This window comes from Nyctibius grandis, chromosome 12 (genome assembly GCF_013368605.1).
Source record: "Nyctibius grandis isolate bNycGra1 chromosome 12, bNycGra1.pri, whole genome shotgun sequence".
Lineage (NCBI taxonomy): Eukaryota > Metazoa > Chordata > Aves > Nyctibiiformes > Nyctibiidae > Nyctibius > Nyctibius grandis.
Genome location: NC_090669.1, coordinates 1,774,373 through 1,911,322, shown reverse-complemented (window position 1 = coordinate 1,911,322; position 136,950 = coordinate 1,774,373). Strand labels below are relative to the sequence as shown.

Here is a 136,950-nt window from a genome sequence, read left to right as displayed (position 1 = left end):
ACTCAGTGAAGCCAGGGAAGATGGAGAGCTGCGAGGCTCTGCACGGTGCCACGGCCTGCACTTCCAGGCTCAAAGGATCTCCAAGATCAGAGGGAAGAAAGGTCAATTTATCCCAACATTAAGAGCCCACGACAGAAGAGAGAGGGACAGAGCGCAGGGAAATCATCTGTTTTGCACACTGGCTCAAGGGCGAGGGAGGGGATTCTGCCCCTCTGCTCTGCTCCTGTGAGACCCCCCCTGCAGTGCTGCGTCCAGCTCTGGGCCCCCAATAGCAGAAGGACACGGAGCTGTTGGGGCGAGTCCAGAGGAGGCCACGAAGATGCTCAGAGGGCTGGAGCCCCTCTGCTCTGGAGACAGGCTGAGAGAGCTGGGGCTGTTCAGCCTGGAGAAGAGAAGGCTGCGGGGAGACCTTCTAGCACCTTCCAGTGCCTGAAGGGGCTACAGGAAAGCTGGAGAGGGACTTGTTACAAGGGCACGGAGTGACAGGACGAGGGGGAACGGTTTTAAACTGAAAGAGGGGAGATTGAGATGAGACGTGAGGAAGAAATTCTTTGCTGTGAGGGTGGTGAGAGCCTGGCCCAGGTTGACCAGAGAAGCTGTGGCTGCCCCCTCCCTGGCAGTGTTCAAGGGCAGGTTGGATGGGGCTTGGAGCAACCTGGTCTGGTGGAAGGTGTCCCTGCCCGTGGCAGGGGGTTGGGACTGGATGGGCTTTAAGGTCCCTTCCAACCCAAACCAGTCTGTGATTCTATGATTCTATGACTCCAGCCTGGCATAACCTGCCCAGCCAAGGACTTCTCAAACTCTGTCACATGGGAGACGGTCCCAGCTTCCCTCTTTTAGGGTGTTTTTATCCGTACCCAAGAGAAAGATACTGCTGTAACAAAGCAGTGCTCACACCATGGGCACAGTCCCTACAGCCAGGCTCAAGCTCACTGCAGGAAGGCAGCCAAGGACACATGGGCTGTGTCTAGCCCAGTGGCTTTAACGCTGAAGAAAGGCAGCCCTCTAATTCCAACTCTGGAGCTCCACACTTCATACCCCCAAGAAGCCTGAGCCTGGGCTCTTCTCCCTGTGTTTCTTTCAGCATGATTTGCAGCCAGGAAGCTCTGCTGCTTCCATGGAGCAAAAAAAAAAAGGCTTGGACTTGCACAGAGAGTTCCAAGCACTGGGTAACACAGCCCCTACCCAGGAAGATGCAGCGACAGCACACTGCTTCTGCCAGTGACTGTCATGGTTTATGGCAAAGACCTTCTCTCTCAGGGGATTTTCTACAGATCAGCATGTTCCAGGTGGGAGACTGAAGGACAAACTCTGATTCCAGGTCAGCAGCACCACGTGCTCTCTACCACATGGCAAAAGATGGCCCTTGGCCATACAGGACAGCTGAGCATCTCCCACTCGGAGAGAACGAAGGAGTTCAGGACAGTTCACAGAAACAGCTGGGAAAGCTGCACCACTCACTGGCCCGTGTTTTCCCCTGAAAACGTGCCCCATGGCAGAAATTACTGTGCCAGCCTGCATTCCTACCCTCAGCAAAGTACAGACCTGTGGGGCTTGCAGCACCTGGGAAAGCAGAGACCTGCAGACCAGCCCCATGCTTCTCCCCAGGGGTTCAGGGAATGGGTTCAGCTGGCTCAGGCCCAGGCTCCCCAGTTCATACCTTTTGGATGGCTTCAAAGTAAGGAAGGAAGAGGTCGGTGTCGTAGTTGGACATCTTGTTCTGCAGCACAGAGACCAGCCTCTCCAGGCCCATTCCAGTATCAATACTTTTCTTAGGAAGAGGTTTCAGTGTCCCATCTGCTTCCCTGCCCAGCCACAAAAAGAAAGATGAGCTGCTAAGGATGGAGGCTTTACAGGGGCAACACCATCTCCATGAGATTTTGTTCCATCAGATTTATGATGACAGGGGCCCATACACAAGCCACGCAAAGGACAACTTTGATAAAATATAGTTGGCAAGACCCTCAATGACAACTTAGACCCAGAGCACAATGGCATTTATTCCCTGCTGAACTCCTGGCAGATGAACTGAGAAAATACTTCCAAGTCTGTCTCCGAAGCCAGCGTGACCAACCTCTTCTGTACAGGTGGGTCAGGGGACGGAGCATCACAGAGCACACAGCTCTTGGACGAGGGGGAATGGCGAGCAAGCCAGGGGTGGGTAAAAGAGCACACAGTCCGAGCAACCCCCCGTGCCGAGCTGGAGCAGCCTGGGGAGGGAAGGAGGCCTGGCTCACCTGTTGAACTGTATGAACACCAGGTTCCAGATCTCCAGGACGTTGGGGTCATCCTGATTGACCAGGTGGGAGGCATCTCTGTCCCCAATCCGGTCGTAGTGGATCTCGCTGCAAGGGCCGCAGGGGCCCGTGTCTCCCATTTCCCAGAAGTTATCCTTCATATTGCCAGGCAGAATCCTGCCCTCGGCCAGCCTGCAACAAGAAACTCTTATTGAACAACACAGACGTACAGCCAAGGGTTCCCCCAGCCAAGGATTTCACCAGAGAAATCTCAGCTCACTAATTCCCTGGATGAGCAGATGAATCGTCAGGGTCCTGAGCCAGACCAATAGGAGATCCTACCACCCCAATTCCCTGCTGAGGAGGATCAGGCAAGCATCAGCCCCTGGCACTGGCCCCAGATGGAGACAGAGGCCTGCACAACACCTGGCAAGAAGACAGGCGGATCTCTGACTTTAATACACGTGAGGCAGGTTTGGCCCCACAGTACAGAGGTGTGTCACGGGGTCAGTGGCAGGTTTCAGCGGGGAATACAGCCACAAGAACAAAGGCATCACTTCATCGCTACGTCAAGCTTTGGCCCACGCACAGCTTGAGTGCGGAGTGCAGTTCTCGCTTCCTCATCTCAAGGAGGGTGAGGAAGAAGCAGCAAATGCATAGAGGAGGGCAGCTACCTCAGGGTGGAACATCTGCCTTAGGAAGAGAGTATAGAAAAGAGGAGGACTCTGCAGTTTGGAGAGGACAAGGCTGGGTGGGAAAGGATGACTGAGATTTAGACAGACCCAAAGGTTCAAAGCACAGTCAGATGTACTCTGAGGGAGCAGGGCCTCGAACAGAAGCTGAGGAGAAGAGATGGATGAGTCTCTAACACACTTAATGTAGTGACTGTGGGTGCTGGGAGGGGAGGAGGCAAGCAGCACGCAGGCCAGTCAGGCGTGCCTGCTTTCCTTGAACAGCACCTTCTCAACTGCTGTCAGAGGCAGCACGCTGGGCTGGGCAGACCACTGATCTGACCCAGCGGGGCACTTCACAGTCTTAAGCTGACACCAGAGATTCTGAAACAAAAGCTCTCAGTCTCTTCTATCTAATACCAGTGTTTCCCTTTGGCTTTGCAGCTCCACCACCCTGCAAACATTATTTGTGACACTTTAATTTTGTTAAAACCTCCTGTCATACGTGCTCTGCCACGTAACACATGCCATCTTTCTCCAAATAAAGGTAAATTGCTCATCAAAACACGCGCCTTCCTCAGTTAAAGGCCTTACCCCAAATTTAACCAGATCTGCTTGCACTCCAGGTCCGGTTGCAGTCCTGCAGCCTCATTTCCACCAAAGTAAGTGACATAGAGTCTCTCAGCAGGGATGCCAAACTCCTTGGTGAGAAGGTCCAGTGCCAATTTACAAGCAAGTTCCTGCAGAAGGAAAGATGAGGTCAGCAAGTGAACGCAAACAAGAGCTTCTCTTCAATGTGCAGCATCTGCACATGCAGGGTACTGGCTACTGCAGGTATCAGCAGCTCTCGACAAAGAAACAGCCCCAAACTTTCAGACTTTTGGCATAAGAAATAGGCAAACCAGTACACGCAGTGACAGGGCACAAGAAACACCTCATACGGCTTTCCACATGCAGCCAAGTTAATTCCTAGCACGTTCGCTGCCCCAAAAAAGCCTTTGAATTCTGCTGTTACTCTGTATTCTTAACATCACCGTTGCAAACATGAACCCTACACAAGCGAGACGCTTGGGAAAGGACGTTGTTATTTTATAATCACTCCTGTTGGAGGTCCATCATAGTCACACAGCACAGGCAGCTCCCCACCGCTCCAGGACAGCCACTAAAACCTCTGTCTGAAGACTCCAAACTGACAGAGTTAATATAATCAGCTTTGTAAACCTTAAGTAATTAATCTTAAAACATTCTGCAGGGTCGGGGCAGCTTCCAAGCTCATTTATTCCAAAGGAGTCACACACACCTCAGGAACCACTCTATGCCAACTTATCCTCCTTCCTCTTGGCAAACGCTCTGCTGAGTTCATGGAGACGGGTGACTTTGTGCAAGAGATTCAGAGCTGCACCGAGCCTATTTTACCTTGAAATAATCCCCAAAGGACCAGGACCCCAACATCTCGAAGAAGGTGTGGTGGTAGACATCTTTCCCGACGTCATCCAGGTCGTTGTGCTTGCCCCCGGCTCGGATGCACTTCTGAGTGTTGGTGGCTCTGTTCAGTTTAGCGAGCGGGTGCGAGGGGTCAATAGTATTGAGGAAGATGGGTTTGAACTGAGAGGAAAGAAAAAAGGGCAATCAAGAAAAGCACTAAGAGCCTGTTTTCAAATGTTGCAAGCAACAGCAAGGCAGTAAGCGTCACCTATATCACAATACCACTAGCCTGGACGTACCCAAGGCAGCTTTCAGAAATACCAAGGCTGCTGTCTCCTGCCTGTGAGGAGGCTGCAGTACTGCCTGGAACTTAGCACACCCACATGTGTTCCTGGCGCCCAGCAAACCCCAGGGCTTCCAAAGGCACTGGAAGCAGCCAGATTCCCAGCTGACCAGAAAAAAAAAGTCAGTGAGAACAGTGTGCTGATCTCCAGCAGAGCCCTTTCAGCAGCCCAGCCTCAACCACTCTGTAAAGACATCGTTAGTCATTCGTGCCAGGACTAGCTGTGGTCCAAAGGGTCAAGGAAGGGAGACTGGCAGTGCTACCATCGCTGCACAATCAGTCCAGCAGACACAGGAACCTCTCCCAGCGCTCTTGCCAATTTTGCGAGAGCACAGATGACTCCAGCAGACACACCAACCACCTCTTTGGGACCAGAAGGAAGATGCAGAACACAACAATGATCTTCCCACACCAGCAGCTCTGCAAACACCTTCACAGGTTTCAACTGCTACAGGATACGTTCATAAGGACCCCAGTACCAGAGCGGAAAACCTACCTGATTCATCCCAGCGTTGGCAAAGAGCAGCGTGGGGTCATCCAGGGGGATCGTAGAAGACGAGTGCACGTAGGTGTGCTTGTTTTCCTTGAAGAAGTCGATAAACCGTTGCCGGATCTGGCTAGCTGTTAGCGTACCTTCCATCTTGAAGCTGCAAGTCACAGCTGTCCGAAGGAAGTGGAAGAGAAAGCGGCAAGGCCTCGGTGCAGTCTGAGGAGACAACAACAAACAAGGCTCTTACATGGTGTCAGCTCAAGCAGGATCACTCTCTCCATCTCCCAAAAGGCTCTCCCCACGCTGATAACTACCCTCAACAACTCCTCAGTTTAACCATCACTCTGCCCCAAATGGTGCTGACCCAAACCCAAACTTCCTCTCCCCCGACCTCCCTGGCTTCGAGAGCTCGAGCTCAAGTTACCTGTTCTTCAAAAACATGCGTTTTTAAAACACCAGGTTCACCTGGACACTGAGCTTAGTCAGAGGTTACGTCTGCCTTGCCAGGGACACAGGGGAGGGGGGGGATTGCTCACGCCTAAAATCCTTCAGGGCGCTTAAACCATAGGATCACAGAATGGCTGAGTTCTGAAATAACCTCTGAGTACCACCTTGCCCGCCCTCCCCGCTCAAAGCAGGGGCAACCCCGGGATGCTGGAAACCTTCCCTGGGAGGAACCGCACCACCAGTGCCGGGTGACCCTGCGGGGGTGACCACGGCGGGAAGGCCTCGAGGAGGCAGGGAAGGAGCGGCACGGCGGCGGCGGCTCCCGGGCATAGCGGGGCCTCTGCCCACACGCCACCGGCTCTCAAGCGTCCCAGGAGAGGCGAGGGCGCGGCGGGCCCGGCAGCCCCGCGCCGGCCGCCCTAGGGCCGGCACACACACCCCCCGCGGCCATGGCTGAGGCACCGCCACACCCCCGCCCCGGCCCCCCGCCCTGCCGGGCCGTCTCCCCTCGGCCCGCGGGGCCCGGCCGCGCCGCACAGGCAGCCCCCCCGAGGGCCGGCGGCCCCGGCCGGGTCCCCTCCGGCCCTACCTCCGCGGCCGCCCCTCGCTCCGCACCGCCCGGCCCCGCCGCAGCGCCCGCACCGCCGGTCCCTGCCGCACCGCCGCACGCCACCTTCCGATTGGCCGCCGGCGCTGTCGCTCTGGGTTAGCCCCGCCCCCCGGTCTCGGCCAGCCTTAGGGGAGGGCCCCCCCCGGCTGATGCAATGAGGGGACACGGCGGTCACGTGGCGCGGCCGGGCTGAAGCCGGGCAGGGAGCCGCCATTTTAGGGGTGACAGCCCTGCTGCGGGGCGGGGGGGGCTGCGGCTGTGACTGTCAGGGCCCTCCGGCCCCTCCTCGCTGCAGGCACCGTGATGCTGCAGTACATGAGGCCTTGGCCCAGCTGGCGCAGCCCTGCCCTCTGCAGGCAGCCGCTGGGGTGGAGAGAGAGCAGGGAGCTGCAAAAGGCTCAGGGGCTGTGAGGGAAAGGGGGGTGACTGGTGCCCAGGTGGCCAAGAAGGCCACCAGCCTCCTGGCTTGTATCAGCACCAGTGTGGCCAGCAGGACTAGGGCAGGGACCGTCCCCCTGTGCTCGGCACTGGTGAGGCCGCACCTCAAATCCTGGGTGCAGTTCTGGGCCCCTCACAACAAGAAAGACCTTGAGGTGCTGGAGCGAGTCCAGAGAAGGGCAACGGAGCTGGTGAAGGGTCTCACACTCATTATATACAGTATAGAAAAATGAATATTCATACAAGTCCAAGTAAAGCCCACCTATTCCAAGAAACCTTATGCATATGCTAATACATTATGTAATTGTCTTTGCGCATGCATACTAAATTGGGGAAGGGGTCTTGGGTGGTCCCTGAGGGTCTCTAGTGGCCGTAACCCCCCTGTAGTTACACTGTCCGCTGTATGACCCCGCTTCTGTGCAAGTGTGGTCGAGGCCTTTCTGCTGACACATGCAGGTGGCTCCAAGGAAAAGATCCCGTTCTGGTTCCTACAGGATTTATCTCTACTCCTGGTGCCAGAGCTGTGAATCAAGCCATTTAAGACACTACAAAGATGTTCACAGTCTTGCTTATCTCTGGCCCTTCTTTGTAATTAGTGAGGAGTTTAACAGAGACCTTGGATTCTCTAAGACTAAGCACAAGCAAGAGTCAGTGATGACTATAACTCTTAAGTGTTGTCAATCCCAGAAGCAGACCCTGTCTTCAAAACATGCTGTTAGCTTCAGAACGTGCTGTTATTTTAGCTGAAAGGAAAATTGTTGAAAGAAAAGTTGATTCTGTCTAAAGGTTACATGGAGTGGGCCTGTTTTGAGGCTTGCTTTTACTAAACCGTCATGGTATCAGATTGGTCTCCTCTCTTCCCCAGAGCATCCCTTCTGGCCACTGTTGGAGTCCTTCTGGCCCCAGGCTGTGGTTCCTGAGCCATAAGCATGTCCACGCTGCTGTCCTGCCTGGCCTCGGTTGCCATCGGTTAGCCGTTCCCAAAGGTCACTCGCTGCTCGCCTTCCCCAGCTGGGTGCTGGCCTGCGGCCATTCCCACCGTTCCTGGTCCTGCAGCCCTTTTCGCTCGTGTCTGTTCTCTCCTTCCCAAGGAGCCTGGAAGGAAAAGAGGAAACTCCAGTCGTGGCGGTTCTTAATGGGAGCTCTGCTCTGGACGCTGCTCGCAGATAGCAGCGGGCAAGTCTGTGCAGTGCAATTGCTCGCGCGGGTGATTACACCCTCAATAACGCCTGCCACAGCGGGTCCGAGTCCAACACCACCCAAATCCACACCCAGCCTGCTCACCTCTCATGGGGGCCATAGTCTACCCACCAAGATGGAAGGAAACACCACTGCTTCCTCCTCTCCATGCTCTGTATCACCTGAAAGCACATCGTCCAAACGTGGGAGTCCCTTCACCATCTCCCAGCTGCTGGCCCAAGTATTTCTTTGGTGCTTGCCAGACCTGGAAACACTCAAATACGTGGAGAGTAGTCAGCTGTGTCCCCTCTGTCAGGCTGAGCAAGGCTGGGCAACAGATGTATCCCTTTGGGCACATCCAGATGGATCCATCCCTGCTGCTTTCCTCTTCATATTCTTCCGTTTCACCTGAGGCTTTTTACATGGCAGCTCTTTGTTTCTTTTAGCACCTTACTCCTGCCTCCTAAAAATCCATGCCCCCAGGCTGGTCTGGGCTGCAGGAGCTTTGGCTTTGCAGGCTCTTCTTGGTCTGATAAGCATCCAGCATTGTTCTCCAGCAAGGAGAAGGGTGATGGCTGTGAGCCTGGAGCCCTAGCAGCCGGCGGACGGGGCTGCAGGGAGCTGGGGGTCTTCTCTGCTGGCTCCTGGGTGCTCTGGGTGAAAGCTTTGGCATGAGCTGAGCTTGCAGCGTTAGACATGCCCTCCCCGTGCTTCCCAGGCTGGGTTTTGGATTAGCATCCTGGGGTTAAACCATCCCAAACTCACCCCCACACTGGGAGATCTGGCCACAGACAGATTTGGACCTGTTTTCTGCTTCCTGGTGGTGTTTCCAAGAGCTCTTCCAAGCTCGTGGTGGAGGTGACCCTTCTCTATCAGTTACAGGGACTCCAGGAGGTGGGGCTTTAGAGGAGTCGAGTGGTGGGGAACTGGGTAATGCAGGAGACACACGGTCCCATGTGCTGGGGAGTCCGTGGTCCCCCCTGGGGCCCTGGCTCTGCCTGGGGCAGGCGAGGGGCCAGGGCTGGCGCTGGCACCATCCCCATCCCCATGGGCACCCAGAGCCACACCCTGGGCTGTGCCCAGCTCCTCTTCACGCCGAGCAGGTGACAATCTTGCCGTGTGTCACCGAGATGGCTGCACTGGCTCGGAGCGTCCTAGTGACGGGGTCCAACCGGGGCATCGGGCTGGAGCTCGTGAGGCAGCTCGCCGCTAGCCCCCGGCCCCCCCTGCACATCTTTGCCACCTGCCGCGACCCCGAGGGTCCAAGAGGGAAGGTCAGTGTGGGCGCCGGGCACGGGGATAGTCCCGAGCCAGGCGGGTGAAGGGAATTTGTGGTCCCAGCAGCTCTGCTGGCCCCTGGCCCTGGCTGGGTAGTCCAGCAGTGGAGGCAGGAGTGCTCGGTGGGGTCTCATAACCGCCCAGCCCCGCAGTTATGGCAGCGCCTGACCTACCTGGGTCACCACACCTAGCAGGGTGGGATGATGCTGGAGGTACAGACATGGTGCCCATGCCCTCAGCGCTCACTCCTGGCCGTGCCGGTGGCCGGCCAACCCCTCCTCCATGCTGGGATCACCCAGGATGGAGCGGGCAGTGCCTGAGCCCAGCGGCACCCCTTCTCCTGCCAGCTGGGGGGATGCCACCGTGCCCTGTCCGCTGGGAACAGCCCTGCACTCCTTCCCCAGCAAAAGCAAAGCTGCCCTGTCCCGGCTTCAGCTGCGGTGACATGGGAGCAGGGATGGGAGACCCGGCTGTGCCACTGATGTCTTCTAACCTCCTCCCTTGCTCCATGACTTCGTTTCCAGGCCCTGCGAGAATTAGCTGCCCAGCATCCCAGCATCAAACTGGTCCAGCTAGGTATGGAATAATCTCCCTCCTTGCACCCTAACATTGCTTCTAGCCCTTCTACTTGCTTTGGGGATGGCACCGGGGGAACAGCTTTGGCAGGCAGCCTGCCTTAACGCTGGCAACCAGGCAGCTCCAGCCCTGCCAGGCGAGGAGGGATGGGCACACATCTGGGCAGGCTTCCCCCTCTGTCCTCCAGGTGGAAGCAGTCAAACCGGCTTCAGAAGCAGGCAGAGGTGGGTCCGGACACCTCAGCAGAGTGAGTTTCATGGGAAAGGCATGGCCTCTGTTCCCAAAAGATGGGATACAGTGCTCCAGTTTGGGTTGTCCACAGCCTGGACTGGTGCCATGTCCTTTCCCTGCTCCCGTGGAGGCATGCCAGATTCGGTGGCCTTTGTTAGCAGCGCTGGGGAGAGCAGGAGAAGGTGGCAAACGGACCTGGACGGCACAGGGACTTGGAGGAGAAGAGTGAGAGCAGCCAGGGCAGCGCCTGGTGTTGCCAAAGTTGGGGTATTTGCAGGGAGGTTCCAGGGTGCTGGGCGGGGATGGGGGCTCCCTGGGGAGGACAGCGTTGGAGTGAAGCACGGGGAAATAAGGAGCACCAGGCTGAGGACCATGGTTTCCTGGAGGTGTGTCTTGAGGACGCTGCTCACAGCCACGTTTTTTTTAAGAAGAGTTGGTAAAAAAACCCCATCCAAACCCAAAAGAAGCATTTTAGGGAAGCGTTTGCACCAGAATTGCCATGGCTGGAGTAAGTGAGGTGGGAAGCAATCGGGGCTTCTTAATACTGCTGAGTGTTTCCTTAGGGCCAACAATAAGAAAACTGAATCAAGGCAATGCAAAGACCATATCAGTCTCAACCTACCTATTTATTTGTTTAAAAACACCTGAAAAGTTCAAGTAAATTTTAGCTTTTCTTAGCAAAGAAATCATTCCTGAAGTCAGGCTTTTCTAAAAAAAGGCAGCAAATCTCTCTCTTATTATTAAACAGATTATTAAAGTAGAACGTGTCCTTTGTAACTGGCCTGGTTTCAGCTGGGACAGAGTTAATTTTCCTCCTAGTAGCTGGTATAATACTGTGGTCTGGATTTAGGATGAGAAGAATGTTGATAACACAGGGATGCTTTGTTGCTGAGCAGCGCTTACACTAAGTCAAGGGCTTTTCAGCTTTTTGGCACCCAACATGGGGCTCGAGATAACGACAGATTTGATTGGAAGGTGCTAGATCAATCTATAGCTGATATTGCTGTTTAGCTATTGCCTGCCAGGCTCCTGTGCTTGCCGGGGGGCTTGCTTGCCTCGCTGTAAATTAGTCTTGTGCTCGTTAGTGGCTGCTTTTTGCAGTTGGGTCAGTTGGGGTCACCTGTCCCATCTGTGTCCCCTCCCAGCTTCTTGTGCACCCCCAGCCTGCTCGCTGGTGGGGTGGTGTGACTCCAAACAGAGCAATTAATCATTCACCAAAGCAACTGAAATATCCCTCACACGTGGTGGAGTGCTGGAGCCTTGAACTCTGTTCGATCAGTATCCAAAGAGAAGTCACTAAAAAAGCACCCTGTGATATGTCCTGCAGCTGGCCATGCATGTCCTCTAGACCAAGGCTCCATCCCCTCATGTACAGCAGCCCCACAGCAGATTATCTCACCAAATTCCCCCAAAAGTGTTTTCATGACACCTCCTTGAAGGTCCGTGCTGCTCAAGGCAAGGTGATACAAGTTCTGGGTCACTCAAATACTTGCCTACCACCATAAGCATTGCCCCTCTGCTCCACTCTTGTGAGACCCCCCCTGCAGTGCTGCATCCAGCTCTGGGGCCCCCAACATCAGAAGGACACAGAGCTGTTGAAGCGAGTCCAGAGGAGGCCACGGAGATGCTCAGAGGGCTGGAGCCCCTCTGCTCTGGAGACAGGCTGAGAGAGCTGGGGCTGTTCTGCCTGGAGAAGAGAAGGCTCCGGGGAGACCTTCTAGCACCTTCCAGTGCCTGAAGGGGCTACAGGAAAGCTGGAGAGGGGCTTTTGACAAGGGCATGGAGTGACAGGATGAGGGGGAACGGTTTTAGACTGAAAGAGGGGAGATTGAGATGAGATCTGAGGAAGAAATTCTTTGCTGTGAGGGTGGTGAGACCCTGGCCCAGGTTGCCCAGAGAAGCTGTGGCTGCCCCCTCCCTGGCAGTGTCCAAGGGCAGGTTGGATGGGGCTTGGAGCAACCTGGTCTGGTGGAAGGTGTCCCTGCCCGTAGCAGGGGGTTGGGACTGGATGGGCTTTAAGGTCCCTTCCAACCCAAACCAGTCTGTGATTCTATGATATTTAAGTGACAACAAAGGCACTGGAAATGCTTACCCCTATTAGCACAATTTCAGGGAGGTCAGTGGTTTCTGGTTGTTTGAGAGGGGTTGTCCCCACAGCCTGGCCAGAGCATCTGTAAAGATGGGGAGGTTCAGACTCAGAGCAAATAAATGCTTCAGGTTATATCCCAAATCTTTTATTACTTGTACTCACCTCATCTGTCAGCTCCGAATCCTCATCAGTAACAAAAAAAAAAATAAAACAAAAGAAGAATAAAAGAAAAAAAAAGGAAGGATTTTTGCATACAAACGGCTGTAAAGCGATGGGGAGTTGGGGTGTGGAAGATCAATTTAAGCACAAATTGTTTAAAAAAGGCAAAGATAGCTCCAAATGTTCAGTCAGGATGGGTATCAACTGAAAAGATCTTCGTATAATTAGACTATAAAACGAGTGTGTCTCCCCTCTGTTACCAGCCCCTAGAGCTGCTGTGCAATACAGAAGGGCTTGAAGAGCATGGTTGGGTTGACTCCCCAAAGATGATATCTCCTTAAAATGTGCCCATCCGACTGGTGAAAATAAAACCAGGGGCTCAGCGTGCAAGAACCGAGCAGCCCTTGTGTAATCGTAAATTCCTTGGGCACAGAGAGCAAACAGAGCTCAGTTGTTCTCAGCAGTAGCCTCTGTATGACCAAGAATGAGCCGAATCGCGGTTTAATTCAGCTAAGGCTGCGAAACCAAGAGGTGAGGACAAGCTGATGCTCATTTTGATGTGCTTAACCCCCTCATCTGCTAAACCTGGCCCTTTCTTTCTGTATAACGGTGGTTTAAAGAGAGCCATTCCAGCCACGGGACGCTGCGTGACCCGTTGGAGCTCTCCTCCGCTTTGCTTTTCGCCCCGGCAGACACAGTGAACTTGCCCAGCATCCGAGGGGCCGTACGGGCTGTGGGGTCTCATCTGAAGGACCAAGGCTTGAACCTGCTCATCAACAACGCGGGCGTCACCTCGCACGCCACGCTGCGCTCCCTGGATCCGCAGGAGATGCTCGCCGTGTTTGCCACCAATGTGGTGGGGCCGCTCCAGGTTGCCAAGGTACGTGTGGACCTTTTGGGTTTCTCCTGCTTGGGGAGATGTTCCCCATGGCAAAGGTGCCCTCAGCTGGGTGGGTTCTTGCTCTCTCAAATGAGACAGACTGATGTGGGGCAAGACCAGGACCGCGGGTCTCCTCTGCCCACCCAGGGGATCAGGGAGGCAGCTCAGCCCCAGCATCTCCCAGGCTTCGCTCCTCCCCAGCTGGAGCTCCTGCCTGCCCCGGGGTGGCCGTGCCAGCTCTCTCCTTCCCTGGGTAAGGGAAAGGCTGGAGCCTGGCCCGTCCTTGGGGCGTCCTCCCCATTCCCTGCCCTTCTGCCGGCGGGGTCTGTCCAGCTGCTCGTCCACGGGCTGCGACAGAGACCTCCAGGGCGGTGTCCTCGAGCTGGGGGCTCGTCCCGTGTGAACAGAGCGCCGGTGTCTTTGCGTCAGGAGTTTCTGCCGCTGCTGGAGAAGGCGGCGAAGGGCGCGGGGAAGGAGGGGCTGAGCTGCAGCAGGGCCGCGGTCATCAACGTCTCCTCCAAACTGGGCTCCATCGGGCTGTGCCTGGGGGTGCCGGAGGCCCCCATGTACCCGTACCGTGCCAGCAAGGTGAGGTGCCAGGGGAGGGGCTGGGGATGCTCTGCTGTGCACCGTGCCCGTGGAGGGGAGCCCGGGGGAGGCACCCACCTGCCCCAGGGCCACCCACCCCCTGCCCGCTTCTCCCAACGTGAGCACGGAGACCGAGACCAGCAGCACCCGGGGCTGAGCCTGTCGGGGGAGCTGTGCCGACGCTTTACCCCGGGGCAAAGACCCATTTCCCACCTCCACGGCCATTTTCTGGCTGGGAAACGTTCCCCCTCCTGCCCACCCGCGCCCTGAGCCGTGCTGGCACGGCGGTGCCTGTTCCAGGCTGCCCAGAACATGGTGACGCGGTGCCTGGCTGCGGAGCTCCAGGACAAGAGCATCTTGTGTGCCGCCATCCATCCTGGCTGGGTGAAGACCGCCATGGGGACGGAGAAGGTACGGGGCTGGGCAGGGGGTGGCGGTGGGGAAAAATGCCCCCAGGAGCACCCTGGGTGCTGCTCCCCAGGCCGGGGGACAGCTCTGCCCCAGCCTGGCTGCTGTCTGTGCCGGGCGCAGCCCACGGCGGTGACACCGTGCCTTGTCCTCCTCTGCAGGCCCCCCTGACGGTGGAGCGCAGCGTGGGGGGTGTCCTGGCCGTGCTGGCCGGCCTCTCGCAAGACACCTCTGGAGCCTTCCTCGACTGGGAAGGCAACAGCCTGCCCTGGTGACCGATGGATGGATGGACGGACAGTGCCTCTTGCCCCTGCTGCAGCCTCCCGCTTGCCGGCTCACCCCTGCATGGTCACCCCGCTCGCCCTCCACCCACCCAGGGCTGCCAGGGAGAGGGGAAGGGCAGGAGGAGCAGCTTCTCTCCCCTTCCCCACCCCATGCACGGCCCTGTACCCCCATCTCCATAAACGCTGACGCCTCTGCTCCATCTCAGCACCCACAGCCTCAAACTCCCCGGCCGAGCCCAGCACCCGCTGCCCACGGGCTGCCCAAGCGCGGTGTGTCCGTCTGTCCTGCCTGAGACCAAGCGTCCCCCGATGGAGGGGAGAGGGTCCCTGCGACCCCCAGCCCCTTGGGCAACCCAGGCTGAGCACGGAAAGCCAGCCCTGGGGAGGGCCGGGGTGTCCCCCAGCCCTGGGGAGGGTCAGGGTGTCCCCAGCCCTGCGGGGGGTCAGGACATCTTCCTCCTCCTGGGACAGGGGCTCTGGCCCCGGCTCCGCTCCCTCCGGGAGGGGACGCCTCCAGAGGGTGGTCACGGTGCCACGGGACCCACGGGCTGTCACTCATGGGGACCCCAGGGACAGCCGGGGGTCGGGCGGGCGGCTGCGGGCACGGCCACAGCCCAGGGTAAGGAGCGGGGCCGCACAGCGGAGCCGGGGGCTCTCGGGCAGGGGTTTATTGAGGACGGGGGGCAGGGGGGAGCAGCGGCACACAGCCCCACTGCCAGGAGGCCACGCCAGCGTGTCACCAGGGCACAACCTTCCCTTCCCAGTCCAGGAAGGTGCCGGTGTCCTTCTCGGAGAAGGAGGAGAGCACCTTCAGCATCCCTTGCACGCTCTCCTCCACCGTCACCGGGGGCTGCGGGGCAGAGGTGGAGAGGCAGCCCGTGCCCAAGGCCTGGCTAAGGGCTGCCCGGGAGAAGGAGCCACCCAAGGGCCAGGGCAGAGCTGCCAGCCCCGGGCAGAGGGGCCGAGCAGGGAGCCGAGGGGCCGGGGGCACCAGGCACCCGGGGCAGGGGGAGCTGCCCAGGCGGGGATGGGGCAGGCGGGGAGGTCATGCTCAGGGGCTGGGGCAGCACCTCCCACCCGTGGCACATGGGCACAGGGGCTCTGATGGACCCGCTGTAGGGAAACTCCTACCGTGTGTCCGGCCGAACCCCCCATGTCGGTTTGCACCCAGCCAGGGTGCAGAGCCAAGCAGAGGACGCCGTGCTCCCGGTACCCCAGGGACTGGCACTTGGTCAGCATGTTCAGAGCAGCCTGCGGGGACACAGGGCAGGGGTGGTGGTGGGAGGGGAAGGGGGGCTGCACGGGGACACCTGCAGACGCCCCTGGGGCAGGGCAGGGTATGCAAACCTGTCCCTGGCACGGCACGGCAGTACCTTGCTGCAGCGGTACGAGAGAAACGGCATCAGCTCCCAAATGTAGGGAGAAGTGATGGAGCCCCCAGAGCTGGACATGTTGATGATGGCTGCCTTGCTGCAGCTCAGCGCTGAGCCCGGGCTCCCCTGGGCAGCCTTCTTCAGCAAGGGCAGGAACGCCTGGGGGAGAGGGGAGGGGAGGGGGAGAGAGGGGAGGGGAGGAGAGGAGAGGGGAGGAGAGGGGAGGAGAGGGGAGGAGAGGGGAGGAGAGGGGAGGAGAGGGGAGGAGAGGAGAAGACACAGGAGAACACATGAGGTGGCACAGGGGAGAGGACCAGCTCCTTCCATAGCCGGCAATGTTGGTACAAGCACTGGATCATCCTCCCTCCTCTTCCCACTACCCCAGCCCAGCAGGCTCCAGCTCCTGAGCTCCAGCTTGTGGCTCCACGAGCTTCTTGTTGGGCAACAGCCCATCGGCTCCAGAGCAGAGGCAGGACCCTCTCCCACCGGCCCTTCACACCCCAGGATGGCCCACCTGGGTGACGGTCTCACCTAGCTCAGCAGCAGGGGCCCAATCGTGTTGGTGGTGTAAATCTGGGTCATGTCCTCCAGCGTCTCGGTATCAAGTGAGTTCAACTTGGCGATTGCAGCGTTGTTGATGAGGAGGTTCAGCCCCGAGCCCCCCACCTTCTCCCCAACTTTGGCTGCAGCCGCCTTGATGCTGGCGGGGTCGGTGACTTCTGCAGATCCAGTGCGGGGGAGGTCATTGCCCGCGTCCCTGTGGTGGCTTGGAGCCCCGTGTCCCCCCAGGGAGGGCAGTGCCCCGTGTCCCCACAGGCACTGGTCCCTTGGCACGGCTCCCTCCTGGCACTGGGCTCCCAGGGTGTGCGCAGTGCCCAGGCACACGCCAGGGAACCGGGGCGAGGGACCCCACCTCGGGGCACCTACCGAGTGGGACGATGACCAGGTTGGGGTGCTTGGAGGCCAAATTCTGTAACTCCTGCAAGAGAGGGGACCGCGTGGGCACACGAGACAGGAGGGGCTGCGCAGAGGCTCAGCCGTGCCCAGGCAAAGCCCGCGTCGCTCCGGCTCCATCCTGGCACTGCCTCACGCCCAGCACCCCGCTCTGGCTGCCCCGCTCCCCTCGCGGGGGGCTCCGTGCCCCCGCACACGCCACGTGTCACTGTCCCCTCCGCACAGCCGGTCCCTCAGCCGCCCCAGTCTGCTGCCCTGTGCCCCTGCGGGTGCCCGGCTGCAGCTCGAGCCCTTTGCAAACCCCCTCCCTGCTCCAACCTGCTGCCCTGGCACCCAGCGCTCCCGTCCCCCGGCACGACCCGCCGCGTCCCAGCCCAGCCTCACCTGCGCTCGCTGTCCCTTGGGGTCACGACACGTCGCAAAGACCCACTCGGGTGGGTTTGGCATCCCCAGGAAGTGCCAGACACCCACGATCCACCTTCGCCAGCGGCCGAGGAATGACGCAAGTGGAACTGAGTGTCCTGCCCAGGCAGGGAATGCCCTGGGCTGGATGTCTGGAAAGCTGCTCTTTGTACCTTCCGTGCTCCACCACATCTGAGCCGCTCGGTTTTCTGGGCCAGCGTTACCCCTGTTCCTACACTGAGATGTCCCCTCGTGGGACACCAGGATCTGTCCCTCCCCGTGCCCAAGGTGAGACAGGCAAGGGTAGCCTCGCTGTTCAGCCTGGAGAGGAGAAGGCTCCAGGGAGACCTTCTAGCACCTTCCAGTGCCTGAAGGGGCTACAGGAAAGCTGGAGAGGGACTTTTTACAAGGGCGTGGAGTGACAGGACAAGGGGGAACGGTTTTAAACTGAAAGAGGGGAGATTGAGATGAGTTCTGAGGAAGAAATTCTTTGCTGTGAGGGTGGTGAGAGCCTGGCCCAGGTTGCCCAGAGAAGCTGTGGCTGTCCCCTCCCTGGCAGTGTTCAAGGGCAGGTTGGATGGGGCTTGGAGCAACCTGGTCTGGGGAAAGGTGTCCCTGCCCGTGGCAGGGGGGTGGAACTGGATGGGCTTTAAGGTCCCTTCCAGCCCAAACCAGTCTGTGATTCTGTGGGGATGAGGTTGGGCCCAGGAGCTCCCGCCCCGCCCCGGATCCCGCCTCCCGGCCCGTTTCCCCTTCCCGGGTCACGGTCCCCCCTCGCAGCGCGGCCCGTGGCCATGGCGGCGGCGGCGGCCGCTCGGCCCGGCGCGGCGGGGGAGCAGCCGGGGGCGCCCAGGTGAGCCGGGGGCTGCCTGTCCCCAGACCCCGCCTGTCCCCAACCCCCGCCTGTCCCAGCCCTCATGCAGCAAAGAGAGATCCCTTCCCCCTTTGGCAGCGAAGAGAGGGGGGGTGAAGGCCTGGGCACAGGAAAATAATTACTGGGGGATAATAAACAATATGGGAAGAGGTGGAAAAAAATGTCCTGACCCGGGTGGGGACTTGCAGAAGCCCTGACCCGGCTGGTGTCCCCCCTCTGTGACACGCAGCGGGTGCCGCAGAACCTGCGTGCCCCCTCAGCCATCGTCCTCGGCACGGCTCCCTTAGGGTGTCCCCATGGAGGAGCGGGTGGATTTGGGTGGGTTTGAGGCAGCCCCCGGGGCTGGGGCTGTGTTTGGGGGGTGAAGCTGTTCACACGATGGTGGAGCTTTGCAGCATCCTGCTCTTCTGATTCGGTGCCTCGTCTCTTCTGCTGTAGCTTTGTGTACGAGAACAAAACCACGTCTTCTCCTAAACTCTACGTCTTGCAGCCTTGGATTACGAACCTCTTGGTGAATTACGAGCAGCTGGATGCCAACGAGAATCTCCTGGCCGGGCAGGTCCTGCGGGTACGTACCAAGGGGACTGTCCTACACGGCACCAACAGCCTTTGAAATCCAAATTCCCGGCAGTGTTCAGCGGTTCCCAGTTCAGTGGCTGTGGGTGGGCGACCCTTCCTCCTCAAAGTCCCTGATTATTGTTTTTTTTTTGAGGTGGAGGAGCTTTGCTTTGCCCGTTTCTGGCGGCTTTCACTGACTTTTGTGCCTCTGGTATGTGCGCCCTCCTCTCGTCCAAAGAGCTGGTGGTCTCCAAGGTCATCTCCCTCCTCTCCTAGCCTCGCGCTCACAGGCTGCCTTGCCTTCCTCCTCCTCCTCTTTGCATCCCGTCCTTCCTTGTACCATGCCAGCTGATGGGTGGTCCTGACAGCGGGTAGCGTGAGGCAGAAGCAGGACCTGCTGAGGCGGCTGGAGCCTCGTCCTGTCTGGTGGTGAGCCTTGGTGGGACCACGAGCTTGTCCTCCCAGGGATGCTGGCTCTTCTGGGAGAGCCTCTCGCGTGGTCATTCAGGGCATGGGGCTCTGAGGCATCAAACCTGCTCCTGCAGAGTTCCTGGAGAGCTGTTTGTGCAGCGCTGGTGATGTCTTTGACGTTTGATCTGTCCTACGTGACAGGAGAGAGCTTTAGGCAGGGGACTCTTACCTGTTTGAGGCCTGATGGGCAGTGGGAAGGAAGCAGGAGGAAAACAACCGAGTGGAGTCAGTGCTGTTGCTCATTAGCTGTGGACGTGGAAGGGTGAAGGTGCTGTGAGACAACCGGGTGCACAAGCAGACGTGAGACCCACGTGGGCAGGGTGTGCGGTTCCTGCCTTGCGATGGGTTGTGCTTGTGACCTGGATGCTGGAGAGACCCAGCTCCAGTGCTCTGGTTTGCTCTTCTCTCGCAGCCTTGAGGTGCTTGTAGGAGCCTCCCACCATGGACAACGTTACTGTTAGCAATCTCCTGATGTCTTGTGTGGACGAGATGTTTGAGGCAAGTCAGGTGTCTCCTTTCTGCCAGGAAAAGGAAGGAGAAAGATGGATGTTCTGATTTAAATGGAAGGAGAGATGAGATAGGGAGGAAGGAAAATGACAGTGAGAGAGAGAAGAGCCCTTGGTCCTGTTCCCCATCCTGTCTGAAGACATGGAGGTGGTGAAATCACTGGTTCCCTACTTCTTGGCCCAGTCCCTGCTCCCAAGCCGATCTCTGGGCCGATGAAGACCCAGCAGCGAATGAGGGGATCCCCCCTAGGGCTCAAGAGATTAATGGGGAGAGTTCCCTCAGTGTGACCACCCTCCAACCTACACCCTCCTGAGTCCCCCACAACGAGTGAAGGTTGGGAGCGTATCTGGAGCAGCAGAGCCTTTCTCCTGCTCTCTCTGGGCTCCAGCTCTACCTACCTTCTTCTCTATCTGTTTCAGATCTGTAACTTCCAAACTTACCTTCTTTTTTTTATCTTGTTTTTTACCCAGTCCTGGGAGCAGCCCTGCCTGCTGCTGGTACCCGTGCTCCCTTGCAGCATGCCCTAAGCCGCTCTGCCTCTGGGAATCGAGAGTTGCCCACAGTGAGTGAGGACGTGGTGGGACTGGCCACCTGCATGCTGGGCTGCTCCCACCAGGGCGAGGGTCCACGGCCCGCCGGGGCTGCTGGGTGGCTGAGCTGTGAGACCGGCGGAGCAGGATCCTGGCAGCATGGGCATCCTTAAACCCAGCAGCAAGCCTTGTTGGCTTGTCCAGGGAGTTTGTGCAGTAGGCTTGGCAGGCTGGTGTTCTCAGAAGGTCCCAGCTGATGGCGACTGGCCTTTTTAGCACGGTGGGCACCTACAGGAGGACATGGGTGCACCCCTTGTCAGATGCAGGTGGCTTTTGTGCCCGGTGGGACACGCGATTTCACGTCCCCTCATTGTGCGTCGTGTCCCAACATCACCGCTCAGGTGAATGACGTACACGACGTATGTGACCAAACCGTAGGTGCGTACCAGGAGAAGCCCAGGGCTGTAGGGACTAGGCCAGGACTGCTCCACAGCTCCCAGCCCCCGGAGCAGGCAGGTATGAGGCTCAGAGGAGCAGTTTATTGCTTCCCTCCGGGGTTGTTTTGACCCAGCGTGGCCATGGCTTAGTAGAGGCTCAGAGTTGGTACACCGGGAACTTCACTGAGAAGAAGGGAAGGTCTGTAGTGATCCTGCTGGTTACTGCTGCTCCCTGCATCCCTCTGCTCTGCGGAGGGGCACGTGGCCCAAGCCTGCCCACAGCCCTTCTGCCTGGATTCCTGCTGGTTTGGGTACAAACACGCTCGGTGGCGGCTCCTCTCCCACCTTACCTTCTGGTGCTCTCTTGCGCAATGTGGTTCATCCCTGTGGTTCTGTCTTGGTGTGGAGCCTGCTTGGTCCAGCCAGGAGGCACAGGCACGTACCAGACCCTTGGCCTCGGGGTAAGCGTTGCCACCTGACGTGACGGTGAATGGTGATCTTCTAAGAGTCCACCTCTCAGCCAGGCGTGGTCTTCTGTCCTTTTTTATGGGGAAGCCTGTAAGTGAAATTTCTTTCCCCCCCTGCTCCCCAATCTCTTGCCAGGTTTTGAGTGACTCAGCTGCTCCAGGCCAACCTGGGGTCCTCCAAGATGCCGTCCTACAGGTCTCGGATGGGTCCTACTACATCCGCGTGGTCATTACATCCGAAGCTCTGCGGGCGGAGGAAAAGTGGGTTCCACTGTGACTCGGCTGTGGCTGGGACAGCGGTTCTCCACAGCTGCTAGTGGGGCTCCTGCCTGGTTTTGTTTCAGGTTCTGTTAAGCTAAAACAATCACAGGGTGGGAAAGCTGCGTGAAAGAGCTGCTAGGAGAAGAAAGCTGGTGCTTGGTGCTCGGGTTTGGGCTGGCTGGGATGGGCAATCACAGAATCACAGAATCATTTTGGTTGGGAAGGACCTTTAAGATCATCAAGTCCAACCGTTAACCCAGCACTGACAAGGCCACCACTAACCCATGTCCCTCAGCACCACATCTACACGGCTTTTAAATCCCTCCAGGGATGGGGACTCCACCACTGCCCTGGGCAGCCTGTGCCAGGGCTTGACAACCCTTTCAGTGAAGAAATTGTCTCATGTAGACGTGATTAGAGAGGACTAAAGAGCTCGTAGTCTTGGTGCAAGGGGCCAGAGCATTAACCATGGTAGCCTGGGCCGTTCCTTCAGTGCTTTCCTCAGTTTCCCCATTTGGACACCCCTAGACTGGTGGGGTGCTGGTAGCAAAGCCAAGGATAAGCAGCAGGAATAAGTTGCAGGAACCAGGAGCCCTGGGTCCCTGGTGCTCATGCTGAGACACCTGCCAGCATGCCCCGATGGTTGGGGAAGCCCCGCTCTGTGTCTGGGGGGGTCCAGCTCCCTTCTTCATCTCTCCAAGACGTTCCTGCTCTGCTCTTTTTCCAGCACCCACATGCAGCTCAGGCTTTCCAGCCTTATTTGCAGAATTATCGTCTTGCAGAAGTACACGGTGTGTTTCCGGGAGGAGGCCAGGCTGGTGAGTGGAAACAACTCATTCCTTGACCTTGCCTTGCTTCCTGGATGCCGACCTGCTTTGAGCTGCTCCCAGGAGCTGGAGGCAGATGAGGGGTGGCCTTTCTTCTCTTCTTCCACGTGCAGCTCCTGGGGGGGTCTGTGGCAGTGACGATGGCTTGGCCTGAGTGCTGAGGCAGGGGATAACATGAGCCCTCCATGGAGATGTGGTACATGTTCCGCAGGGTCACCTGGCTGTTACCTCCTGCTGTCACGCAGCTGCAGGAGATCTGTGTGGACCACTGGTGACAGAGCTGCCTGCTGTCCCCTTGCAGGGGTGCAGGAGTGTCCCCGTGGCCTCGGGCTGGCCCAAGCTCGCCTGTGGCTCTTGAAGAGCCATCGGCTGATGCAGGAGGGTACAAACCCCCTGTTGAAGGGGATTGTCCTTTGTGGGGGGGCCTTGCTTTGGTTGGTGGGCTCTCACTTTGGTCAGTGAGTTGGTGGCAGAGCTGGGGTGGGTGCATGGGTGGTCCCTGGCCCCAGGGGAGGTGGCAGTGGAGGTGGGACTCCTCGCCTTTGCCTTACGGGCTCCATTTTCCCCGCAGGAGGACTGTGAGTTTTACCTGACGGCCCAGCGGTTCATCGTGCTGCCCATGGAGAGGCAGAGGTTGGAGTCATCCGATGGGTACGGCCCGTGGGGCAGGTGGGGGGCTCTGCTCTGGGGGGGCTTCCTCATCTCCCCGGAGCGGCGCTGATCCTGGGAGTCCTGGTGGGAGCTGGTTGTGCTGGGGACTTGTTTGCTCTTTGAAAGAGAAGCTGTCTCCATCCCAAGCTGGGAAGGAAGGTGGGATGCGGAGGGAATCGGTAACTGGCTTCTCTCTCGCTGCAGGAACCAGGAGCCCTCGGTGCTGCAGAAGATAAAGGAGCTCTGGCTGTAAGTATGGGGCTGGCCATCGCTGGGGAACGTGTCCAGAGGCCGTGACGAGAGCATGCAGGCTCTGAGCGGGGCGGGAGCAGGCTGGCAAGGGCAGGCACACGTCGTGGCAGCTCCTCGTCGGCCTGGGGGCCTCCCTGCCCCAGGATGTGACAGAGCTTAGACCACGCAAAGTGAGATCCTGGTGACACAAAGGGTTCTCCAGCCCAGCCTCTTCCTCTGAGCTGGCAGGAAACACCCATGGGGAACCTGCTGCAGGGTGAAGCCCTGCACCAGCTTGTGCTTCACTCCATGCTTGGAGTCCCAACTCTGGAGATCCTCAGGGGTCCTGATGGAGATCCTGATGGGTGTTCCTGGGATACTGAGCAGTGGCTGGATCTGGCACCCACTGGGGAATCCACTACTTCCACAAGCTGCCTCTTCCCAAGCCAGGGTGCTCGATCTGCGACCGAGAGCTGCAAGGGGCTGCTGGCCTGCACGTGCCCTAGCCCTAACCTGGCTTTATCTTCTCCTTGGTCATTGCAGGAGGGGTCTGGCTCTGAAGAATGCTCCCAGCTCAGGTAAAGGCTTGCGGGGGGGCACGTGGTGCTCTGGCTGCCTGGTGGGGCTCCTGGTTCTCCTGGGCTTGGGCTGTGTTAGGGCAGAGGTAGCACAAACGTGACCGGATCTCAGGAGGCAACGTCACTAAGCCCAAAGCTGAAGCAGCGTGGGCCATTGCATGCATGTGCTCACGCTGCTGCTGCAGGACCTGGGTGGAGAAAGGAGAGGGAGTTTCTAGAAGCAGAGGAAATGCAGAATTTTTTGTTTCCACAGGTTTCAGTGGACATGACAGTCGTGCAGCAGAGTAGAAGCATTTGCAGATGAGGCTTGCCTGAAGTAAGGTGTCTTCTCCACTAATGCTCGCATGTTCTCGCTCCAGAGCCATCCATCTCTCAGCTCATCGATGCCATAGGACAGAACCAGCTGGAGGTTTTGAAGGAAAATGCTGAGGAATGCTTGGATTTAAGGATGCCCGAGGAGACCCTGGCGACGGCGAAGGACGAGGTTCCCGTCACCCAGTGGGAAGCAGAGCGCAAGAAGGAGGTGAGGCTGGCTGCTGAGACAGCTCACGGTGGGGACCTTGCTCGGGAGGGCTGGCAGGAGGATGGGGAAGAGCAGTGGGCAGAGCTGGAGGTTTGCTGGGGAGAGAGATGGTGTTTGGGTGGGCTCCTGCAGCTCAGGTGGGACTGCCCAGCGCAGACCGCCTTACGTGTCTCATTTCAGCGGGGTGAGGACACCTTCGTGGTCCCAGCCCACACCCTGGTGATCCCTGCTGAGGAGAAGGTGGTTGCTTGCGATGCTTCCAAGGCAGGTGAGTGCGGTGGCTTCGTCTGCAGGGTGGGCAGGTCAGCGTCCTGCGAAATGAGGATCTCCCTGGGGTGGGGAGAGGACTTGCTTTGCTCTGGCTGTGCGCCGTGCTGGGCTGTGGCCAGCAGTGCCCCTGTCGTTGCAGGCACAAGCAAAGAGAGTCCTGGGAAGAGTGGCGATGACAAGGTGATGCCAGTCGACCTGAGCATTGCATCCCAAGCCAGCTGTGAGTAGTGGGACCTCCACATCCCATCCAGCCTCGTAGTGTTTTCCTTGAAGTTGGCTCAGCCCATCTTCTCCTTGGGTTGAGCAGAGGAGGTACCGGCATGGCCAGGTCTGTGGGAGACCAGGACTCCCAGCCCTGTAGGGAGCGGTCCCACTCCTGCTGCCTCCTGAAGCTGAGCAGCTTTGGTTCGTTGTGCTGGGAACACAACAAATGATGTTGTCCCTTCGATGCCATCATGGAGCCCGAGTTGCCTGCCCAAGTGCGGGCTCTTGGCTGGCTGTGGTTTGGCACCAGGACTTGTGTCACCTCCCTGGGCTTGGTGTCACCAAGCTTTGCTGCAGAAGTACCTGCAGGAGCTCCGTGTAGAGAAGGAGGTGAAGAGAGCTGCTGCTCTGGTCAGTGCAGGGTGTAGGAGAAGGCCTTCCTCCTGCCTGCCTGCTCCCTGGGCAGCATCTACCTCCCCGCTGCCTGCTGCAGGGGCTGGTGGAGGTCTTGGAAGGAGCCTGGCTGGAGCACCCCCCAGTTTCAGCTGGAAAGGGCTCTCGGAGCTCCCCTCGAGTGCTGTCTCTGTCCGAGACCTCGTGCACAGTTCTTTGTAGCTGCCGCAGGGTTGGGAGCGGGCAGCCGCTTCCTTTGCCAAACTCAACCCCTGACTTCATCCTTGCAGTCGTGGAGTCGACAGCCGTTTCGGAGAGCTCGGAGGGATCTCTGGACAACCCCTGGAACGGGCTCCCCGCGATATCTTTGACCCTGAACTCTTCGGATGGTGAGTCCTTGTGCCCCAGGGCGTCCAGCCTGCCTTGCTGGCAGGACACAACCCTTCTCCTCTCACTGGGTGACCACGTAGCTCATCCTGGATGCTGGCTTGGCTTTCCCTTGGCCATAAAGTAGTGCTGTAGTGCTCCCCTTGCCCTGCGCCTGCGTCGTTCCCGCTCTGGTGCTCTCCTCCCCAAGCTGACCACACGTTTTCTCTTACCAGAGAAGACCTTTCAACATGACCTTTCACCAAAGGCCCAACAAGACGTGACTGCTGACAGCAACACCGCCGACCTGCTGGAAGCGTGCAGCCAGGGCTCTCCCGAGCCGGTGCAGACCTCCTCTCCCTCCCTGCTCTGCTCCTACAGCAACACCAGCCCGGCGGAGACCAGCCCCCCGCGGGCAACGGCCGCTGCGGGGGCAGCCTGCGATGCCCCTCGCCCTGCTCGAAGCCCGCAGGCAGCGGGGGCCTCTCAGACCACCGTGCCATCTCTCTCTCCGGCTTTCCCTGTCTTGCCCAGCCACCGTCGGCCATCCCTGCCCGAAGGGATGCCCCACAGGGAGCAGGCGGACTCCAGCGGCACAGCTTGCCCTCCGGAGCCGTTGAAACGCGGTCTGGCTCGTGCCAGGACCCAAGGAGGAGATGCTATGGGTGCCAAGAGGAAGCTGCTGGCAGGAGATGACCAGGCGCTGCCAGCTCTCGGTGGGCAGCAGCATCCCCGAGGTGCCCCGCGGGGCAGGGGGAGAGGCACGGGCAGGAGGCTGGACGCTGTGAGCACCCAGGGCGCGAAGAAGAGAAGAAAGGAGGAGACAGGGCTGCGGTGTGGGAAGGAGCTCTCTGAGGAGGAGGAAGAGCAAGTGTCCCCAGCGAGCGGCCCCAGCTCCAGGCCGGAGCAGCGCAGAGCTCTGCAGCCGGTAAAGATGAAGCAGCTGGTGGGGTGCCATGGTGGGGTGGTCCCCGGGGAGGTTCTCTGTGTCCCCTCACCGCTGGTGTCCCCTCCCCAAGGCCTTTGCTCACCTGGCTGGTGGAGTTGGGCAGCCGAAGGCAGGTGTTGATGTAGATGGTGGCCCCAACCCTGCCGAAGGAGGCTCTTGGGCACTGGGTGAAGATGTGGTTGAGCCCATGACCTTGGTGGGTGGGAACCAACACTTGCTGGGGCTTCTTCCACCTCTCCGGGTGAAAATAAGATTGGAAGAGCAGGAACCAGGAGAGGGAGAGACCCCAGAGTTGCCCTGGGTGTATTGGGGTCCGGGGCTGCGTGGTGGGGCTGTGCTTTGGGTCAGACCAGCCTCACCCTCCCCTTCGCTCCCGCAGTACGTGAAGGAGAAGCCGGTCCAGTACAGATACGAGGCGCCGAGCCCCGAGCTCTGCGAGCAGATCAGATCCGTCAGGTCAGTGCAGCGATGGCCCCGTACAGCCATCCCTTGTCCCCCCCCACCACGCCTGGGTGTCCCCAGCCAGGTCCCTTCTCACCCTGGTTCCCCTGGTCTGGTTTTGCAGGATCTCGAAGGCGATGCTGAAGTGGGCATGCTGGATCCTCACGGACGGGGAGGGGGGCTCCTGAGCCCAGCCCCTCCTTCGGTTCTTCACCGGTTCTTCAACCAAAACAATTTCGAGCTGCCTGGGAAGAGCGGTTGGTGGAGGGATGGGGGGGGACACACAGCAGGCCCCCTGTCCCCAAAGGGACCACTGAGTGGGTTGGACTGGCCGCAGAGACCCTGGCTCTGGGGACATGACCTGTTGAAGACCAGCACCCTCAGCGCCGAGAGGGGGGAAAACACCCGTTCAGGGATGCCTGCGCCTGGGTTTACATCCCTCTCCCACCTCTCCATCCTTTCCGAGCACCCTGGCGTGAGGACAAGAGGTGACCTGGTGCCACCGTAGCAGGGGCGACAGCGATGGCAGAGGCCCCACGAGCTGATCCCCGCTCCAGCGGCAGCGCAGGAGTTTGGATGTTTTATTGATTGGTTTCGGTAGGATCCTGCACTGCTCGTTACAAAAAAAATATCCCACAGGGTTACGCCGTAGAAATTAAAAATAAAAATTGTATATTTTTTAAATACACAGCTCTGGTATTAAAAAAAAAAGGGGGGGGGGAAGAAAAATAAGCATCTTGTCGTAAACATCCTTGTAAGGAACGCGGTTGGTCAACACAGGAGGAAGCCGCTGGGGTGATGCTGGTGCCGTTGGGGACGGCAGGGCTGGAGCGGGGCTGCAACGCGACGGGTCGTGGTCCTGCCGGTGGGAACCTGCGTCCTGGGGGGCTGGGGAGCGCGGTACCCCGCGGGGTGAGGGGCTGGGTGTCCCTGTCCTCCCAGTCCCTGGGTCCCTGTCCTCCTGGGCGATGCTGGCGTTAGCCGGCCCCGTGGGGATGCGGAGCTGCACCCCGGTCTCTGCTCTCCGCGCCCCAGCACCACGCGCTTGCTTGCAGGGTTTTACTGGGAACAGGGCAGCGTCATGCAGGGGCGTCACTGTCCCCAAGCTGGCTCCCCCCGGCCCGGCGCCGGGCGTCTTTGGTCTATGGCTGCTGAGTCTTGTGCGTTGGCAACAGTTTGTGCTGAGGCTTGCGGCCGCTCGCCTTCGGTGCCCACTGCAGCCTGCGGCTCCTCCGGCGCGGCACGGGGCCAGTCCTGCGCCGTGGCACCTGGAGGGGTCATGGGTGCTGGCGTGAGCACAGGGGGGACCCTCTGTACCCCAACACCCGCGTTAGGGGGTGCCAGGGAGGGGAGCGGCGCGTCTCACCTGCGGCACCCAAGGAGGGTCTGGGCTCGCCGGGCTCCGGCAGGGACTCGTGCTTGGCCCTTCGCTTGAACACGGGCGAGCGGCGCAGGCGCAGGGGGACGGTGCCTGCTGGGGAGGGGGGGGACACAACCCAGCCCCGCGTTACGGTGGGGCGCAGCCGCCTGCACCCCTCCTGCCTGCGAGCCCATCCCAAAGCCAAATCCCCTTTGGGATTGTCCCAGTGTGGCAATGCCACCAACCGTCACCCCGGCACCGCGGGTGGCCATCCACCAGCACCACGTGGGATGCCAGCGCCTGCCTCCTCCGGCGTGGGGTGCAGGGGGAGATTTTGGGGTCCTGCTCCAGCCCCCCCCACTTACTTCCCAGCTCCGCCGGGCACTCGGGCTCCCTGAGCTGCTCCTCGTGGACGGACACAGCTCGGCGGCCGGGTCCCCGCGGTGCCACCAGCCGCGGCGTCAGCCGGGTGTCTGGAAAAGCAGCGGGGAGGGGCTGTCAAGGCGGGGGTGGCTGCAGCACCCCGACCTCCTGGCAGCCCCCATCAGCACCCAGCACTGGGTGCTCAGGCCCCAAGGGGCTCCGGGAACACGCTGGCAGCGGGATGAGGGACCCCATTGTCCATCCCTACCTTCGGCGTCGGGCGGTGTGGGTAGGGTGGGCAGGGGGCTGCCGGCACCCCCCTCCCCGCCATGGCTGACCCTCCGCGGCCCCGCCGGCGCGGTCCTCCCCGGCCGCGGCAGGCTGCTGCTCCAGCCCTCCCGGGTGACAGGCTCGGCCAGGCCGAAGGAGCGCCGGGGCTGGTCGGAGCTGGTGCCCCACGGCTCGGCGGGCAGCTGCCGGCCCACGGCTTGCCAGGTTGGCCGGGGCTCATCCAGGCCGGTGCTGGGCTCCATCGCGGCGGCCGGGCTGCGGAAGGGCGCGTCTGGGGGAAGGCAGGACAGAGCTGTGGGTCCCCAGCGGTGGCAGCCCCAGGGGACGGCTCTTGGTGCTGGGAACCAGCCTGCAGCCACCCCAGGGACCGGGTTCCCATCCGCCATCACCAGCATTGGGCACCCATGGGTGCAGGGCACCCTACGAGGGTGCCACCCTGCCCAGGTGCCCATCACTCCCCGTTGGCCCCAGGCCCCATGTAGTGCTGGTAGGTTCTAGCAGAGGGGACAGAGACCTTGGCCCTGGAGGAGGGGGTCGGGGTGACCCACCTGGCACCCATGGGTGACCCACCTGGCACCCATGGTTGACCCACCTGTGGACACGGAGTGCGTGCGGGCCTTCAGGGACGGGGGGGACTCCGCAGAGGTGTCCACGATGTCCCCTGCAAGCACAAGCCACCATCAGTGAGCAGGGGTCTGCCCCGTGCCACCGGCCCTGCAGCCGGGAGCCCGAGGGGGGCTGCCCGTGCCCACCCCGTGGGTGCCCAGCTGGGTGGGGGTCAGGGTGGGAGGACGCAGCCCCTCACCGTCTGAGCCGGCTTTCTTGATCTCGCTGTCTTTGCTCTGCGAGGGGAAAAAAAAACCTGGTAAGGGGTGGGGTGAGGGTGGCAGCACCCTCAGGGACAGTGGGTGGCAGATGGCAGGGTGCTGCCGGGCTCGGCGTGGGGGGGTGCAGGGGATGGGTGCATGCCAGGGAAGGAGGGACAGACAGACAGACACGGTGCAGTGCATTGCAGCCCACATATCAGTGGCCGTGCAGGGGGTTAGGTGACAGGACAGAGGCCATGGGTGGTCGTGGCACAGAGGTGGGTGAACCCCCAGCCATGGACCACCACCTCCACCTGCCCCTTTGGGTGCAGGACCCACCTGCTGCTTCTTGCCCTCGGCCGCTGGGCCCTTGGTGACGCCGATGCGGTGGAGCATGACCTGCACGCGCTGCTCCAAGGAGCCCGGCAGCTCGCCCTCGATCTTCTCCAGGTGCCTCTTCTGTGGGACACAGACAGCCCTGCCAGGGGCACAGCACCCACAGCACCCACCGCAGCACTCACAGCACCCACCCACCTGCGGTGCACCCATGTCCCCAACCCCCTCCATAGAATCATAGAAGAGTTTGGGTGGGAAGGGACCTTAAAGCCCATCCAGTCCCAACCCCCTGCCACGGGCAGGGACACCTTCCACCAGACCAGGTTGCTCCAAGCCCCATCCAACCTGCCCTTGAACACTGCCAGGGAGGGGGCAGCCACAGCTTCTCTGGGCAACCTGGGCCAGGCTCTCACCACCCTCACAGCAAAGAATTTCTTCCTCACATCTCATCTCAATCTCCCCTCTGTCAGTTTAAAACCGTTCCCCCTCGTCCTGTCACTCCATGCCCTTGTCAAAAGCCCCTCTCCAGCTTTCCTGTAGCCCCTTCAGGCACTGGAAGGTGCTAGAAGGTCTCCCCGGAGCCTTCTGTTCTCCAGGCTGAACAGCCACAGCGCTCTCAGCCTGTCTCCAGAGCAGAGGGGCTCCAGCCCTCTGAGCATCTCCGTGGCCTCCTCTGGACTCGCCCCAACAGCTCCGTGTCCTTCTGATGTTGGGGCCCCAGAGCTGGACGCAGCACTGCAGGGGGGGTCTCACGGGAGCGGAGCAGAGGGGCAGAATCCCCTCCCTCGCCCTGCTGGCCACGCTGCTGGGGATGCAGCCCAGGACACGGGTGGCTTTCTGGGCTGCCAGCGCACGTTGCCGGCTCATGGTGAGCTTCTCGTCACCCATCACCCCCAAGCCCTTCTCCTCAGGGCTGCTCTCAATCCATGACCCCAGGAGACCAAGGCACGGCCACGACCCAGCGGGGATGTCCCCAGCCATCGCTCTGGTGTCCCCACATCCCCCAGCTGACCCCACCACCAGCACCCTTGGGTGGGAGCAGCACCCACGGGGTGAGCCACGCAGCGGGACGGCGCTTACCTTGTCGTGCCTGACCCCCAGCGCGTCCTCGTCCTCCCCGGACAGCAGTATGAGCGACTGGGATTTGCCCTCCCGCGAGTACTTGGGCCCGATCCTGCGGGCGGACGCGGGGGTCTGGCAGCGCTCGGGCTCTGCGGCGAGTCCCCCCTCCTCGGATTTACTCAGCGGTTTGCTGGGGGCCCGTAAAATGTCACCCAGCATCGAGCGTCGGCTCCTGGGGGCAGCGGGGCCGCCCTCGGGCTCCTTCTCGCTCCTCGAGCCCCGGCTGGATTTGGGTTTCTTGAAGGCAAAAAAATTCCCGATTTTTTTCTTGAGGGTGCGGGAGCCGGAGGGGGCCAGAGGGGCCGATCCCAGGCAGGTCCCCGGAGCCGTGGGGCTGGGGAGAGAGAGATGAAGCGTTGGGAACGGTGATCTCGGGGCTGCGGATCATGTTTTCCCCCCTTGCCCACCCCAAAGGGATGGACCCAGACCCCAGACACACTATCTGAGACAGCGCTGTCGTGGTGAGGGCGGCCGTTCCCAGTGTGGGACCCCATGGGTGCTGCCCCATTGCCACCCCACAGCCCCTCCCCAGTGTGGGACCCCATGGGTGCTGCCCCATTGCCACCCCACAGCCCCTCCCCAGTGTGGGACCCCATGGGTGCTGCCCCATTGCCACCCCACAGCCCCTCCCCAGTGTGGGACCCCATGGGTGCTGCCCCATTGCCACTCCACAGCCCCTCCCCAGTGTGGGACCCCATGGGTGCTGCCCCATTGCCACCCCACAGCCCCTCCCCAGTGTGGGACCCCATGGGTGCTGCCCCATTGCCACCCCACAGCCCCACCCCAGTGTGGGACCCCACGGGTGCTGCCCCCTTGCCTCCCCCCTACAGGAACAGACCCCACAGCCCTTCCCCAGGCTCATGGGAGCAGGGTGCTGGCCACATCATGCACCCCATGGCTGCACCCCAGCCCTCTCCCACCAGCCTTGCCCTTGGGGGGGATGCACGAGCTGGGTGCCTGTCATAAAGAGGGATGTTTCTCCCCAGCATCCCTCTGGCACTGGGACCAGCAGCGTTTGCAGGGCAGGGTCTGCCAAAACTCCGGGGCTGGGGTGCTGGGTGGGTGCAGGGGCCCTGAGTACCCCCCTGGGCTTACGGCAGCTCCCCTGTGACGAGCCTCTTGGCAAAGAAGTCCTCCAGGCCCTCGTCCACGCGGGTGATGCTCCTGTCCTCGCTGTTCTCGCAGGCCACGGGCTGCACCTGCGAGCAAGCACGGCTGTCAGCCCGGCACGGGGCAAAGGGACCCCCACGTGCCACCCACAAGTGGGTGCCTGTGCAGGATGGGTGCTGGCACCCTCCGTCTCGCTGTGCATCCAGCACGAAAGCCAGACCTTGGTGTTAGCAGCTGCACCCCAGCTCTGGTCCTGCTGCAGCCCTGGGACAGCGCGGGCTCCAGCCCCCCCCGGGGGCTCCTGCCAGCCCCTCGCACCCCGCTGGGTGCCACCTCTGGGGTGCTGGTGGCTCCCCAGCATGGTAGCTGCGTTACACCCAGGTAAGGTGCCTCTGACCCTCCTTGGTGACACAGGGTGACAAATCCTGCTAAAGCCCTCCTAGAGCTGGGCCAGGTCTCCAACCCTGCTGTCCCCATGGCAGAAGCCTTTGGCAAGGATCCTTCCTCCACCTGAGCTCCAAGGAAGGGACACCCACGCTCTGGGGGGGTGACAGAGCGGGTGCACCCACATCTGCGTCCTTCAGGCTCATCCTCAAGCCCAACCTTGGAGAGTCACCACCGCCTGCACCAAGGCCACCCGCTCCATCCCCCCAGCAAAGCGCCCCACGGTATGTGGCACCGCATCAATGGCTCCCCGTCACCAAGGGGGAGGCGCGTCCCCCCGGTGCCATTTCAATCCATAACGACTTTTCATTATGGCTGGATGGGTGCCGCTCAGGAGCCCTTCCAGCCACCTGAGATCTGCTTTCCCTGGCACATCGCATCCATCAAAGCCTGTCCTCACTCAAGGCTTGGCCAACCAACCCCGCTGTGGGGACATGTGCCACGGTGATGGTCCCCAGGCCCTGCCAGCCTCCAGTGTCCACCCTGACCACGGGAAACAGCTCCTGCCTCTCCCCCAGCCCCACCACGGTCCAAGGACGAGCATCACCACGGCCGTGAGGATGCAGCTGCATCACGGTGGCGTGGGGACAAGGTGACGCTGGCCCTGGGGATGGCGACGGAGCCGGACCCTCCACTGACTACACCCAGGAGTTCCTTGTCCTTTGGGGAGGGGGCTGCCGAGGCACGACCCCCAGGCGCTCGCCCTTAGAGGTGGGGGAGCCAAACCCACCCCTCCGCAGCCGGCAGAGCCCCACCGGCATCACCGGGAGCCGCGGCGGCCGCCGGCGCTTTGGGGCCAGTGGGGTTTGGGATGGGGGGGAGCAAAGGGGGTGCAGGAGGAGAGGGGCATCGCCGGCCCCTCTGCGCCCAAACTCTGCGGGTGTTTTCATTCCCTCTCCCGGTGGGCAGCAGGAAAAGGGACGGATGATTTCCCTGACCCCCCCCCTTGCCCATCCTTTGGGGCTGCCCCCCCCTCCCTCCTCCAGCAGCTGAAACGCAGGATAATAAACCACCCGCGGCCCCGCGCATCCCATTTCCCTGCCACGCAACACCCCGCCCGCGGTAATTCACCCCATTAAATAAAAAAAAAAAGAAATAAACCCCCCGAATCCACCCCCCCACCTCGCCAACACCCCCCTTACATTGGGCTTGCTGGGCGGCTGCTTGTGCCGGCGGTTGGGCCGCGGCCGGGCTTTGGTGCAATGCTCCAGCTTCTGGCCGGCGGTCGGCAGGTCCATAAGGAGGGACCCGGTGGTGGCGATGGCAGGCGGCGTGGCGGGGAGCGAGCCGCTCGCGGGCTCAGCATCCTTTGTGGAGGCAGGGCGTGCCGGCGGCGCGGCGAGGCTGAGTGACGGCGGCCTTCGGTGAGCCCCGGGCCCGCTGGCCTCCCGACCCGCCGCCGGCTCCAGCTCCGAGACACCTACGAGGGGCGAGAGGGCCCCGCTTGGCACCCGGCCTCACCAGGCCTCGTCGTCGTCATCACCATCGCCCCCGCGTTGGCAGGGCGCTGGCCGTGCCCACCCAGGCTTTGCGGCGTCCCCGCTGCGGTCCCCGGAGGTTTGCGTGCGTGGGATGCTGCGAGGGGGTGGGAGGGGGATGCTCCGGCGAGGACGGGGCTGAGCCCCGCAGCGGCTGTACGGCACGGGCTCTGCCGGCGCTGGCCCGGCACCCACAAACGCACCCCGCTGTGCTCCGCGGGCAGCTCCTCACCCCCCCAGTTACCCACTGGATGGGGGTCAGGATGCTGCTGGGTTTGGGGACATCAGGGGTCAGGATGCTGCAGGGCTCGGGGACAGTGGGGGTCAGGATGCTGCTGGGTTTGGGGACAGCAGGGGTCAGGGTGCTGCTGGACTCAGGGGACAGGGGGGATCAGGGTGCTGCTGGGCTTGGGGACATCAGGGTCCCCAGGGGACACCTGGGTGACAAGCACTGGGGTCCAGCACAAGCTCTGCTTCAGCCAAAGCTGCACCACAGCCAAAGCCCCGAGAAGCAGCAAGTCACCCCTCAGCTGTGGCCCCTGCCCTGTGCCCCCCTGGATCCTGCCCACCCCAGGCTCGCAGGGCTCCGTGGGGCAATGCCAGCAGCAGAGAAGCCCGGGGCAGCTCAGCAGCAACAGCAGCAGCACCCGTGGGCAACCAGGTCCCACCAAGCAACCCCTGTGCCAGGTCCCCACGGGAGCTGGGTGGGTCGGTGGTGGTCCCTGGGATGGCCGGGGGGGATGCCGGAGCATCTGTGCTCACAGGCAAACCTCCCACCCCTGCCTGGCTACGTGGGGAGGGAGCTCAGGGCGTTCAGCCCACTGCCCACGAGCCAGCTGCCCCCCTCCCCAAAACAGCACAAGAGCAAGTTCAAGGTGAGCTTTGCCTGCAGACCCCCACCACCCAGAGGGGTGTCTGATGGGGCCAGATCCTTGTAGCATCGTCACGGAGGGCTCTGCCCATCAGCCCCCCATCCCTGCCGTGCCCCGTCCCACGCTGAGCCGTGGCACAGGGAGCCCGAGCCGCGCGGTGACCTTACTTCTCACGGTCGGCGTGGGCCGAATGCTCCTGAAGTGCTTGTTCTTCCTCCGCAGGGCCATCTTGTACTGCGGGGAGAGGGGGACCGTGGGGGCTTCGGCGTCGACGAGCTGGTTCCACGGCAGCCGGAGCCAGCCAGGCTTCACCCGGTGATGGGTGCAACCCCTCCATCACCCCCAGCCCCCCAAAGCTGCAGCCCCTCATCTTGGTCTGGCACCGAAACCACCCATGGTGCCAATGGGACGCTCTCCCGGCTCACGGCCCCATGTCCCAGCACTAATTGCCTGGGGGGGGTGCGTGTACCCGCAGAGGCAGCGTCATTAAGCCCGGCATCATCCCTAAGGCGGATCAGAGGCGGTTATAGCGTGGGCAGGGGTCAGCCCCTACCTCCTCCACGGCGAGGTCCGCAGGGCTCCTGCCCCTCGCCGGCGCGGCGGCATCGTCCTCAGCCGGCTCCGGCGGCAGCGCCGGGAGGTCGAGCCCCTGCTTGGGGAGGCTCTCTGCCTAAAACCATCAGGAAGGGCTTAAATTATCCCGGGGGCTGAAGCTGGGTGCTCCGTGCTGCTCCGGCTCCCTACTCAGGATTTACAAGGGGATTTAGGCCTGATTAGCTGGTCGCCATCCCCGGCACAGCTGCCCTGGTGCACGGTGCCTGGCTTCACCCCAGGACCCCCCACTACGCGGCTGCTCCCGGACTTCACTCAGGACATTAAATGCTGCAGTGACCGCACCGGGAGAGGATTACCCGGGAGGAAAACCAGCCTGGTTGGGAATTGTCCTGCTTCCTGCACAGCAAAGCTGTGGTGGCCAGCACCCAGGCAAGGCCAGGGTGCCCAGACCCCCATCCTGCATCCCAGTACCACATGGGCTGGCAGCCCCCAGTGCTCACCAGCTTGCACTGGGCCACGGTCAGGTCTCCCAGCACGGCGTCCACGATGCAGTCGGCCACGGCGGCTGTGACGGACAGCTTGATTTCACTGGGAGCGGAGAGAGGGGTGTCAGGGCCAGCACCCACAGCCCCTGCGAGCTACGGGGCCGGCGCCCACAGAGAACACCCTGCTGGGGAGATGGATGCTCAGCCACGGCACCCAGAGGGGCACCCAGGACATGCCCTGGGCTCCTGCTCGCTAGGTGTGAGCTGCCAGAGCAGGAATGTGAGCAGGCGCTGGCTGGGAGAGAGGATGCCAAGGCATCACCCCATGGGACTTCCCAGCTCCCCAGGGACACATCCCAACTGGATCCGAGCAGGCAGCAAAGCCACAGCTGGGAAAACACACCAGGAAGACCCAGCACACAACCACCACCCCGTGAGGAGGAGCCGTTGGGGTAGGGACCATCCCCCAAAATCCTCATCGTGGCCCCGTGGGTGAGAGCCAGCTGCCGAGCAAGAAGGAAGAACGGCACGTCCACCCACTTGAGCTTGCTGAAGACGTCGGTGATCATCTGGTCCAAGACGGCGCTGAGGTTGAGGTGGTCCTGGAGGTGGATGCGCTCCGACATGGCGTTGACCAGCTGGTCCCTGATCCTGCTCTTCTGCACCACGGCCGGGCAGAGGCTGTGCGCCGTGTCCAGCGCCGCCTGCATGATCGCCTGGAGTTCGGGGAGGAAAGGAGAGTTTCTGGTGCCTTTTCTATCAGGATTCATGTGGTTTCCAGGAGATGCCATGTCCCTCATCCTTGGGCCGAGGCTGACGAGCATCCTGTGCCACCCGCAGCTCCCCGCGGGCGCCCACCTGGATCTCCCGGTCGCAGGTCTGCGACGCTTCCTCCGCAAGACACTCCAGCTTGTGCTGCAGCTTGATGTTCTGGTACGGGGTGTTCCCCGCTTCGTACAAGAGGGGCAGGATCTGCCATGGGAAGAGGGACAATGTGGACCACCCCATGGCACCTCATCCTCACATTCCATCCTCCCACGTGGAGCCTGCACCCGCAGAAGAGCATCATCTGCATCAGCTGGGGACACCCAGCGACCTTCTGGCTTTGCTGGGCCAGCATTGGGCATCCTGGCCCCTCACGGTCCCCGTGTCACCCCAGCCAGACCCTCAACTGCTCCCCACCACCCACTGACCCTCCTTCCACCCCCTGCGCCCAGCCACGCCGCTGCCCACGTCAGGGGAGATCCTTTCCCACTCCTTTCACCACCTTTCCACCATCAGCACTGTCCTCTGAAATCCCACCTCTGCCGGATTAAGTACCCAAGGGGGTGCCAAGGGAGTTGGGATGAAGGAAAGGAAGGTGGTTTGAAGAGAAGTAGAGGAGGAGGAAAAGGTGTGATGGGGAGAGAGAATTGGGACCAGGAGGAAAAGGTGTGATGGGGAGAGAGAATTGGGGCCAGGAGGATCAAACCAGGGCTGACAGCAGTGGCCAACGTGGTGGCCTTCGTCATGGGCTGATGGAGCATCCTCATGGCTGGGCTGCGTCCAGCCGGGGTGGGATGAGGATGCCCGAAGGAGAGACACCCCAGGGATGGGGGAAGTGTTTCTCACCAGTGTGGGCATCCATGGGTTGGAACCTCCCAGAGCTGGAGCACCCACCTCCCCCCAGGAGGGCTGCACGAGCAGGGGGTGCCCTTGGGACCCCCAGTGCCCAGGGGCTGTGCTGGGGGGGATTAAGGACTTTTTGGGACTTGTTCTAGAAGGTGATTCAGAAATTCGCAGCTGTTTAAAGCTTTGCAAGAGCTCGGTGACGTGCTTCTGCTGCATCGATGATTCTGGTGTTCCCCGAGTGCCGGTTAATTATGTCATTAACTGATCAATAACCCGCTTCGATCCTGAACTGAAGCCAGGCAAGCTGAGGGGCGTCCCCGGGCTGCAGACTCACGCTGACGGAGAGGTTGGCATTCCTGATGGCCTCCTCGGCGCAGAGGATGTCCGCCTCCGCCTCCCTGCCCGGGCAGGCGCTCAGCACGTCGACGTGCTTCTGCACGCTCAGGCAGATCTCGTTCACCAGCTGGAGCACAGAGAGGAGCGTCACACACCAACACCGGTGGCCAAGCCCACCACTAACCCATGTCCCTCAGCACCACATCTACACGGCTTTTAAATCCCCCCAGGGATGGGGACTCCACCACTGCCCTGGGCAGCCTGTGCCAGGGCTTGACAAACCTTTGGGGGGAAGAAATCGTCCCTGATCTCCAACCTAAACCTCCCCTGGCACAACTTGAGGCCGTTTTCTCTCGTCCTGTCACTTGTTACAGAATCAATCAGGTTGGAAGAGCCCTCTGGGATCATCGAGTCCAACCATTGCCCTGACACCACCATGGCAACTAGACCATGGCACTAAGTGCCACGTCCAGTCTTTTCTTAAACGCCTCCAGAGATGGTGACTCCACCACCTCCCTGGGCAGCCCCTTCCAATGGCTAATGACCCTTGCTGAGAAGAAATGCCTGGGAGAAGAGACCGACCCCCACCTTGCTACAGACCCCAGAGCATCCATGTCTAATAACTGGGGACGCTGGGAGCACGCTGCGTAGCAGTGAGATACCCCACCGCTGCATATGCATGAAACCCATGGATGCAACCAGGAGGGTTCCTTGAAGATCTCCCTTTCTGCTTGGCCCCACTCTCACCCCTCCACTCAGGAAAGGCGAGAAGGGGTTTGTGCTGCTTGCCAGAGCTCACACGAGCTCACCGGGGTTATCTGGGGCAAGGGGAGGGCAGCCCCACGCAGCAATTCGGCCGGCAAACCTGTTCGGAGGAGGTGGTGAGGATGCCCTGCTGCAGGCGGAAGGTCTGCGCCGGCAGCGTGCGCCGGAGCTGGTTCCTCGTCAGGCAGGACTGGAGCTGCAGCGGGCGAGAGGCCGTGAGCAGGCGCTGTCGGGGGCACCCGGCCCTGCGCCCCCCACCCCGCGCCCCCCCCCACCTTGTGCACCGCCTCCTCGGTTTTCTCGGGGTTGCTGCGGTACGCTTGCGCCACGTCGCTCATGGGCAAGGGCATCGACTTGAGGGTGTAGTTCCTGTGAGGCAGCGTGGGACCCCTCAGCCTCATGGGGCTCATCCCCACACAGACATAACGTCGGTCCAGAGCCCACCCCACAGCAGCCTGGACATTGCCCCAAGGTCCATCCCTGGAGATGGAGATGGCCGAACTCTGGCCAGCAGCAAACCCCCATGGGGCAGCAGTGACCACCCACCCAGGCTCTCCATCCACCTCCTCTTCCTTCAGGCCTCCAGAGAACCTGCACGGCCAAACACCAGACCCAATGGTGTGCTCGTCAGATGGACAACTTCTACCCATTTTTCGTGGGGTGGGAGAAGAACATCATGTCTTCACCAACAGCAGATCATAGAATCAGTCTGGTTTGGGTTGGAAGGGACCTTAAAGCCCATCTAGTTCCAACCCCCCTGCCACAGGCAGGGACACCTTCCACCAGACCAGGTTGCTCCAAGCCCCATCCAACCTGCCCTTGAACACTGCCAGGGAGGGGACAGCCACAGCTTCTCTGGGCAACCTGGGCCAGGGTCTCACCACCCTCACAGCAAAGAATTTCTTCCTCAGATCTCATCTCAATCTCCCCTCTTTCAGTTTAAAACCGTTCCCCCTCGTCCTGTCACTCCATGCCCTTGTCAAAAGCCCCTCTCCAGCTTTCCTGTAGCCCCTTCAGGCACTGGAAGGCTGCTATGAGGTGATCCCCCTCCCCGTGTTTGCTGGAGCTGCCTTGGGCCATGCGGGCCTGTGCTGGGTTGGGAGGCAGAGCCCAGGGGAGACCTTGAGGTCAGGAACGAAGGTGCCATCACCGAATGGGTGGCAGGTTGCTCTGCTGGCTGCAAGGCCCAAGCTGTAGACCAACTCCCTTGGGACTTGTATGCAACTGCATGATGCACTTGCTGCTTTGAGGGGACAAGAGACCCTGGGGACAGTGACATCCTGATGCTAGAGGCTCTTTTGCATGGCGGTAGCAAGCCAGGAGGACCAAGCTGCTCCCTCCTTACCTCTCCAAAGCTTGAGCCACCTCCAGGAGACCCTGGGCGGTTGTGTTGTTCCTGTCCCAAACCACGGTCCTGCAAGGAGAAGGACACGGGTGAGCCCTGCCTGCACCCACGCAGCCCCACGGTGGGTCACCACAGGAATAGTGAGGCCAAGGTTGACCCCCAGGCACCAGAAAGCTGGGAAATGGGGTTAAAAATCTCAACCTTGTGATTCAAAACCTAAACTTGGACTTTGCAAGGAGCTGTGAAGTACGTGGGTGCCTGGAGGGGGTGAAGGGCAGGGAGGACGCAGGCAGGTGCTGTCCTGCTGGCAGGGGCAGATGTCCCCAGAAGGACAGCCCTGGCCAGGAGACCCTTCCCCATTCCCTGACCCCTGCAGACACCCCTGCCTTGCCTTTGTGGGCACAATATGGTCAAAAAATGGCATTTTAGGAACTGATGCCAGAGCGTGGGGTGAGGGCAGTGACTGCAAGGGACCAGGAGCCTGGTGAAGAGCTGGCAAGTGCTGAGGCAGGGACTGAGCTGCTCTCTTGCCCTTCACGTGTCACCTGCCATGAGAGCAAGATACGGTCACAGCATCCAACCGCACACCAGGAATGGTCCAGGGCCACATCCATGGCCACCAGGAGCCACGCTAAAGCCTCCTCTGATGGCATCAGCATCACAACCAGGACCCCCGTAACAGGGTCACCTGGCACAAGGTGGGAAGGGCACCCACAGGGTGAGGTGGGCCTGCTGCTACCTGAGCTTCGTGTTGATCTGCAGCGCCTTGGCTAGCATCTTGGCCCCCGTGTCCCCCATGGCATTGCCGCTGATGTCCAGAGCGATGAGGCTGGTGTTACTGCCCAGGGCGCTCAGCAGGACGTTGGTTCCCAGCTTGAGGCGCGATTCAGCCACGGACAGGGACTGGAGAGGCTGGAAAGGGGACAAGGAGGAGGAGAGGTGGCCAGGACACACGTCAGGACGTGTGTCAGCCCTGCAGACACAGCCTCCATCCCCGGTGCTGGCTTTGGGGAGCCCAAGTCTTGCTGAACCCCAAGGAACAGGAGGACACCGGGTGCTTCCACAACACCCTGGGTTTAGCTCCGATGCCTGGCAGGCAGCGGGGAGGAGAGAGGTGGTTCTGGAGAGCTGGGCTGCAGCCAGGTTACACCAAGCATCTCCTCCGCGCCGTCAGCCAGACACAGGCTTCCGCTTCCCCAGATGAACGGGCAAAGCTCTCGCTTCTCTGCCTGAGCATCTGCTTCAGACGGAGGAGGAGAGGAGCAGAAGGATTTGGATGGCAGCGGGAGGGAGGGAGGTTTGCTCCCAGGAGGGATCCGGATGGCACCCTGGCATGGGGGCTGCATGATGGCGGCGGAGGGGGACCGAGAGCACGGGTGGGATGGTTGGGGTGGCTGAGGACAAGCTGGACTTACACAGTCGTCCTCCTGGGTGAGCTGGACGATGCGGTGCAGGACGTCCACCAGCCCGTCCCTGCGGGAGAGGTGGAGGGGTTACAGGGCCATCCCACCCGCACCCCAGGGCGGCAGGCAGAGCTCCATCCTCTCTCCCGAGGCTGCGCCTGTCCCTGCAGCACCTACGGGGTGGGCCACAAGATGACCGTCCCCCCACGTCCCCAAGCTCCCTGTTGGGTTGGAGCAGGCAGGACGGGCAGGCAATCCTTGTCACTCCTGACCAGCCCATGGGCTTTGGATGGGGAGAGAAAGATGAGGTGGGCGCGTGGTGCCAAGACGGCCCGGGAGCTGTGACTTGGCACTTACTTGGACTTGATGTTGAAGTTTTTCCCCAGAGAGACGTGCCTAATGGACTTGCTTCTGCCGATGGAGAGCACCAGCGTCACCATGTCAGGGTCGAAGCCTGCGAGAGATGGGAGACACCCACCGGGATGCTCCAAGCAGTCCGGACCACAGAGGTGGCATCAAGGTGGCAGGGTGGTCCCCCAAGGGAGACCTACAGAGCCACTAAGTTGCCACCATGGGATGGTAGAGATGCTCAGGGCAGCTCCTGAGCATCCTCCTCCTTTTCATGGCTCCTCCAAGGCGACCAAAGACCTGTGCAGAGCCGAGGGCACTGGGGAGTGACTGGGGCCTCTGGGGCCTCCTGCTATTTGGGGTGCCAAGCCAAAAATAGAAGCACATTTTGGCAAAGGCTGACCAGAGATTTGGGGTAAGACAGTGAGCTTTTGGAGCATCAGTGGCCTCAACAGCTTTTTGAATGACTTCAAACCACATCAACTTTCCCATGCTGCATGGTCTGCTGGGAGATCTTAGCAAGGCTGCTTGAAGGTTTGGGGCCTTCTAGGTAAAATTAAGAGCTGGCAGAGGTGACATGCGTGATAATTAGGGTTGCTCGCCCATGGTTTTGGAGGCCACAGCAGGGCAAGGTCAGCAGCAGAGGCTGCGAGCTCCTGCAGAGAGGTGGGAAGAGGTTCAGCCCAGGGAGACCTTTTCAGTGCTTCAAACCCTGAGCTAGCAACGCGAGACCACCTCGGATTCAGGGAGGTGAAGAGGCTTGTACCAGGAAAGATGTGAAATGAGAATTTTTGGCAGGTCCTGAGGCAGGAGGGGACAAAGAAATCGCCACACGACCCGTGCTGGAGATGCTTCCCCTCTGAATGAGAGAGCAGCAAGGGCCACCATGGGATACAACGCTGGAAGGTGATGGAAGAGGCCTGGCACGCTGGGAAGGACATCAGCAGAGCGAGAAGAGCACATGTAAGGAGTGCCCACCTTGGGGAAAGCGGGGGGTGGTTGGTTTTGGGGGTGAAAAGCCACAAAGCCTGACGAGGTGGTAATTTCTCAGGGAGGAATCCACTGCTGGCCATTGGGTGCCTTCACCTCCACGAGACACAGCCCGTAACACTGCGGCTGCTGCTGAGGAAGGACTTTTACAGGTGACAAGTGCAGTTTAACATGGCGTTAGCGAGCATGGTCAAGAGGCAGGCAAGAGCAGCAGAGCCTACCCATCGCCCTGGAGACTCCTACGAGCTCATGAGATGCTGGGGCTGAGCTGGCCTCGACCAAACAGACCTCTGATGGGTAACTGACAGCCTGGTTGGACCCTACCCATCACCCTACGGACTCCTACAAGCTCATGAGATGTTGGGGCTGAGCTGGCCTCGACCAAACAGACCTCTGATGGGGGCAAGGTGGGACCCTACACATACCCCTATGGACTCCTACAAGCTCATGAGATGATGGGGCTGAGCTGGCCTCGACCAAACAGACCTCTGATGAGTGCAAGGTGGGACCCTGCACATACCCCTGTGGACCCTTACAAGCTCATGAGATGCTGGGGCTGAGCTGGCCTCTGCCAAACAGCCCGTGGTGGCTGGGCCCACGGATGGAGAAGATGATCTCCCGGCTGGGGAAAAAGCAACCTACCGTTGTCAGACAAGTCCAGGTGGCCGATGGAGCTGGCATCGGGGATGAGGTCCTGGATGACTTGGGCCCCCGCTGATCTCAGCTTGGAAGAAACAGCAAGACATCAGTACAAGGGGAGGCGGCGAGCCCTGCAAACGAGATCTTGCCGTCGGGAAGGTCACCCCAGCCCCACGGTGGACAGGGCATGGACCTTCCCGCACAGGGACTGAGCCCCCTGCCACCACGGGACCCCCCTGGATGGACTGATGGCACCCACGAGTGCTAGCCCCTCACCTCGCAGCTGCTGAGATCCAAGTGCAGGTCACTGATGTGACTGTTATCTGCCAGGCCTTGCAGCAGTGCCCTGGAAAAGCCACCAAAGCCACCCATCAGGGTGAGCTATGGGGATACCAGCACCCCCAGTGGTCCAGGCAGTGGGAGTGGGGTGCTGGAGAAGACCTTCCCAGAGCTCTGCCTCGCACAGCCCTGTCCATCCTCCCCACCCGCCCTCTCAGCACACAAAGCCCTGAGCGAGGTCCCCCCTCGGACCACACTCACCCCAAATCCATTCCCCTTGGGGGACTCACAGCCCCACCTCACCTTACAGCATCCGCTGGCAGCTTGGTACCCGCCATGGAGACATGCCTGAGGGCACAGGCCTGGCTGAAGAACTCCTTGATGTCAGGGGAGATGGTTTTCACCCTCCTAAAAAGGATGGGCACAATGTGGCATCATCTCCTGCCCAGCTGGGTACCGTGGTGCCCTCCCCACCACCCCGGGGGCTTACTTGTGGGAGTACGTGTTTTTGGAGAGATCCAGATGGACGAGGCTGGTGTGACATCCATGGACCAGGGCTCCAAAGAGCTGCCGGGGTGGGGACACGAGCCTTGTCGAGGAGGACCCAGCCAGCGCTGTGGCCCCTCGCACAGCCCAGGGAGGGATGGGTGATGGTATGGGATGAGCTGTGGGAGATGCTGAGGGGGTCTGCCCCGTGCTGGGGCTCCCTTCTTCCTCGTACTGACCCCCGAGTCCCCCAACCCACCCATGGCAGCGGGCACAGAGCTGGGCTGGCTGCCCCGTGCCAGCTGGGATGGGGTGGCAGCACCCTGCAGGACCATGGCAGGGTTTCAGGAGCAGGGGGCTCACTGCCAGGACCCCCTGCTCAGGTACTCACAGCATCCAACTGGCAGTCGGTGCCAGCCAGGCTGAGGTGGGAGAGCGAGCGGCACTGGTGGAGGAGGCTCTGCAGGTTCTGGGGGCAGAGAGGGCTCAGCGGCTTCGCCCAGGACCCTGACCCCCCACCCTGACCCCCCACCAGCCCAGGAATCCCAGCTCCCGCCTGCCAAGCACCAGGATGAATCCTGCCCAGAGGGACCCAGCCCCATGTGGCTCGCTCCTGGGATGCCTCCTCGCTCCAGTTGGCATCTCCCACCCTCCCACGAGGAGATGCACGGGGATGGCCGCAGTTCACCCCCCAGCTGCCCCTGGGCAGGCAGGGTGCAGACCCCAGGGGACCGACGCCATCGAGCCCACGCAGGGGACAGAGCCCGGGCGGTGTCACCCCATGGCAGCCCGGGCACTCACGCCAATGTCGTCCCCAGCCAGGGTGCCAGGGTTTCCAGAGAGGTCCAAGTGCCGGAGGGAGGACCCGATGGCTTTGTTCTCTGCGAGGGCCTTGCACAACGTGCTCACCCCTGCTCAAGGAGATGGAGAGAGATGCCTGTGGGTCCGTGGAGCAGAGGAGGGGGCACTTTCCTACAGCTGGGGCAGCAGGACATTGGAGATGCCCTTACCAGGGTGTCCCTGCAGCCCCTCCAGCCACCCCTTTGGTGCCAGCTTGTCCCCAAGCACCACCGTGCCCAGCATCCCAGTGGCACCCAGGAAGGGAGCAGGATGCCAGGCTGTACCTTTGGAAGTGAGCGTTGTCCTGGCCAAGCTGAGGCTCTGCAGACCCTTGGGGCTCTTCTCCACATGCCGGCTGAAGGCAACGATCCCTGGGGAGAGAGCAGAAAGCCCTGAGCGGCCGTAGCAGCGCAGGTGGGTGTCCATCCCACCTCGAGCTACAACTCCTGAGGTGGGGGCAGCTGCCAGTAGGATCTGGAGTTGAACATCAGTGTTTATGGGTGGGAACTCATCCCAGACCAGAAGTTGGGTACCTCTGTCTTCCAGCTGGTTGCCAGCAAGGTTGATGGTGTGCAGGACAGAGTCGGGATGGTTGGTGAGCGCCTGGGCCATCCTCTGCACAAAGTCACTGCGGGGAGAAGGGCCACCTGTCTGAGCAAGCCACAGCCACCTCCAGGAGACATGGTGGCCAACCCTGGAGCCTTACAGGGACGTGCCACCAGCAGAGCCAGCTCCATCTGAAAGCAGAGCCTCTGCAAGGGTGGGTGATGCCCACTGGCCTCCGGGCTACTAACAGTGAACTTTATGCTGTGGAGGGGATGGGGCACCAACATCCCCCTGGCACACGGGTCCATGGACCTCCTGCTCCACGCATGTGAAGGGGTGAGCACCACCAGGCTGCCAAGCCCCTGCTTATCACCACGTAAGCCCTGCAACGTCTTTGCTTACGCTTTCAACCCGCTGTTCTCCAGCACCAGCTCCTCCAGCGTCACCGATTTGCTGAGCATGTAGAGCAGCTGCTCCGAAATTTCCTGGTTCTGGCAGGGGAAAAGAAAGGCCTTCTGGAAACCTGGCCATCTCCAGCACGCCCAGCACCACGGTGCCGGCACTCACCAGCCTGAAGTCCTTGCAGGAGAGCTTGGTGAACCACAGGTTGAAGGACAAGGCGGCGACGCTCAGTGCCACGTCTCTGCAGGGTGACAAGGACAAGGGAGTGAGGGGCCAGGTTGAGCCAAACCTGGTCCCAAATGGGTGCCCCAAGGCGCCCAACACCGGGATGCCCCAAGGCAGCATTCAACGGAGCAGGACTGGGGTCCATGAGGTTAAAGCACCCCACGAACACAGCTCAGCTTCCCCAGGTTACTCCCTCAGGGAAAATAAAATTAATGGAAATATTTGCACGCTTCTGTCAAAACCTCGGGGTTTTTTTATTTTTAATTCTGAGCTCTCATGTGAAGAACACCACAGGTCTTGCTCAGCTGGAAACAACCTTCAGTTGAACCTTTGCTCCATCTTTCTCAGGATGAAGACGTGGCTGAGCCCCGCGGGGATGAGTCCAGGCCCAGGCAGAGCTCACGGCCCCGCTCTGAGGTTATAACCCCGTAACAGCTATTTATGATACATATTTGTATGTGTGAGGGGGAGCAGCGTCGGCTGCTTTGCATAGGGAAACACCTGCCAGCCACGAGCTGCCAGGAGCCGCCGTGACGGTTGGTTTTCACCTCCGCGAGCAGCTCGCAGGCTTATTTACATGTTAAAAATCACAGAATCACAGACTGGTTTCGGTTGGAAGGGACCTTAAAGCCCATCCAGTCCCAACCCCCTGCCACGGGCAGGGACACCTTCCCCCAGACCAGGTTGCTCCAAGCCCCATCCAGCCTGGCCTTGGACACTGCTGGAGGGGGCAGCCACAGCTTCTCTGGGGAGGTTGCCCGGCCTCTCAGGGCTGTCGCCCCATGGGACGGGGCTCATCGTGTTCGGTGCGGGGGAGCACCAGCCTGCAGATGTGGTGTCCTCGGAGTGTGTAAAGCCATAAAAGCTTCTAACACGAGTGGAGGAGCATGTTGGGCCACCCCTGCCGCTGATGAGGAGGATGGGGAGAAGTGCCGGCATGGCACGTGGCACGGCTGGGGGACTCACCGGCTCTCCAGGTGGCTGAAGTCCAGCAGGTTGAACTCCCGGCAGTCCTGGCTGTGGTAGATGTTGTCCACGTCCTGTCCGGATGGATGGACACATGGGTCAGGCTCAGCACCTGGTCCTGGGGAGGGCTCGGGTGCCCAGGGCTGCTGGAGGGAGCTGAGCCCTCGGGGACCCTAAACCCTGAGCCTAAAACCTCACCTGGTGCCGCGGCTGGCAGGGCACGTGTCCCAAACTAGAGGGACAGCTTGGTGGGTCTTGGACCCCTTCTGCAGGGACTGGCCAGAAGGCAGCAAGGCACCCCCAGGCTGGTGGGAACAAGGGTGTGGGGAGAGGTGGGCTGGAGTTGGAGTCCCAGAGGGAGAGGGGGACAGCCGGTCCTGCTGTGCCTGGGTCCCAGCGGGGTTCTCCTCTACTAGGGACACCCAGCAAGGTTCCAGATTTCCAGGGACTCTCTTCACATGACAGTCTGGGAGACAACCTGGTCCAAGGCATCTCATCCCTACCTGCACTTGGATTCCACCCCACCGAGGAGCCAGGGGCACTCAAGCCAGGCAAACCTGCAGTTCCCAGCTCTAGGATGTCCCTTGGATGCTCCCAGCCCCAGCAGCCCTGTGAGCACCCTGCTTCCCCGCCTGCCAAGAGCTACGCTGTCGTTGCCTCTCCTCCACGACACCCACCACCTTACCCACTGGATCTCCTCGCGGAAGGCAAAGCCGTTGTAATCGCATAAAGCAGCGTAGGTCTCCGAAAACCCCCCTGCAAAGAGAAGGCAGTCTTGGTGGCAGACCTTCCCACGGGAACATGGAGAAGACCTTTGGAGAGGGCAGAAAGCAGGAAAAGGATGGTGGAGGCTCTCCCTTCCATCCTCAAAGGGCCCAGAGTGTCCTGTGTGGTCTACTGCCAGCCCAGAAGTGGTCACACAGCTCCAGGAGCTGCAGCTGGCTTTGCTTGGTCCACGTGGATACCAGGCAAGGTGCATTGCATGATGGAGGTATCCTCCTCCAAACCGGGCTCCAGGGAAAGCCCCTGGCTCTGCAGCAATGCCGTACGAGGCGGGTGGAAGCACCCACAGCTGCATGTCCTCACGGGTGGACACTGAGCATCCTTGCCCCACAGCTCTCCTGCTCCTTTCTGGGGAGCTACGTCCCCTCAAACCTGCTCCTGCCCCATAGGGTGGGGTGGGCCGGCAGAGAGCAAACCCCACTAGCAGGGCTCCTTCCAACCGAAGCCACCATGGGTGCCCTGCCAGCAGAGGTGAGGGCTGTCAGCAGACGGACGCTGGGCTGTGATGGTCCCCAGGGCGCTCCAACCCTCCTTGGCTCATCCTGGAGGAGACGTGTGGGGGGAATAAAGGGCTTACCACAGGGCCCGGGGCTGCTCTGCAGCATCTCCTCCAGCGAGTCCGTGATCCGCTGGATCCTCTCGTACAGGTTGGGGGGGGAGTTCTTGAGCAGCGTCCTAGGGAAGGACCAGAGGGGTGGCATGGCAGTGGGCTGGGAGAAGAGCATCCCCCACCGCTTCATGCTTAGCTACAGCCCCTGGGTGTGAGGGTGGCCAGAAATACTCTTCCCAGTGGGATGGGGGAGCAGGGTCTGGCCTCCATCAGTGGGACTTTCTCCTGTTAAAAGGTGCTAATTGTGAACTCACCCCATATGTGGGGCTTTTCTGAGCCAAGAGTTTGCTCTGGTACCTCCACAACTACCTGTGAGGAGCAGAAGACCCTTACCCAGGGGATGAGTCTGGAAAGACCTTCTTCAGTGACATGGTGACGTGGATGACAACTTGCTCCAAGTCCTCAAAGGACATGAACCGGAAGGTGTAAGACGCTGCATCCGTTTCTATGACAACCTGCGGGGTCCAAAGGATGGGAGATGCCCGAGCGAGCTGGCAGCGTCCCCAAGCCCACAGCCACAGCGGTGACAGCCACCGGCTCCTCGCTGCAAACACCCAGCTGCCGCTTACAAACCCGCAGCCGAAGCACGGGGCAGGCTGCGAGCACCAGGAATTTAGGCTAAAATATATTAAAGAGATGGTAAGGTGAGAGGAGAAGGCAGAAACCTCCCCAAAACCCCAGCTAAGCTGACACAGCAGCAGGGGCGAGAGCAGCAGCCTTGACTCTGCCTGCGGCAGCCGCAGCTGGAGGACAGAGTTTTCCTCCCCGAATTTTTTTTGAGGCTTTTTTAGCTTTCGGTTCCTAGCAGGGGGAACAGAAAAAAAAAAATCCCATGGCAACACGCTCCCAGATTTAATTACACGCCGATTGAGGCGTGGGAGCGAGATGAGTTATCTGCTGGTGCTTGCGTGAGGATGATGCTTCCACCAGTGCCCAGGGCTGCGGGGACCGGCCCTGCCTGCAGATTCGTGACCCCTGGGCTCTCCAGATCCCCGTCAGACGTCTCACCCCACTCCACCCTGGGGTACGAACCCCCTCTCACCCCTCACTCTCTGCCCAGCTCCTCCTTATTTAGAGTCACAGACTGGTTGGGGTTGGAAGGGACCTTAAAGCCCATCCAGTCCCAACCCCCTGCCACGGGCAGGGACACCTTCCACCAGACCACGTTGCTCCAAGCCCCATCCAACCTACCCTTGAACACTGCCAGGGAGGGGGCAGCCACAGCTTCTCTGGGCAACCTGGGCCAGGGTCTCACCACCCTCACAGCAAAGAATTTCTTCCTCAGATCTCATCTCAACCTCCCCTCTGTCAGTTTAAAACCGTTCCCCCTCGTCCTGTCACTCCATGCCCTTGTCAAAAGCCCCTCTCCAGCTTTCCTGTAGCCCCTTCAGGCACTGGAAGGTGCTAGAAGGTCTCCCCGGAGCCTTCTCTCCTCCAGGCTGAACAGCCCCAGCTCTCTCAGCCTGTCTCCACAGGACATTCTCTCCCGGAGCTCAGCCCACCGAGCAGCAGAAACCCCGGTTAGAGGCTGGGGCCGTCAGCACCGACGATGCTTTAATGAGCGAAAGACGGACACGATGTTAATGAGGACCAAAAAGATGGACACGAGGCTAATGAGGACCGCAGCCCCTTTTCGGCTGAGGCACCCGAACGTCCCCATCCCTCCCCTCCGCGCTTCCCCCCCCGCTGCGCCTGCCCCACGCGCACGCCTCTCCCTAAGAGGATTTAACGGGGTTTAAAACACCCTCCTGCTAATTTTGGCTCCGTGTCCCTAAGCCAGCGGCCGTTTGTCACCTTGTCCCTGCCAAGCCGGAGGTGCCGTGGCCGGGCGCTGTCTGCAGCCGCCGGAGGGGAAGGGGTGCAGGCACCCACGCTCGCCCCCAGCACCCCTGGGTGCCTCCCCGCACCTCCAGCCCCGAGGGCGACACCGTAAGAGGATTTCTTTGGAGGTGGGGAAGGGATAAATACCCTGCAGATCATCAGTGGTGACCCTCAGCATGCGACGGGGAGCAAGGACATCCCCCCCAGACCCCACGGTGGGCTCCGGGCCGGGGTTTGCCACGGGTGGGAGGTGGGGTGGGTGCCCGGGGTGGGTTTGTGGCAGGTATTGGTGCCACTCACCAATCTGGGCTCTTGCACTGTCATCTCCTTCACTTCCAGGAAGCTGAAGCTGCTGTGAACCTGTGAGTCAGAGGAGCTGGGTCAGCCCCGGCGCTGGTGGGACCTAAGAGGGACCCAAGGGTGCCCCCCCAGCTCCCCATGCCCCAGGCAGTGCCCGGCCATGCCCCCCAACCCAAACCCCCTCCCCTTCATCCCATCCTCCTCCTCATCCTGTTCCTAGGGGCTCCCCAGACCTGGTGGCCTGGGTGACCCATGGCTGCCCCACGGGTCACCCCCCTGGTGCCCCACACAGCCCAGTGATGCCCTGCCGGTGCCCCATGAGGCTCTACCATGGCACAGGAGCCCCGGCACTTACCCTCACCGGCAGCATCACCGGCAGCACGTAGGCTCGCCAGGGCGTCAGCACCTGGGCAGGGGGACATTGGGGTGACAGGGGACCAGGGTGTCACGCGAGCCACCCCTGTCCCCCGCTGCAGCCACGAAATGGCCGCCTGGGGAAAGGGGGACAGTAGGAACCAGGCTGGACTCTGCACGTACCAAGATGGAGTCGTCACACTTGGATTTCACCTGCAGCTGAATGCTCATCACCAGGAGGACCTTCTTCATCCCCAGGAAGGCAGTGATGCCCTCTGAAAAGGCCAACGTCCCCATGAAGTGAGGTGCCTGAAGCCACCCCTGGTCCTCTCCCACATGCCCTGCTGCCTTGGGGACACCAGCCCCAGTGTCCCTGTCTGAATCAGCTCCTCTCCATCCACACCTGACGGTCAGACCCTGGTTGCTCTCTCAGCTAAGCTACGTGCTTCTTCATCAGCTTCAGGTCTCGTATGGTGCTCGGGTGATAAATGCCCCTCCTCATCAGAGCTTCGGAGCAGCCTGGCTCACCGGGAGCTGGCGCTGAGCAACAGCCGGGCCCTGGTTTCTCTTCCTTCCTTCCCAAATTTACCCCTGGGGAGCAACTCAGGTCCTGCCTCCCCTCGGCGCAGCCAGGGTCGTGTTCTGCTCTTGGGTTTTTTTGGGAGCGCTCTCGGGTGGTCGCGCGCTCCAACCTCCCCGTGCTCGCAAACCAGTCGCTCATCACAGTGGAGCTGTGGGGATGCAGTGACCCGGCTCCTTCCCACCCCACTGCAAGCCTCGGTGGGGCTGATGAGGCTGTGGGACCACAAGATCATAGAATCCCAGACTGGTTTGGGTTGGAAGGGACCTTAAAGCCCATCCAGTCCCAACCCCCCTGCCACGGGCAGGGACACCTTCCCCCAGACCAGGTTGCTCCAAGCCCCATCCAACCTGGTCTTGAACACTGCCAGGGAGGGGGCAGCTGCAGCTGCTCTGGGCAACCTGGGCCAGGGTCTCACCACCCTCACAGCAAAGAATTTCTTCCTCACATCTCATCTCAATCTCCCCTCTTTCAGTTTAAAACCGTTCCCCCTCGTCCTGTCACTCCATGCCCTTGTCAAAAGCCCCTCTCCAGCTTTCCTGTAGCCCCTTCAGGCACTGGAAGGTGCTAGAAGGTCTCCCCGGAGCCTTCTCTTCTCCAGGCTGAACAGCCCCAGCTCTCTCAGCCTGTCTCCAGAGCAGAGGGGCTCCAGCCCTCTGAGCATCTCCGTGGCCTCCTCTGGACTCGCCCCAACAGCTCCGTGTCCTTCTTCTGTTGGGGCCCCAGAGCTGGACGCAGCACTGCAGGGGGGGTCTCCCGAGAGCGGAGCAGAGGGGCAGAATCCCCTCCCTCGCCCTGCTGGCCACGCTGCTGGGGATGCAGCCCAGGACATGGATCTCCACGGCCTTTCGCCATTTCAATCCCGAGGGAAGGCCGGGAGCAGCAGTTCCTCCCGCAGCCCCGGTGCTGCTGGGGATGGCAGGGTGCCGGCTGTCCCTCCCTGGGGAGCGTGTGAGCTTTGGGGCCCCAGACCCTGCTTGGACCCCCCTGAACCGCAGCTGCTGCCGACGAGGAACCCAACAGCGGCTCCGCCAACCCCAGCACGGCATCCACGGCCGAGCAGGCCCCGCACCGGCGCCTTCCATGTGGCACCGGTGCCCCGGCAGCGTGGCGGCGGGCGACCCTCACCTTGCAGCTCCGCGGGGATCCCTCCGGGGGACGCGGCCATGGTGGGCACCACAGGATGACCCGCCCGGGGACGCGGGTGTCAGGGCAGCATCCCTGGGCGCCGCGGGGAAGGCAGCCCTGCTGGGAGGAAGCGCTGAGGTTACCAACCGGCAGCACCTCCTCCTCCTCCTCCAGGCGCTCGGTGCCTCTTCCTGCCCCGTCAGGCGAGATTTACCGCCTGAGCGAGAGAAGAGAAATGAAAGCGACGGCGCCCACCGGCCCCGGAGGAGAGGACATCCCTGCCCAGCCCTTCTCCTCCCGCATGGCTTCACCTGGGTGAGCAGGACACCCCACCAGTACCTCCCAGCAGCATCTCCCCATGGCTCCAGCCTTCAAGGGTAGAGGGTCCGTGATCTCTTCCTGCCCTGCAGCCCCCCAAGGTGGTTCATGGGGATGTATTTCTGCCCGAAGATGGTTGGTGAGGGTGAGAAGGGCAGCTCTACCCTTCCCAGCGCTGGGAGGTCAGCCCAGCACCACCACCTTGCACTGGGCATCTGCAAGGGGACTTCATGGGGATGGGTGCTGGTGCCCACTGCAGGGTGCTTCTCCAGAGGATGGGTGCTGGTGCCCACTGCAGGGTGCTTCTCCAGAGGGTGGGTGCTGGTGCCCACTGCAGGGTGCTTCTCCAGAGGGTGGGTGCTGGTGCCCACTGCAGGGTGCTTCTCCAGAGGGTGGGTGCTGGTGCCCACTGCAGGGTGCTTCTCCAGAGGGTGGGTGCTGGTGCCCACTGTAGGGTGCTTCTCCAGAGGGTGGGTGCTGGTACCCACTGCAGGGTGCTGCAGGCAGGGCTTCTCCAGAGCAGAAATGCCCCAGGTGTCATGCCAAAATGACAAAACCACTGCCCCAAAGCAAGGATGAGAGACAGAGGCTAGGTGGCCTCCTTGGAGCAACAGGAGGGAACACATCAACCACTCTGCTCCCCAGGGAGGCTCTGGACCAGGCAAAAAGACAGAAGCACCCCAGGATGGAGCAGAAAGCTGTCCTCTGCCCCATGCAGTGCTGCAGGACTTCACTGGACCCAATATTTCTCCATGTTGGCTCTGCAGGCCTGACCAGAGCCTCAGAAGGTGCTGAGGGAGCCAGTAGAGCTGGTCTCAGCCAGCAGCCTGGGCCCCATGGCCAGCATCGGCTGGGATGGAGAGTGCCAGATGCCTTGTCCCTCTAAATTGTCCCTTTTCAGGAAGGCACCAAGCTCCAGGCTGCCCGAGCTGCAATCTGCCAACCGAGGGCTCCCAGAGGTGGAATAGCTCAGGAGAAGGTGACCCATGGAAGGGCTGGGCGATGTCACTTTCCTGCCACTTGCATCTGGGGCCGCAGCGCTTCTGAAACCACCTCCAGCGTGAAAGCGAAGGCAGGAAGCCATCTCCCTGCAGGGACGGCGTCTCCATAGAGCCCAACCACAACACACAGCAGCTCTTCTCAAGGAGGTGGCTGGGGAGAACATGGCTGAGGGCAAGGATCAGCCTCTGCCGAGGCACCTCCTCGAGCCTCCTGAGCTACATCAGCAGGCAGAGGAGCACCAGGAAGAGGGAGGGCACAAGGTGTTCACCAGCACAGCGTCTGCCAACGACAGTCCTGGCTGGTTCTATGGCTTTTCCAAGATGGGGGGACACCAGGCTACTGGTATCTGAACTTCTCAGAAAGGGCACCAGGTCCCAGCTCTGTCGTGCAAAGGATATTCAGGACATGGAGAGAGCAGCTGTCCCATGTGCTCCCACAGTGACAGCTTCTCCCATGGCTCTCAACCACTACAGACTCCTTGAGTGGTGTTGGCTGGTGGTCACCTCTGGGTCCAACCCTCTGCTCTGGACTGGGCCAGTGAGGCTGCTCAGGGCTGTGCCCAGCTGAGATCGGAACATCTCCAAGGATGGAGACCCCACAGCCTCTCTTGGCACCTTTTCCAACATTTGACCACACTTACGGTGAGGAAAGGTTTTCCTTAATTCCAGATGGAGTTTCCTCTGCTCCAGTTGGTCTCCGTTGCCTCTTGCCCTCTCACTGTGACACCTCCTAAAAGGGTTTGGCTCCATCTTCTCCGCACTCTCCCATCAGGTATTTGCAGACAGCAGTAAGGTCCCCCCTCACTTTCTCTTCTCCATGCTGGTCACACCAGTCTCCCACAGCCTCTCCTCATCCACCTTGAGCTCCAGTGGCAACCATCCTGGGGGCTTCTGATGGGCTCATGCCAGCCTCTCGCTGGTTTCTTGCACTGGGGAGCCAAGATGGGACCAGTTGGCCCTAAAAGTGACCCCTGAGGAACATGAACAACCAGCATCAGTTAGACATCATACTGCTGACCACACTGAACATGGTGGCCCAGCCCATTTTCCACGCTCCCAATAATCCTCTTCTTCAACCCCCAGGTCTCCAGCTCTGCTATAAGGAGGCTACAGGAGACCATGTCAAAAGCCTTGCTGAAGTCCAGGTGAACATTCACTGCTCTCCCCTTGTCCACACAGCCAGCCACCTCCTTGGAGAATGCAATGGGGTAGTTCCTCAGGTCTTCCTTCTTACCTTTCTTGAAGACAGGTAGGACATTTGCCTTTTCCAGGTATCATGGGCCTCCCCAGCTCACTAGGACTTTTCAAAGATGAGAGAGTGTGATGACTTTGGCTGGTTTCCTCAGCACGTTCAGATGTTTCCCTCAGATGGTGCCATCAGGCTTGGGCCCTGGGAGGTCTGAAGACAGACCTCACCAGCCAAAATTAAGGCAAGAGCAGCACTGAGTAGCTTGGTCTTTTCCATGTCCTTTGCCACTAAGTCCTCTGCTCCATTAAGGAGCAGATCTGCATTTCTCCAAAGCCTTCCTGCTGCTACTGAAGCCCTTCTTGATACAGAAGCTGTTCTTTTCATCCTTCACATGCTTCTCCAAGTCCAACCCCAGCTGAGCTTTGGCTCTCCCAGCTCCATCTCCGCACACCCAAGCAATGTCTGTTTGGATTCTGCCCACCTTCCACGAGCCCTGCAGGAATCAGGCAGCTTGGGAAACACTAACTGCTCTGCAAGGGTGTCCCTGTGTCCTCCACCTCTTAGAGGCTCTGCCAACAACTGCCTCCCTGCCCAGTCTCCGTGAGTCATCCCCTGATCTACATTTGTCTTCTCACCTGGAGGATCATCTGCTACAACGTGAAGACAAAGGAGTAGAAGAGGTCATTAGTTTTTCCTCCAATGAGGCAGAGGAAAGCACGCCATGGTTTGCACCAACACCACCTCTGACACCCTTGGCTAAAGAAGTGGGCTTGGACCCCTGCTTAGTAACGTAAGAGGAGTCAGTCCCTCAACCTCTGGAAGCCAAATGAGCCTTTGGCAGGCTGCAGGAGTCCCAGAGAGCTGGTCTCAGCCCCCTCCGCCCTGATGCCATCCTCCAGCATGCCCTCAGGCCAGCAGCCCAAGCACCGGAGATGGCAGCCAGGCTGAGCAAGTGCCTGAGGCAGTGATGTTCCTCAGATCCACACCAGCCCCGGCTTTTCACTCCCGGTCCACGACACAAGGCATAGCTTTTCCAGCACCGGTAACAGCACTGGGGTTGAGCAGAGATGTTCTGTCCACGTTCAGGCTTGAGATGCTGCCCTGGATGCACGTCCTCAGGAGGGGGCTGGGACGTTGCTCTGCATCTCTCCAGAGCAGCTCCACCAAGGGCAAACCAGAAGCCTGCAGAAGAGGCACACAGCAGAGATACCTGCCCAAGGCAGGAGCCCCAGCTCCAATCAAATAAACACCAAGCTGCAGAACAGGACTATTGACTGAGCAAGCACGAAGAAACCAGGTCAACTGAGCAGACCATGAAGTAACACACCAGGCTGAGGAAAAAAGGAGGATGGCCACAGGGCAACTGCTCCCATCTCCACTGAACCCTCAACTTGGGTCTCTGGAGAAAGATCAAGAAGCAGCCCGCAATAAAATGCTGCTTAGAAATGGTTTCCTCAGATAAGCACAACAGAAGCCACCAGCAGTTCCCTTTGCAGACCAGCCCCATCTCCCCGGGCCAAGGAACACACCACACCACCAGCAGATCAAAGACTACTCGGGAGCAGCCACACCTGTAGTCCGTGGACAAATACACCTCTCAGGCCATCTTCCTTTCAGCCCACCATCAAGCTGTTCACACACAGCCATTTCCTCCAGCTCCTCTGAACTCCAGGAGAGCTGCCAACGCGTGCCATGGGGTCACTCAGACTTGGGGACACCAGCACCAGCTGCTCATGCACACCGAGGGAGGCCTCTGCTAGAGCACGCTCCACACCTCCTTGGGGCACCACCAAGGGTCATCAGCTAAAACAAAGCCACTGCAACATCCTTCATGCCCCACTTGTCAGTGGAGGGTTAAGCCCCAGGCTCTAGGAGATGATGGTGGTGCTCCTTACCGAGCCCGAGGACACCTTTGGTTTCCCAGCTCACCACAAAGCTTCCCCAGCTCTAGGCTTACACATCACGCCTCCTTCAGAGCACTGCCCGTCTGAGGCATCTTTGGGCTTGTGAGTCCACCACCTCCTTGCCCAACTAAGAAAGCACTTGAGGGTTTACCCACTGCTGCAGCCAGACCTGGCTCCTCACAGCAGCAGCCCTTCCATTTACAACAAACCAACCTCCATCCTGCTCAGGATTGAGGCACCAACCTCCAGACAGCTTCTCCAGGCAAGTTTAAGCAGGGCCATCTCTCAGGATCAGAGATAATGCTCACACCTACTCAAAATTCAGTCTAGCAGCTCTTGGGCTTTAAGATTTCCTTCTAAGTATTTATTGTGCCATTGGCAGCGACTCCTGTTCCGAAGCCAGCGGTACGAGGTACCCCCCGAGCTCACACAGCACACACCTACCCGACCACTTACTCTCAGCTGGCTCCGAGCTGCTTGCACAGGGAACTAAGAGAAGATACACCACGGAAACTCCACCCAAGCATCAGTCCCACTCCCAGAACGAACTGGAGAATGAGATTAAATTCCAGCTGTCCAAACCATCAGCTACAATTAAACTCGCCGACAAAACGAACAAAAGCCACAACTCCCCCCCCGTTACTCCCAGCCCAAGCTGTAACCGCTGACGTTCAGCGGCACATTTTACATCACCTCCCCGCAGCTTCGACCCCTGAAACGGGGAAACAGTGACAATGTGCGCACTCACCGTGATTTAACGTCACGGCCACCTCGCGCTGGGCGCAGGGCAGAGAAGAGCTGGCCCGTGTGACAGGCCAGCAGCATCCCCCTAGGAGCAGCTTTAGCCTGGAGCTGCCGGGTCACCCCAAAGCAAGCAGCCAGTGAGCACACACGTTAATCCATTATTATTTATTAGCTGTACAGCAGTATATTCTCCTTCCCAGCTTTCAAACCCCATTACATATTTTATAACAGTATTTTTTTCTTTTTTTTCCCCATGTTGGCTTCCTAAAATAATGAAAAATATCACACAGTACAGCTAAGTACAAAAATGCATCAACCTAGAGTCTGATAGCTAAACTGATAGCTCTCTTAAAAGCGATACATAGAAGAAAAATTTGTTTGAAATCAGCAAGACTGAGGCTCTATAAAAAGCTTACATATTTTAACATGTGACAGTTCATATACAGGCATCAGTTGTATTTCACATTATTCCTTTTTTTTTTTTTTGTCTTTAGAGATCCAAAATTGTGTAATTACTGACCTATTAAAATTTCCTGGCCCAGGTTTTAAGGGCTGCAGTGACCCACTTATAAGTCACCGCTTCTGCCTTAACATAGGATTCATAAACACAAAATACAACTACAAGATAGAGCAAAGAAAACGTAGTCGTGAAGTTATAACTCAAAAAGAAGGTTAATTATACATGGTTCAAATGCCAGTTTTGTGTGCTTCAAAACCAGATTTCAGGTGGGGGTTCCTCTTGTTCTGCAAGCAATGGTCTGGGTATGTTTCTTCTCTACATAATTGGTTATCAACAGCTTTTCCAACATTTACACTCATCAATTCTCTTGTCACTTAGTTCGAAAGGAATTAAAATACCGGGGTTTCTTTAAACTGCATTTTTGCATACCTCTTAATTAATGGAAAAAGATTAAAATGTAAAAAAAAAAAAAAAAAGTTATTTACAAGCTTGACCATTACAGAAATGCTTTGCAGAAAGCAAAGCATATTAAGGACAGAAACCAGTTGGAGCATGCCAAAAACTACCGTGTGCAGCCGACTTGGAGAACCGGAGCTAGTCAGTGGGGAAAAGCAAAAAACAAAAACATTTTAAAAGTCTAGAACCCTCCCAAGTCTGCATTTACAGTTAAAAACACTACTGGGAGAAGGAGGCTCAAGGACTCTGGGAAGTGGAAGGGCAAGTCCGGAGTGGTTTACCACATACTCTAAGTCAAGGCTTCCGCTTGTGTGTATTAAAACTTGGTGCATGTAAACACGGCCCTTGGACCAGCTTTACGATGCAGTTCAGAGCAAAACTAAATCAAGCATCTCCCGGGAAACCCTCAAGGACTCCCAAAGTATTTCCTAATGTCCACGATCCTGTAATGCTAACATAAAACAGCAAGTTCTAGTTAAATCACATCCTAACATCATTTGGAAGTTGCATTTCCCAGTATGTTTGGTAAAATGGTCTAAAATGATGCATTTCCCAAAGCCAAGAAAAAAAAAAAAAGGTAAAAGGAAAAATAGATTTGAGCCGCTTAAACACAGCCCAGGCCAGTTCAGTCAGCCAGCGTGGTCTTCCTCCATCACCGGTCCATCATGCTGAGAATCATCTCAGGAGTGAGGTCTCCATTGGGAGCTTCCACTACAGCAGGCTGAGCTTCCTCCTCTTCCTCTACCGTTTCTGCATCAGGCTCTTTCTTTACTTCAACTATAATATTTTCAATTTCACCAGTGTTCTGGTCTTCAACCTGAATGATTGCTGCAGCTAGAAGGGCAGAAAACAAAGAGGGATGGGGGGAAAGGACAGATTTTTTACTGGTTCCACAGCTGGCCTGCATGCCTCACCAGAAAACTTTCCAGTAGACACTTAAGACTCTTCCATGGAAAGAGATGGGGCCCACAACGCACATTCCCACATTAGTGGGGAGCAATTCAACCTGCCTCATTCATCCAAGGATCAAGCATCTACTTTCTTGCCCCAGGATGAAGATGTGCTACCACTGCAACAGATCCAGTACGCCTTTCGATATCAAGGCTTTATTGGAACAAAGGATTTTGTAGAGCAATCAACAAACAAGACCCCATCGATGTATGGGCGTAAGGCAAAGCTTCAAACTCAGGGGAATCGAGTGATGCTACGGATGAATCCACCATAAAATTGTTGGGGGCAATCCCAAGCACAAACACAGGCTGGGCAGAGAAAGGATTGAGAGCAGCCCTGAGGAGAAGGACTGGGGGGTGATGGGTGACGAGAAGCTCACCATGAGCCGGCAACGTGCGCTGGCAGCCCAGAAAGCCACCCGTGTCCTGGGCTGCATCCCCAGCAGCGTGGCCAGCAGGGCGAGGGAGGGGATTCTGCCCCTCTGCTCCGCTCTCGGGAGACCCCCCCTGCAGTGCTGCGTCCAGCTCTGGGGCCCAACAGCAGAAGGACACGGAGCTGTTGGAGCGAGTCCAGAGGAGGCCACGGAGATGCTCAGAGGGCTGGAGCCCCTCTGCTCTGGAGACAGGCTGAGAGAGCTGGGGCTGTTCAGCCTGGAGAAGAGAAGGCTCCGGGGAGACCTTCTAGCACCTTCCAGTGCCTGAACGGGCTACAGGAAAGCTGGAGAGGGGCTTTTGACAAGGGCATGGAGTGACAGGACAAGGAGGAATGGTTTTAAACTGAAAGAGGGGAGATTGAGATGAGATGTGAGGAAGGAATTCTTTGCTGTGAGGGTGGTGAGACCCTGGCCCAGGTTGCCCAGAGAAGCTGTGGCTGCCCCCTCCCTGGCAGTGTTCAAGGGCAGGTTGGATGGGGCTTGGAGCAACCTGGTCTGGGGGAAGGTGTCCCTGCCCATGGCAGGAGGGTTGGGACTAGATGGGCTTTAAGGTCCCTTCCACCCCAAACCAGTCTGTGATTCTATAACATGCTTCCACAGGCTGTAATTCTAGGAAGGACACAGGCCACACTTGTAGCGGTGAGCAGACAGGGCAGCCATTACCCCTTGAAGGAACAAATCTGCCCGTCCTGCTTTGTTCCCACATTGTGGGCAGTTACCGACGTCTGTTCTTAGGGAGAAAACTGCAGGATTGAAACTACATCTGCACTGATGCTGCGCTCAGAGCGACAGGCCTGAAGCCTGTTCGTTTGTGGCAACCCAAGAGTTTACACAGGTAAGAACACCACGGTGATGGTACCGACAGTTGCTTTGCCAGGGAGTGTATCACAGCAGGGACACTGTACGTGGTGCACAAAGAAGTGAGCAGTTTGCACATCAGTGAATTGGAGTAATACTAAAGAAAAAAAATAATGTCCTCTCCTTTTAGGACAGTCTGGGGCAGCTATGCTCCCTCCTGACCAGGAATCCCTTGCAACAAATAGGTGAGTTCTTAGCAAAGTAGAGACAAATGCAGTTACCTGCTTTTAAAATCAGCTCACCCGAGGGGAACAGTTCTACAAGAACCACCAAATCAAGGAAAAAGCAGCTCAAGCAAGCAGTGTAACATGAGCTTCAAACAGTGACTTACGCTGGGATTGTTTTGGTTGGGTGGCAGCTTTGCCTGGTGGTCTTCCTCTTCGTTTCTTACTGGGAGGTGGCGCAGGAGCCTCTTGCTCGACTTCTGGTTCGGCCTCAATTTCTACTGCTGTCTCCTCCTCATCTTCATTATCATCCAGATCTGGTTCAGCATTTTCCTCTGTAAGAAACATTGTATCAGGTAAGTCTTCAATTTAAACCAGAACAAAACACACCCACCTACGGAGAGCCACCATCAAATCCTCATCCAAAAGGAGTCAACTCTGATGAGAAAGGCAGCAAACAAGAAGCTGGTGGCACAGACTGTTGGTCTGTTACCGTCACATTAGAAAGAACAAGTTGTCCTTCAGAAAGGAAAAGGAAACATAATTGTGTTAGATTAAGCGATAAAAGCTCCTCTGCACATCCACAAAGCAGCTCAGAGAGACTATGGCAGGAGGGGGACCAAATAACACACTGCTGGGCTACTTGCAGGCTCATCAGAGGAGCCATCAGCCCATCAAAGTCCCACCTGCACAACAGAGGAGCACAGGGGTGCACAATGGAAGGTGGGAACCCAAACCAAGGACTTGTCCATCCTGTCTGGGCCACTCCCAGGAGAGCCATCAGCCCCAGTGCCCAGGTGTGAAACCCACCACGGTGAGTCACGGGAGCAGCTCTCCAGATCCCCTTTCAGACTAAGGGGTGTGGGACACACAATGGGATGCAGGGGGAAGGCAGTTTTGGATCACACAGGACTACTTAGGGGATGCTTAGGGGAGTGCCTGAGGTGATTTGGAGAGGAGTAAGTGTTGGAAAATAGAGCTGCAAGAGGACAAAAGGGGCCAGTTGCACGTAAATAGTGGTAGCAGCCACTACAGTATCTCTAGGAAACACCAGAGCTCAAGAGGGACCCAAGAGCAAGTCTCCCAGCCCTCAAGAAATGGCAATGCCATACTGCAGTCTTTCTCTGTTAAGCAGACTGGAAACCAGTGTAGCAGCTCCCAGACACTGGGACTTCTGTCCAAGACCTCAAAATCTCAAATTGAATGGGACAGAACCACACAAAACTGGAGTGTTCTTACACGTTATGGGTGAACACAGCCCTGCAGAGCACTCACCATGCTTTCCAGGGCCACCAACATACAGTTTACCAACCAGCGACCAAGAGGATCTTCCCAAAGACCCCTCTTCAGAGGCCAGACAGGTCTAACACAGTATATTTTACAAGGCCCTGTCTACTCACAGGATTTTTGATGGCACCTCCCATTCACACCACCTCTTTGCACCTCATTGCACTGTGGAGCTGACTCCAATCCAACAGTCCTCATGGCAAGCTGTGGGGTATTTGCAACTTTTATGTTGTTAACTGAGGTTATTGCCCTACACTTTATTCTTCAGAACACTCCTTAGTTACTAGGTTAGCACGACTGGGTTTATCTGACTAAAGGGGAAAAAAAAAACCCCAAACTGTCCCTTACATACACTGAGGCACGTATTCTACACAGTCACACAAGGAATATTCCCCAAGCCAAATTTCTTTCATTTATTGGATTTCTTCTCAGCAAGGGTCATTAGCCATTGGAAGGGGCTGCCCAGGGAGGTGGTGGAGTCACCATCTCTGGAGGGGTTTAAGAAAAGCCTGGACATGGCACTTAGTGCCCTGGTCTAGTTGACATGGTGGTGTCAGGGCAATGGTTGGACTCGATGATCCCAGAGGGCTCTTCCAACCTCATTGATTCTGTGATTCTGTGTGTGATTCTCAGGTCCCACCTTTTTAGAGCTTCTTCACATTTCCCCTCTCAACTCAATGAGTATCAACTAACTGTCTGCCTAATTTGGGGCAGATGGGAGACAGAACTATCATTTGCTATTTGATATTTCTCCCCTTTGCACAAGATGGGTCTGTCTGGTCACACCTTTGCTCACCATTTTTAAATATTTAGCAGTTGCTGAAACTCATGAAACTGCACATTTAGAGATAAGAACAAGACTGAGTAATGTAATTCTCCAAGCACGCGGTTAGGACCTCGTTCTTACTGCTACTCAGCTCACATTAGTCAATTCTTCATGTCTATCAAGTGACTCCTGAGGAAGTCAACCCAGCCTGAGGCTGAAGGCATTCTCAGTCATGGAGTCTAATCCGTAATCACAGAATCAACCAGGTTGGAAGAGCCCTCTGGGATCATCGAGTCCATCCATTGCCCTGACACCACCACGTCAACTAGACCAGGGCACTAAGTGCCATGGCCAGGCTTTTCTTAAACACCTCCAGAGATGTAGCCGAAGATGAGCATCAGACAATGCTCACCAGTTCATCTAACAAGCATGACTCTTGACCAGCTTCTTCAGAAACTGTTTTGAACCCCAGACCGTATCAACCGAATAAAATCTGTTTTTCACAATGGGCTACACTCAAGGGAAGCCTAAAAATCAGATGTTAAAAATGAGACACTACAGAAACCCAGGTTGTGAATTACCTTCCGTCCAGGCAGTTGTTTTACTCTTTCTGCCGCCAAGATCTTTTCTTGTTTTAAATGAACTAGTTACACATGCCTCAAGTTGTGCCAGGGGAGGTTTCGATTGGAGATCACGAAAAGTTTCTTCCCCAAAGGGTTGTCAAGCACTGGCACGGGCTGCCCAGGGCAGTGGTGGAGTCCCCATCCCTGGAGGGATTTAAAAGCCGTGTAGATGTGGTGCTGAGGGACATGGGTTAGCAGTGGGCTTGGCAGGGCTGGGTTAATGGTTGGACTCGATGATCTTAAAGGTCCTTCCCAACCAAAACGATTCTGTGATTCTACTGAACTGATTGCAACACACTTTTTTCAAATATCTACACAACCATGAATTGAAGCACTTGTTTCTACAGCGTTTTTGCAGCCAAGGTTTGCCCAAGCAAGCTGACCGTACTCAGCTCATTTCCTATAAAACCCCTTTGCCACATAAAAATTTCAGCTACACTTTCTCTAGCCAGAGAGTTCCCCTGTTCTCCCAAACCACACTCCTTGATTAATTACAGAAAGCACTTTCTAATCAGCACAGCTGTCTTTGCAGAATCACCTTTGGTCTTGAAACTCCACCTGGCTTTTCCTGCTGAAGATATGACTAAGTTTTCCCTCCACCAGGACGGAGGACTATGACTGAGTTGTTCCTTCACAGGTAATACCACAGTGAAGGTGATCATTATCTGCTGCAACAGTTTGTCTTCTCCCTGTTCTGGAGAAGCTTACAGACAGTATCCACCCTATTATGAACCGCACCTAACCCATCTTCTGGCATGGTGGCCAGGAAGTCAGAGCCCCTCAAAAGCCATCTTCTCAACAGCAGCATACATGCAAACACACCCGTGAAGACACAGAACCACAGAATCACAGAATCAATCAGGTTGGAAGAGCCCTCTGGGATCATCCAGTCCAACCGTTGCCCTGACACCACCATGTCAACTAGACCAGGGCACTAAGTGCCATGTCCAGGCTTTTCTTAAACCCCTCCAGAGATGGTGACTCCACCACTTCCCTGGGCAGCCCCTTCCAATGTCTAATGACCCTTTCTGAGAAGAAATGCTTCCTAATGTCCAACCTGAACCTCCCCTGGCAAACCTTGAGGCTATGTCCTCTTGTCCTATCACTAGTTGCCTGGGAAGACACCACCAGCTCCTTTAATTGTCTCAGTAGGCCCTTCACAACAGCCCACAGATGGCCAGCGCTATCTCCACCATTCTCTTGGATGCTGCCAGCCCTCCTCACGGAAGCAGCCAAGCTATTAAGCATCAGGGCTGTCTGGACATGCCACATGCTCTCCAGCAGAGGTGAAGCAGAAGCACGTGCCATTTCATAGCAGCGCCCCACAGAAACACACAGTTTTCTTTTGGGACACTGAAACATCACCAGAGAACTTCCCACACAGAGGAGAGGCAGCACAGCCTAGGCAAGGGGCATCACACAGGGTTTGTTCAACTGCTCAGCCTTGGCACAGGCCTGGGACAGCAGGATCCATACCATCCCTCACAGGCAGTCACCTCTGTACGATCGTTTTTTGCTCACCAACTAGATAAAAGCCTTCCAAGTGTCAGAGCAAACCTGCAGAACAGACAAACTAACAGCTAACAAACAGTGAATCACAGGCCTGTAATTCCCAGAACGTACTGAGCCGTTTCTTACCACTATCAGAGGAATCTTCTTTCTTAGACCGCATCTTTCTCTTTCGGCCACGTTTGCCCTTCTTTGTCTCTCCTCCATTCTCTCCTTCCCCACCATCTAGGCCGGAGCAGTTATCAGCATGTCTGGCCATTGTGTTCTACTCAGTGGAAGAGAAAAAATACAACAAAAATTACAACGTGCATTGAATTCAAGATCAGATATTCTGGTTCTGTATTTTCAAACACATTGCTGGTAACTTATGGGTTTGTGTTTTTTTTTTTTTTTAAGGAAGACTATTCAGGGGAAATGGGTAAATTTCATTAACTTTATGAATAAAAGTTGTATTTTCACATTGCTTATGATACATGCTAGTCCTAATTCTAAATTATACCAGGTCTCCCCCTCTCTTCTCCTCTCAGAAAGAAGTGCTCTATTTAAAAGCTCCTTATTGTGCCCTGTTCCTCACCCACCTTTCCTGGTAAAGGTGCTCCCCTCCCCTTGGCTAAAAAGCCTCATTCCACCCCAAAACCCCACCAATTCCAACCAGTAGATTCCCTTACCCTGCGAGTGAACGTTTTGCCACACTTGGAACAGACAAAGGCAGCAGGGACAAAATTGGGATCGTGGTATCGTTTGAAGTGCATATCGAGGAGCTGTTTCTGCCGGAAGGTTTTATCACAATGGCTACAGGCATAAGGCTTTTCTCCAGTATGGGTCCGTTTGTGCATGACCATGTGCCGCTCCTGAGAGAGGGACAAGCAAGACAGGATAAGTGACTTGAGAACTCAGACATGTGGATATAGAAGAGCGCATTTTCAGCTAAAAGGAGGCCAAAACTTTTTCCTTAATATCAAGGAAAGGATGATTCCACAGGGATGTGAGAACATCTTGATTGATGGCATATTGAGATCTAGCTACTTCCATCCTATATGGACTCCTACCCCTTTGCCAGCAGATACAGCGAGGTTGTGACTCAGAGGGACTCTCTGCAAGGGAGCAGCTACACCATCAAGAAGCAAAGGCCACTGAACTTTCCTTCACACCCTTTAAAACATTTAGAGACCTAATTTCATCTTCACAGCTGGTCAAACTTAACAGCTAAGCTTTCCACCTCGTATTTTTAGCTCCTGTTCCAATGCTCACTTGGGGTGCCAGTCCCACCAGCTTACCTGTCTGCATGCGTAATCGCACTGGTCACACTTGAAGCGCTTCTCGTTCTTGTGAGACTTTTGATGCTGTATGAGGGCATACCGCTCGTGAAAGACGGCGTCGCAGTAGCGACACTTCTTGCCCTGCTCGATGTAGGAATGCTGCTTTCGCAAGTGGACACCTAAGAGCAAAAGAACCGAAAGCTTTAATCACCATGGCTCAAACATGAAAGACTAGCCTAGAGTCCCCTTAGTGATCTCCCTCCACGTACTCTTGAGCTCAGGCCAAAAAAGTGAAATAGTTCATTTAGGATTCTACCAAAAACCTAAAAGACTCTCAATTAAAAACGACGAGAACAATTTCTAAACAGAAATGTCTTGCAGAAAAAAAAAATCCATCAAGTTTTTCCACAGGATTCTAGACTTGGTTATCAGCAATCTGTGCTGACATAGTACACTTGCATTTGATACCATATAATTGTCAAAAACTGAAGTGTCTTGTGGACTGGGGTGTTTAAGACTACTCCAAATTGCCTGGATACAGCTAGAAGCCAGGTAATACACTGGGAGAAACAGGATTTTCTGCAGGATTAGAAGAAAGAGTGACAGAGCTAGAAGGCAACAGGGATACCAGCAGATAATCCCCAACAGAGGTTTTAGTCACTTCTTTAAAATCCTCCAATGAAGAGCATACTGCAGCTGCATGAGGTAGCTTAGAGTATACTAAAGCATGATTAGAAGAAAAATTCTTCATAGCTAACATCAGGTTTTCCTCTGTTGTAAATGAGCTTGTTTGCTCCTCACATCAACGGACTGCCATCCTCTCAAACTGCAGCACTTTACACTCGTCGTTACTGGAAGGGAGCCTGCCTTCCCATTACTGGGGCAATATTCTGGTTACAGACAGAAAGTTCTGCCAAATCCTGCCTTCTTGCTTCTCCTCAGCTGCTCTGGGCGTGATATTATTTTTCACCTTCTTGTAGAACATAAAAGAGAGCTTGCCTTCTGGAATCACGCTGAGTACTGCTCACTAGGTCAAGACTCTCCTACTGCAAGGACTGAAGGCTTTTGTGACGACTCAGGCTCTCCCACCCTGTCTGTGGCACACAGCTCCACATCCTGGAAAATTAAACTATTTGGTCTAACTCAAACCTTTTAAGCTCGATGAAAATATCTGTGTGTGCAACTTAATGGTCTCCAATGTGCAGGAGGTCAAGCCAAGTGACCTTTTGGTTTTTCAGACTCTAATCCATATGCAGTTGTAATCTCAGCCCAAGTTCAATAAATGCCTCGCCTCTATGGGCCTGAAAACAGTAACTTGCCTTGTACGTTTGAAAAACATGCTCCATGTTCAAATAATTAAAAGAAACTGAAAATTCTTATAGTTTGCAGCAGCTATTGTGCATTACCAGCCACAAATCTAAGCCTGTGCTTCATGTTGTACTGTTATCAAAACTTTTAGGTTAAAAGAGTCAGCAGTTGGGTTATGTGAACTCTAATTCTGGGGAAGGGTTTTGCAGAATCTTCATCAAATCACTTCTGTGAGACACGTACCCAAGTCACTCTTTCTCGCTATAACAGTATCACAGTGAGGACAGTGAAATTTGGCCACGTTCTCTGTGTGCTTCTGCAAAATATGCATCTTCATGGTCCCACTCTGAGTGAAGCGAGCATGGCAGATGTAACACTCGTATGGCTTCTCTCCTGCAGCAGCACAAGGAAAAAAACAGCACAAGTGCTTTTATTACAAAGAAATCTCACCAAGAAGCCCCACACAAAACAATCTCCCAGGAACTTGCAACAGAGAGCTAGTTGATAGAAACAGTAACTCTAGAAAGAGCTCATGATGTCTTTCCCTTGCAGTTTTAGCTCCAGTACGGATCTTTCTACAAACAGACTTGAGTTCAATCTTTAAGCAAATGAGTTAAATTATTCTCCTTACCCCGAGAAACACACGGAAGACCTACAGGCAGGCTGCCAGAAGACAGCAAGTGGCATCAGATTTTTGGGGGCTGGGGGTTCTCAATGTTCATATATACATGCAAGAGTATCTTTTTCCTTCAATTTTAGCAATATGATTAACTTGGCACTCTGGAAACAGTCTGTGCTAAAAAATGGTTACTTCTATTGAAGAAAAACTTTAGGATCTTTACGAACTAACATGCATGAGATGCTTTTGCAACTATACTCAAGCACGAAACTGTAAAAGGCTATAAAGTTCAACTGGAAGTGGAACTTCTGCTCACACTAGAAGAAGTGCCTGTATTTTATCACCTCGCAATCAAACTGCAAGTCAGAATCCTCCAAGCTCATTTCTCAGTGCAGTAATTACTATCAGGTTATGAATCTATTAGCACTTACAAATCATGGTGCGTTCTCTTTGGCTACGGACTTTATAAAGGTTTTCTATTAAACTACAAAACAGTATTTCTTTTGCTGTTTAAGAACGTTAGCTCACATTGTGCACAGTCTCAGCACTCTGACACTAAAACATAACCACCACCCTAAAAAACCACGGCATCAGTACCAGAGTGGGTCCTCATGTGCCTCTTCAGTTTGTAGGTATCCCTGCTGGCATAGCTGCACAAGCTGCACTGGAACGGACGCTCTCCGGTGTGAGAACGAATGTGGCGTTTCAATTTGCTAACCTGGAAGTCAAGAGCAAGACTGAAGTTAGCACAGATGAGCAGGTCAGATCGCCAGAAGTACAAGAAATCAGCCCAGAGCTTAAGGTAGTCTTTATTTTGCCACTAAACCAAACAAGCACCTTTCAATGCCATTTTTACACCGCATGTAGCCACTCACTCCTGCCTACTTCACCTCCCAACCTCATTCCCAGTCTGATGCTTGTTCCCCCCTTCAGTGCAGTCTGGTTTAGAGTCTTGTGCTCACCTTCCTGTTATCAACTATCTCGGCATCTGAAGGACACGCTAAAATTTGGACGTATCCTGGAGAGACACTAGAAAGTGTTCTGGGAAAGCACGCACCCAAGGAACATTGCAGAGGGTTAGTGTCCCATGTACAGTATATTTTTCTCCACAGGGTGCTTTCCTGGGTCCTCTCCAGTTACTTTGAGAGGGATAATAAATCACTTTCTTGCTAAGGACAACAAAAATGTAGTCCTGCAATCAACAGAGTGATTTAATTCCTTTCCTCTCCTGCTTTTATCTAGAAGGCACGAACCCAGCTTTTAAAGGTCAGCACGAACACAAATGTTAAGGCATTTTCTGCTCAAACATGACCACGCTGCACAATCACCAACCTACATCTACAAAATGCAGCACAAGCTCACATAAGGATCCATTTGGTTATTCTTTCCCAATTCATACCACGAAAACCACTGCAACACAATTTCTTCAGCACTCAAACCACAGGGCCTGGAATTACAGCACTGCAGCCACAGTAGGGGGAGGAAAAAAAGGCTGAAACCTCTACTCAGCCTTTCCCACTGTAGCCTTCTCCCACTGCACACAGCTGATTTTTTTTAAATTACGTTGCTCATCATCTTGCCCAAATTTCCTACCACAGTATAAAAGCTGTCCTGTAGCACAAGCAGCAATACTGCATAGGGGAGAGCATTCAAGGACGCTTAATTTGCTTGAGCAAATGAGACAATCACCCGATATTAGCAAAGCTGCTTTTCACCAGCATTGAGGCAAAGGCTCATTAATTTTGGTTGCAGTGACCTTAATGGCATAAACAGATAACGTTCAGAATGCACACTGGTAAAACAAGAAGGTGCCTCTAGTCTGAGAGCACATCCTACTGCAGCAGGAGACGGCTGCCTCCTTCAACATGGAGCACGCTTCGATTCCTGCCATCGGCTTAAAGGCCAAATAATTTAAGAAACAGTTACAACAACTATTGTCTCCAAAGAGGAAATGGGTATCACCTAGGATTTCTGTGCATAGAGGCTCTCAAACTGTCTTCTCATTAACTGAGGAAACTCCACCATTAGCTTCCAAGAGCAGATCTGATTTATAATTTTTTTTTTTTTGCTCAGAGCCTTTTAAACAAATGGCCAAAGAGGAAATGCCTAAGAGCAGAGTTTATAACAGAGGGTGAACAAGCTTTGAAGCGTACAAGGAAGCTTGTTCAGTGCTGTAACAATTAACTCACATACCTCCACGCTGGCATAATCACACATCGAACATTTGAAGGGTTTCTCATGGGTATGTTTGTAGCGGCGATGCCGAACCAACTCTCCACTGGTCACAAAGGCCATGTCGCAGTCTGGGCACTTGTGAGGGCGAGTACCTAATCGTTTGCAGCAGAACAGGAAGATGATGACATTCAGATTTTGTGACAAAAAGAAAATATGGGACAGTTTGTGTTGTTGTTTTGGGGTTTTAAGTGAATTAGCAACATTATTTTCATGTCCTGAAAGATCAGAGTAGCAAACAGTACACAAGAGTCACAACTTTTGATCAATAACTAACAGACTGAAGATTGTAGATAATCGATATCCTTTCAATGAGGAAACAGACTCCCTTATTTTTGTATCACTTGGTTATTTACAAATTTCAAACCATCCAGTTAGACATAATGTAGGTAGGCAGAGAAAACGAGGGATGACACTTTTTTTTTGGCAGTTGTTGCTGTTGTTTATTTTTTCCTTTTTTTTTGTGGGTTTTTGTTTGTTTCTTTGGGTTTTTTTTTTGTTTGTTTGTTTTTTGTGTGGTTTTTTTTTTTCATTTTATTTTCAGCTCCCTTCTGTTTAGCTCCAGCCTTATTCTCATCTTACTTTACTGGAAGCAGCAGCGGCAACATAAAGCTTAGAACACAACTACTAATGCCCAAGACAAATGGAACATTTTCTACAACTTTGGGTAATTTCAGATCAAGCCCAGGACTGGCTTTATACCTATGTACAGGATGAGCTTTGCACCTGACCTGGCCAGGCAGAAAACTGTGTTCAAATGAGAAATGAACAGCAGCACTGCCTAGTTTCTTCTTTTTTAGCTTATTCTGCAAGAGGAATTAAGACAGATTCAAGATAGATCCACCCTGTTGTTGTATCTGTTCTAACCACAGAGCAGATCCTACAAAAACAACGTCCCCAAAAGCAAGAGTACCTGTGTGAGTGTTGAGGTGGTTCCTCAGCAACGTGACTGTCCGGAAAGCCCTGCCACAGAGGTGGCACTTATGTGGTCTTTCATCAGTGTGGCTTTTCATGTGGCGGTCCAAGTTGGAACGACGCGGACAAGTGTAACTGCACAGTTCGCACTGGAATGTCTTCTTTACACCTAGCCAGGAAGGAAACCATCTTTACTCTTGACAGCACTTTGGTTTACTGCATAATACGAGATCAGCAAGGAAAAGATTCTTGGAGGTGTAACTACTACAAGGAACCTTCATGTACCATTAAATCCCACTGCATATCCTTAGGAACAGTCGTTGCTGATGGCTGCTTGGCTTCGGTTCTCCCGAGTACGCCAGCACTCAACGTTCCTTCGCCACTCTAAAAAGGGTTCCTCAATTTACAGCTGTCAAACATACCTATGGCTGTGTTTTGCACCAGCTACCCTCCCCAACAATGGGTTAGGAAAAACCCACAGAACTAATTATACTGTTGGTCTCTGATGTAAACCACATGTACACAAACTTACATACATATTACAGAAAAGAGAAGAACCCTTTTGATTGTAGTTATATGAGAATACTAACGCCGCAGCGGCACGCTCAAGGAAAAGGAGCTCATTTATACCCTAGATAGAGGAGATGGGAGGTTGGCCCCAGAAACAACAGAGCTCAGCGCTCTTACATGAAGCGTGACATAGTGCACACCAGCTTTACTCCCACTTGCATCTACTCAATCATTTCTATCATATTGCAAGGTCCCACCATAACAAACACATTTTCAAAATCCGCCTGCAGATGAGGAGCTTACCTTTCTTTTTAATTTTTGTTGGTTTAGGTGGCTTCATATTGCCCACCACCTTTTCTGCATTGACCTCAGACAACAAACCTTCCTGCTGCTCCTCTTCAAAGTCATACACAGAGACATCCACATCTTTGCCTTCCTCGGTGTAGCGAAGCTTACTCTTTTTGTTTTTCTTTGTTTTTTTGGCTGGTGGCTGATAGTCTGGATCTTTTTGCCAACTGGGATCTTCCTGTGGCTGAAGTTCACCTTGTTCCAGTGTCTCCACCTCACCATTTGCACCCACTTTCACTACTTGGAAACCTTCTGGTAAAGGGAGGGTGTGACAGATCATGGGCTCTCCCTCTTGCAGGCCTCCTTTGGAAACCTCGTTTTCATAAGCTCCCTGAAGTTCTTCCACAGACGTGGTGGCAACAGGTACAGTCACTGGTACAGGTACTTGGACCAGCTGAAGCTCACCGAGGTTTATAGGCTGCTCTTCCATATTAACAACCTGAAGTGTTATGATCTGTGTGTCATCCACTGTAGCCTCCGTTTCTTGAGGCACTGCACCTTCCATTACTTCAGTCTTCATTTGAAGAAGAGCTGGATCCAGCTGTTCCATCATCACCATCTGCACACCACTGTTGACATCCTGCACTACTTCACCTCCATCTGCTTGGTTTGGGGGTATATGACAAGCATCGTCCTCCTGCCCACCTTCACGGCGTCTTTGATAGGTTTTTCTCTCTTTCCCCTTAATAAAAGTTTCCGATTCCTCCACAATAGCTTCGACCGCCTCACCTTCCATTTCACCTTCCTGCTGTAAAAACAAGAGAATGAATGCTGCACACCAGCCAGTGGATTTTAACAACTGCACAAACCCCACGGAGGGGTCTGAAAACAACTGGCTCAACAGCAGCAACGTATTTCAAGCATATTCAGAAAACAGGCTTTGAGAACCGTGGGTCTCCCCCAGCATATTGCTGCCATATTGCCACCAGAACGCTGCCTGAAGCGAGACCACTGTGCCCGTTTCTTGGAAAGGAAGGAACACAAAGAGGAGAGACGAAGTGAGATGCATGCTCCCATTTCTGAAAGACTACAAATCCCACAGGCACGCTGTACAGCAGTATTATTCCTTATTGAGCTTGTTTAGCCACTTCACATAGCTCAGCAATATCAGAGGCAGTCCCTGGCTATAAATTTTAAAGGCACAAAAATAACATATTTTTAAAAGTAAAAAGACAACCTTAAAGACAGGATGACATTTGGGAACAGCACAACTTTTCCAGGAAGAAAAAGCACTAAGAATTGAGCACAAGAACTTAAATCTCACTCGTTTCATGTCAAACAACTACTATTTCTCTAAACAACAGAATTAAAAAGACATAAGCAAGCTAGTCAAGTCTATTTCTTGTAAGCAGCCTGGAGTCCAACTCCTGCTCCCACTTCTGGGCACCGCCTGGCCCCCGAGCAGAGCAGAGGACGAGGCATGGTGCCCTCCTCGGGCCAAATGAGCTGCAGCAGGCAGACAAGGCTCAGGGAAAATTTTACTTCCATTTCAGTGATGTGAACTCTAGTGATTTCTCATGATATCTGGGTTAAATCAATCCACACAGGCATTAATAAACAATAGTGAAGCTCAGTATTTTGGTGGGCCTTAACTGTAACTCTGAAAATAGCTGCATACAAGCATAACATTGAGTTTTAATTCCTCCTCAGACCATCCAGCATTCATCTCCGCACTCAGGGTAAAATGTGAAAGCCCTGTATTCTCATTCTGCAGGAAGGTTGTTTCAAGAGTTAATAAGAGCTAAAAGAAATTATCATTTTGCAGCTTTTTCCCTAAATAAAAATAGTCAAAATCACAGTAAATGAGTATTTCATAAGTCTGCCTCTGTTTCAGGTGGTTTACTTTGGAAAAATGAAAGCAGATTCCACAACCACGTCACATACATCCCCTACATCAGCACCCAACTTATTATACCCCTCACTTAAGTTTTAAAAAGGTACCAAGGTCAATTTTACTGCTGAAATAAGTAACAAAAACACCAGTTTCCTTACAAACCTTGGGATAAAGCTCTGATTCCAATTCCAGATTTGATAAGAGACATCCCCATTTCCCTATCAGACTGACTGGCCTCTCAGGCCAGCTAACGGAATCTATTTAACCTGTCTTGTGAACTCAACACTTAAATCTCACTTTTTAATATCTAGACTTAATCTTAATCATTTGTGAAATACACAGGCTTATATACATAAACACGAAACACAGATGTCAGTCTTCATTAGCTTTAAAAATTACAAGACATGTAGTTGTTATGATTTTTAGAGAGTCCTTGTTTTCACTCTACTGCCTGTTCTGTTGTGAGAACAATACAGCTCGTATTATTCTTCAGCCTGCTCAGACTAGGGACATCTAGTAATGTGCAGCCTCGATATTCACTATGTCGCAGGCAGCAGCGGTCTGCAGAGGGCACCAGATACCCAGAAATACTGACATATGGCTTCAGCTGCGCTCCCCGCAGGGATCCGGCCTCGCCTTTCCTTTACCACCCATCAGCTTTTCAAGTCAGAGCAAATCCATATGGACAAACAGCTGAAGTACACAAGATGATGTAAGTACTGAACAGGAGCCAGCAGGCAATCGGAACGGAGCGCTGGTCTTTGGCCTACAGCGACTGCGAAACAATCGGAGCAAATTGTTTTTCAATTGTCTCAAATATTTGCAGAAAGAGAGAGAGAAGGAGAAGCCTCTTCAGGTGACCAAAAGTCTCTGAGCAAGAAAAGGAAGGACAGAGCTAAGCAAAATATAAGAATATGGTAAATGGCTGGGGGGGCTTAATAACAAAAGATTTAAGATGGAGGGGGAAAAAAAAAGACAGGAGCCCATCTGCAGAGCTAGTGCAATTCCACTTTGGTGCCTTGCAGAGGAACAGAGCAGGGGTGAGCAACCTTGACACAAACACACACAGCTCTGGGCAGCCCAGGTGGGGCTCTCGTAAGGACCTTCGCATTAACTGCCAATATCAAAGCTGGTAACAAGAGTGCTAAGTCACCTGAGAGCAAGCCAACAGGCCAAGACGTGCCAGTGTCCTGCAGAAGCAGGTCCTCCAGGAAAGCTTCACCTCCCAGATTTGCAAACCAGAAAAATCCTGTGTTCACCAAGGAACAGGTCACTCGTACGTGAAGACTTTGGCTCATGGCTCATGTAGTCGGGAAGGTTTGCCAGCCTAGGAAGGCAGGCTTACGCCGAGACCAAACGCTGGCAGGCAAGACTTTGTTCAAAGGACGCTCACGACGAGGGGTGCACGCTCAGCTCGAGGGTAAGAGATTCAGTAAATTAATCTGAAAATGACTGTTTTTAAACCAGGCTCTTGCCACCACGGGACATGTGACAGTATTTTAAAGAAAACGACAAACCACTCCAGGTTATATTAACAATGTACCATAAAAACACAGAAATATACAGGAGTCTCAGCTCATGTCTCGGCCAGCTCAAAGATCTTGCCAAGCTGCCAAGATTCCTCCCAAGAAAGTGTGGATTTTCAGATTAAAATACTTCTACAGCCAGGGGAACAGAGGACGGCCTCTAAACTTCAGCGAGAAAAGGAGGCCAGGCAAAATGGACGGGCTGTCTCCTATTCAACAAAGCTCTCTGGAGAGACTCTCCATCCTTTGCTGTGCTGAGCTCTGCGCTGTCTGGCCATTTCACTTCTCAACCATTTTGACTTGAAGTATTTGCTAGCTTTTTTCCTTTCTCTTTTTTTTTTTTTAAACTTAATCCTCCTTTTTCACAAAGGGGCTTTTAGAGGAAAGTTTTAAATATGTTGGAAGAGTCACCAGAAGATACCATCAACTCACTGGATGTGATCCTGCAGCTTGCTGAGGATTTTCCATTTCTACTAATTTTAGTAGAAGCAGATCTTCCTCAACTTTTTACAGATTTACACTCCTAAAAATTACCCAGCCAAGTTCTGAGAAAAAGGTTCCGATATCTCAGAGAACATGTGTCATTTGCTGTGACTAAGACCATTATAGCTGAACACTAGGAATAAAAACTGCTGAACATATTTTGTCTTAGCATTCTCCCCACCTTTTATTTCTGGCTTTTATCCTGAGCTCTCTTCCTATCACTTACTGTACCTTATACCAATAGCTTAGTTCCCTAATGACTGAATCTAAAAAGGAAAACAAAGCAGCGGGTTAACAGAAGGTGATTTGGTAAATCAAGACTGAAAAAAAAAAACAAAACAAAAGGGAAGGGCTTCCAGAATAAGGAGAGTGACCAAGGAAAGCCCAAAGAGCATCTGAAATCACCACCACGATTCCCATGGAACAGGTCAAGCTGGTCTTTACACACACACTCGCTCAACGGGCCCTGCCAACACCCATGGGAGACACTGCGTCACTAAACAGCTCAGTGCACTGTCACAATCCCATTAGCCAGGTAAGAAGCTGTGACGTCCAAGCAGCCCTAAGCTTTCTCAAATGACTGATGGCCAGCTCATCTAAGAAACTGAAACAAGCAGAAATAAGATGGTGTATGACTTTGATACAACTGGCACCTTGTTCCAACGCAAGAAATTAAAAGGTTGCTTGAGAGAAAGTAATTTAAAGCCCACTAGCCCTATTGCCTGCAGCACAGGAGAACGTCCCAGCCAAACTGCAACACATTTTGCCATCCTAGGCCCCTTCCAAAAGCCTCACACCTAACCAGCAAGGCACTTCTCTTGAAGATATAAACTCTTTTAATATTGAGGAATATGATTTAAGAACACTTCCAGTACAGCAAGGCTGATAAAACTCACCACATCAACCCAAAAAGACTGATACAGCATTCAATTAATGCAATCCCATGAAATCTTAATTGTAGAAGCACTAAAGACAACTCGCTGTAGATGTACAAACCCAGAGACAGAAGTTTATACATTAGGACAGCTAGTGCCACTGCATGTTTTTCTAGCTGGGTTATTTATAACAAAGGTACTGTCACAAAAAGGTATTTGCCTGCCTCTCAGCCAACATTAAAAAAAAAAACAAACACACCAAACCCTGAACTGCATCAAGTTTCATGGACCAAATATTTAATTTCTGCCAAACAAGGCACAGGCTAATTAAAAACTGTTGGACATTCAAAACAACTGAAAAGCAGATTTAGTGCTGTTAATATACAGTTCACTTGAGTAAAAAAAAAAATAAATTAAAAATCAATAGAAACAATGAAGCCAAATGCTGTCAATAAATTTTTGGCATTCATGAAATAATTAAAATATCAGCAGCTATATTAGTGCGAGCAAGAATAACCCCTGTGCAACACATTCTCAGACTTTGAACTCAAGTCACTCCACATAAACAACCCACTCCAAAATTGTCATGGCTTTGACACTTGTGGATCAGCCAATGATCAAAACTGATCCAGGAGTGGAAGTGAAGCATTATGTTAAAACAGGGCAGACTTACATTTCTCCTACATACCCTGTAAACTTTTGAAAGCTGAAACATGAATAAGCAAAAACTTCACATAAGAGTCTACAGTTCTGCAGCATTTCTGCTACCTAAAGCAAGAGAAAGATTTTTATAAAGTGCATCCAACAGGTCTCATGGCCACATGGTCATTTTTTCCCTTTTTTTCTGCTTGCAGTCAACATGTACGTCTAGGTAAGAGTTTAAGAACATTAGCAGATGCAAAGCAATTGCAGGAGTGCTTGGCCATTCTCCTTATCCATCATGAAACAGCCATATCTTTCTTCTGAAAAGCCTCCCACTAAGCATAACACAGCTTAACAAGTAGGCAGCCTTTGCATTTCCTCCAGCAGGGCTCCCCTGGTAAGCGATGAACATGGCAGGAACGTACATACACAAACCACAAAGCATTAATATTATTCACTACACTTGCTCCCAACCTCCTGGGCATATCAGTACTACCCCCAGACAGGCAACAAATGCAGAATATGAGCTAGGTGCGTGTGTGACCTCTTCTCCAAGCTCCCCTCTCTCCGTTTAAAAGCCTGCCAATTCTTGTTCTCCACACAGTGTGGCACTAGAATCAAAAAAATCCTGACACAATCGGGAAAGTGGTAGGAAGATGCCTGAAGAGCTCTGTGTAGGGCCACTCACCTCCAAGAGAAGTTTGCTAGCCTGGGCTCAGCACTTCCCGAACACGGCTAGAAAGCTTTTGAGCTCAAGGTGGTTCTAGGAGTTCAGCCATGGTGCTACACTCAAGAGGCTCAGGTGGATCCACACAGGCTAGCTGTGCATAAAGCCAAAGACCCCCAGGTTATCCAGAACTCCCATTATATACATAGACACTGAAATTTCATAACTGAAATACATCATACAAGAGTCCCAAGGCTCTTGTCCATTTCTGTTGCTAATTGCCAACAGAAATATAGAAGATTAATAGGGGTAGAGTTACTTAAGCATCCAATTATAAATAAAAGCTGTACAACAGCTTAAGAATGTTGTGTTGAATTCTTTAGGAACAGGTGAAAGAGGGAATCGACTTTATCCTCTCTTGTCTTTTAAAGATAAGCCTAGGAATGTGAAACTACTTGCCAAAGCTCACAAAACTTCAAGGAACAGGTAGCATCCCGTGAACAACTTGGGAGAGGATATTTTCACAGTGCTATCACATGCAAAACATAAGATTTACTACCAACAGCAGAAACTAGAAAGCTGGAGTCCCAAGTTTCCTTTATTAAGTAATTTTCTCATGCTGGCAACTTAAAGCTTTTGTTTGCCTACTGCATTAAATTCCACCTCCACAGGTTATGACTGTTACACCCATCTCCGGCTGTTTTTTCATTCCCTCCTTGCCACTTACAACACCGGCACTGTAAAAAAAAAAAAAATTAAATATACTGCTTCACAAACATCTATTACAGCTTTAAATTAAAAAAAAAGAGGCAGTCTCATTAATTCATGATTAAGCAATTACTTTGAGAAATATCTTAGCATCTCAGAGTAAGGAAAAGCAAGAAACCTCGATTGAACTGAAGAGCAACAGAACTTCACCACAGGTTAATAAATGCTTCTGTTTTTTCTATGTATGAAAAGGGGCCTGTCAATGTCAAGAGGCCCCAAGAAATACACAAAAAAAAGCTACAGGAACAACAGCTGCAATTGCAAACTTGTAGTTGTAGAAGGATGGTTTCCTAAGTACTGACTCTGCAAAGGATCAGATGCAGACAGCTTTGATAGCGTCTGAAGTCCTGTTGGCAGCTACCTAACCATCGGTGCTGGAAGGCTGGCCTCCCTAAATAGGGCAGGGAGGAGAGTATATTCTTCCAGAGAGTGACTTAAAGCTTTTAAGTGGATCCCTACACCAAGCCACCATCTAGAGGAACCCACCTTTCTCCCCATTAACCAGACAGGACACCAGATTCTTCACTTTCATAATGGTTTCATAATCCCTGTAAGACAGGAAAACACAGCACTGCTGCTCTCTCCCCTTTTCCCTCACTTCGCACTGACAGAACAGTTCACCCACCATAAAGAACCTGATGGAGAACTAATTTCTGCTGAAAACTAATGCAGGGAGAAACAGTTAATTATGTCAGAACATTTTCAGTTCCTGATCTGATCCCCCCCACGAATGCTTGTGCAGACAGAGGTAAGGGAGCAGGTTAAGAGCACCAGGGCCACCTTAAGCAGCAGTGCCAGCTTACAGCTCCAAGCAAACCACAGCACCAAGAGCCCTGGATCCCAGGAGCTAGGTGGCTACACTGAGCTGTATCCCTCCACTTTGTGCCATCCACCAGTACACACCCCCATGAAACTGCTTTCTCTGCAACCCTCTGGGTCACAGCCAGTTTCTGGGCACCTTCCTGTTTAAAGTCAATAGCATTTAACTGCGATCAAACCCACACACTACTGTTATATTCAATTAGTTGTTAATTGTGAACCAAAGTTACCTTTTACTTACACGTATGTGAGGGCAGCATGCTTTGGGCCAGATGTTATCAAAAGCAATCTTTACCTTTTACCCTTATGGAGTCCCAAAAGCACAGCCAAGCCATCTCCCTGGCTACAGGACATTCATTACCCACAGCTAGCTTGGTGTAGAACTAGAACCAAAATGCATCCCATGACCTTTCTACAACTACCTCCAGCCTTGTTTTTTTTTTCCCCTCCCCTTTTCCTTTTTCTCCTCTCCTTCTGTAACCAACAAAGTAATCCTTCCTACTTGCTGCTCTTGCCCAGGGATCTTACCAGAGCTCTTTCAAACGTTCATCATGTGTCATGAAATAATTCAAAGTGATGAGAACCTCGAGCCAGCACTGACCCCTATTTTTCCATCAGCAAGCAGCACACACCTGTGGTTTTCTGCAGTTACTCAGGATAAAGTTAACCTGTTACTTTGAATCAAGAACTCAGATTAAAGCATGTGCAAGACATGAAAACAGAGCATGTATCCAGGGTCCTCCAGCAAGACAGAAGGAAATGCAATTCTGTATCTTTCCTCAGCTGTCTGCAGAACAAGCTCCCTCTTAATCCTTGCACCTGACAGTGGCAAAAGGCCCCAGAAGCGTGGCTCTTCCACAACTAACACTGTTAATTCTGCCTTAACAAGCTGCAGCCTACAGTGAAGAGGAAAGCATAACACAGTAATGTCAACTGCTTCAAACTGGCATTGTGAAGAAAAATCATAATAATTTTTAAAAAATAAATCACTGCAGTTACTGCCAACAAATCCCACACATATTCAAGTCACTTGGGCTATGACAAACTTTTAACTCGATACAGTAAGCCTTAATGAAGAGGGCAGTCTGGGAGAAGCATTTCAGCTTTACTTCTGGAAGTACCATTTTTTTCCTTGTTTTTCCTTTAGATTTGGAGAATTAAAATTCTATTGAGTGGGGAAAATTTTAGTAAATATTCTTGTTCTTAAACCTTGTTCCATTCTTCCATAATTTCCGCTTCCATTACTATATAATATTCTTCTAAATTTTAGTTTTAACTTTTCCTTATTTCTTCCAGTAAGTGCTAGTGCAGCCTCACTAGATGACACTAGCTTTTTAGTCATAGAACTCCCTCGTGAAAGTGGGGACATGTGAATTAAACATTTCCATATCAACCATTTCTTTGGAAATGTTTCCCTTTTTAAGAAAGGTGTTTGCTAACATGACAGTTCATTTCAGAAGGACAAACGTGCAATTTTATCAGGTGTAAACCACAAAGATCTATACTTTAAAAGTAGCTGTCCCAGAGGAATTAATTTTCAGCTGATGCTGGATCATAAAAATAATCAGTCCCTCCCTTTTTGCAGTTCTCCATAATATAACTGATGAAGCAGCTCACAAAAGAGCACTGGAATACTTGAAGGTAATAAACTGAGAACAGTGGGAAAATATTCCAGGTTAAAACAGCCTGTAAAACCCATTTCCACAAAAAGTAAAGTCTAATATTACAGGTAGATATTGGAAAAGGTTAATAATTTTATCAACAAGTATTTGGGGTCATTTTTCCCCTCAGACATTAATTTAGGCTTTCATTCAGGCTATTAGCAAAAAAAAGGCATTTCTTCAAAATCAATCTGACCAGAGCAGGATTCTTTGGCCATCTGATACAGTGTTGAAAAGAGACCAGTGCAACAAGCTTCATGGCATTCTGGAGACTTCATAGTAAGTAAGGTACAAGCAGTTTGGTTTTGTTTTCCTCTAAGGCTTCGTCTGGATGAACAAGTATTCAAGAACAAAATTTTGTGGAACAGCTATTCCTTTTATCTTTGCACAAGTACTCATTAATTAGATGATACTCTGCCTGGACAAGGGAGTTCAGGCTTCAAATTAGAGGAGCACGAAATGCTCATCCCTGGGATGGTACCGTGGGTCCTACCCCCTGAACAACAGCTGCCCATACAGGAACTCTTAGTCACCTCACAAATTACACCCTGCTGCATGCAAAGGACAACTGAAGTCAGGGCTGGTTAGCTTAATGTCAGGCTGTCAGATGGAAAGGTGTAGCTTACTGTTGTTGCAGCAGGGACAGGAAATTCCAGGAGTTTTGAAAACACTTATGGCAGAAGGGTGGTGGACATGACAAACTCCTGGAGTCTAAATTAAGTCATCTTTTCTTTTGAACTACAGAGCACAGAAATATTCATCCGGATTAATAAATGTTAGAACACATGTAAACAATTAAACCCAGGTGAGCCCTAGACAGTGGTCCTCATGCTGAAGTTTTAAGGAGTTTAATCCATTTTATACACACATCTAGTTCATTTGGACTGGTATTTCAAATAGTCTTATACACCAAGCCCTAGAAGTGCCTTTACAATCAACCTTCAGAGCAGATGAAGCAAAAAAAAAAATTCCCACAAAGGCACCTGACCTTGGAGGAAAAAAACCCCTTTCCACCAGGATTAAGGCTTCATCTTCAAACACACTAACTCTGTCAGGGAAGCCATCCCTGCCTGTAAAGTGCCCACTCGTTCCCTCCCACATCACCCCAACTATTCCTCGTGTTAGCGCAAGCGTTTCTAAGACTGCAGCTAACTGGTCAGGAAACTAACCCAGGCCAGAACTCACCCAGCCAAAAAGATACTTATTTCCATCCAGACCAGGTCTCTGGTGTGCCCAAACACTCACACCAGCCAAAAGAGAAGCACGGCAAGAGGGTTTCTTCCAGCACAGTGTAAGCTTTAAGTGTTCAGGGAACTACTGCCTCAGCATGGAACGCATACCACACTTTAAAACCCCTTAATTTACATTTATGTTCTTGACGCTTCTGCACTTCTGCCTGGACTGATTTGTTCTCTTCATGCTGGCTATTCTTCATGCAGCTCTTGAAGTCAGAACACACTCTGGAACAGAACAGATGAGTCGTACTAGTGAAACTACATAAAAGAGAAAGGGAAAAGAAGGGGAGGGGGGAAAGCACCATTTGAATGTTTAATGCTCATTTAACAGAAAATGTGTAGTCCTACACCTCTAAGAACAATAGCACTGATAACTGCTTGAGGACCCCTTTACTTATCAAAAAAGCCTCAAACAAAACCAAACGAGTATTTTAATTGGCCAGGAAGAATTACTTTTTACCAGGAAGAATGAACTCATTTTACAAATTCCTCTCTCCACCCTCTTCTCAAATTCTTTAGCATTTATGGTTCTTAGAACCTAAAAGCCTGTACACCTCATGACAAATTAAGAACACAATATGACATTTTAGAGCTGCTTATGCCTACTTGAGATGTCCTTTTCCTCCTGTGCTGTGGAATACCAAATCCCACCACAGTAGCAGTTTGTACTGTTAAAGGGGTGTAAATTAAAGTATAACCTGTTACATACCATCAACACAGCAACTAACGCTATCAATAAAGTAACAAAATCAGCTCTAACAGACTTCTAACCTTGTTACTGTGAGGAAGAACAGTCTCAGCTCGTTGAAGAGTTGCAAAGCTACCTTTGTTACCCTAATCAATTAAGGGCTTAAAATAGTCACATTTACAGAACTAAAATATTTACAGGACAGCACATTATTTCTCATCTGTAATCCTTTTCAGCCCTCAGTGTGCATACATGCTAAAAACCCTGGGAACAGCAAGCAACTGCACAGGAGTAATTCTAAAGCAAGGCACATACTCTTGCTGCACTCAGCGATGCGGGCCAAGCAGTGCTGAATTTCACACTAGTTCTACGCCCTTTGAATTTAAGTACTTTCCCCCCCTCAATTCTTCTGTAATTTATTTAGTACAAGGCACTCAAGTCTGGGTTCTGGCTGCATTTTTTCCTTGGCAAGTCTATTTTTAATTGTTAATCAGCTTGAAAGAGCACTACTGATAAGAAGTTTGTTGGAGGTGTGGATGCTCAGTGATAGCAAGGTTTTAGAAAAGCATTTGGAATTGATCTCTTTATTTAACACTTACTCTGTAAAAAATCACATATGCTATACCCGTTCACTGACCAGAAAAGGGGATGCTCAGAGGATAGGTGGGGTGTGCTCCACTGCTAAGGGCACATGAAGACTGCTGACGCAAGCTGCATCCTTGCCAGGTTCTGCGCTGACGAGAGCTTGCGCACAGCGGTAGGAATATAAAATAATTACTGTTAGTAGCTGAGTTTTTATTCCTGACTTGTGACCCTGGAGAAGATTGCTATTTCCTAAAACTTAAGAACTTGTAAATTAACACAGAAAAGCCTCAAGAGCGAAGGACTTCTCGATTCAGAAGACACTGGATGCAAAGCAAACACCTCCCACGTGGAACTGCATCATCTCAGAAGTTTTGTCACTGGATGAGACACACCAGGACTCTTCAACAGAGCACATTTAATGGCATGGGAGCATCCTTTTATCTGATGCTATTCTTTTAACTTTGGTTTTCCCAAAATTTTGAGTTGAGAAATAGTTTTCTTCCAATTTTCAAAACCCAATCTTCTGCTTGGCAAATGACTTAACAGTGGAGAGATCTGTTTTGAATAAAGATTGTACCCAACCTCTTAGTAGGGGAAAAGAGAAACTAAACAACAATAATGGTAGTTCTCTTCCACACTACAGAAAACACAAATTCAGAACAGCTTACAGGGATATCTGCAGATTACAACTGATGGTGGGTTAATGCAAAGCACAACCATCACCCTTCTTTCTTCGCAAGGTATGGACTCTGCTTAAGGAAAGAGCTTACTGGAGTTTTTTGAAGAGATGTTTTGAAGTAAGCAGCTCAGACACTGCTCAAGGAACATCAGCCTCCTAATGTACAATCCAAGGAGCAAAGTCTCCCAGCACTGCAAACATACGTACTTCAAAAACGCAGGGCATGCTTGATCCACTCCTTGGTAATGTCCCAGAGGGAAGAAAAGCCACTCCTACCCTCCCTTACTGGAAAGATAGCCTACTTCTGTTACACTAACCAGAATATTTTCTGGCATAAAATACCCTGCATGAATTCACATTCCAATCAGATCTTTGACATATGGGCAAGGTTTGATAAACTTGAAGGAAAACAGGGATAAGCTGGAAATTTAAGTGCTCCACATGTCCATTTTTGAGCTTAGTACACTGACATACACTGGGAAGAGCCCATCAGAGGGCTGCCAGAATGACGAGGTGGCCAGAGTGCAAGACCTACAAGAGCAGACAGACACAGTTAGCTGTGAGAAGGCTAAGGGGAGATCTTGCTACTCCTACTGGGAGAGCAAAGAGAAGATGAAACCACACTCTCAGAGGTGCACAGTGAAAGGACAAGATGCAACAGGCAAGTGGCAACAATGAGAGTGTCAAACATTGGAGCAGGCTGCTCAGAGATGCTGTAGTAACTCTAATCTTTCAGCTGTGGAAAATATTTGCTACATCCAACCCTAATCAACCCCATCTAACTTCTAAGCTGGCCCTGCTTGGAGCCAGGGGTTGAACCAGGGTACAAGAAGTCCCTTCCAACCCAAATGATTTTACTGCTCTCTGGCTCTGTATGAAATGAAGGATATATTTAAATCCTCAAACACAAAAACAGGGAGGTGTTTTTTTCATCTATGCAGTTCTAACTATGATGCTCTTAGAAGAGAGAGATTTATTGGTCTCAGCATTTGCTTCCACACAAGTTCTAGAGGACCTGGAACACTTTTGCAAGACCTCAAACACTGACCAGTTCTTTAGCTAATGTGCAGAAGCACGTTCTCAGCAATCTACTAGTGACCTGCACTTTCAGAGCGGTGAATGTATAAAGCCACCTAATAATTTAAGAGAGCAGCATTAGAAGAGCCCACGCTTAGTGTATCACTGTTTAGGAGACAAAGCCACACATGATATGAAGTCAAAGAAGGGCTGTACAAAGATAAGGCTCCTATGTGAACTTCAGATGGAAAAGGTGGAAGCAGTAATGACAAAGGACTTCATTTTTTTTTTTAATTTGCAGGAAAAAAAAACAGGATCACATGAGTAAATCCAAACTAATAAACAATAATAACAAAAAAAATCTGTCTTTGAAGAAACAGGGACTACTGTGTGCTCTTTTCTCCAGAATCTGAACAAGAGGTTTTATCTTGAGTGCCAGAAGGTGGCTGAAAAGGCTCCCCGGCTGCCAGCATGGGACAGCCTGTTTGAAAAGGCAGCTCTGGAACAAGAACAAATGGTAAAACCTCATACTGACCAACAACTGCACTGGATCAAGTACTTCTAACCAGGGAGAGCCAGACTGATAACAGAGCAGGACAAACATCCAGTGCTATCTCCCTTCTTTGAATCTGGTGGTGCTGAAGAAAACATCCCTAAGGATTTGTTTGCACAAGCCACTCAAAGCAGATGTCTCCAAAAACATTACAGATGTCAGGCAAGTCAGACATCTGAATATTTGATAATCTGCTCCATCATACCGTCATGGAAGCTGCCAAATTCTTCCCATGTAGGTCAAAACGCTGGTAGAACAGGGAGAGGATGCAGCTGCTTCAACAGGACAAAACTATTTCCACACTACAGGAGCCAAGGATAAACTACTCTGGGCTTATATAATGCTCTAGTAGCTCGGGGTAGGGAGGAATCAACAGCGGTCAATCCTGAGCAGGAAGGAGAGGGGTGCATTCATATGGAAGGTAGGCAAGGATCAAGTAATCAGTGAGTACCTTTTGAGTATTCAGTATTGCCACAGGAAGCGATAAATCTCTCTTCAAAGATCAGAAATGGCAGTAAGTTATATACTCAGCAGGAATGCTGGATAACACTAACTTCTTCCATCCTCCAAAAAGAAAAGAGAAGAAAAAAGGTTTTAATAATCTGATAAGCTTTGACTGAAACTACTAGCCTTCAAAAATTTTATTTTTCCAACCTGTAATCTGAAAACTCTTGAAGTGCCTCTAAAGGGCTCTCTCGCAGTACATACTGGGAAAGCAAGACTAAAGTTTATACTGCACCTCCACTGCAAACAGTTTAGCACACAGAAAGCTCCTGTTTTAAAATGTAGTATTGTTACCCTTGTGCCAAGTACATACAACCCAAAACAGGGGGACATTTTTAATTCAGCAGCATTTCCAGCTTTCATTTTCTATCTCTGGATGTTAGAGGAGGTTTCAAAGAAACAACTTTGCAAATTGAATACAACGAGACAGAAAAACTACACAAGAAGGTGAAGTAATTGGCCAAAAATCACTACTGGTTCCACAGCAGTGAAAAGCTCTTCCAGGAGCCAGTCCAGAGCAACGCTGTCTCTTTCATCGTTAAACAATGGAAGAACTCAATTACCTTGACAGTGATTTTAAACATACAGCAAAGTTTACTGCTCTACTTCAAAAGAATAAAAAATGTTTACAAACATCCAAATGCTGCCATTAGTACTTGTGCTCTCAACTACCTTTTCAGAAAGCCTCTACTTACCCCAAAATATTTTGTGGCCTGGTTCCACAAAGCCTTAAATCAAACTCAGAGCTGCTGTTTTTCCACATCCACTTACATCCAGTTGCCCCCTACCTTTTTTTTGGGGGGGGAATGGATGGACACACACAAAAAGCCAATTCAGCTGACCAACCTATCGCCTGGCAATGCAATTTCCAGCACACAAATGGAAGGAGATGGGATCACAACAGTCCAATGTAAGCCAACTTAATTTTCCAGGGGAGCCATGACTTTTACGCTCCCCTAAATGCGTTGGTGTTATTCCCAACACAGCAAGAGCTGTAGATTCACTTGTTTGGTTGGGGAAAAAAGAAAAAATTCCTTTCTCTAAAGTTAACATAAAAAAAAACCGCCCTGCAAGGACAGATCAGTGTCCATTTAGCCCGGCAGTCTGTCTCCAAAAACTCAATCAGAAAACACTGGGTAGGGAGAGCAGTCATGTCCATGGTCTACCTGAATCCAGCCATGGACCTGCTGATCCCTTTCTGAACCTACAGTGTCTCCACAGTCTCTGACCAAAATGGGTTTTCCATCGATTGTGGTGTATTTTCCCCATTTCTTCCTCCTACAAGGCACAGGCACACCACAAAGCTCACTGCATCTACCTAAAAAGCTGGCCTGGTGTGAGTGCTAGGAACCACACCACAGAACAGCAACCAGAGTGGACACAGACTGAATTTCTGCAGAGAACACAAGTGGTAGAAGCAGAGCTCCCCTATTTGCCTTCTTACAAACAGCCAGGAGAAACCACAATTGCCAAACTCAAGCATCAGGTGCTTCTGGTGAAATTACCACCCAGAGGAGCTCGTGGATTATATATAAGTTAGCTCTGCAACTGAGACACTTCTCAAGCTTACATTTCCCCCTTCCCACCTTTAACATATGTAATATGTGAAAAGTACTTTTATCTTTCAGCAATTTCCACCTAGAGATGCTTAGTCCACCATCAGGCTACTCCCTGGTAATACTCTGGAGAGCTCGAAGTGTCAAACACTTGTGTCAAGTCTCCACACATGATACATTATCATAGCTCAAAATTATCAAGTGGTGTTTACTCCTTCTTCCACAGCTTTACTCTCCCTAATTTCATTCCTGATTCAGTATTTCACTCAGCATCCACTTTAAAATGAGGACCACTGCATTATAAAATAATTTCACACAATACATATAAATGCAATATATAAAATATGATTCAATAAGCAATTTTCTATAAAATAGATCATAATTTTTTAAGCTATATTTTCTGAAGTGGATTCAATAAAAATCACCTTGCTTCACCCTCACTGAGCATTCCCCACTGGGAAGGAGGAACCCCTTCAGTGAGAACAGCCTTGGGACTGACTGGACAGCAGCGCTGCTGAAGGTCCTGGGGCTACCTGGTACTATAGCCACACATCAGGATTTTTTAGTCACGAGTTTGGACTAAATATATAGGACACTCTTTTGACACACCTCCAATATATATCAATATCTGCTTACTTTCTCCTCTTCACAGGATTTTACTGGCTTGATCATGTTCTAGATAGCTAAGAAAAAGTCCTAAACCTCTGTTTAGAAAGAGGGAAGCTGGTGAAAGAGGAGCTGCTCTGCATCTTTTTTCTTTAGCACAATCACCGAGTCTGTCCTCTTAGGAATTACAGTTCTCTAAACGTATATGGAACAAAATAAGTTCAGTACCTTGCAGCTGGCTGAAGCAATTTTCAGATTTTTTTCCACAATCTTGATTCAGAGGTGTTAAGAAATTAAGAAATACAGGACTGCTCTTCATATCGTAATCCAAGGGTTAATCACCTTCACTGCGAAAAACTTAAGTCTTTTAATTTGAACTTATCTGGCTATAAATTCTTGTTGTGTTTGGCAGCAAGATTAAAAGTAGCTCCCTAATATCCAGTATTACCTTGCCAGGGAGGTATCTGAGGGCTCTTATCAAGTCACCTCTCAGTTTTAGGGAGAAGTTGCCCAGTAAACCCTTCACACTTCACTGCATGGCATCACTCCTTAGCTCTCCAAAGTGGAGATCAACCCCCCTGCAGACAGTACTTCTGTTGTTTGATTGTTTTTTAAGTGCTGACGCCAGAACTGCACACAGTATTTTGGTAATGACTTCAACCCACCCCACACAGGCAAGAATGCATCTCTCCTCATTCCATTACTGCATCTGAGAACTACATTAGCTGCTTTGTCACAGCATCACCTTGGAAACTCCTGTTTAAGCTGTTTATCCACTACGACTCCAAAATGCAGTTCAGCCACCGCTTTCTGGGATACCACGTGCCTTGATTTAATTCAGCTGAACTGCCTTGTTCCCAGGTGTATTTATTGTGCTTTACACACGGCAGCCCTACCACACACCTCTGAATGGATCTATTTCACCTGACTATCATGATGGCTGCCTCAGTGCTATCTGCCTTTCCATGAACCACGATTTTATCGTGCAGAAGGTTTTAAATCAGCAGACATACTGCACCAACGAAATCAGTAATGAAAACAAATTGTGCCAAGCAATTCAGTTTTTGCTGAACATCCACGGAAACTATTCAGTCTTGTACATCCCCAGACTGTTCCTGAACTATCCTGAACTGAATGGCATTTACTGATATTCAGTACTAATTTTTATGTTCTGCAAGGTCCTCAACATCAAGAGAGATACCTTTAACAAATGGCAAATAATAAATTTAACAAGCTCTGCTTTCCTTAAAGCCTTATTTACTAGCATTAATTACACACTTTTCTCTCCTTGTCAATTAAATTCTGTAGTAAGAATAAATGGGAGAGCTGGTAATAATGTAAACTATATGTGCATTAACATCATGAATGTTAAATACCCAAGGTAGCTCAGGTCTCTGCACAGCACTACGTTACCAGCTGCCACGTTCATCCACTCTATCTCCTTTTAACACTGAGACATCAGCACTTCTCCGATCTCCTGGAATTTCCCTAGTGTGCCAAAGTGCATCAACCATACAATATTCCTTCCAGTACCACAGCTAGGGATATTCCAGTGTTACAAGTGGAAAAAAATACACTGGCCAAGGCAAACATCTCCCTCGCCTCCCAATATACTTTGGTGGTGAAAAAAAAAAACCTACACAACAGAGGAATTTCAGAAGCTTTCAGAACAGCAACCTAACTCTAAATACCTGAAAGAGGGAGTAAGGATTACTTTGACATCTCAATTAAGGCAAGTAATATTCTTTATATAATTGGACCAAGCTACTTTCTCCTCTACTTTACAGATAGCTACTTTACCTGCTGATGTTTGAGAGACATACAAGCTTCTAATCATGATGCATATTAATACAGACAAAGGTGTATTTCACGCTCCAAACAATCTGTGATTTGGCTTCTGTTTTGTTAGAATTTGACAAGTTCAATGATGTCAACAGAAATTTTTAGATTCTGGGGAAAAAAAGAAGAGAGGTAAAATAATATTTTCAGTATAAGCTCAACTTAGTTTACAGTCTCCTTATTTAGCCTTTACATTTGAGTGAAGCTTTTAGTGAAACTCACGAAGCTTTAGCATTGTCGTGGGTTTGTTTCTATGGCAGAGAAATATGCTGATAACTGACTGACAAAACAGTATGTATTTGTGCATACTACCTGAGCTGTGGGGTGTAAAAAAAATACCCTGTAGCATTGTTTGCTTCACTGCTACCAGCACAGTAGCCCTCCCCTGTGCTACCTGGTCAGCACTTCCTAACTGATGACGGCACTTCTTGTGCTTTTAAATGCTTTTGAACATACCTGGCCTCACACTGAAATCCTCGTAGCTGACAGTGAAAAGTGGGAGGGCTGGAACTGAAGGGTCTCTAAAAACAAACCTGTACATAAGAAATGCAACTGTAAACATCTGACTCACAACATCTCTGCAGAGATAGTTAAAAAGTAATTCTTCAGGAATCCATTCTATCACAGATCTTCCCTAAGTAACGTACATTAACTGCGCTGTTCTTGAGAGCTCTCTCTGTACTACTTCTGTATTTTCACCTGTTAAGAACCATATTGTAAAGACATTTAGACTTAACCGTTTCCAAATTTTTCTAATACTAAATGAGGGAAACTTCACCTTAGGTTTAATTTATATTAGACACCAAAATTGAGTTGTTCAGTGGACAATTACCTGAATGTTAATACAACCTGAAAAATAAAGCTTTCTACTCACCTCCCATTTATTCTACTCTTCTTTTCAAGGTTATTTTTGTTAATCAGAAAATACTGAGAGCACTCAGGTGAGCCGCTTTATTTAGTTTTCCTATTAAATATGTGCCTAGAACATATCCATATCTCATTTAATTCCTGAAGAATGATGGATTATTGGAGAAAAGTGAGAGCAGCAGCAGAACAGAGTGTTTTAAATGAAATTCAAATATCCTTCAATACAAAAAAAAAAAAAAAAAAGCAATATCTTCAGTTACAGTCAGGACAGGACAAAGATTCTTTCTAAGTTTCAGCAAAAAACATCTGAAAAAACAAAAGCTATGCTCTGAACCATTTTTACTAGCAGTAAATATAACCTTTGAAGAAAAACAAGGAAATTTCCTGGATCTGTGTGTGCCTCTTAAGACCATGTAGTAGCAGAGCTTGCTACTGTATTGAAATTCCAAGGTTTAGTACAACAAAGACTGAACTGGGCATCTGAACTAGAGCCAAATGGATGAACAGAGGTTTAAAGTTAAGCAAACAAATCAGTGCAGTTCAGTAAGTTAACACAAACTAAGCAACCACGGAGTCAAAGCCTTGGTTTCTTTCAGCTCCACTGCGTAAGCTGAAGACTAGCAGCTCAGTCTGTGTGCCTTCACGTGCGCAGGGAGCAGCGGTGGCTGTTCCTTATTACATGTATTTCCAGAACACGTACAAGCACAGGAAGAAGCAATATTTGTGATCCTAATACCCTGCTACTCCCTCAAGCATTTCCTTGCTGGTGAAGAAGAGGTAAGAGAAGCATGACTTGCCAGGATGGGTGAATCGGGGAGTTTTTATGCAAATATAATCAATATATATATGTGAAATAGCTAACATACAAAAAACCTGTTTAGACAGAGCAAGAGCAGCTACCCAGAGGTCAGAGCTCAACAGTGCTTGCTGTCACAAGCGATGAAGAATCTGCCAAAGTATGAGGAGGGATAAGGGCAAGGAATCCGCTGGCTTCCTTCTCAGAGAGCAGATAAGCCTAACAATGCCCAACACTTGGCTTCTAAAAATCTTTATCAGAAAAGCAATTGTCGGACATGAAGCACTAAGGAGTTCTGGAGTAGGTCCTGTACAGAAATTCCTAAGTTAGCAATCACACACAATTAGATTTTTCAGATAAGTGCTGAATAAACACACGAATAACGCGGGTCAGCTCCTGGCATTTCCAAGAGAGCAGCGATGGTACCGCGTCAGACAGGTATCAACCTGCAGCCGCGAGAGCTGGTAACGCCACACGCCAATTAGTTACGGCTCCTATTCAAGATACAGCCTGCTAATACAGAGAGCAGTTCTTGAAACTGCCCTTTCCCTCAGTAACGTTGCAGGCACGAGTTAAACTTAATGCCACAGTGACAGCTCCCCAAGCTCTGTCCGAACCGGACAAGACTTGCTGTGTTATCGCAGTCGTAGGGCCACTTGAAGCTTCAGGAACTCCAATTTTACACCTTTTGCTCAGACAATATTCCTCAAAAATATTCCACAGAGTTTCAAGAGTGTTAATGAAGCCATTTTGTGCACCCTAATAACCTTGTTCATGTATACTATAAGTAGAGAGGAGATTGAAATTGAGCTAGCCCTAGACATCCAGAAGAAAAGCAAAATGGAAGTTTAAAAAAAAAAAAATCTATGAACCTAAAAAAAGAAAGCATTGCTTTGCCTTTATGCTCAAATCGCTCCTGCCTTCAGTCCTAATGATGTTTTCTGTACTGAAGTAAAATGTTAGGTAAGGCTTAAAAACAAACAGCTTGAATACAACATGGAGCTATTTCTTCTACCCAACAGACTCCCGCAAATTCAACAGGCCCTGAACGAGCGGAATAAACTGGAGAAGTTGAAATATTTACACGCTTCCTCCACTGAAATAAAAAACACATATACTGGAAGCGGTAAACAGTATTTCAGATGCTTCTAATAACACCTCTGGAGTTTATTACCAGGATTCAGTAACTGGCAGGAGGTGAGGAACAGCCGTGCACTTATTTTTTTTGGGGGGGGGAGACTGAGTAAAAAAAAAATAGGAAGTCACAAACAGGAAAGCGAGCTCATTCTTCCCAGCAGGCAAGTCCTGAGGATTACATCGAGCAGAAAAGGATGCACACGACGTGACAAACCTCTGTATCAGAGTCAATTCACACCGCTAAGGCAAGGCCAAATCTGATGCCGTCTAAAACACACCGACTAAAGAAATTTAAAGTCGGTGCAGAGAAGAAAACGCAGGCTGTCTGGGCACGGAGCGTGTGCGATTTCCTCTTCGGCATCACAAAAAGAATCGCGTTTTGTGCTTCCCCCTCCTCCCGCCGAGCAAACCCGGGCGAGAGAGGGAATCGAACCGCGGTTCGCGACGGGCTTGCGGGCTCCATCCCCGAGCAGAGCCCGGCTGCGGCGGGTGGGCGGCCCGCAGCGTGCCTCGGCAGCCCCGCAGCCCGGGCCGCGCCGAAGCGAGTGACACAACTTGTCGCCGGATCGGTGGCAACCCTGGGGGGGCCTGAAGCCCCGGGCCATGGCGGACGGGGGGGGGGGGCGGCGGGGCAGCCGCTCTCCGGGAGCGGGGTGACGGCGGGGCGCGGGGGGGGGGGTGGGCTGGCGGCCGGGCAGCGCGGCGAGAGCGGGCGCCCCCCAGCCGTGCCCGCCCGGTCCCGGTGCTGCATGGCGCTGCTCAGCCTGCCTTGCAGAGGGAGCTCGAGTCCCCGCTCTGCGCCTCGCAGCGCCTCTCACTCCGCAGCACACGCCAGCGCAGCGAGGCGGCGGCCGGCAGGAGCGGGACACGCAGCAGCCGCCCTCCGCCATCGCCCTGCGGTTAGGAACCGGCTGGACACCGAGGGAGGCTGCGGGCAGCGGGCGGAGGGAGCCGGGCCGAGCGCCGTAGAGGTTCGCGCGAAGACGGCGAGGGAAGAGGGGGGGGGGGGGACGGGGGGAAACTGCGGCGGCACCGGGGCGGGTGGGGAGCGGGCCCAGCTCGGCGGGGAGGGGAGGGCGGGGGAGGAGGAAGGGACGGGAGGGGAAGGGAAGGAGGGGGGTGCCGGCGGCTGGCGCGGCGGGGAGGGGGCGGTAATCAGCGCCGGTGGCGCGGCGGAGGAGACAAAGGAAAAGAAAATGGAGTCGGGGCCGGCGGCGGCCTGGCCGGTCGGGGCCAACGGGAAGGGAGGCCCGGGCCGGGCCCCGCAACCCAGCGCCGCGCTGTGGGGAATGGCGGCGGTGGCAGGCAGGCGGGCGAGCGGGCGGGCGGGCAGGCGCCGGCCGCGCTGGGGACGATAGAGGGAGACAAAGCCCCCCTGCTTCCCCGGCGGCGGCCGCTGCGGGGCCCCAGCCGAACCGGAGCCCCATCGTGACACCTAGAGGCCGGAGAAAGCGACTGCAAAACCCCCCGCCACCGCTTACCTGCCGCCCAGACACCCCCGCCGCGGTGCTCGCTCCGGCCGCCGGGCCCCGCCGCCAACCCCGCGCCCGCCCCACGGGCCCCGCGGAGCCGCCGCGCCCCGCACGCCCCTCCGCGGCCGCCGCCAGCGCCCGGCACCAGCTCGCGGTTTAATCGCTCCACAGTCGCTTCGGACACAAAATGGCGGCGGGGCGGGCGCAGTGCGCACGCGCCAGCGCGGCTGCCGCGGCCGCCGGCCGGAGCGGGGAGGGAGGGGTGCGGAGGGGGAGGGAGGGAGGGCGCGCGGGGAAGCGGCCGCGCGGGGCACGCTGGGAGCGGCGGGGGGGGCGGGGGGCGCGGATCGCGCGCCAACTTCAAACGCGGGGGCCGCGGCGTGAGCGCGTGCGTGCGTCAGTGCGTCACGGCGCGGTGAGGGCGGGGCGGCGGCGTGGAGGGGGGGGGCTGCGCCGCGCCCGGCCCGGTGCGCCCCCCCCGCACCCCTCGGGGGGGCCCGCCCGGGCCCTCCGGCTGCGGCCCCGTGCGGGGGACATGCGGGGGAAGCGCCGCGGGGCTGCTGCCGCTGTGCTGTCCCAGCAGCGCGGGCTCTGAGGGCCTGTTGCCCGGTCACCGGCACCCCGAGCCCTCAGCACCCCCGAACACCCCCCCCGAGCCTCACATAACCTAAAACGCCCCTTTCACCTCAGCCAAACTCTCAGGCCCACCAGAGCAGGGGAAAGCTGGAGAGGGGCTTTGACAAGGGCATGGAGTGACAGGGCGAGAGGGAACGGTTTTAAACTGAAAGAGGGGAGATTGAGATGAGATGTGAGGAAGAAATTCTTTGCTGTGAGGGTGGTGAGAGCCTGGCCCAGGTTGCCCAGAGAAGCTGTGGCTGCCCCCTCCCTGGCAGTGTTCAAGGCCAGGTTGGATGGGGCTTGGAGCAACCTGGTCTGGGGGAAGGTGTCCCTGCCCATGGCAGGGAGGTTGGACTAGGTGATCTTTAAGGTCCCTTCCAGCCCAAACCATTCTAATATTCTACTGTAGTGAATTAATCACTACAGAAGTTGTAGGGCAATTTTATAAATGCCAACAAGTTACTGGAATTAGATGCTATTTGCCTGCTGGTTTTAACGGACCTTGGGCTTGCCAAGCTGGTAATCGAGCGGGACATCCTGCTCAGGTGAGCTTCAGCACTGCGGGAATGGTGAACGTGGCGCCAGGTATTCAGTAGGGAGCTTCTAGGGAAGTTGAGGAGGTTGGGTCCTGCCCGGCAGGAGTTAGGCACCGCAGCTTTCCCCCTCCACCTCAGAAAGGCGGAAACAGCCAGGGCATCCATAGCAGAATTTATATTAGAAAGCACAGGGGCTCACGTGTCTTTCATTTTGTGCAGTTTCCTGTGTTGCTGAATCTTCTGGGGTTAAGATACTTTCTCATCTCCGGTAGCCTTGTTGCAGACCCGCAGCGGATTGACAGGCGAGCTGAGAGGAGGGAAGATGTCCACAAGCTCGTGCTGCGTCCTCTTTGTGTTTTCTTACCATAAAATCACGTGAGACGAAGCTAGGGTAATAGATGAAAATATTAATCATTCAAAACGAAGATGCATTGGAAGGAAGCTGCATTTTTTGCTCCTTTCACTCACGTATCGATCCCTCGAGGACAATAAGGCTGGGAATTCAGGGAGAAGACTAAATGTAAAGCAACCTCTACACAAACCCCTGCTATTAGGGCTGAAGAGTTATAAGGCTCTTACAGTTGAAACTGATATTAAAAATCTTGCCTCAATTTTTTTTTCCGCTTGAGATGTCACTGCCAGGCGGAGTAAAAGCTGTTCAACAGTCTGGGCTTTACCCCAACCTGCTTAGCAAGTGACAGAACCGTCAGACAAATGTCGCATACATTAAACATGTGCAAACTATGCCCTTAAATCCTAGTCTGGATAAAGCTTATGTCTTACTGAGCTGTGTCGTGAGGGGAGAAGGGTCTGCCGGGCTGCTGCTCTGTGAGGAGGGAGTTGGGCTGAGAGGTGGTGGTGAGTGAGATCAGCTCCTGACCCTGCTTCACAGGTTTCTCCTGCCTAAGCTCTCCCCGTCCTTGCGAAGAAGCAGAGCACCGTGGGCAGCGTTGTGAGCACCGATACTCCTTTCGGGGTTGTCGAGAGCTGAGACCAAGTTCCCTCCTGAGGATTATAACACCAGGCTGAGTCCATTAATTCGTTACAGTGGGGGAACTGTAGCTTACCAGGCGGCCAGAGGGGATGAGCTGTGTTGAGTCACGAGGATGTAGCTCTGTTTTTTCAGCCTTGGCTGAAGGAGAAAAAAATTAAGTTACAAAGCAATGGCAAAAAGCGACCATTAATTACAAGGTGACAGGGTGTAGCCCACAACCATGACCTCCAAGGTCTTCATTGCTTGAGAAATTTGAATCACAGAGAATATCCTGAGTTGGAAGGGACCCATGAGGATCATTGAGTCCGGCTCCTGTCAAAAAGCTTTGCTAAAATCCAAAAAGCTTTGCTAAAATGAAAAAAAACCCCACATCCATCGCCTTCCCTTCATCCACTAGACGGGTTGGTGCAAAAAGAATGAAGTCAGTATGGCATGAAGAATCTGCTGGGAACATTTCTGGGGGAACGAGATTCTGTAGTGTGAATTTTTTAAAAGTCATTTACATTTATTCTCAGCTGTCAACCCGTCAATTCTCATGCTGTAATTTCGGGGAGGATGGTGTATCTTCCGTGTCTAGTCACAAATCCTGCTTTAAACTCAAAACTTAGTTCAGGCGTGAACCAAAATGGAGAGGAGCACTGGCTATATGTAAAATTGCTTCTTACGCTCCTTTAAATACGCACCCAGGGCTGGGAGTAAATGAGTGCTAATGATCCCTCAGCCTTGTGTTTGTGGCCATCCTGTGACAAACAGTCGCTTGTAGTAGGGACGTCGCTGCTTAGGACACAGAAGTTGTTCTGGCAAACACCTGTTCCTGGATTTCTCCTGCCAGGAGTGCCCCAGACCATCTCACCAGTGTGTGCTGGGGGTCTGACCTCTTGATCTTGGGTTTCGCACTTGAAGGTGCTTTTGAGCTGATTTGCAGAGGATTCAAGCCCTTGGCTTCAGTCCTAATTGTGGGTGCTCCTGAAAATCAGCCTCCAAGCCTGTCCAGATTAGACACCCAGAGGGAGATGCTCCTTCTCGAACAGTTGCCTGAGCGAGGCCTTTCCCAGAGACACCTTGCCCCTGAGCAGAACAGCAAAAACTGAAGCCAAGGAGCTCCTGACCACCTTGTTGAGGCCCCAGGTGAGCTCACCCTCCTCATTCCCTGCTCTTCCTAGCTCCGTGCTTCCATCACCCTCACAAGCCCTCAGGAGTCACCACCCCTCTCCTCACTCAGCTCTAAGTAAGACAGTAGTCGAGTTTGAGAACCAGCATTAAATTAAGTTTTGGAGACTGCCTGGAGCACACCTTGGTCTCTGCATGAAACGAGGCCCCAGCTGTCACCCTAGGAGTGGTCCTTGGAGGACAAGCCCATACATATGTGCCTGACAGCCCTGCAAGGAACACGTTGATGATCATAAGGAGGTTGTTGCTTTGCTGTGGTTCAACACAGACTGTTTGAATCATTCCTGAGTGCTCCAGTGAATGCCTTGGAAATATGATTTCATAGAAGCCTACGATAAGGTGAGAGGTCCAGCTTTGAGGCTGCTCAAACCAGAGATTCCCAAACTACAACTCCCTAAAAATGACTTGACATCAAGATTTGAGTCATTTCTTACACAGGGGAGACGATCAGAGCTTGTGACACTCCGAAGTGTGTCCTCTTGTCCTATCGCTAGTTGCCTGGGAGAAGAGGCCGACTCCCACTTCACTACAACCTCCCTTCAGGTAGTTGTAGACTGCACTAAGGTCACCTCTGAGCCTCCTCCAGGCTAAACACCCCCAGCTCCCTCAGCCGTTCCTTGTAGGTCAGACCCTCCAGACCCTTCACCAGCTTGGTCGCCCTCCTCTGGACTTGCTCCAACACCTCAACATCTTCCTTGAAGTGCGGGGCCCAGAACTGGACACAGGATTCAAGGTGGGTGTCACAACCCATATCCAGGGCAGCTCCGCCAGCCCCGATGCTGTCCAAGAGAGGGGTACGTTGGCTGATCAGCAGTTCTGTGCTGCAGGAGCTCCTCAGGACACCACCCTGAGACCAGCAGTTAAAAACCGATACCACAAAGTGCTCCACAATCCATATGCACCCCTTTAATTAAAAAAGCAGTAAATGGGGAAAAGGAACATCTTTCCAAAGCGGGAGCACGTGGGTAATGTGACACAGACACCCTCCCACGGGCTGCAGCTCCTACCAGAAAAGCAAGTAGCTGCAACAGTCGCCGGTGCTGCTGAGCACCAGCACGTCCGTACGAGAGGGAGATGTTCTAAGTGCTGACACAGATTTGGCTGACAAACGCGGCGCTGGCACGCCGTCCCCTTTCATACAGCAAACAGGCTGCGTCCGTCGCTGTGTGCTGCGAGAGCGGCTCCCAGGGAGTTCACCCCGTGAAGCGACGCGGTTCCTGCGCAAGGGCTAGAGGAGACGTTAAGTCCTGGAGGGAAAAGTTGAGTCCTCTGCCTCCTTCCAAACATCTGGCTCTTGTGATGGTTGTCCTACTCTGCCCCAGCGCTCGAATAAAAAAACCCCAAGCATGATGCAAACTGCAGTGATTATTTTAAGTGAGGGCTGTCCAAAAAAAAAACAGACTTTTTTTTGGAAGTTTATTGCAGTTAAAATTAGAGCAAGTCCAGAGGAGGCCACGAAGATGCTCGGAGGGCTGGAGCCCCTCTGCTGTGGAGACAGGCTGAGAGAGTTGGGGCTGTTCAGCCTGGAGAAGAGAAGGCTGCGGGGAGACCTTCTAGCACCTTCCAGTGCCTGAAGGGGCTACAGGAAAGCTGGAGAGGGAGTTTTGACAAGGGCATGGAGTGACAGGACGAGGGGGAACGGTTTTAAACTGAAAGATGGGAGATTGAGATGAGATGTGAGGAAGAAATTCTTTGGTGTGAGGGTGGTGAGACCCTGGCCCAGGTTGCCCAGAGAAGCTGTGGCTGCCCCCTCCCTGGCCAGGGAGGGATGGGGCTTGGAGCAACCTGGTGTGGTGGAAGGTGTCCCTGCCCGTGGCAGGGGGGTTGGTACTAGATGGGCTTTAAGGTCCCTTCCAACCCAAACCAGTCTGTGATTCTATGAAAATGGCAGTCCTGGAATTCCCGGTGACCTGGCTCTGTCCGTGGGGCAGAGGTCCTTAGCAGTGCTGGCATAGACCCATTCAGAGCAAGGGGTTGGGCAACAGATCCCTAAGTTAATGTTTGTTTTTTCCCCCCCACACTCCAGAAAAGCCATATAAATAATGAGATTATTCCTTGCAGCTCCAGGAGCAGAGTTGTTTTGTCCTGACGTGCCCCGACAGCAGGCTGCTTTCCTGCTCCGCTCTCTCCGCACCCAAGGTGCAGCTTATCTTGGAAGGTGGTGGTGTGCTGCAGGGACGGGGCTCGGTTTCCATGGGGCAAGGAGGACACCCACGTAGGTGAGTGAATTAAATTCGTGGCTCTGGCCACTGGAACACTGGGCTGTTTTTATTTCTAAGAGATATTCAGGGGAAAAAGAAATCAAGACAAAGGTATAAGGTGTCTGGGCCACTTTGCACTTCTCGGGTGCGCTTGTCCACAGTTGGACGTGCCAGCTGGGACCCACATAGAGGCCGTGTGTGTCTCCATTCAGCCCGCACCCAGGGCTAAACAATAACCAGTTCTATCACCCAGTGTCCCCTCCCCAGCTGAGAAAGGGAATTGGGAAAAGGAGGGAGACTGGTGGGTTTAAATTTAAACAGATTTAATAAAATAAGAAAACCAATATCAATACTAATAGAAAAGACACAAAATTATACTTAGCTCATAGAGTGGTGGCAAGTTCCTCCAGGGATCACAACCATTGAGGAGAGGGAAGGAGGGAGAGGAGAGCAGAGCAAAGAACCCCCCAGCCCTAGCAGCTTTCCCATTTATAGTGACCCTGACGTTAATGTTACAGCACACACCTGTGGGGCAGCCTGGGGCAGCTGCCCTGGCTCTCACTGCTGATGGCCTTGATCACCACCCCACAGCTGGCCACACACTGAAAGAAAATGTCACAGCAAAGTGATTCTATAAATTTTATCCCCACAAAATCAGGACGCTGCACCCTGTGTGTCCGGCTGCGAGTGGCATTCTGCCTGAGCCAGCCCAAAAAAGCTCTGCTCTGGTGAGGAAAGAGGACGGGGAGGCTGGAACCTGATGGATGGACCCTGCTCGGCCTGGGGACCGTAACTCCCCAGCTCCGCCAGCGCTGGCAGTGCCCACGCGGTCGCTGCCTGCTCTGGCACGGGTGGCTGGCAGTGCCACAGGGGTCCCTGCCTCTGCTGCCTTTTGGGGCACCTTTGCTTCTCTAACCTGCTCCCCTCCCAGGACCATAAGGGCCACTAAGATGATTAAGGGATTGGAGCAGCTGTCGTATAAGAAGAGGCTGAGAGAGCTGGGACTGTTTACCTTGGAAAAATGAAGGCTGGAGGTGGGGGGTTTCTTCTCTGTGTCTATTAAGACCTGGTGGGGGGTAAAGAAGACAAGAAGCAGATGCTCCTCAGTGGTGCCCAATGCACCAAACTGGAGTACAGGGATTCAAATTAAACTTCAGAAAAGCTTTTCCTGTGAGGATGGTCAAGCACTGGCAGAGGTTGCCCAGAGGAGTTCTGCCATCTCCATGCTTGGAGATACTCAAAACCCAACCAGGTGCGGTCCCGAGCTCTAGCTGACCCTGCTTTGAGCAGCAGGGAATAGATGAGCATTTCCAAAGGTCCCTTTCCCACCTCAACTATCCTCTGAGGCCGATCCGTGGTGGCTCAGTGACAAGACCCTGCATCAAGAGGTGCCAAATCTTTATGGGAACGGGTTTGAAAAACCAGTTGAGCTGAGCAAGCTCCGTCCCTGGCTGTCTGGACCCTTGCTTGGGGTTGATGCCGTGTTCCCACCACAGGTACAGAAGACAGTAGAAACCAGGGCTGCCCAGGTTCCACGCTGTCACCGTTCCCATGGCAGCCCTGGTTTCGGTGGCTCCCTGAGTTGGACACCCCCATCGTGTAGCCACCTTGGGTGACACTTCCCATGCTACGTGACAGGTACCCAGCAGCCCCACATGCTGGGTCAGGCTGGAGCTTGCTGGTGCGGGGCAGGGCTGCACCCGGGTGATGCCAGAAATGACAATTATGTCCCATGAGACCCCCACCCTCCAGCCTGCTGCACTGACCCCCCCAACTCACCCTGCCCCTGGGCAGCGGGAGCCAAAGAAACACCGTCACTCATTAAAGGTTCGTTTTTATTTCTGGTTTAAAATCAAAATTAGTCGTTCTCTGTACTTACATTATATATAGATTTATAGAGACATTATAGAAAAGAATTTTTTGTTTTTCTGCAAAAATCTGTAAATAAAAAATAAAATAAAACAACAATAACAACAAAAAAAAAAAAGGTGACAGCTTCTGTCTGTCCGTCTGTCCGTCCCTCTGTCGTTCCTCCTGCCCCTGCCCTCCCAACAGACCGGGAAAGGCTCTGGGCTGAGGCCACATCTCACCATGCTCCCTACAACCACAGCCGGGGAGGGGCAGGAGCACGTGGAGCTGGAAAGAAGAAACGCCAGCAGAATATATTAATATCTCATATTTCATTTTATTTAAGTCCTGGGGACTCCGGGTGGCAAAGGGCAGCAGTCCCCACGGCCCAGGCGACTCCTGGAAAGAAACGGCGTGGTTTCCAAAGTGCAGGTCCTTCCAGAGCGACAGGGCACGGGGCCCTCGAGCGAGAGGAAGGCGAGAGGAGGCAGAGGGATCCGGGACGTCTCCCTGCCGCTCCGGTCCCAGCAGCCGTAGCCGACGAGGCGGGCAGGAAGGGTGAGCTCCCCATGGAGTTTAAATAGCGATCAAAGAGTGGGACGTGCAGCGAGCCCCCGCCGTGCCCAGGGGTGCGTCCGTGGCACCCTGGCGGGGAGCAGGGAAGTGGTGCTCCGTAAGGCAGTGTGCGGCCACGGTGAGCTGCCGGTGGGGGGAATACTGCGGGCTACGGCCCCAGTCCGGGCGAGCCCGGGCGGCCCCGCGGTGCCTTCGCCCTCCCAGGATGGCAGGTGGGTGTGTGTGGCGGCTCAGAAAGCCGTGCTGGCCATGCTGGCTGGGGCAAAGATCCGCGGGAGGCTGTCCAGGGTCTCCTCCAGCCGCCGGTGAGCTGATTTACCATCTTCCCCTGCAAGTACACGCGGTGGCGGTCAGTGAATCCAACTGCACAAGCTCTGTCCCCTGCCCAGTCCCCAGCCACCTTCCTTGGCCTTTCCAGGGAAACGTGGCTAACGCCTGGCAGAGCTGAGCCGGCGTGCTACGGTCTCTCTGGTCCTCCTTAGCACACCCTCGGGCAGGTGGCAGCTGGGATCCGTCTCAAAAACCCCCCCCAGAGCTCCTGATCCAAATGTTGCAGGTCATTTTCTTCAGCTGCCTGCCATACCCGTGCCCACGCGGGGCAGGGATCACCCACGGGTGGGCTGCAGGAGAGCCTGGCTTGGGGCAAAGGGGTCAGGGCGTGGGGCTGGGCCAGCTCCAGCGTCTCCAAACAGCTGGTTGCCCAGAGAAGCTGTGGCTGCCCCCGCCCTGGCAGTGTTCAAGGCCGGGTTGGATGAGGCTTTGAGCAACCTGGTCTAGTGGAAAGGTGTCCCTGCCCGTGGCAGGGGGTTGGAACTAAATGATCTTTAAGGTCCCTTCCAACCCAAACCTTTCTATGATTCTATGATCTGCGTGCGCTGGCACCGGGACCCCGAGGGCTTCCCCAGGACCCCCGGGCACACACAGGGATGCTCACATCCACACTACAAGCTGCCTCCCAGACCTTCGCCCAGCACCCCCGCATGCCAATCTGCCCGCAGTGGCCATCCCCGGCAAGAGGTGGTGACACGGACATGGGACACGAGGTGCCTACGTGTGCCGGGGTGCCACGGGGATGGGCTCTACGAACAACCAAAACACACAGACTCCAAAAAAAAAAACATGACATGGCTGACAGGCTCTAAGACGGAGACATTCGTGAGCAAAGCGGCAGGAGCGGGGACGGAGGGGGACGAGGACGGCTCACGTGTCCCAACCTGTGCAGCAGCTGCCGCGATCTGGAGGCCTAGAAACCCACTCAGATGGTTCTCTCAGTGCCGTCTAGCAAATAATAAACAACAACGAGGCTTAGTGGCCATGGGACACCCGGCCCTCACCGCCCACTCGCTCTTGCCCAGCACACGATAAGCCAGAGTGCGTGGGGTAGGCAGGGACCAGCCTGGGACCCCCTTCTCCCGGGGGCACTGGTGGCACTGGGAGATGCCGCTCGGGATGCCGCGGGTGGGGAGGGAGAGGAGCAGCAGGACACTCACCACACAGCATCAGGCTCTGCTTGGCTGCCTCCCGCACAGGCTCCTTGTCGGTTTGGCACAGGTAAACCAGCTGCTCGATGCTCTCCTTGGCCTGCACGAGACAGGACGAGGGGCTGAGGGTGGCCAGCAGTAGGGCTGCAGCCCGGAGGGAAGGTGGCACAGGGAGCTGCAGCCCCACGGTGCAGGGAAGTCCCTTGTCCTGTCCCTTCCCTCCCCGCGTCCCTGCGTTTGGGGCACCCCCAGCTCCTCTCTCCCGGGAGCAGGTGGCCCTGCAGGTGTGACCAGAGTCACCGGCCACACGCAATCCCTTCTCAGCTCTGCTGCCTCCTCCCTGCGTCCCTCTCACCTTCAGGCAGCCCAGCGCCGCGCACCCTGCCACGCGCGTCTGCACCTCCTCGTCCTCCAGCTGCTCCAGGTAGCACACGAGGGCCTGGGGGACGTGGCGGGGGTCAGTGCCACCACCTGCAGCAGAGCTGGGGGACAGCACCCCGAGGGCCGTCGCCCCAGCCCTCCTCGTCCCCGGCTCGCCCGGCACGTACCCGTTGGCGGAAGCGCGGGTTTTCTGCCAGGCTGCGGAGCTGGGCCGACACGGCGCTCACCACCTTGCTGTTACCCTCCACGAGGAGCAGGCTCAGCGCCTTGAGGCCCTCTTTCTTCAGGCGGCCCTCGGGCACGCGCTTCAGGGCACGCAGCACCACGTCCTGGTCGTCCGAGTTGAGGTTCTGCGCCAGCAGCGCTGCGGGGAACGGCCGGCTGAGCCGAGGCGCTGGGAGCCTGGTGGCACAGCCCCTGCCACCGCAGGGAACCAGCCCGGGCACCCCGCACCCGCGCCGGGCAGAGGTGACCCCAAACAGGGTGTCAAGGCACGGAGCTGCTGGGGCACCCAAGCCAAGGTGCTGGGGACCTACAGCGAGGACCCAGGGTGCTCAGGAAGGCAGCGTGGGAGTGGGCTTGCACCAAATCAGACCAACTTGCCCACCCCAAGGATGGCTGAGTCTCTGGGCGATGCCCCAGGGTGGTCATGGTAGTGATCATAGAATGGTTTGGGGTGGAAGGGACCTTAAAGCCCATCTAGTTCTAACCCCCTGCCACAGGCAGGGACACCTTCCACCAGACCAGGTTGCTCCAAGCCCCATCCAGCCTGGCCTTGAACGCTGCCAGGGAGGGGGCAGACACAGCTTCTCTGGGCAACCTGGGCCAGGGTCTCACCACCCTCACAGCAAAGAATTTCTTCCTCAGATCTCATCTCAATCTCCCCTCTTTCAGTTTAAAACCGTTCCCCCTCGTCCTGTCACTCCATGCCCTTGTCAAAAGCCCCTCTCCAGCTTTCCTGTAGCCCCTTCAGGCACTGGAAGGCTTCTATGAGGTCTCCCCATGATCCCCTATGGTGATGCTCCAGCACCCCATGGCAGGGTCTAGGGAGGGTGGGAGGGCACCCACCTTCATCTGCCAGCTCCATCATGTAGGTGTCAAGCACCAGGGCGCCGAGCGACTCAAAGTGGCTCCAGTACTGGAAGATGGTGACCTGCTCGCCCTGGGCGCTGCCGGGCCGCCGGGGCAGGCGCCGATTCAGCACGTCCTCCACCAGTTTCACACACACTGCGGGAAAGGAGCTGGGTCAGGGTGCACAGCAGCCGTGGCCACCCCTCTGTGGGGCTCTCCCCGAACACCCCTGGGCGCCCACTCACCGGCGTCAGCCAGGCCAGGGTGCCGCTCGCTGATGGGTGCCGCGTACTGGGCGCTGAGCACCTGCAGGAACCGCTCCACAGGGCACGTGTAGACGTTGGGGACGTCCACGCAGCGGTCCCAAAGGGGCAGCACGCCTTCCTTCCGCGTCGAGAACTGCACCACTGCGGGGACAAGGCGCTGTCCAAGCTTCCCCGCGGCAGCGGGCGGGCGACTCCTGCCACACGGGTGGCACGGCCGGTCCCCTGGGCCGCGCGGGGCTTTACCTTCGGCGGCAGAGCCGGCGCCTCCCGCTCGCTCCTCCGTCAGCTGGCACACGATCTCCAGCACCTGCGCCTCCCGCAGCAGCCCGTCCAGGGCGTACATCTCCCGGCACCGCAGCGGGCCGAAGGTGCCCAGCTTCTGCAAGGCACCGTCCAACCGGGGACCTCAGGGACAGCCCTCACCACCTCCACGCTGCCGCAAGACACCCCTCGAGGTGGGGGACCCACAGCCCACCCCAGGACGCCTCCTGCCACCACACCCCAGTCCCCGTCCTCACCAGCAGCAGGCGGTTGCAGTTGGTGAGGTGAAGCACCAGGGCCTTATCCAGGAACTCGTTGCCGGTGCTCAGGGGGTCGGTGCTGGCTTCGGAGCCGCTGCACATGCCGGTGTCGTCGGCCCCCGTGTCGCCAGCGCTGGGGGCCCTGCTGCCACGCCGGGGTCTGCCAGCCCTCCTGCAAGCCACGGAGAGACCTGCAGGTCAGCGCAGGAAACCTGGACCCGACCCTTCCCCACCCACAGGGGCTATGCTGGGCAGTTTCTGTAGGACCTACAGTATCACGGCATCAGGGCTGGGTGAAGCAGGTCCCAGGGGCACAGGGCATGGGGGCTGCCTCCCAGCTCAGCGCCCATGGAGAGATGTGGGGTGGCATTGTGCCACCAGAAGGGCCACATCCTGCTGTTGGACCTGTCCTGAGCTGCGATGGGCCGGTCTGAATGCACTGGGGCACCCTGGCAGAGCTGGGCACCCCCCATCCCAACTGCCCCAGGGCCACGTCCTGCCCCGCGCCCCATCCCACGAGCCGCCGCTGTGCACCTCTCGTCTGGGAGAGGCTCCTCCTCGGAGCCCTCCGAGTCCTCCATGTCGGAGGTGTTGAGGAAGCTGAAGCTCTCTAGCGCGTGCTCCACCGTCAGGCTGATGCTGGAGGCCCGGCTGAGGAAGACACCCTGCTTCTGCTGTGGAGGAAGGCACGGCGGGGTCACGTCCTGGCTCACCAGCCAAGACAGCCCTGCCACCTGCGTCCCTGGGCACCGCCATCAGGGATGGCCCCGTCCCCATCATCCCCATCATCCCTGGATCCCTGGGCACCACCAGCCAGGATGGCCTTGTCCCCCTTGTCCCCAGGCACTGCCATCAGGGATGGCCTTGCCACCCTCATCCCTGGGCACTGCCAGCAGGGATGGCTCCATCCCCCTTGTCCCTGGGCACCACCACCTGGGGACCACCACCACCACCAGCCAGGATGGCCCCATCCCCCTTGTCCCCAGGCACTGCCATCAGGGATAGCCCTGTCCCCCTTGTCCCCAGGGGCTGCCAGCAGGACTGACCCTGTCCCCATTGTCGCTGGGCACTGCCATCAGGGATGGCCCCATCCCCATCATCATCCCTGGGCTCCACCAGCAGGGATGGCCCGGTCCCCCCTGTCCCTGGGCACCACCAGCCGGGATGGCCCCGTCCCCCCTGTCCCCGGGCACTGCCCGGAGCCCCTCACCAGCAGTATCTCCTCCAGGTGCTTGAGCTCCCGTTCGAGGGGCTGCAGCTCTGGGAACTGCCCCCGATAGTCATCCAGGGCCGAACCCAGGAGGCCGATGGCCTCCTCCAGACCCGAATCCACCACCTTCCCCCGTGGCACCTCGGGGACGCTGGCGGGCAGCAGTGGGGCTGGGACGGGCCTCTCCTCCGCGGGGGCTTGTGCCAGCGCCGCGGGGACCCCGGTGCCACAGCCGCCCCGTGCCGGTGCCTGGCTCTGCACCGGCTCGGCCCCGTCACCCTCCGCCTCGCAGGTGGTGGCCCACGCCACGGCGGCGCGGGGCTTGGCCTCGGCGCCCCTGTCCTGCCCCACTGCGGTGGCCGCCACCGAGGTGCTGGGGAGGGGGTCCGCGTCCTGCTCTCCCGTCCCTGTGTCCTCCAAGCTGGGCGTGGGCTCCCAGGGGCTCTCCGCAGCCTTCGCCTCCATCGTGGCGTCCACGCTGGCCTCGCTGATGTGACTCAGAGTCCGGGAGTAGGGCATGTGCCCGTTGGCCACCGCATCCTTCTTACGGCTGCCAGGCTCCTCCGGCTGGCTCCCGGCGGGGGGGACACCAATGCCACCGGCCCCAGGCCCGGCCCCAGCCTCCTCCGGCTGCTGGGAGAAGGAGATCTCGATGGCGGGGGCGGAGGCCTGCACCTCGGGCTGCACGATGGGCTTGTGGGCGGCGTGGCGGGCGCTGCCGGAGAGCTGGGGGCTGGAGGAGTCGTCCGAGGACTCGGAGGAGATGGACCAGGCCATGCCGTTCTCCAGCTCCTCCTGGCGCCGCAGCATGTTCTGCGGAGGGGGAAAATGGTGTCAGACGAGACCTTCCTGCCGCCCCGTCAACCCGGGGCAGGATCTGGCCGAGCCGGAGGGCACCAAGGCCGTTGTGACCCCCGGCACGGCAGGAGCTGGCAGACCATGGCTGCCTCCTCCAGCCCTGTGCCCCACGCCATGCCAGGGGGGAGGCTGGCTCCCACGCACGGCCCAGAGCCCCCGGGGTGCCAGCGGCTCCCTGGAACGGTGGGCAGATCCGGCATGGCCTCGGCGGGGTGCGACACGTGAAGCCAAGGACATGACCCACCATGGCTGCAAGGACGGCGACAGCCCTGGCACCATCACCAGTGCCGGCCATCGTGGCAGCACCACGCCATGTTCACCATCACTGAACCAGTGGTTCACCATCACTGACCCACTGGTTCACCATCACCGACCCAGTGCCATGCCGTGTTCACCGTCACTGACCCAGCGGTTCACCGTCACTGACCCAGCGGTTCACCGTCACTGACCCAGCACCACGCCAACACCATGTTAGCATCATGCCAGCACTGTGACACTGTCACGCCAGCACCGGTGCCACGTCAGCACCACACCAGCACCATCGCACCAGCACCACGGTGCAGCACACCGACAAGCCTTCTACTCACTACTGCCCGGCTCTCGCACGAGGACGTGCAGCCAGAGGAGCAGGGCTGGCCCGTGCCACCCAGGTTGCCCCAGCTTGAGGACTGTCTCCCCGGGGCCAGCTAGACCCCAGCCTGGCAGGATCAAGCCTCCAGGCATCAGCGAGGGCTAGTGAGGAGACAAGGAGTGGCTACGGCTACTGCGGGATGGACTAAGCTACTGGCCGGCTCCAGCCCTCGCACTTACGCGGCCCTGCTCGGCCGAGGAGACGTCGCTGCAGGAGCAGCTCTGAGACAGCTTCTCGCAGAGCGTCTCCCGAAAGATGTCCAGCAAGGACGAACCGTGCTTGTCGGCCGCCCGCCCCGGGCTCTTGGGCAGAGAAAAGAGGAGCTGTGAGCACGGGAGGAGCAGGCGCCGGTACCGGGGAGTGGTGGTTGGAGAGGAGCTGCCCACCCCTTGTGCTGTGCCACCCTCTGGGCACGTCCCTGCGTGGACCCCTCCACCGGCCACCCCTCCCGAGCAGCCCTGCCCGGTGTCACACTTACATAGAAAGCCTGTTCCCGCAGGGACGGCGTGTCGGGTGGGCTCTGGTTGTAGGTGGAGAACCTCTTGTTCACCGTGGAGGCCTTGTTGACGGTGCTGGCTGCCGAGGGCTGGTCGTCCTTGTCGAAGGGGCTGGGGAGGAGAGGAGGGAGGTGAGGGGTGCGTGCCAGCCCCGGAGGGTCTCGACCCTGCTCTGCAGTGAGCAGGACACCAGGACCCCATTGATCCCAGCTCCGGTTTTCCATAATTACAGCCCAGTTTGGGGATGGGAGAGAGCCCGGGGCAGGGCAGCTCTCGCCACGCCGTGCCGGCCATCCCCAGCCCTGCCATGAGCTACCAGCAATGCCTGCTGAGATACTCACTTCCAGGTCACCTCCAGGCTGAGTTTGAGGGTGCCCAAGTCATTGATATCCACAGCCACGACCTGGGGCAGAGCCGCAAAGAGGTCCTTGGTCTCGCAGGACACGTTGCCCACCACGACATGGTTGGCCAGGCTCTTTAGCTCCGTCACCTGGACAAGGAGAGGGAGGAGAGGATGAGAAGAAGCCATGAACTTCATGGATGCTGTGTGCACGTATGCTGTGTGCCACGATGCCGTGTACATCCCTGCATGGCCAGGATGCCACCACCACCGGCCAACCTCCTCCCACCTCAGCGAGGGGGAGGTTTAGGTGAGGTCCTGAAGGGAAGCCGTGCTGGTATGCAGGGTGGGAGCTGGCCCACACCATCCCTGCCTCATTCTGCACTGTACCTTGATGGAGAGGAACTCGGTGACGAGGGGCAAGAAAACCATCTCCTCGCTGTCCCACACCTGCTTGCTGTTCACCTCGATGCGGCCCCGCAGCTTCCACCGCTGCCGTCCGTACTTCATGAAGATCTGGGGATGCAGAGGCGTGGGTATGGGGTCACCCATACAGCGCTGGGGTCGTGGGTGCTCTCTGTGCGTCCCCAGGCATGGCCAAGGGACCCATACCACCCACCACCACCACATGCCCTCCACGCCAGCACCCACCTACACCCCTCCCAGGCACCCCAAGGACCACAGGGCAGGAGAAGAGCAGATCCCAACCCATAAAGTCCCACCAACCTCGTACTGGTCACCAGCACAGAGCCGGGCAAAGCCTGCCAGTCCTGCAAGAGAAGGCAGAGGGACGTCAGCGGGCAGCAGGCAGGCAGGGAGCGGGGCACGGGACGGAGTAGGACTCGTCACCTTTCATCCGGACGTGGAACTCGCCCAGCTGGCTCTCCAGCTCGTTCTCCAACAGGCACATGTTCTGGGGACACACGGACGGGACAGCACCCGTCAGCAGCCACCCGTGGGACCCAGCACCCTGCCAGCCCACCCCGGCTGGCTGCCTCACCTCCGTGTACTCCTTGTAGCCCTTGCTGGCCTCGGCCAGGCTCTCGCGAGCCTCCCGGCTGCCGGGCGAGCCCGTGCTGTAAGCCTTGACCATGTTGTGGGCTCCGTCGCGGAGCCGCCGCTGGATGCAATAAGCCTCGTAGAGCTCATCTATCTGCAAGGACAGGCCCGAGCTGCGGTGAGGGGCAGGGCGGGGGGCAGCAGGGCCATCCCAGCGCCGCACCGAGGGTGCCCCAAGGTGACGCCGGCCCCCAGCTCTCACCTTGCTGGCATGAAACTCCAGGCGCCGCAGGAAGCGCTCGATCGACTTCACTTGCTGGAAAAGCAGAGCAGATGGTGTGAGCGGCAGCTCAGCCCCTCCGGAGAGGGCAGGATGTGCCCTCCAGCACCCTCCGGCTTCCCCCACTCGGGAGGGTCTCCCAGGACACAGACCAGGCTCCGGGGTGCTCTTCTCCCAGGCTCAGCACTCCCCAACCACAGCTTTTCTCTGCAAGCAGCAGCCTACAAGCCCCTGCCTGGCTCTGCTTCACCCCCTGCCCAGACGCACCCTCCCCGCAGAGCCCCCGTCCCACCCCGTGCAGGGGACAGGGGACAGGCAGCGGGGCAGCGCAAGCGGAGAAGGGGACAACAGTAGGACACCCCAGGCGCGAGGATGAGGGAGGCAAAGGCGGGGGGACGAGGCACTGCTCCCGCTTACCTTATCCAGATCGTAGAGAAAGCCCTGGAGGAGAGAGGAGAGGGATAAGGTGCAGCACAAAGCCAGCTCTGCCCACCCAAGGACACCCAGCGCGTCGCACACCCACCACCCAGAGCACGTCGGTGGGGACACGCAGCACCCAGCCAGGGCTGGAGAGTGCATGATAGTAGGACAGGAGCCCCGTGCAGCCCAACACCAGAGCCCGGGCCAGCCCCTGACGTCCCCACAGAAGCAGGCTCTGCCCCAGGGTGCCCACAACCCTGTCCCTCTGCCCATAGGGCTCTTCCCAGCAACACTCACTAGACGCGAATTCCTCTTGGACTCGCGGATCTGGGTGCTGAGCTTCTCCAGTTCCAGCTGGTGCACCTCCAGGTAGGCTCTGAGGACAACCACACAGCAGGGGTCAGGCCGGGACACCGTGCCCAGGGCTCCTGCCACCCACAACTGACATCAACCCAGCACATCTGGCCCCGCATCCCCACTCCCTGCTCCAGCACCCAGGCGAGGGAGCCCACGTGTGCCTCTACATGGGACATGGTGGGATGCAGGACCCCACGGAGCTCCTGGACCCCAAGACACTGTGCCCACGAGACCTGGCATGTCCCTGCCTGGTGAGATAGGAGAGCTGCCAACCCCAACCCACACGGCAAGCTGTCCCCATGCCCCTCAGGGGCTCCCTGCCTCCAACCACCCGGCTGCAGGGACCCCCAGCACTTACGTCAGGCCCTTCTTGAGAGCTTCGTACACCTCGTCCAGGCGGTTGGGCTGAGGCACCTTGGGGGGTGGGGATTTGTGGGACATTGAGAACATCCTACTGACCCTGGAGCCAGTCTTGCGGGAGACGGTGGGGGTGAAGGGCGAGAGGTTCCTGGGGAGAGAACCAGGCAAAGCCGGGGGTGGCTGGGATCAGCACACAGCACCGAGGTCAGCCCAGGTGCCCCAGCCTGTTTCGAGACAAGAAGGAGCTCGGGGATGGAGGTCTGGTCCGCCCAGACCTGCTTGCTCTCCCAGGACTCCCCAGCAGCCAGTTTAACCAGCCAGCAGGGCCCGGTGAGATCACAGAATCACAGACTGGTTTGGATTGGAAGGGACCTTAAAGCCCATCCAGTCCCAACCCCCTGCTACAGGCAGGGACACCTTCCACCAGACCAGGTTGCTCCAAGCCCCATCCAGCCTGGCCTTGAACACTGCCAGGGAGGGGGCAGCCACAGCTTCTCTGGGCAGCCTGGGCCAGGGTCTCACCACCCTCACACCAAAGAATTTCTTCCTCACATCTCATCTCAATCTCCCCTCTTTCAGTTTAAAACCGTTCCCCCTCATCCTGTCACTCCACGCCCTTGTCAAAAGTCCCTCTCCGGCTTTCCTGTAGCCCCTTCAGGCACTGGAAGGTGCTAGAAGGTCTCCCCGGATCCTTCTCTTCTCCAGGCTGAACAGCCCCAGCTCTCTCAGCCTGTCTCCAGAGCAGAGGGGCTCCAGCCCTCTGAGCATCTCCGTGGCCTCCTCTGGACTCGCCCCAACAGCTCCGTGTCCTTCTGATGTTGGGGCCCCAGAGCTGGACGCAGCACTGCAGGGGGGGTCTCACGGGAGCGGAGCAGAGGGGCAGAATCCCCTCCCTGGCCATGGGGCCATGTGGCCGGGCAGCACTGCCTGCACCGTGTGCCTGCAGCGCCCCCCGTTCCCATGGCTGCCCCAAAGCCATGGGAAGGACAAGGAGAAACCCCGAAGCTGGCGGTGGAGAAGAGCAGGGACTTAACCCCGTCCCAGAGGGGTCAGAGGCTGGCTGGGGGCGGCTGTGGAGGTGGGGGGGTCCCAGGGCTGGCACCAGCCGGAGCCAAGCCGTGCTCCTGGAGTGCCTCTGGGGACATCTCTAGCCCTGGCCACCCTCCGAAGGGGCCACACTCTGCCCCATGGCCAGCACCCTGGCTTGCCAGGGGCATGGCGATGCTCCCTGTGGTCCAGGCACTGTGGCAGGGTGACACGGTGACACGTGCCCTCATCGGCTTGCTGCCCTGCCACCGTGCGCTCCCAGGGACAGGCAGGGATCCCAGCGGGTGGCAGCATGGGAGCATCCTAGGGACCAGCAGCCCTGTCACCCCATCACACGGGGCAGGGACAGCCTCGCCGATGCTACACCTCTCCAGATGCCACCAAACCCGCCGCATGGAGCTGCTGTCCGCCTATTGCCTCCATGTGCCCCACTGCCACCTCGGGGACCTCCCCTGGCCGACCCAAAGGGACGTCGACCCAGCGCCCGGGACCCGAACACCACCCTTCCTGCCTTGTGCAACCGAGTTGCTCCCCAGCCCAGCGTCAACGCCCTGCTCAGACCGGCTCTTCCCTTCCTCCTCCCAACGCATCGTCACGCCACCGGCACCCAGGAGACACCGTGGGCTCCTTGCTTCCCAGCCCCGGGCTGACCTCCCATCCTGTGCCGCTCTTTGCAGGAGCGGCCAAAACACTTCCCCGAATCATTGGTGGGGGGGAAATGAATGTCTTGGCCCCCTCCCAAGCCAGAGCGATGGGTAAGCGCTTGATTTCCACCATCCCTCCTCATTCCCGTCCTCCACAGCCCCTGGAGGCGTCTCCTACAAGCACCTCCCCACCAGCCACTTGGCTGCGGGCATCCAAAAGTCTCTTCCCTGTCCCCAAATGAGCCCCTCTGGCACCCCCAGATTCAGCGATGGTGGCCTGGAAAGTCTCACTTGGCCCAGAGGCTGGACAGGACCTGGGGACAAGAGCTGAGCGGGGCTAGAGGTCTGCTCCCAGGCATGGGGAAGCTCTACCTCCACTTGTGCCCACCCAGTGAAGGTGCCCGTAGGCTGGCAAGGCAACTTGGCACTGCTTTCCCCAGCCGTTTGGCTGAGAGATGTCCCTCCCCCGGCACCGGTGGGGGCACCGGGAGGTAAAGAGCCTGGCTGGGCGCTAGGAAAAGGGATTAAAAGCATTAAAATGCCATTGTCCCGCAGCCCAAACCCATGGTGTGCCCATATCCCAAAAACCAGCTGCGAGAGGGTAGGCAGGAGGTAGGGATGGTGCGGAGGAGGGTGGTGGGGATGAGGGGCACTTGGGGTGGTTCTCACCAACGTGGGGTTCAGCAGAGAGGAGGAGGAGGAAGGGTATGATGGGACCATAACATCACCAGGCAGCTGACGGGCAGCCGGTAAAACCTTTCAGGTTTGAAGTGACCCTCCCAGGAGGGAACCCTGACTCACGCCACCATGCTGACACCGACCCCGGCCACCGAGACACAACGCTTCAAAGCCACCCAGCTCCTTCACTGCACCCATTAAATGCAGAATCACAGAGACTGGTTTGGGTTGGAAGGGACCTTAAAGCCCATCCAGTCCCAACCTCCTGCCACAGGCAGGGACACCTTCCACCAGACCAGGTTGCTCCAAGCCCCATCCAACCTGCCCTTGAACACTGCCAGGGAGGGGGCAGCCACAGCTTCTCTGGGCAACCTGGGCCAGGCTCTCACCACCCTCACACCAAAGAATTTCTTCCTCACATCTCATCTCAATCTCCCCTCTTTCAGTTTAAAACCGTTCCCCCTCGTCCTGTCACTCCATGCCCTTGTCAAAAGCCCCTCTCCAGCTTTCCTGTAGCCCTTTAGGCACTGGAAGGTGCTAGAAGGTCTCCCTGGAGCCTTCTCTTCTCCAGGCTGAACAGCCCCAACTCTCCCAGCCTGTCTCCAGAGCAGAGGGGCTCCAGCCCTCTGAGCATCTTCGTGGCCTCCTCTGGACTCGCTCCAACAGCTCCATGTCCTTCTTATGTCCCATCTGCATCCCCATCTTTATCTGCATCCACATCCCCATCTACATCCCCATCCTAATCCTCATCCCCATCCCCATCCTCTTCTGCATCCCCAGCCCCAGCCCCAGCCCCAGCCCCATCTCCATCCCCATCCCCATCCACGTCCCCATCCTCATCCGCATGCCCACGCCCAAGGCTGTCCCCGTCCCCGTCCCTCAAGGCAGGCAGCACGAGCACCCGTGTCCTACCTGAAGGGCCGGTCGGCCGTCGAGTTCACCCCGGCGAAGGACTGGCTCCTATTGATCTTGGCCACGAGGACTCGGCGCTGCGGGCGCGCAGACAGTGACATCGTTGAGTGTGACCTGGAGGGTCTCCCTGGGGGACACGAGAGAGCGGGGTCACCAGCAGCAGGGTGGGCAGACACACGCAGGCAGGGCTGCCACCGGGACGGGAACGGCGCCCAGGGACCAGGGTGGCTACAGCACCCACGGGCTGGGAGCCTTTGTCCCTCTCAGCACAGGGACGCTCCTGATGGCACTGGGGACATTGCCCCCAGCGATGCTGTGGGTGCCCGGCCCTGGGTGACGCAGGGCTCCGCACCCCATGAGCGCTCAGCGGGGACAGACGGACGGACACATCCCAGCTTGGTCCCCCCGGAGCCACAGGAAGGGGCTGATGCCCAACGCCTACCATGGCCCTTCCAGGCCACGACCATGTGCCCCATCCCGGCCACCTCCTCCTGAGCCCCGTCTCGTCCCACGTCCCGCTGCGGGGGCAGGAAGGGCGCGGGGCCGGAGCCGCGGGCCCAGCCCTTCGCCGTCTCCGCGCTCGCTTCCGCTCGCTCCAGCAACCAGGAGCGAAACCCACGGGCAAGAAAGCGCTTCGGAAAGTCCCCGGCTTTGCCAGGGGCTCCGCTTCGGGGAAGGGGAGGGCCACGCCATTCCCTGCCGGACCCTGGAAAGTCCATGTGGGCAGCACGTGCCCAGCCCCACGCCACCGCAGCCCTGCCAGGGACGGTGCCAGGAGCCCCCAGACCGCTGCCTGTCCCCGTGGCGGCCGGCGCGGTCAATGCCCGCCAGGACGGAGCAGATCTCTGAGTCCGGGGGCTCGGACCCGGCTGCCACCCCATGTCACAGGGGGGACCCAGTCCGGGCTCCTGGTGGCCCTGCCAGCCCCAGCAGTGACAGCCGGGCACTCGGAGGAGCCCAGTGCGCAGGGCAGAGGTCGCTGGATGCTCTGCTTCATCCCGGCCATTGCTGACGCCAGCTCGGTCCCCCTGTCCCCGCCAGCCCCTGGAGCCGACCTGCGGGAGCCGGGAGCCACGGGGACAAGGCCGCAGGGTGCCCGGCCACCGCAGACCCTGCAGGGAAGGCCAGGCAGGGCCCCGGGTGGCGATGGGGCCGAGCTGACCCCAGCCAGAGCTGCCTCCCCGCTCCCCAAGGGGCTCTGCCTTTCCTCCCACCCCAGCACAGCCCTCGGCAGCACCAGGGACGGCACGGGGATGCAGGCGCTGCCAGGGCTCCCACCGCCTCGCCGCCATCCCCACTCCGTCCCCCAGCACAGCGGAGCCCAGCTCGAACCGTCCCCGCATGGGCACGCACCTGCAGGGCCACCGACGGGCGTCCCCCCGGCACCCCGCAGCCATGCCGCCACCGCTGCCGCCTCCCCGCATGCCCGGCATGAGCCAGGGCTGTGGGGAGTCAACGCCAGGCACCGCCGGCGACTTCCGTCCCCGCGGAGCCGGGACGCAGCGGGGCCATACGGGCCCCTCTCGGCACCCGGGTGCCAGCCCAGGACCACGGAGCGGCTCTGTAGGTCGCACCGCCTCGGTCCCTCGGTGCCAGTCCCTCCAGTTTCCAAGACAACGCTGTCCCAATTAAGCTCATTAGGAGGAGCTGTAATCCCTGGGAGCCGGGCTGACCTGCAGGGCCCGGGCAGATTACCCTCTTGCAGGGCTCTTTAATCTCCTCTCCACTGAGCAACGCCCATGGCACCGGTGTTTGAGGCCCCGGACGGGCGTTACAGCAGCTCATCCATAGGGACAGCACCCACCACCCCTACGACGGGGCTTCTCCACGCGTGGGGCAGGTCACAGCTCCGACAGGGTGAGTATGGCCCTGCCAGCCCATCCTTCTCCAGCCCATGTTGCTGTCTGGGGGCATGGGGGAGATCTAAGGAGGGTCAGCCAGGCAGGAGCCTGCGCCGGGGAGAAGGATGCCCAGGGTGTCAGAGGGGAGAAGGATGCTGGGGGTGTTGGAGGGATGAGGAAGCTGGGGGCATCACAGGGGAGATGGATGCTGGGGGCATCGCAGGGGAGAAGGATGCTGGGGGTGTTGCAAGGGAGAAGGATGCTGGGGGTGTCAGAGGGGAGAAGGATGCTGGGGGTGTCAGAGGGGAGAAGGATGCTGGGGGCATCGCAGGGAGAAGGATGCTGGGGGCATCGCAGGGAGAAGGATGCTCAGGGCATCGCAGGGAGAAGGATGCTCAGGGCATCGCAGGGGAGAAGGATGCTCAGGGCATCGCAGGGGAGAAGGATGCTGGGGGTGTTGCAAGGGAGAAGGATGCTGGGGGTGCTGCAGGGGAGAAGGATGCTGGGGGTGCTGCAGGGGAGAAGGATGCTGGGGGTGCTGCAGGGGAGAAGGATGCTGGGGGTGCTGCGGGGGCCCAATGCCCAGCACAGCCCCCAGCGCTCCCCAGCCGCTCGCCCAGACCCCTCTCAGGCTCCCACAGCCACCTGCCCCGCGCTGGGCCGTGCTCCGAAGCACCCGAGGCTCCTGCACCGGCCCAGTGCCATCAGTGGTGGCCGCTCACAGGACCATGTCCCTGCACCCCAGCCCAGGGCTCTCCCCCAAACACCCCCCGCGACGCACCGCACCCCGAGGCCGGACCGCTGGCGGGGTGGGCGCAGACCGGAGCCGATGCCCCGGGAGCCCTGAGGATGCTGGAGCCTGGCACAGGCGGGTGCGGGGGGCAGGCAGGGTGCGGGGGGCAGGCAGGGTGCGAGCTCTCCGTTCGCTCCTGGCACGCTTGGAAAAGAAAAAACCCAACCCCGGCGTGGTGCATTCCTGACATTACCGAGATAAGAGGTACCTGGTACCGCGGCGGGGAGCAGAGCCCGGGGCATGCCACGAAGGGGTCACCGGCCACCGCATCTCGCCCAGGCCGGTGACCCCACGCCAGGCTCCCGGGGCAGAGTACCGGCACGCTCGTGTCACTGCCCCAAGCACATCCCTCCCTCTCCTGAGCGGGAGCCGCAGAGCTCCTGCCCCAAAGGTCCCTGCCAGCCCCACCACCCCCTTGCCTTTAATTAAGGCTTCGGTGCTAACGAAGCTGCCTCCCGACCAAGCTTTTCACCTTGCCGTGCCCGCGCCGCAGACCACCTCACATAGGAAACACGATCCTGGGTGTCTGTCCGTCCGTCCGTCCGTCTGTCCCTTCCCGAGATGGCAGAGCAGCCCGATGTGAGCAGCTGGGTGGGCGACGCGGGTGCCGGAGCCCACCCCGGGGCTCTCCAGCCCGGCCGCCGGCTCGTCTCCCAGCGCTGGGTGCTCGGGGGATGATTGGGATCCCAGGAATGCCGGGCCGAGCGGCGGAGGGGGCCGTCCGACCGGCTGGGTTGGTCCCAGCTGGTTTCTGTTTCCGACACTCAGACACCAGCCTCGGGTCCCTCCGGCGCCTTTATCAACGCTGCCCTGGTCGGAGACGCCCCAAAACTGGCTCCCCGCGAATCCCCGGCCCCACAGCCCTGGGACGTGGCGGTGCTCTGACCAGCATCCCCAGTAATGTCGGCCAGTAACGCCCGGGGTGGCCGACCCAGCACCCTCCAGCACCCCTGACCCTGGGGAGCGGCACCCACGACCAGCGGCCACCCAGGGGCCTTCCCAGGAGGGGCTGGGCTGTGTCCCCACACCGATGGCACTGCGGCCACCTCCCCGGGCACAGCGGGGTACTGGAACCCCCAGTGAGGGCACAGGCCGCGGGGTCTGTGGCAAGCAGGGGGTCCTGCCACCCCACACCAGCAGCACGACCCCATCGCCCCAGCACCCTTGGGCGAGCGTCCCTTGGGCACATGGTGGGGACAACCTCGGGCCCTCCTGAGAAGAGAGGATCCTCTCCACAGCCCTCCCCACGGCTCCCTCCCTCCCAGCCGCTGTTTGCACAGCTGTGTCCCCTCTGCCCTAACCCCAGCACGTCCCCCCGGCCCCGCGGTGGCCCTTGGCCAGCTCCCGGCGTGGGCTGGAGCAGCTCTTCCCTCCCCAACGGAAGCACCTGGGGACCTGCCACCACGCCACCTTGGTCACAGGGAGCTTGGGACACCTCTTCCCTGACCTCCTCCAGGCAGGCAGGACCCCCCCCAACACCATCTTGGGGTTTTTTGGGAGTCGGATGAGTTGGTGAACGACATCCCGGCTCGCCGGGACCCACCCGGGAGAGAAACCCCAGCCATAAGGTCGCAGCCCGCGCCGGAGCAGGGGGTGGGTGGTGGTCTGGGTGCTGCGGGCAGGGGGCTGGGTGGGTGCTGGGTGCTGCCGGTGGGGACATGGCGGCAGTGTCCCGCTCTGGGGGCCGTGGGAGGCCGGCTGGCTCCTCGGGCCGAGCGGGAGGGCGGCAGGAAAGGGAAGGAGCTACGAACGGGAAGAATTGGAGGAAGCGCTTATTTACCCCGTGGAGGATCCCCGAGGAAGGGCAGGGCAGGGCACGGCGCAGGCGGACACCCCCGGCCCCCTCCCTGAAGGGGGGCTCACAGCCTCCCACCCCACCACCCATCCCACGGGCTCCCGGTTCGCAGCCACAAAGGGATGCAAGCCCCAAACTGGGACGCAGGGAGGTGGGGCTGGGGGCTTCCCCAGTGCCTGGCTGAGCTCAAGCCCAACTTGTTTGCCAGGATGGCTCCTGAGAACCAGCCCAGGACCACCATGACCCTGGTGAAGGTGGGACCACACCAGCGAAGGCACAGACCGAGCACCCAGCCAGGATCCCCACGGCTTTGGAGGCCCAGGGGTTGTAGGTCACCCCCATGCCCTGCTAGATGGGACCACAGCCCGGCCAGAGGCACCTGCTCCCGCTCCTGAGTGGGCTGTGACCCCCTCTCAGAGGTGCTGAGCAGAAGATGGGGCTCTGGCATCATCCTGCTGGGGTTGGCACAACCTTGCAAAGGTCCCACGTGCCACCTCCTCATCCCCAGGATGCTCTGCTGGGGACCAGTAGCTTCCCCCCCACAAAATCCTGCCAGCACAACTCGGTCCCTGTGCTCCAGAGCAGCCCCAGGACCCCCCGTTCTGCCCAGGTCCCCTGAGGCCACCACGCCAGGGATGCTCGACGCGGAGCCGGGCTCTGTTTGTCCTCGCTAGCGGGGACACGAGGGGCAGGAAACCAATTTGGCGAGGAAAGCCACGCTGTGGTGGCCCCCGGGGCGCAGCGCACGGCAGCCGTCACCCCTCTGCTGCCTGGCTCGGAGCCGGGCAGCCGGCGGGTCCCATCCTGCCGCGGACACCCCGGTGACAACCGTGTCCCTCGCGGGTGGCGGGTACCCATGCCCCTGGTGCCCCTGGCATGGAGAGCTCTCCCCGAGGGGAAGCTGCTCGCCCCCCAAAGCCCCCCGCAAGCGCGGCCACGTCACCCCAGGAGCCTCAACCAGCTGGGGGGTCCCCGGTGCCAGCGACGCTCGGTACCTTTGGGTTTGCCGTTCATGGCGGGCGCGTCCCCCTCGGGCTGGGGTCAGCGTCCCCGGCGGCGTGGGCAGCTGCCGCTCGCTCATGCCGTCCCTCCGTCCGTCCGTCCACCCGCGAGGGCTCCCCCCAGCCCCAGTCTCCTCCCACGCCTGCCATCACCGCCCAGCGCTGTGACTCAAGGGCTGGGGACAGGACAGAAGGACGCCTGTCCCCTTGGAGGGAAGGGACCCCGCCAGCGCCGGGTGCCCCCCAGACAGCGTGGCTCAGGCCCCGTCCTTCCCTCCCCACCGCCCCTTTGGGGAAACTGAGGCACGGGGACCACACAGCACAAGCTGCCCCCCAGCCCCTCTCCGGGTGGCTTTAAATCAGGGGAAGAGCAGGGCTGCAGCCCACCAGCCCCACACCGGCCTCATGCCAGCCAGCCCCCCGTGACACTGCTCCCCTCGGGGACCCCCTTCCCTGCGGCACGAGGACAGGCCATGCACCGGGGAGCAAACACCGACCGCGCTGCTGGCCCCGAGCTCCTGCCGGTCCCTGGTACGGGGAGGGGGATGCTCCGGGCACGGCCCCTCGCCCCCATCCACCCTACAACCCCCAGCAGCCGCTGGGAAAAGGGTTTCCTTGCTCAGGTGTCCCCAGCTTGTGTCCCCAGGGTCTCCAAAGCCTCGGAGGGGCTGGCTGCAGCCAGGGCTTCCTCGCAGGGCCCTCCAAAGCTGCTGGGTGCCATTCCCACGCGGGAGCCAAGGGTGCTCCGCAGAGGTCCAGCTCCCACGGGGTAGCGAGGCAAAGCCACCCGCCCCCCATGCCAACGCCAGCGGCTGGTGGCACCTCCTGGCCCCACAACCCCCTGTTTAGGGCACAGGGATGCCCTAAACAACCAGGGGACTCCATGGCACAGAGGTCACCCCGCTCCAGCGCTGTGGGTCCCTGCACAGGTTCTGGGGTACCCTGGCCTGGCACCCCCCTCCAGCTCCAAGGGAGGAGGCTGGACTGGGACCAGCTGCCACCCCCACGTCACCAGGGCAGGAAGAGACACCTCCCTCCCAGGCTCCTTTTCCTGTTTGCTGCCGCTTTTAGAGCGAGGTCGGGCCAGGTTGGGGAGGAAAAGCATCGGGGCAGGGGGTTGGGGGGGTGCTCGCAGAGATGGGGTGCTCCCAGCCACAGGTAACCCCCTCCCCAGAGGGGTGAGCCAGTTGTGGGGCTGCTTCCCCAGCCCAGAGCTGGTGCCCTCCTCGCTGGTCCCTGCGCAAGGACAGGGGCCAGCATGTGGCAGGGGACAAGGCATGGGGCTGCCTTGTAGGGTGGCACGGCTCCCCCGCCATGGGCACGCACGCACGTGGCCCCGGAGCCAGCCCATGGCCAGGCTTGGAGTGTCCCAGGACACCCTCTGGTCCTGGAGAGGAGCCGGGTGAAGAGCTGGGGGGTCTGAGCTGGCCCCAAGCAGCATCTGGGGCAAAAACTATCCCAGCACTGGCAAACGGAGGCGTCTTGTCACCCACCTGCCCGCGGCCTCCACACCAGCGTCACGGGCACGGAGGGGAGCCAGCAGCCCAGCACACCCAAAGCATGGTGCCATCTCCACCCTGGCCTTCAAGGGCTTGCACAAAGACCAGCTCTCCAACCTCACCTGGTCAGGATGCGTCACCCCGGCTCTCCCCACCGACGGGCAGAGCCCCGACCCAGTGGCTGCCGTGGGCAGGGGGTCACCACCCGGCTCTTCACCCCTTGCTGCTTCTCTGCAGGGGAAACCATCGCTCCCGGCACCGCCATGGGACCCACCAGCCCTCTGCAAAGCCACCGCCATGGGACCCACCAGCCTTCTGCAAAGCCACCGCCATGGGACCCACCAGCCTTCTGCAAAGCCACTGCCCTGGGACCCACCAGCCTTCTGCAAAGCCACCGCCGTGGGACCCACCAGCCTTCTGCAAAGCCACCACCATGGGACCCACCAGCCTTCTGCAAAGCCACCACCCTGGCACTGACCAGCCTTCTGCAAAGCCACCGCCATGGGACCCACCAGCCTTCTGCAAAGCCACCGCCATGGGACCCACCAGCCTTCTGCAAAGCTACTGCCCTGGGACCCACCAGCCTTCTGCAAAGCCACTGCTGTGGGAACCACCAGCCTTCTGCAAAGCCACCACCCTGGCACTGACCAGCCTTCTGCAAAGCCGCCGCCGCGCTGGCAGCCATGCAGAGCCAGTGCCCGGCACACGGCCAGGCAACGCGCCCGCAGCCACGGCCCATGCCAGCTCGTTTGTTCTCATTAAAGGTTAACGAGAAAGCCACACTGAAGCTGCCGGGAGCCGCGGGAGAGGCGCTCCCCGGTGCCACGCAGAGCGAAGGGACGTCCAGGCTTCCCGACCAGAGGGGTGACAGCCGGGCTGTGCCACTCGCGGGGACTCTGCCTCTCAGCAGCCCCAGAAAGGGCCGTGGGGCAGCTGGAACGTGGGTACAGCACCATCCTGGGCACCACCCCCGGAGCGGGCAGGACATGGGGTCGTGCAGAGGGGTGGCAGAGGACGCTGGAGGAGGACGTGGGCACGTGGTATCAGCCATCTCCTCCGAGCACCTCGTGGCACTCCAGCACTGCTGGCCACCTCCGGGACACCCTGCCAAGGGTGAGCAGAGGAAGGGCACGAGCCGCGCCAACGCTGCCAGGGCCTGAGCCGTAATTGAGTTAAATCAATCTCCGTCCCTGGCCTGGCTGGGGACAGGGAGCTGGCGCAGGGAAGGGGACAGCCCCGTGGCCCCGCAGGGTGCTGGTCACCCTCCCAGCTCAGGGGATGCTCACCACGCCGGCTTGGCATGACCTGCCTCCATCCCTCTCGGGTTCCTCGGCTGCTCCTTACTGGCCCTGAGGCCACCGGCCCCGAGGCTGTGCCCACCCAGCGTCACCCAGCCCCTGGAGAAGCCACCAGCCCCAGGAGCACAGTCTCCAGGTGGCAACAACACCAAAGGCCAAGGTGATGAAGAAGTTATTTCAGGCTGTTCCCAGACACGGACACCCTTGCATGGCTGGGAATGTCACTGCAGCTGGAAAGGTGGCACGAAAGGGCACACGCCAGCCTCGGCTGGTGCACAGCGAGCTGAAGGCACCGCTGGCCAAAGAGGCTGGGGAGATGAGGGCCAGCACGTAGCACCAGGCTGGTGAGGGGCCAAAGAGCTCCTGACCACGGGGGAGCCCTAGGTGGGGGCAGGAGGTGGCAATTCTGGCCAGACGACCCACCATCATGGCTTGAAGGAGAACCACGGTGAGTGACCAAGTGACCTGTGGCCAGGGAAGAGCCTGGGAAAGCCCGGTGCCGGAGCTGCAGATGGTCACCACGGTGCAAGAGCCGACTCCTCCGACTATTTTTTGCAGAAACCAACAAAGCCAACTCCAAAAACTCCCGGCAGCCCAACGCCGCAGATGACACGCAGAGTTTTTCCTACAGGGTTGATGCCCCCAGGGCTGGAGAAGGACCAACCCTTGTGCCAGGCCAGGCTCTACCCGCAGCCAGGCTGGCACCACAGCTGCCAGAGGGACCGGGCCACCCCGCATCCGGGCACCGGGGCCACAGCAGCAGCCTCAAGCCCTCCCCCCTTCGCTTCCTCGCATCGTCCCCACACGGCAGCAGGAATAGAAGCGATATAAATGGCAGCCCTATAAATAACCCCAAAAGCACGAGGCGGGGAGCTCGGCCCGGCCCAGCCATGGCCTCAACCCACGCAAAGCCAGGGCTTAGGTCTGCCTTCACCGTCCCCTGGGAACCCCAAATGCCAGCTCCCTGCCCACGACGGGTCTCCCAGGTCCTGTCCTTTAAGTCAGAGCCATGGCAGGAGCCCGCTGAGCCTCGGCTGGAGCCCAGCGTGATGGCATCCCCGGGGGACGTCCCCACGCCCCTGCCCAGCTCCTCTCGGGGTAGCAGCAGGCACTGGGCGATGTCCACCCTGGGCACCCTGCACCAACCCAGGCTGCAGGGTCCTGGCCAGGAGCCTCAGAGAGGTTTGGGAAGGGATGTCCCAGTCCCTCCCAGTGTCCCCAGTGCCCATCAGCAGTTACCCCCCAGTTGCGTCCCAACACCTGCCTCATCAGCTGCCCACTCCGGCAGCCCCCATCCCTGCCCATCGCCGCCCGCTTTCCCACGCTCAACCCCATCACGGCGTGTCCTCCCCGGGGACTCGGCCGCCACCACGCCACATCCCACCGCGGCCCCTCGCCGCGTCGGGGACCTCCACCAGCCGTCGGGGACCTCCACCAGCCGAGAGCGGGTGACGCCAGACCCTGCGCCGCCTGATTTCGCACCGCGGCGTCATACCCTCACGGCCCAGCCCTGCCCGGGGGGACGCAGCAAGGCTGCTCCCAACCACCGCCCCCCGGGGGACGGGGATTTATGGGAAGGCCAAGGACTCCTCGATGGCCTCAGTAGCTCCTCCAAGGAGTAAAACCCGCTGTTTGCAGGGCCGGAGGCGCGGCAGGGAAGGAGTTACTGGTGCGAGGCCTTTACCCGAGCACTTCTTGGCAGGCTGGGGAGGGCTGGGAGGATCGGGGCCAGCAACAAAGCGCGATCTGTCTCATTAATTCCTCCGAGCATTCCTCCCTCCGTCACCCAGGAGGAGGAGGAGGCAGCACCCAGCTGACACGGAGCACCCAGGACCCTGGGGACCCCCCCCTCGGGGGTCCTGCTTGGGTGCAGGATGAGGGGGGCGATGGGGGCAGCCATGGCTCTGGCGTCCCGCAGGGAGGGCCCTATGGGGACACGGGCAGGGGGGCCCTTGCCAGCTGTCCCCCTGCCCAGCTGTCCCCCTGCCCAACTGTCCCCAGGGCAGGGCGGGGCTCCCCCACCGGCTCCTCCGCAGGGCAAAAACAACCGACGCCATCCCCAGCCCCGGGAGTGAAGCAGCGGCAGGAGAAGCCCAGACACCCCGGGGAGGGGCTGGGAGGGGGCCCGGGGAGCTTTGGGGGGGTGGCTTGGGAGGGGGTGGCTTTAGGGGGGGTGGCTTTGGGGCGGGGGGGTGCTCGCCCCGATCTCCCGCAGTCGGGCGGTTCCTTCCCCGGGTGTCCCCGGCCCCGGGGTGGGGGGGGGGGTGCAGCCTCCCGAGCCGCAGGGCCAGGGGCCGGCGGAGCGGAGCCCCTGGGCCGTGTCCCCGTCCCCACCCTCCCCGCCATGACCGAGCACCCCCGCAGCCCCCGGGGATGCCCGCCCCGGGGCCGGGCGGCGGGCGGTAGACGTGGTGTCCCCCGCGCAGGGTGTAGCCCTGCTAAAGCCAACGGCCCCGCTCCCCCCTTGTCCCCCCCCCCCCCGCCGTGACCGGCCGCTCCCCGGGGCGCGGAGGTGCCGGTGCCACTCACATGTCCCAGGAGAGGCGGGGGACGAGGCGCGGGACGCGGCCGGGCCCGGTTCGGTGCATCCCCTTTGTTCCGCTCCCATGGACGGGGGAGCGAGCGCGGAGCTCGGGCCGGCTCCCGGCAGCGCCCGCCCCGGCCCTCGCCATGGCAACGCGGGGCCACGTGAGCCCGGCAGGAAACCGGGCGGGGGGGGCGGGATCCCGGGGGACCGGGGCTGGGACCGGGGCTGGCACCGGCACCGCCCCCGGGGCACCCGCACCCCCGGGGCTGGCACCGGGAACGGCACCGGCACCGCCGCCGGGGCACCCGCACCCCGGGGCACCCGCACCCCGGGGCTGGCACCGGCACCCGCACCCCCGGGCTCCGACAGCCCCGCCGGGAGATGGAGCGGGGTGGCTGTACCCATCCCTGCCTGCACCCCATCACAGCCCTGCCTGTACCCAATCACAGCCCTGCCTGTACCCCATCCCTGCCTGTACCCCATCCCTGCCTGCACCCCATCCCCAGCCCTGCCTGCACCCCATCCCAGCCCTGCCTGCACCCCATCACAGCCCTGCCTGTACCCCATCCCTGCCTGCACCCCATCACAGCCCTGCCCATACCCCATCCCCGGCCCTGCCCATACCCCATCCCGTCCCACACCCCAGCCCTGCCTGCACACCATCCCCAGCCCTGCCCGTACCCCATCCCCAGTCCTGCCTGCACCCCAGCCCTGCCTGCACAGCCAGCCCGCCCTCCCCTTACCCCAGGGCTGGTGGGATCAGCCCAGCTTGCTGGCCCCCGGGCTGCTTGCCCTCCTGCAGGCACACGGTGCCCACAGCCTTTCCCTGCCAGGAAAGCAAATGGCTGGAGCCCCCCGCCCCGCCCAGCCAAGGGCCTTGACAGCCCCCTCAGGGCTTCAGCTCTTCCTGAAGGACCCCGAGCACGTTGCACACCCCACTGATGGCATCTCTGGGCTGGTGAAGTGACATGACCAAGGCCATGCTGTCGGTCGGTGGCAGAGGCACCCTTGCTCCCAGCTCTGCGGTACCCAGTGCTCCCCCCACCTCCCGACCCCAACTGCAGAAAGCAGGAGCCATGCTCAGACCTCTGCCAAGTGGCAAGTCCACCCCGGGAGAGCAAAGCACAGGCACTGACCCCCATTCCCAGTCCCCACCGGCCTCCAGCCTCCCCAGGGCAGGAGCAGAGGAGCGCTCCCGATGCCCCAGCTACGGGACGGGCAGCCCTGCTGCCGGCTGCCACCCCAACCGATGCCACGGTTACACGGTGCTGGCTTCCTCACGGAGCATCACGGCTGCCCTGGCTCAGACCCTGCCCTTCCAGTCCAGCTCCTAAACCCTGACAGCTCTGAGCATCCCCGGAGCTCTGGGTGGAGAGGATGGAGGAAGCCACACTTCCCCACCTCCATGCATCCTGCTCCTCTCCTTTCTCCCAAGCCCATCTCTCTCCTACCTGTCCTAGATCACACCAAATCGACCCAGTTTTAACTGGGACTGCTGCCTCTGCAGCCCCAGTGAGACATCCTCCATTCAAGGACGAGACAGCTCCGCGCTCCAGCCAGCCCTGCGATGCAGAAGCATTAATTAGACCACGGGAGCTCAGCGGAGCAGGGCAATATCAGTGACAAGGAAATCACTGCATTGCTGTCGCTCTCCTGGGGCAGCACCAAGGAGCGGAGTGCTGCTGCCAAGGATGCTCGGTGAGAACCAGGGCGTCCCAGCTCCCAGCCCGTCCCTCCAGGCTGGCCTGGTTATGTGGGAGGAGAAGCTCTGCGAAGATGGGAGAGAGGGCAGCAGGTCCCGTGGCCACCAGGGAAAAGCCAAGCCAAAGGGCCAACACAAGGCAGAGGGGATGCCTGGATCCATCAAGGCAGCTGGTTGATCAACCATCCCAGGTCCCAGCGCCACAGGGTCCCTGTCCCACCAGGATGGCCCAGCAGGTGCCTGGTGTGGTCAGCACCACCGTGCCACGCTGTCATCCCTTGATCCAGCATCCCGCGTGGATCAAGTCGGGGGCTGGATCCCACCCACACCATCTTGCCCACCTCCAAAAGCTCCCAAGAGCAGCCAGGTCTCGCTGCGTGGTCAGGGAGGGTGAGGTTAGTTGGGCAAAGGTGGGAAACCTCTGCTAACACGGCTTAGTAGGTCATGTGGATGTTCAAAGTGCAAGCAGAGGTGCTCTGTTGAGCTCTGGGGACTTGCCCCATGCAGGCATCCCATGCTCCTCATGCCCCCAGCCTGGAGGTGAGTGACTGGCTTGGTGGGCTACCTAATGCCTGCCACAGCTTGCCTGGGCTCACCCACCCTAACTGAAGACCACCAACCTAGTCCTACCTGCTCCCTTGCAGCAAGGTGGGTCTTTGGATACTGAGCATTTAGAAGATACTTCTCGCTCTCTACAACTGTCTGAAAGGAGGGTGTAGCGGGGTGGGGTCGGTCTCTTCTCCCAGGTAACAAGTGAGAGGATGAGAGGAAATGGCATCAAGTTGTGCCAGGGGAGGTTTAGGTTGGAGATCAGGGACAATTTCTTCCTCAAAAGGGTTGTCAAGCACTGGGTCAGGCTGCCCAGGGCAGTGGTGGAGTCCCCATCCCTGGGGGGATTTAAAAGCCGTGTAGATGTGGTGCTGAGGGCCATGGGTTAGTGGTGGGCTTGGCCGTGCTGGGTTAATGGTTGGACTCGATGATCTTAAAGGTCCTTTCCAAGCAAAATGATTCTGTGATTCTGCAAGAGGAGAGGAGAGGAGGAGAAGAGAATATTTTTGTTGGAAGGGGCCTACAACGATCATCTAGTCCAACTGCCTGACCACTCCAGGGCTGACCTAAAGTTACAGCATGTTATTAAGGGCATTGTCCAAAGGCCTCTTGAACACTGCCAGGCTCGGGGCATCCACCACCTCTCCAGGAAGCCTGTTCCAGGGTCTGACCACCCTCTCGGTAAAGATTTGGGGTGCCTGGAGGTGGCCTGACCCCACCACCACGTTTCACTTATTATGGTAAAGCACCATTCCCAGACACCACCGGGACGGGGAGCAGCCGTATCACCCCGCAGGCATCCGGAGCGGGGACGGCACCGGGGCTGGCGTACGTCGAGCTAAACCCTCTCTCTGCCAAGGCTGGGGCTGGCACAACCGCGCCAGCTGTCCGGGGTCACCGGGAGCCTGCTCGGTGCACACCAGCTTTGCAAACACCAGCAAGGGCAGGATGGTGCCCACCGTTAGGCAGGGCTTAACCTTCCCAGCACGGATATCCTGGGCCAGGGCCATGCGAGGAGGCTTGGGGCAGCTGGGTGCTGGTGTGGGCAGGAGTCCCTGAGCGCCCTGTCCGAGCACCAGCTGGTGTCACCCAGCACCTCCCAGCAGAGCATCGCACCTTGCCGGACCCCGGTGACCCAGGGCCACCCCAAACACGTTCCCCCTCTCCCTGCCAGCCCCAGCAACCTGCCCGCGTCTGCTGCCGCCCTGCAGAGCCAGGCCAGAGCCGTCAGCAGATCCCCGCACCGCAGCTCGCCGCCCAGATCGCTCTTCTCGCTGCAGGCTGGGCTTGGAGCCACGTCCTCCTCTCCTCTCTCTGCGGAGGGCAGGAGGCCAGCCCTTGGCCCCCGCGGCCGCCCCGCAGCTGCCGCATGCTCAGCATTCCTGCTCAGCGCCGGAGCTGAGCTCTGAGCCTCTCGCCGGGACGGCCGCGCGTGCCGAGCACCCTTGGAGCCCCGCCAGCACCCCGGGAGCGGCCGAGGTGCCATCATCTGCCATCCCTGCCCAGCCGAGCATCCCGGGGCTCCTCATCCCTCCTCCAGCCACACAACCCGGGACAAAGCGGAGGGAGCCAGGGCAGCGCGGGCGCAGCGTGAGCAACGTGGGTCACGGCTCTGGCTGACTCACCGGAGCCTCGGCCAGCAGCGGGGAGGGCTGTGCCAGCAGGTCCTCGGAGCTCCGCTGGGAACCCTTCCCCGGCGCGCTCGGGGCCAGCTCGCGGCGGCAGCGGTCTGGGGCGCAGCCCTGGCGCAGCCCGTCCCTCTCTGTGGGGCACGGCTGCCCGTCCCTGCGCTTTGCCTGCCCGCGGGGCTGCGAGGAGGCAGGCGAGGACATCGCCAGAGCGGCCACAAACCTGCTTGGTGTTGGTTGTCAGCTCAGCCAGACAAGCAGGAACCCAAGCCAGGGCTTTGCAGCAAAGCCAGAACATCCAGATCATGAGTGCATCAGCCCCAGCACGGGCCAAGGAGGGCAAGGAGCTGCAGAAGGCCACCACGGGCTAGTCCAGACTCTCAGGCCACCAGCCAGCTATCATAGAATCACAGAATCACAGACTGGTTTGGGGTGGAAGGGACCTTAAAGCCCATCTAGCTCCAACCCCCTGCCACGGGCAGGGACACCTTCCACCAGACCAGGTTGCTCCAAGCCCCATCCAACCTGGCCCTGAACACTGCCAGGGAGGGGGCATCTTGTCCCCTCTCCTGAGCCCCTTCTCCACCCCGGGAAGGTGGCACCATCTCCAATCCCTACCCCGACTCATCCTGGGGGGCTGAACATCCCCTGGGACCACATCAGCTCCTGCAGCCCAGCAGCTGGCCCCGCCTCGGCACGATAGGAACCATCTCACACACAGCCCCGAGGAATCACTCCAGAAGTATTCGTGATTCACAAGATTCTCTCAGCCCCTCAGGGACCGGCCGACACCGAGCAGGAAAGCTGAGGTCATGGGCAAGCCCAGCGACCAGCCCAGCCCAGCACACACGGCTGGCCCACGGAGCGGCATCCGCAGCCCGAGGATTCGGCATCGCCCGGGTAAAGCTCAGCCCATGGAGGCATTAAAGCCCTCCCTGCGGCAAGCGCCAGCCTTGGGCAAACCATCCCTCCCCTCCAAAGAAAACAACACCGAAAGTGCTGGGCTGGGGATTATGGAGAGGAAACCGGCTGCGTGGGGTGAGCGAGGGTGGGAAGCGGCTGTAATCACCTCCCGTCCCTGCTGGCCGCCAGCCCTGCCAGCCCAGATCCCGCAGACCCGAGGGGAAATCACGTGCTGGAGAGCGCAGCGGACAACCGGGAGGTTTCCAAGTGATCCTGGGCGGGGGACGGGCACCCAGTGACCCTCTGTGCACCCAAGCCTGGTGCTTCCACGCTCGCTCCATCCCTGCAGAAGGTGCAGGGAGAGCTCCTGGTACCCCAACCTGCCCTTTGCTCCTGAAGCTGCCACCAGGTGATGGCATCTCAGGAGCTTTGCCCTCATCCTGCATATCTTCTGCTTGTCCTGAGCTACTGGTCCAAACTTGTCCCCAATGGGAAGGGTGCTTCTGTGGGAAAGTGGTGGCAACCAACCAGCTAGACCAGGGGGCAAAGTGGTCGCTGAAAGGCGTTGGTGGGGCAGGGGGAGGACATGCTGCTAGCACAGATCCTGCCCCATCCTCCCCACCCAGCTGATACCCCCCTGAGCCTTAGGACGGGGCAGGAGCAGACCGATCCTGGCCTTCTCACATGCCTCTGGCACATGTGTTGACGCCACCAGCCCGGGGGCCACGGCTCCAGCCGGTCTCTCCTGTATCCATCACATGCCCTGGCGCGCCGGGGCCAGCTCTGTTTACATCTACAAGTCTCATATATTCTCCTGCCTGGGGGGATGAGTCAGGCTTCCCTCCGACACCCCGCAGTGTCAGGGCCCCGGCGCCGCGTCACCAGCCAGCGTTTGCCTCCCCATCGGCACCGAGCGGGTGGACGCCGGACTGGGGGATGGCTCCTCCGCTCTCCGTCCCACTCCGAGCCATCTGCGGCGGCACGGAAGGGGCTGGAGGCTGGAAGCTCTCCCTGGCTCGGCTCCACGGGGCCGGCTTCCTTCCCCTCCACCCCACAGGCACGTCATGGCTCGGCATGGAGGGAAGTCAAGCCCTAAGCAAGCCCCCGGCCCCCTCCAGAGGGTCTAGCATGGGTGGGATGGCCAGGGTGCTGCTGAGGAACCTCAATGTCTGCTAAGTCTTGGGGTGCTGGGGTGCCAGCTCGCAGGAGAGGGGGATGCCCTGGATTTGGGACCACCAGGGACAGAGGCTGGAGCTCGAAGGAGAAGCCAGCCCTTTTTCTGGCTGTATATCCCCCAGAGATGCTGAGCTGGTGCTGGACTCGTGGGGTGGTGAGATGGGTGCCAGCTGCACGCCACCGCCCTGCCCCTGTGCAGCGGTTTCCCCGGTGGGAACCAGCGGTTTGTCCCCTCGAGAGGGTCCCCACCGAGCTGCAGGGAGGGCAGCATCCCTGGTCCTTCTCCAGAGGGGACAACAGACCCCCCCAGCGTACCCTGGCCACATCCAGCTCCTCCTGCCCTGCCACCGGCCCAGCCCTTGGTTCCTGCTCCCTCTCCCCGCCGTATCCCGGCACCAGAAGAGCTCTCCCTCTCCACAGAGAGACCTTGTCCCTTTGCTTCCAACTTTCCCAGGGTGGGAAAAGAGCCTCGAGGCTCCATTTCGGACCCCCCTGCCCCATCTGCGTCCCCCACGCTGTGCCCGGGGCTGGCTCCATGTGAGGACAATAACAAGAAGTGTGTCGGAGCCGTGGGGAAGGAGCGATGCTCCCCGATGGTATGCAGCCCTGACAGCACTGGCTCGGCTTTAAAGGGTAACTTTATCCTGTAATAACAAACAAGAGGAGCCAAGTTCCTCCCCAGCGTCACTTCCCTGGCTCCGAGGAGAGGGACACAGCGGGGGGAGCTCGTGGAAATGAGCTTGGATTCTTGTTCGTGCCATCGCTGGGGCTCGGTCCGCTCCCCAGAGCCAACAAGGGGGGATGGATGCTCCAGGGGAGCACGGCTGGGACCTGAGTGGGCATCGTGCCCGTGTCACTCTGCATCCCTGGCAAAGGCTGGGACACAAACCACAGAACCACAGACTGGTTTGGGGTAGGAAGGGACCTTAAAGCCCATCCAGTCCCAACCCCCTGCCACGGGCAGGGACACCTTCCACCAGACCAGGTTGCTCCAAGCCCCATCCAACCTGCCCTTGAACACTGCCAGGGAGGGGGCAGCCACAGCTTCTCTGGGCAACCTGGGCCAGGCTCTCACCACCCTCACAGCAAAGAATTTCTTCCTCACATCTCATCTCAATCTCCCCTCTGTCAGTTTAAAACCGTTCCCCCTCGTCCTGTCACTCCATGCCCTTGGCAAAAGCCCCTCTCCAGCTTTCCTGTAGCCCCTTCAGGCACTGGAAGGTGCTAGAAGGTCTCCCCAGAGCCTTCTCTCCTCCAGGCTGAACAGCCCCAGCTCTCTCAGCCTGTCTCCAGAGCAGAGGGGCTCCAGCCCTCTGAGCATCTCCGTGGCCTCCTCTGGACTCGCTCCAGCAGCTCCATGTCCTATGGGGCTGGAGAGGATGGGCTGGGTACCTGCTGGTCTCCAGGGCCATCCCTGAAGTCCCTGTGCCACTCACCACCTTGGCACAGATGCATTTGGATGTTGACGTGCTGGGGACGAAGGGGACGACCCCTCGAACAAGCCCTGTTCAGCAGGAAGGGTGTCCCAGCCCGTGGCATACCCTGGGCAGCTCAACCCCCTCCACCATCCCCGCAGCCACCCACGCATGCTCACGGCACCGGACACGCACGCTCGGCGCGCTGCCAGCTCCGGGTGCAGCCTCCTCCTGGGAACTTGTTCTGCAAGAGCTGGAAATTCAGGCGCAGCCGGTGCCAGGGTTACGGGGACAGGCAGGGAGAGGCTGACCCGCACCAAACCCCCGGCAGGACCCTTCAAAGCAGGGCTGGGTCCTATGGAAGATCTACGTGTGCGGCTGTGCCAGGGCATGGAGCAGGCTGGCCCAGGGGAACCACTGGTTTATACTGGGGGTGCACACGGGGCATCCAACGGGCACGTCAGCATCTGCAGTGTGGTTGTAGGACAGCGTGGAGCATCTCTGCATCACCTCGGCAGGCTCAGCGCCTGGGTGACCTACCTCTACTCCTGCACGGACACCGATGCTCGGGGACGGCGTCCCGCGGTGGCCAGCGCTGGGGAGGGCACAGCCCCAGCCTGCGCTGACACTGAGGTCCCCCTCCCTGCCAGAAGAGAGGAGAGGGGGACAATTTGGCAAGAGGTCAGTTGCAGGAGATGATGATGATCTGGAGAAGGTTGCTGAGATATCTGTGTGATCTCCACTCACCCAGGGAGCCGTAGGTGCCACCTCCAGAGACCCTGGGGGTCAATCAAACCCCGGCTCTTCAAACGAAGCCGGTGAAGTGCTGCAGTTTTCTTCCTCAAGACGGATTTCCTCCAAACCATTTATTAGGTATTTGGATTAAAGCTGGTAAAGCTGCCACCTCCATGGTGCCCCCCACCCCCAGCTGACCAGGGGGGCTTCCAGAGGGAGCACCAGGCAGGATCCGACCAGCTAAAAGAGGGAAGAGAGAGCAAGGAGGGAATCATCGGCATCTAAAGCCTTCAGGACCTTCTCTCCACGCTGAGAGGTGACAATGGCTGTGGGAGACCCATGGGGGACAGCGTGGCTTGGGGGAGACCTGCCGGGGGGTCCTCAGGGAGGTAAAGCCTGCAGCAAGCTCCCAGTACCAAACCAAACCGTCCTCCCAGGGCAGCTGCGGAGCCTTTCGGACCAGGCAGCAGCGGGTTAAAAAGCTTGAGGTGGGACTCGGTGAGCTGCTTCCTCCTGGCTAACAATAATACAGCAAGAGGGAGACGGGAGCACAGGGCTCTGCAAGGCCAGATAGCGGTGGAGCAACCCTGGCCCCCACCGTGCTGGAGGAAGCCTCGGCACATTATCTGCTGGCCCCACTCGGCTTCCTTGGCCCCCCTAGGGCCGCAGGGACCGGGCTGTGCTTCCTCCTGAGCCCCGTTTCTCATGCACCCAGGCTGGGTGCCGGTACTTTGATGGCAGCCCTGGGGCCCAGCACCCTCCTGGCATCGCACACCCTGGAGAGCTGCAGGTCCCCAGATGATCCAGCCTTCCCAGCATCAGCCTACCCCACCACTGGTGGCTCTGGGAACAGTCACCCTGGGCTTGGAGCCATAGGACCTCAGTGCCACCCGGCACAGAGACGTCCCCACCGTGATCATCCTGCTGCCCCGTTCCCCCAGTGCCCCCACCTTGGCAGAAGGAAGAGCTGGTTTGGCTGGAAGAAGACTCCTGCCGAGGGGATCTCCAGGCTGAGGTCCCCGCAGTTCTGCTCTCGTCCTTCCCCGGCCACCGAAGGTCTGCAGCACCTGGCGCGGCTGTGGCCAGCCGCCCTGGCCACGCTGGCTGGTGTCCCAGCACTTCCTCGTGCGCTGGCTGTTTGTGACCTGCCTCCTGCCTGCTGCTCCACCTCCTGCAGCCCTTTTCCCTTCCCACTCTCCTCTTTTGACCCTCTCCTCCTGGAGCAGGCTTTGCCTTTCATGGGGACTCTGCCTGCTGCTGTTCGCCCCCACTTGAGCATGGGACGTTGCTTCTCAAAATGGGTCTTGCCCTGATCCCCGCAAGTCCTGCCAGGACTCCCCCTGTCCTCCCCACTCCTGTCCTGACTCACGGACATGTCTGACACCCAGTTCCTGGTGCAACAAGTCTTTGCTGTTGGTCTGAAAGAAGACAGCTGGTGGAAGTCGCTGGAAAATATGGGCCTTTCCCACCACTGAAGTCAACCCCTGGAGCCTGGAGAGCTGCTGGGCTCCCAGATGCTACTATGGCTCCACAGGGGCTGGTGGAGCAGTCTGAGCTGCTCAGGGTGACAACCTCCCCACCCATAGTCCCTGGAAGTCCCCAGACATGTTCCCGTGCCCTTGTGCAGCCCTTGTGTGAAGGGTCCCCGAGGGGTTGTCCAGATTTCCCTACTGCTGGACCCAGCAGCCCCCTGCGGCAACACGCTGGTCCAGTTGGCACGTGTCCCCCAGCTTCAGAGCAGAGATGGATCATCTGCTAAAACCAGATGGATCCTAAACGGTCCTTGTTCTGTCCCAGCTTGCCCGTGGTGGCCAGGTGGAGCTCGCATTTCCAGTGTCTCCTGGGGCACTGTGCTGCAGCCCGGTGAAAGCACCCAGGGCACGGTGCTCATGGCAGTGTGGTGGCAAGGGGGACGCTGAGGTCTGATGCTGCCCAGAGCCAGCAGATAAG

General features: G+C 56.9%; 6 protein-coding genes and 1 pseudogene across 21 annotated transcripts in view; 2 read left to right on the top strand and 5 right to left on the bottom strand.

The window, feature by feature from the left end:
• Nucleotides 1-6,281, bottom strand: part of AARS1 (alanyl-tRNA synthetase 1) — a 16,266-nt gene extending 9,985 nt beyond the window's left edge. The window contains exons 1-6 of the mRNA XM_068411052.1: nt 6,203-6,281; nt 5,173-5,382; nt 4,325-4,513; nt 3,503-3,648; nt 2,238-2,429; nt 1,661-1,805 (exon numbers count right to left, since the gene is read on the bottom strand). Of these exons, the coding sequence (XP_068267153.1) occupies nt 1,661-1,805; nt 2,238-2,429; nt 3,503-3,648; nt 4,325-4,513; nt 5,173-5,316 (816 nt within the window). The 5' untranslated portion in view covers nt 5,317-5,382; nt 6,203-6,281. The remainder of the gene's footprint in view (nt 1-1,660; nt 1,806-2,237; nt 2,430-3,502; nt 3,649-4,324; nt 4,514-5,172; nt 5,383-6,202) is intronic.
• A 2,689-nt stretch (nt 6,282-8,970) lies between these two features.
• On the top strand, nt 8,971-14,324 carry LOC137669385 (C-signal-like). The gene is made up of 6 exons (XM_068411461.1): nt 8,971-9,114; nt 9,643-9,694; nt 12,866-13,053; nt 13,483-13,641; nt 13,942-14,052; nt 14,211-14,324. Exons 1-6 carry the CDS (start codon nt 8,971-8,973, stop codon nt 14,322-14,324), a joined length of 768 nt encoding a protein of 255 aa, XP_068267562.1.
• A 745-nt stretch (nt 14,325-15,069) lies between these two features.
• LOC137669381 (C-signal-like) lies at nt 15,070-16,288 on the bottom strand (annotated as a pseudogene).
• A 1,562-nt stretch (nt 16,289-17,850) lies between these two features.
• On the top strand, nt 17,851-27,284 carry ACD (ACD shelterin complex subunit and telomerase recruitment factor). Of its 5 annotated transcripts, XM_068411269.1 has the most exons (14): nt 17,851-17,915; nt 18,375-18,504; nt 21,043-21,167; nt 21,895-21,985; nt 22,566-22,645; nt 22,850-22,894; nt 23,420-23,454; nt 23,814-23,977; nt 24,158-24,245; nt 24,387-24,467; nt 25,135-25,233; nt 25,447-26,138; nt 26,539-26,615; nt 26,725-27,284. In XM_068411269.1, exons 1-14 carry the CDS (start codon nt 17,857-17,859, stop codon nt 26,786-26,788), a joined length of 1,830 nt encoding a protein of 609 aa, XP_068267370.1. In that variant the 5' UTR covers nt 17,851-17,856; the 3' UTR covers nt 26,789-27,284. The 5 variants fall into 5 exon arrangements, with proteins under 5 accessions (XP_068267370.1, XP_068267371.1, XP_068267372.1 ...); XM_068411271.1 differs by lacking the exon at nt 17,851-17,915 and having other exon boundaries at nt 18,423-18,504; nt 21,043-21,102; XM_068411270.1 differs by lacking the exons at nt 17,851-17,915; nt 21,043-21,167 and having other exon boundaries at nt 18,384-18,504.
• A 408-nt stretch (nt 27,285-27,692) lies between these two features.
• CARMIL2 (capping protein regulator and myosin 1 linker 2) lies at nt 27,693-52,619 on the bottom strand. The gene is given in 40 exon segments (XM_068411511.1): nt 27,693-27,868; nt 27,967-28,074; nt 28,326-28,433; nt 28,592-28,885; nt 29,207-29,275; nt 29,420-29,456; nt 29,760-29,879; nt 30,837-31,212; nt 31,974-32,077; nt 33,575-33,852; nt 34,950-35,016; nt 35,336-35,452; nt 35,838-35,925; nt 36,363-36,670; nt 36,672-36,794; nt 37,768-37,896; nt 38,635-38,730; nt 38,810-38,903; nt 39,880-39,948; nt 40,619-40,791; nt 41,295-41,352; nt 41,640-41,736; nt 43,263-43,344; nt 43,536-43,605; nt 43,842-43,946; nt 44,029-44,105; nt 44,416-44,493; nt 44,826-44,938; nt 45,149-45,235; nt 45,398-45,492; nt 45,813-45,901; nt 45,978-46,053; nt 47,004-47,077; nt 47,689-47,759; nt 48,364-48,461; nt 48,730-48,851; nt 50,518-50,577; nt 50,873-50,923; nt 51,055-51,146; nt 52,580-52,619. Coding segments are annotated over 40 exon segments (4,569 nt in total).
• A 5,266-nt stretch (nt 52,620-57,885) lies between these two features.
• On the bottom strand, nt 57,886-95,325 carry CTCF (CCCTC-binding factor). Of its 9 annotated transcripts, none has more exons than XM_068411439.1 (14): nt 95,252-95,307; nt 90,932-91,081; nt 86,917-87,029; nt 82,894-83,201; nt 72,389-73,181; nt 71,574-71,744; nt 70,622-70,755; nt 69,026-69,146; nt 68,053-68,202; nt 66,520-66,680; nt 65,911-66,093; nt 65,372-65,507; nt 61,225-61,392; nt 57,886-59,485 (listed from the first exon to the last, which is right to left on the bottom strand). In XM_068411439.1, the coding sequence occupies exons 5-14, from the start codon at nt 73,167-73,169 to the stop codon at nt 59,304-59,306; spliced, it is 2,187 nt and encodes a 728-aa protein (XP_068267540.1). In that variant the 5' UTR covers nt 73,170-73,181; nt 82,894-83,201; nt 86,917-87,029; nt 90,932-91,081; nt 95,252-95,307; the 3' UTR covers nt 57,886-59,303. The 9 variants fall into 9 exon arrangements, with proteins under 9 accessions (XP_068267540.1, XP_068267541.1, XP_068267538.1 ...); XM_068411440.1 differs by having other exon boundaries at nt 72,389-73,178; XM_068411437.1 differs by having other exon boundaries at nt 83,074-83,201.
• Nucleotides 95,326-102,593: 7,268 nt separating this feature from the next.
• Nucleotides 102,594-136,117, bottom strand: RIPOR1 (RHO family interacting cell polarization regulator 1). 4 transcript variants are annotated; one of them, XM_068411433.1, is made up of 24 exons: nt 135,951-136,117; nt 135,013-135,240; nt 134,806-134,908; nt 116,139-116,265; nt 112,856-113,005; nt 112,438-112,516; nt 112,138-112,161; nt 111,703-111,756; nt 111,442-111,594; nt 111,291-111,354; nt 111,168-111,211; nt 110,832-110,957; nt 110,443-110,591; nt 110,083-110,212; nt 108,116-108,928; nt 107,440-107,579; nt 106,903-107,077; nt 106,628-106,763; nt 106,364-106,525; nt 106,116-106,274; nt 105,215-105,411; nt 105,022-105,105; nt 104,676-104,766; nt 102,594-103,513 (listed from the first exon to the last, which is right to left on the bottom strand). In XM_068411433.1, exons 4-24 carry the CDS (start codon nt 116,237-116,239, stop codon nt 103,416-103,418), a joined length of 3,129 nt encoding a protein of 1,042 aa, XP_068267534.1. In that variant the 5' UTR covers nt 116,240-116,265; nt 134,806-134,908; nt 135,013-135,240; nt 135,951-136,117; the 3' UTR covers nt 102,594-103,415. The 4 variants fall into 4 exon arrangements, with proteins under 4 accessions (XP_068267534.1, XP_068267531.1, XP_068267532.1 ...); XM_068411432.1 differs by lacking the exons at nt 134,806-134,908; nt 135,013-135,240; nt 135,951-136,117 and adding exons at nt 104,400-104,463; nt 126,895-127,025 and having other exon boundaries at nt 103,437-103,513; XM_068411430.1 differs by lacking the exons at nt 134,806-134,908; nt 135,013-135,240; nt 135,951-136,117 and adding an exon at nt 126,895-127,025.
• Between the last annotated feature and the right edge of the window lie 833 nt (nt 136,118-136,950).

Coding starts and splice junctions, on each gene's coding strand:
- LOC137669385 (XM_068411461.1), top strand. CDS start 8,971: ATGGCTGCACTGGCTCGGAGCGTCCTAGTGACGGGGTCCAACCGGGGC. Junction 13,054..13,482: donor GGCCGCTCCAGGTTGCCAAG/GTACGTGTGGAC, acceptor TCTTTGCGTCAG/GAGTTTCTGCCGCTGCTGGA. Junction 13,642..13,941: donor ACCCGTACCGTGCCAGCAAG/GTGAGGTGCCAG, acceptor TGCCTGTTCCAG/GCTGCCCAGAACATGGTGAC.
- CTCF (XM_068411437.1), bottom strand. CDS start 83,127: ATGAAGAGAACAAATCAGTCCAGGCAGAAGTGCAGAAGCGTCAAGAAC. Junction 66,681..68,052: donor AGCGAGAAAGAGTGACTTGG/GTACGTGTCTCA, acceptor TTTTGCTCTTAG/GTGTCCACTTGCGAAAGCAG. Junction 65,508..65,910: donor GCAAAACGTTCACTCGCAGG/GTAAGGGAATCT, acceptor TCCACTGAGTAG/AACACAATGGCCAGACATGC.
- RIPOR1 (XM_068411430.1), bottom strand. CDS start 126,973: ATGGGAGCGGAACAAAGGGGATGCACCGAACCGGGCCCGGCCGCGTCC. Junction 108,929..110,082: donor TGCGGGAACAGGCTTTCTAT/GTAAGTGTGACA, acceptor CCCCCTCCGCAG/AACATGCTGCGGCGCCAGGA. Junction 104,767..105,021: donor CGGCGCTGGGCTGCCTGAAG/GTGAGAGGGACG, acceptor TGTCTCGTGCAG/GCCAAGGAGAGCATCGAGCA.
- ACD (XM_068411269.1), top strand. CDS start 17,857: ATGGCGGCGGCGGCGGCCGCTCGGCCCGGCGCGGCGGGGGAGCAGCCG. Junction 25,234..25,446: donor GACCCTGAACTCTTCGGATG/GTGAGTCCTTGT, acceptor TTCTCTTACCAG/AGAAGACCTTTCAACATGAC. Junction 26,139..26,538: donor AGCGCAGAGCTCTGCAGCCG/GTAAAGATGAAG, acceptor TCGCTCCCGCAG/TACGTGAAGGAGAAGCCGGT.